Genomic DNA, 139,977 nt, shown 5'->3' with positions numbered 1-139,977 from the left:
AAAATCGTTAATGGCAATTAAAGTATTTCATGTATGTTATAGACAACCATTGACAGTAAGGGTAAATAGATCTTAATGCAAATACATACTCACATGTACTGAGGTCCATGCTGCACAGCTATCTTCTGACTACAGACAAGTCAATGATGAAGACTGATGAATACCTGGCAGAATGTTCTAACAGGGATTTTTAAACCTTAGGGGCTGACCATTCAAAATGTAGGCCGGTAATATGTCATTACATTAGTTTGTAGGTTTGGCCCCCTGGCCTTCAATTGGTCAACGGAACATTGACCACGACCCTCATCACCCCGCCTACTGTATGCCATAGGCCTTATTACAAATGCAGATCCAGACAGTCGCCACCCCCTGCCAATACGTTTTTAATTGTTTGATCCTCTGTCCAATACACTAACTACTTACATCCTGATATGCATAGTAGTTGGCAATATCAGACACCATGTCTCCGGTTCTAACCAGCATCACCGTTTAATTGTTTGATCCTAAGCCCCATACACTAACTGCTTACATCCCCATATGAATAGTAGTTAGCAACATCAGACAGCAAGTCTCCGGTTCCGGCCATCACCCGTTTAATTGTTTGATCCTAACCCCCCATACACTAACTGCTTACATCCCCCTATGCAGAGTAGTTAGCAACATCAGGGCAGACACATGGCTACCTAGCACAACCAAAACACATCATTATAATGACTCTACGTGCATGCATACAGTTGTCACTAGCCATACACAGTTCTCACAGATACATTTGTGTATGTAATCAGTTAAACAGGATGACAGCGTCTAGCCCTCTATATGGTGCATACATGAAAGGGTCTTCAAACAATAAACTCAGAGACATGTCCCGGACCCAACACCTCCTCTACAAATTGTGGGGGAATCATAGACCCCCAATACATACATACATAATTAACCATTGTGATTGTAGTCAGTTAAACAGCACGCCTGAGCCGAGCCAACTGTTTGATAAGACACATGAAGGGGACTTCAAACAATAAACTCAGAGACATGCCCGGGCCCAACACCTCCTCCGGGCATAGACCCAACCCCTCCTCCAGACATAGACCCATTTGGTCACACACACACACACACACACACACACACGACCCCATGATTCTAGTTATAAAAATTACAGTAAATGGGATTTGGCTGACACCTTTTTAACCAAAGCGCCTAGCAATATGGTAACCAATTTAAACTTTTTTATTTAAAAAAATATATTTTTTAGTCCATATCTCTCAACATCTCTAGGACTTATCAAAAAATAAAAGTAAACTTCATTCTACTCTCAGCCTTTAATATAGTTGCTAGGAGTGGGGGTCGAACCCACGAGGATACAAACATCCATTGGCTCTTAAATCCAACGCCTTAACCACTCGGCCATCCTAGCAGCACACTTTGTATTTAGCCCCATTTACCACTAAACATATACAACTCTTACAAAGTTTATCTGATTCCCCATTATCCACAAAACACACATGGGGGTTTGGGGGCCAATATGGCCGCCCAGGGGTTTGACACCAGTCACATGACTGTCACATGACACTACATCCAATATGGATGCCAAGGGGGCGTGGCATTGTTTGACACCAGACACATGACTGTCACATGACTTTACATCCAATATGGCTGCCCAGGGGTTTGACACCAGTCACATGACTGTCACATGACTCACAAAACAAGAACAATAACAAACAACACGTGGTGACAACCACATGGCTAATTTGCATTAAAAGGAGGCGTGGTTATGACGTGATTTATGCCGTTTCAGGGGGCGGGGCTTATTTTGACAGATAGTTCATGATAATAACTACTTAGAGGGTATTTTGGCCTTTACATGTTAACAAGTGACCATTTTGGCATCTCACTAGTTAACCAGTGGGGCTGAAATGCCCTTCACTAGTTAACTAGTGGGCGTTTTGGGACACACTAGTAAACTAGTGACACTTTTTAGACCTCACTAGTTAACTAGTGAGCAGTTCTGCCTTTACTAGTTTACATGTAAGTCTCACACTGAAGCCACTAGTTTACTAGCTAAAGTTCCTTTGGCCAGCATGTTAACTTGTGTGCCACATGCAAATGTTGTGGGTGGGATTTTGTGAAATTCTACGCTGTGATTGGTTGTCATGTTCTATTTGGACATAGGGAGCCAATATAAAGCCTCAATTTCCAGAATTAAATGCTGTGCCACTAGTTGACTAGAGTGAATTTTGTCTTCAACTGGTTTACTAGTATACATTTATGACCTCTCTAGTTAACTAGTTTGGACAAAGGATTCATCGACTAGTTAACTAGTGAGCCTGCTGCCATCACCTAGCTAGCTAGTAAGCCATTTATGGTTCACTAGTTAACTAGTGACATTGACCTACTCCAACTAGTTAACTAGTGAGGAGTTATGCCTTCACTTGTGCACATTTTTGGCTGTCACTAGTTAACTAGTGTGGCCCAAAAGCCTTAATCTAGCTATCTAGTATGCATTTTTGCCCTCACTCGTTAACTAGTGGACATGTCTGCCTCTCACTAGTTAACTAGTGAAGCCAAAAATGTGTTCACTAGTTAACTAGTGAGCATTTTGGCTCCCACTAGTTAACTCATTGAATGCCAAGCTGTTTTCGGGAGCTTTGTCCTAGAGTGCCAGCAATCTAGACCATTGTTGATGATTTTTGTACAGCCACAGCATATTCTGTGTTATAGCTATACACATACAATGGCTCGTTTAAAAGGTGACACTTTAAGCTCTCGGTGGGTTCAAACCGTGTATTTCTACACGCCTCTGTTCCTGAGAAATCCCAAGCTAAACAGTGGCTAGTTTTCATCAAAATCGCTGTTTTTTTCTAGAAATGGAGATATAACGTCTTTCATGAAATATGAAGTGTTGCCTGTTACTTACTTGTGTAAACTTTCCGGGAAGTAATCAGCGAGACCTGGCGAGACTGCCACCTAGTGATAGACCCACGAAAATGGCCTGGTTTTGACCTGACGTGCATGCGTTACTGATTCGACCCAAAGCGGGTTATGATAAAATGTCCAGATGGTGCGTTTTCATGAGTTTTCGATCGTCATATATTTAATTTCCATTAATCACAGAGTTCCCGAAATCACATAAAAGGTGTGTTAGAGTGTCTAGTTTCATAATAAAAAAAAAAGCTAAAAACGTTATATTATGTTTTTGGCACTCAACGCATGGGAAGGAAAAACGTAATTTACGTTTTTGGCACTCAATGAGTGAACTAGTATGCATATTTTAGCCCTCACTAGTTAACTAGTTCACACAAACATGACTCACTAGTTAACTAGTTGACAAAAATGGCTTACATGTACATGACAATTATGCCTGATATCAGAATAAATGCTCAATCGGCTTGCCATATAGTTGGGGTTCAAGCTGCGAAGGCACCCATTGTGTTTCTTAGTTTTCTTATTATTGGGGGCCAAGCAGCGAAGCTGCGAAGGCACCCATTGTGTTTCTACCTTTTCCTATTATGCGTACATACAGCGTAGCTGCAGGACCCCTATTGTTTCTGTACCGTTCATTTTTTGCCAAAATTCTGTAAAAGTCATACTGCAGCCTACACAGTAACTCTTGAAATTGTCTTGCTTTGAGGTACTGCACCCAAAGGTGGCGCTATTGGAAAAAAAAGTTCATTATGCTTATTTCTCCTTACCAGATTGACCTAGACTCAAACTTCTTTCATAATATTAATCTCTAAACTCAGATGCATCTTTTTGGCCCTGGTCTTATGGTCTAAAAATGTTTACTTTTGCCACAATTTCATGGAAAAGCCAAACATTATAAAAAGTTTCACAGTCTTCAAAAAGGATCAAATCTTCACCAAAATTCTCACAGACAATGTTTAGACCAAGCCTCACAAAACGTCATTGCTCAGAATTTTGATATTTTGTTCCATTTCAGAGATATAGGCCAATAAAGTTAGACCACTTAGGCCTTTTTTCCTAGATCACCTATATTCCTTTAAACTTCACATTTTCAAGTATTTTTACCAGTACCCCCCACTACCCATAACCCAAAATTTGGGGTACTGCACCCAAAGGTGGCGCTCTTGTCAAAAACACTTATTTCTCCTTACCAGATTGACCTAGACCAGGGGTCTCAAACACCCGGCACGCGGGCCAAATCCGGCCCGCGTCCGGCCCAATTCCGGCCCGCGACGTATGTCAAAATAATAATGTAATTATTATAGCCCTTGAGACTATTTTTAATTGCGACAAACAGCGATACTGATTAAAATAGACGATAGTTCCAAGTACGGTGACAAATCTCATTTGTACTCTGCTCCACTCTGTGCTAGACATCAAGAGCTTCATTCAAACCCAAAATCGCTGCGCAAAGTTTTCAGGAAATAGGCCTACTTGTATTACACGCGAGAAACACAAAGACGTGCATTTGTAATGACGCGGAAGCGATGCAGGCCATAGTGTTGCATACATTTAAGCAGAAATAGGCCTACAGTACACCAAATGTTGAAAAACGTTTACGTGTGATGAAGTCTTAGGTAGGCTATGCTATTCACCTATTCTAAATCTGAAGGAAAATATCCTTTTGGAGATTATGATCGATCGATCGTCTATTGAATGGAGGTGCTGCCTCATGTGTATAATGACGGTGTCCACTAAGCATACCATGCTTATTTCGACCCTCTGCCCAACATAGCTTGGAGGTTGCAGTGGTAATCGTGATGATAGTGTCCGTAATGGATGTGGTACAGACAGCAGGGCTAGTAGAAATAGGGCTCTAAAGTCACCCGCAATATGATGCGAACTTCTAATTACCCGCGATAGGAACTGATTTGACCAGAATACTTTATTGTAGGCCTTGTGGTTTAGAAACCATATACATCGTAGGTGTTGGTATGTGGGTAATATGAAAAAAGGAAAGTAAACCTGCTCAAATATGTTCATCCAGTATTTACTGAAAGGTGCATAATTTGAGGTGCTTGCCATCCAGTGGCAAATTAGATGGGTAAATGTACCCCCTTCATAAACTTTTGTTTTACTCAAAGATTTTTACATTTACAGTAGGACTTTATCTCTGACCATTTTCAAGCCATGGCCTTTTGAAATTTTGATATAAAAATCCAATGGTGTTGCTTTCTTATGAGAGGAAAATATTTTTATTTGGTGTGAAACACACACATACCCGTTTTTATGCTTTTCATTTGTTTTATAATTTGTATTAATATTTATTTTATCATGATTTTATTTAAAAGGTTGCTAGCACAGGTGTCTAAAACACTTGCACTTTCTGTTTGCAGTTGTGTGTGGTATTTGAAAAAAAGAATATTGCATTTTCAGAAATAGCCGGCCCTCCAATCAGATGACGTTGGCAGAATTGGCCCCCAGCTCATTTGAGTTTGAGACCCCTGACCTAGACTCAAAATTCTTTCATCATATTAATGTCTACATTCAGATGCATCTTTTTCACCCTGGTCTTATGCTCTAAAATGTTTTACTTTTGCCACAATTTCAGAGAAAAGCCAAACATCATAAAAGGTTTCACAGGCTTCAAAAATTATCAAATCTTCACCAAAATTCTCACAGACAATGTTTAGACCAAGCCTCACAAAAGTTATCAAAATAATTTGGATATGTTGTTCCATTTCAGAGATATAGGCCAATAAAGTTCGACCACTCAGCCCATTTCTCCTATATCTCCTATATGAGTAATTTCATTTTCTTGGATAACAACCATACAACCATCATTAGGTGGATACCATTAACAGTGCACATTTTCAGATCTGTACTGTTTTTATAAAGCCCTTAATTCTATTGTCAAATGTATACTAGAAGCAAAGTTGCTAAAAATGATTAGCGAAGTCACATGGTTAGCATAGTTAGCATGCTAGTCAGCATAACTGCTAAAAATGATTAGCTAGGTTAGCTAAGTAACATGGTTAGCATAGTTAGCATGCTAACATGCTAGTTAACATAGTTAGCATTACTGCTAAAAATTATTAGCTAGGTTAGCTAAGTAACATGGTTAACATAGTTAGCATAGTTAGCATGTTAGCATGCTAGTTAAAATAGTTAGCATACCTACTAAAATGATTAGCTAATTTATCTAAGTCACATGGTTAGCATACTTAACATGTTAGCATGTTAGTTAGCATAGTTAGCATACCTACTAAAAATGATTAGCTAGGTTAGCTAAGTCACAGGGTTAACATAGTTTTCATGTTAGCATGCTAGTTAAAATAGTTAGCATACCTACTAAAAATGATTAGCTAAGTTATCTAAGTCACATGGTTAGCATACTTAACATGTTCTCGCCCTCAGTTCACTCTTTTGTTCATCTCAACTCAGCACTCCAGTGTGTCCTGCTTTGTGTGCGTCTTTGAGTTAACGTAAGTCATCAGTTTGTAGAGTAGCTCTGCCATCATGTGTAAAGTTAAGGTCTTTGTTTGTTGGTTTGGTGTGTTGGAGTCCCATGTGAGAGATGATTAGGTGATGTTGGTTGACTTGGGATGTCAAGTATTGTTTAGTTGTACCTTATATAGCCATATAATTTCAGTTTATTGTTCAAATGTCAATTGGTTTGTTTGTGAGTTGGGATCTGTACTGATTTACCCCATTTCACTGATTACTCCATTTTCTGTTTGTTTCCTCTTTGATACAGCACACATAGAAGTAAAGAACAAAAGAACAGATGAATTGAAACTCAAATAAAGTTCACTTGTGTTGCACAGAAACCTGCCATCTCCGTGTCATCACTCCATACCATTGAGCCTTCTGACTCTGAGCTCTGCCTGCTCGCCACACACTCACTCTACCTCAACCCACATCGCCCCCTACAGTTCCTTCAGTTTGGTTGTGGAGGTTAGCATACTAGAATAGAATACTGTTATAATACTGTTGGATTGTGGAGGTTAGCACACTATAACGTTACAGCACAGGGTAATCCTAATTTTATGGATCAAATTTATTCCAATCCAACTCAAAAGTTTTGAACAACACAAAGGTTTTATCCTGATCAAAACCAAGAATAGAATATAGCTGCAAGCAGCAATGTAGTGTTAATTTTGTCACCTATTTATAATTTAGTCCTAGTCTTAGTCCTTTTTAGTCTTTGTCATATTTAGTAATTCAAATATAATTTTTGTTAGTCAAGTTTTAGTCGACTAAAAGTCTTGTTATTTTAGTCTAGTTTTAGTCAAAAGAAAACTAAAGGTATATTAGTCTTAGTCAGTTTTAGTCAACACATTTTAGTCTTTTTTTTATAACAAATTATTTCTGATTATTTCTGAGTCAAATAGTGTTTCACACATCTCAATTTTCCAACAATATTGTGTGTCCACAGGGCTACTCGTCTGTTATAATTACTCATTCTGATTTTTTGTCAGTCAGTATGTTTACATGCACAGGTAAGTCGAGCTACAGTTATAGCTCGGCTGGGATTTGACCATAGACAGTAAAAGATTTGACTGGACCACTGTCATATTCGTAGACCAGTGTTTCTCAAAGTGTGGTCCGGGAATCACTGGTGGTCCACAAGCTATCCCAAGTGGTCCGCGAGCAGACGTGGTAAAATATAATATAGATGAGTTGTTTGCAATATTGAACCAACTTGTATGTAAAAACAGTTCTGCAACACTGTCTATGTAAGATATGCCAGTTTAAATCATACAGTATGAATCCACACAATAAGCAAAGTGCAAAGACAATAAGCAAGGTGGTTCAGTGAGTAGGCCTATAGTGTAGACTAATTAGTTAAGTGGTCCTGAAACTGGAAAAGTTTGAGAAACACCGTCGTAGACCAAAGTATTAATGTTTTACTCCGCCTCGCTAGATGGCGATATGCACCCTAACACAACACATTCCCCAAACAGACTCTCCATCTTAGCCATAGCTAACTTGCTAGCGAACTTTCCATATTAGCTTACTTGCTAGCAAACTTTGCATCATCAGTCTAACTAGTTAAATAGTTGACATTTTCGGATGGACATTCTGGAGGATGTTAATTTGTATGAGAGAAGCTTCAACTTCTGGGTATGTAGCATTGTGGCATAAAGCTTAGGTAGTTAGCTTGCTAACTCTGGCAGAAATCTCCAGTGTTCTTGTTCCATGTAGTTTCGTGTTGCAGCCACAGGGTTGCAGCAACAGCACGTAGACTAGCCTACAGGAAAGCTGTTGCATATGAACTCATTCGGAATATTTTGAAAACGTAACAGCTAGATATTCTGTCTTCTCATTTTGTAGACGAAAATGAAGAGAGATTTTATCTTAGTTTTTATTTCATGCAAAACATTTTAGTCTCTTTTTTTTTCACAACAATAATGCATCTTAAGATAGTCTTAGTCAGTGTTTCAGGACATTACTGCCGTCTCGTCATCGTCTCGTCTTAGTCATGAAAAAAAAGGTCATTGACGAACATATTTCCTCTCGTCTCGTCTGACGAAATTAACACTACAGCAATGAGGGGGCCAAGCAGTTGAGCAGAAGTTGGGATTGGACTGGACTGGACTTGACTGTGTTGTGTTAGATTGGAATGGATTGGATTGGATTGGACTGGACTGGATTCAAAGGTCACCGAATTTATTGTGTGTCCTCAAGATGTACTCCTAAGACCACATACCAAGTTTGGTTTAAATCGGTGAAAGTGTTGATAATTATAGCACCCCTAGTGGTGAAAAGTCACCAAAATAATTATGCAGTCTTAATATGGGGTCATGACTCCACATACCAAGTTTAGTTTCAATTGGTAAAAGTGTTAATAAATATAGTGCCCCTAGTGGTCAAAGCACACCAAATTAATTGTGCATCCTCAGGATGTAGTCCCAAGTCCACATACCAAGTTTGGTTGCGATAGGTGAAAGTGCTAATCATACCGAGTTGGGATTGGATTGGATTGGATTGGACTGAACTGGACTTGACTGTGATGTGTTAGATTGGATTGCATTGGACTTGTTTGAATTGGACTGGACTGGATTCGAAGGTCACCGAATTTATTGTGTGTCCTCAAGATGTACTCCTAAATCCACATACCAAGTTTGGTTTAAAGTGGTGAAAGTGTTGATAATTATAGCACCCCTAGTGGTGAAAGCACACCAAATTAATTGTGCATCCTCAGGATGTAGTCCCAAGTCCACATACCAAGTTTGGTTGCGATAGGTGAAAGTGTTGCTAATCATAGAACCCCTAGTGGTCAAACGTCACCAAATGTATTGTGGGTCCTTAGGATGTTTGGTTTAGATATGTGTAAGCATTGCTGAGACATTAGCCTACTTCCTGTGATTATAGCGCCACACAGTGGTCAAAATTTACCACATTTCTTGAGCCTTCTCCTAATTGGGTCCTGAGCCCATGTAACAAGTTTGGTTTTGATACAAAGTCAAAGTCAAAGTCAAAGTCAGCTTTATTGTCAACTTCTTCACATGTTCCAGACATACAAAGAGATCGAAATTACGTTTCTCACTATCCCACGGTGAAGACAAGACATATTTTACCAATTTTAAGTCCACAGACAAACATAACATTCAAGTAAAACAAAAAGTAAGTAAATAAGTAAATAAGAGGGCACATATAATAATGAAAAATAAGAGCAGCAAAATTTTGTTGAAATTGTGCATAGACAGTCAATAAAAAAAAAAACTAGTGCAAAGTCAGGCCAATAAGAGGTTTGGGTAGTTCTGTTTGACCTGAGTAATGAAGAAAGTGGCATAGTGGTGCAAGTTATGTAAGAGCAGCAGAAGTGTTGTGTTTTCAGGACAACAACACCAAGTTGTAAAGTGTACAAGTGTGCAAGTGTTCAAGTGTGCAAGTGGAGAGTGCAGGCGGCCATTGTGGGTCCAATGTCCAGGATGTTATGTAGCTGAGGGTGGAGGGGGAGAGGAGGGAGAGAGTTCAGCATCCTTACAGCTTGGTGTATGAAGCTGTTGGTGAGTCTGGTAGAAAAGGGAGCCGCAGGCTTCTGTACCTCTTCCCAGAGGGCAGTAGATCAAACAGATTGTGAGCGGGTGACTTGCATCACTCACAATTTTGGTCGCCTTCTATGGGTGAGGTGGGTGGTGTAAATGTCCTTCAGGGAGGGGAGTGAAGCACCAATGATCCTTCCAGCTGTGTTCACTATGCGCTGCAGGGCTTTCCTGTTGTATTCAGTGCAGCTTCCGCCCCACACAGCGATACAGCTGTGAAAGCATTGAAAGCATTGCTGAGATATCCCTTCTCTTCCTGTTTGGTGGCTTCGCCGCCAATTTTGATTGGCTGTTACGGGCGAACAGTTTTAGGTTTGAAGACAAAAAGGGATAACTTTTTTGAGGCTTGGACTGAAGATTATGTGTGTCAAGTTTGGTGTCAATTGGACAAACTTTGTGACCTGTGAAAACTTTTAGGTGTTTTTGCCAAACAGGAAGTGAACTCAGAACTTGGCAAGGCTTTCACGTATCAAAACCAAACTCAGTACTTGGGCTCAGGACCCAATTAGGAGGAGGTACAATAAATTAGATGACTTTTGACCAATAGGTGGCGCTGTAATAAGCAAAATTACGTTTTGGCCTGTAATGGGTGATGTGTTTGGAATTAAAACATATTAGTGATGTCTATTAATTCTTTGGGAGGTCCTTAAGCTGACAGATGGCAATTTGTGACGTCAGCATAATTAATCCTACCGCCATATTGGATTTCATCAAAAACACTAAAAAGTTTTCACAGGTCACAAAGTTCATCCGATTTTCACGAAACTTGGCACAGACGATCTTCGGACCATAACTCACAAACGCATTGCTTTTTGGACCCATATTCTAAACAGGTCACCCGTGACAACCAGTCGAATTTGGTGGCGAAGCCACCAAACAGGAAGTGAAGGGATATCTCAGCAATGCTTTCACGTATCAAAACTTGTTACATGGGACCCAATTAGGAGGAGGTTCAAGAAATTTGGTAAATTTTGACCACTGTGTGGCGCTAAAATCACAGGAAGTAGGCTCATATCTCAGCAATGCTTACACATATCTAAACCAAACTTGGTATTTGGACTTGGGACCCAATCCTGAGGACACACAATACATTTGGCGACCCTATGGCAGCACATAGAACCGTCTGGTGAAAAGTTGTAAAATTTGGCACAGTAATTAGGCAGTGCCCCATGATTAATTTCACCAAGTTTCAAGTCCGCACCCGGAGCGCTCTAGCGCCACCAACAGGCCAAAGTTGGACATACATCCACGCACGTAACTTCTGACCCGTTGGCTCGATTTTGAAAAATGAAGTACTGTTGGAATCCTTGGACCAATCCGAGTTCAACGCACCCTATGACGTCAATTTCCGCCATGATGGATCTTCCGCTATTTTGGATTTTGTCAAAAACCTTTAAAAAGTTTCACGCCTCACATAGTTTGATAGTTTGATAGTTAGTCTGATTTTCACGAAACTTAGTACATATGATCTTCAGACCAAGCAGCACAAAAGTTATCCCTTTTCCTCTTCGGAACTAAAACCGTTCTCCCATAACAGCCAATCGAAATTTGTGGCGAAGCCGCCAAACAGGAAGTGAGCTCATATCTCCACAACCATTTCATGTATCATAGCCAATCTTAGTACGTGGACTCATGACCCCATCTGGAGGATGTTCAAAAACTTTGGTGACCTTTCACCTCTAGGGGGCGCTGCAATTAGGAAAAATGTGTTTTGGCCTGTAGCTGCTGTTGTGGTCTTTTAATACTATTGGAGGTCCATAGGCTGACCCAAGCCAAATTGTGATGTCATCGTAATTGATTCGGCCGCCATATTGAATTTAATCAAAAACACCTAAAAGTTTTCATAGGTCACAAAGTTTGTCCGATTTTCCCGAAACTTGGTGCAGATGATCTTCAGACCAAGCCTCAAAAAAGTTATCCCTTTTTGTCTTCAAATCTAAAACCGTTCGCCCGTAACAGCCAATTAAAATTGTCGGCAAAGCCACCAAACAGGAAGTGAAGTGATATCTCAGCAAGGTTTTCTCGTATCAAGACTAAACTTACCACATGTGCTCAGGACCCAATAAGGAGGAGGCTCAAGAAAGTTGGTACATTTTGACCACTGTGTGGCGCTATAATCACAGGAGGTAGGCTCATATCTCAGCAATGCTTACACATATTGAAACCAAACTTGGTACACGGACTTGAGACCCCATCCTGAAGACACACAATAAATTTGGAGCCTTTTGACCACTAGGGGGCGCTATAATCACAGGAAGTGGGTCATATCTCAGCAATGCTTTCACATATAGAAACCAAACTTGGTATATGGACTTGGGATCCCATCCTGAGGACACACAATACATTTGGTGACCTTCGACCACTAGGAGGGCGCTAGAGGTACAGGAAATTAGCTCATATCTCTGCAACGCCTTTACTTATTGAAACCAAACTTGGTATATAGACTCGGGACCCGCACACAATACACACACACAATACATTTGGTGTACTTTGACCACTAGGGGCGCTATAATTAGGAAGACTTTTTCGCATTGACACTAAACTTGGTACGTTGAGTCGTAAACACATCCTAAGGACCCACAATAAATTTGGTGACATTTGACCACTAGGGGCTCTATGATTAGCAACACTTTCACCTATCGCAACCAAACTTGGTATGTGGACTTGGGACTACATCCTGAGGATGCACAATTAATTTGGTGTGCTTTCACCACTAGGGGTGCTATAATTATCAACACTTTCACCACTTTAAACCAAACTTGGTATGTGGATTTAGGAGTACATCTTGAGGACACACAATAAATTCGGTGACCTTCGAATCCAGTCCAGTCCAATTCAAACAAGTCCAATGCAATCCAATCTAACACATCACAGTCAAGTCCAGTTCAGTCCAATCCAATCCAATCCAATCCAATCCCAACTCCTGCTTAACTGCTTGGCCCCCACATTGCTGCTTGCAGCTATATTTTTGGTTGTTGTTGGTGGCGTTATTGCATGTTAGTTCTGCCTACAATGCAAAATTGCTTCCTCGCGATTGGAAGCTCCTGTAGCCGCATAGGATTTCAAAGCATCGCTTTGAAAATAGGTTTGTGAATAGGTCTTAGTGAGTTAGGAATCCTCTCGACTTCTTTTAAGCTGTCCCAGAGGTGGAAAGTTGCGATTCGTTGGGGGCAGGGCCGGATTAACAATTCATTGACCCCTGGGCACAAATGTCTGATGGCCCCCCCCTGCCCCCCAGCCAAAGTGAATCGGGCGGTCAGTTAATAGGCCTATATCGTGAAGATTTTTCTTGCCATCTAGGCACGAGCGCATCTGTGAGGCCAAACCTCACCAAGTAGCCCGTTTGTTTACAACTAACATTACATTTAATTAAACTGCTATGCCAAAATAGTTTTCAACATTTTGAATATCAGTGTCGGGTGAATTAGGAAATGTTCTCAAAGTAGCCTTATGGCTGAAAGCTGCTTGGGATCCCCCCTGTCAACAATATAACCATACAAACGCGCGGCCTGCTCACTCATTGTTTCAAAAGGAGTCATTTTGGCTTTGTCGGAACTGGCCATTGTAGGCTACGTAAAAATAAACTTCCAAAACTAACAAAAAATATTTATCTCCTTTCAGTTAATTCAAAAGTTTCCAAAAAGTTAAAAACAGATGACATGATGCGTGTCACTGACATAATGCGCAAATAATATAGCCTAGATATTCCAATATATTCGAATACATGTGTTTATTTTAGAGGGAAAATTCGAACGTCATTTTTGAGCAATTTTGACAGCCCTAGTCCACTGTAGGCTACGTCAATCGTCTATTAACACCTTCCACCTAACCCCGGTGAGTGGGGGTCGCTATAATGCGTTTGAAATAGCACCATTGAGTAGCCTATGCGAAATAGCCTTAAAATCGTTCCAGCGCCACTCTCTTGACAGGCTATGGACAACAGGCTGGTTTAAACAATAGCAAAGTATGCATATGTTTCACAGAATTTACAATTAAATTGAGCTTTTGCGCATGGTAGGACTAGGCAGGCACGTTGCTAGGAGCTCAACACATTGGAGACTTAAGCCCAGACATGAAATGTCCTATGTAAGAGGGGATTCAGGGGTTTCTCCCCCGAGAACGTGGGACAGGATGTGGACAGGAAGGAAATGAAAGACTGTGTTGACAAGATCAACCAATTGCTGCGTACAACACGCAAGACTTCCCAATCCCAAGGATTCTCTCTGCTGTAAATTTAAGAGCCTTTAGCCTTATGGACATTTTATTATTGTCGACACTTTATTATTGCCATTTATTGACATTTGTACTTTTGCATTGTTTATTGACACTTTTGTAGGCTACTTTTGTATTGTTTACTGGACCAAATAAAAGTCCTCTTCCTTTTCACACCAACCTCTGCTTGGTGGTTAGGATATGGAGTAGGGGATTGACAGCAACATAGCCAATCACATTATGAGAGAGGCTGAATTTAACATCAACTGCTGTCAATGTTTGATTTTAAATTAATGTAAATTTAGCCGGGACTGTAACTGGCACACGTGGGTGCTCGAGCAACGGAGCACGGTCCGCGGTATCGGCTATATCGATGCCTATGAGCCAGAGCATAGGGGAGAACCGGGACGAATGAAACACTTTTTAATTAAACGTAATTTACAAAGACATCGTAAAATACTGAACGTTAATATTTTGTCACTAGCAACATACATCTGTCCTCAAATACAGTTACATGTATAGCTCTGAACAAAACCGTTCAAGAGTTATTTAAGGAGAAGTCGAACATGTGTTTTGTTTCATTCGTCCCTCCTGGCTGGGACAAATGAAACAGCATGGGGGACGAATTAAACATCCTACAGCTTAAATTATGTAAACTTCCCACAACTTCAATATTTGACAACATATCATGAATGGTACTTCACGTATGTGTTATTTTAGATAGATTGCTGCTGGGCTACAGTATGTCTTGGTTCATGTCTGTTAACAATTCAATGCCGTCATTGTGAAGCGCGTAGCCTATCTCGCATCCATTACAAACAAACATGCAATGTGAATGTCTGGGATTGATTCTTTACATGTTTGTGATCATTAATTAACTTTTACATATCGCCATTCCCAACCTGTCATGCGACAATGTGACATCACAGGTTTGTTGCTGTTGTGAAAAGGCTATCGCGACCTACATTACACTGTAGAAGCAGGAATGAAGCCACTCTAGTTGCCATGGTGAATCAATGAATCTGTGATCGGTGGCGGGGTCTATTTAAGGGAGCCGTGAGCGTGCACTTATCCAGGATACTGTAGGTTTCACCTGGCTTGATGAATCCGTGTCTGCTCATCCTGGCTTGGTCTTTGTGCAACCAATTAAGCCTATACGCTCTTGTTTTGGATTCATTGAGCGCAGCTCAGTAACTTATCTTGAATGTCTTAATTCTGCTTTTGTGCCCCAGATCTCAGTTTGTCAAGTTTTGTTTGCATGTAACACACTGATACTATAATCACAGATAGTTTTGTCTCAACATGGTGTGTGTGAGAAAGAACATTTTGCATGTGTGTAGGCTGTGTATGTGTGTGTGTGTGAGAGAGAGAGAGAGAGAGAGAGAGAGAGAATATCAGTGATTATTATTTGTAAGTCAAAGGTTGTATCAGCGATAGCGGGGGTACATCACTTCTGTTGATGTTCAAACAAAACAGAGAGCTAGCTCGCTACTCCCTCCCCCTCCCTCCCGTGCAATTAAAACTCTCCTAAATGCGCATCTCGTCGGTTATTGGTTGAAACACTTTATTTTGCTTTTGAGTGCCAACTAGTCAGGTAGAACCCCAGGATAGGTGTGACATAAGGTACTAATGCAATTTTTTTGCATAAATTGATAGTTTAGGGGGTGTAGACTCAGAATCTGACGGGTGCCGCTCCGGCACCCTTGAGCATTTTTTTTTAATGACCACACCCCTTTTTTGACCATAAAAATAACTAGATGCTCATTACTGTATAAACCCATCATGTATGGAATCAAATGAAAGCTATTCTCAAACAGAAATCAATTATGTCAATAAAACAAGCTAAAAATTATTTCAAGTCCCTCCAGAGAACATAATAACTCTAAAGCCTGGTAAGGTCACACCGCTGAAATGGTAGGCTAAGCAACAAATTGTATCAACCCTCAACAATTAGTCAAATAGACAAAGTTATGAGGAACAAAGTAGAACTTTCTTACAGATTCTGAAAGCATCTATATACAGAACATGTTGCCAGGCTGGCCTTGTACACATCACAAACATCAAATGTCTCCAAAAAACATTCATTCAATCAGACATTTCTCCCTCGCTGTCATCAGTATCCTCCACTGAAAGTGTAGCCATCTTCAAATTTTTATTTGCACACTGTTCACCACCTTTGCCATGGCAGTAGGTGGTGCATGGTAGTCCATCTGACTGACAGCAGCAAGAGGCCCTGGAGCATGCTGGCACTGCCTTGCATCCACAAGCAACAAGCTGTAGAACTGTTTTTCGGTGCAATGTCAGTGTTGCCACGAACAGGCACAGGAGGTGTTTTTTTTTTGTCAGCTGCTCTCCACAGAAAGACTTTTGATGTGTTCCACTGCATATTCTCTTGTTGGAAGAAGACTCTTTATTTTAGGATGGTCTCTTTTCTTGGTGAATAGCATTTATCTCAAGTTACTGAGGCTTTCAAAAGTCTTTCCATAGTAGAGGCAAGAAAGGAAATCCATTCCTGCCTTCATGCTCATTAGCTTCTACAGTACATCTGTAAAATTCTTCCAATCAAGATTCCTCTTGCGCATCAAATTGATTGCTGAGTTTTTTCCTTTGCCATATGGATATGACACACTGTCACAACCAAACAATACATGAACAGCCAACAAATCATAACATTTGTCTTCTAATTTGTCAGCTATAGCATTAATGTCAATTACTCTGGGCATCCATGGCCTACTGGTTAGGGAATCGGACTTTTGACTGAAGGGTGGCCAGTTCGATGCCTGACTGGTAGGAAAAATGAAGGTAGGGGGAGTGACTTAACAGCGCTCTCCCACATCCATATCCATGGATGAGGTGCCCTTGAGCGCCAGATCAATGGATTACTGCACGGGCCTACCAGGCCCAGGGGCCCAAGGGGTCAGGGGGCCCTGAAGCCCAAGCCTTTGCATGGAATCATTGCCTCAATATCAACAAATCAGGATATAGGCTATGAATCTGATTGAATTTAGTATTGGCCATCCCCAAAATGCACCAGAATACAGGAAATCACATCAAACAAATTAAAAAATTTCTGGGGAGGACCCCCAAACCCCCCTCCCATGGTATCAATCCTGGACTGTGGCGTCTGTTTATAAAGCATTAAAAATGTTAGGATGAAAAATATTGTTGTCTTTAATTCTGGGGGGAAATCCAAGGACAGTTATAATTATTGTGCTTACTACCTGGGAAGTACCTTACAACATTGCTGTCTGAAATTCAGCGACTGATTCAAGGGAAATTAAAGCTAAGGTGCTAACTAATCCGCAAGTTGGTGAACTAGGGTACATCAGATTTGCTATAATATTCATATTAAAATGAATTACTATTGAATGATTGTATTCCTGTATGTATTAAGCTACATGGCAGTTCAATCATTTATTTCATTTAATACCAAACATGACACGATTTAGAGGTATAAGCTATTATGCTCAAAAAGGAACCTAATTTGACCTTAAAGGTCACTTTGCAAAAGGTATTTTGTTCTCTGGAGGGACCTACACTATTTTTTCTACTTTTTTATGGTCTAAGCTGATTTCTGTATGAAAAGAGCTTTAATTTGATACCATACATGATGGGTTTATATGTTAATGTCTATTTAGATGATTTTATATGATTAAAGAAGGGGTGTGGCAGCTGATGCCATTTTTAAGAAAATGCTCAAGGGTGCCGGAGCGGCATCCCGTCAGATTCTGAAAGGACACCCCCTTACCTATCAATTTATGCAAAAAAATTGCATTAGTACCTTATGTCACACTTAAGCCCAAATTCCACAAAGTTCTACCTGACTAAACCCTTGTTGATAGCAACTGATTTTGTGTACAGATCTCGGAGCCTAGGCTGCCTACAGAGACACGTTTTTTTGACGGCCTGCTTATGGGGCATTCAGCTAGCGGATCGTTAGGAAAGATTAGATGAATGTGATCATTTATGTTTGGGCCTTTTTTGGGCCTGAAATCACTGATACAACCTTTAAGTGTGTGCATGTGTTTTATGTGGGTGGCAGGGTGGTTGTGAATGTGTTTGTGAGTGTCAATGTGCATGTGTGTGTGTGTGAGTGTGAGAGAGAGGGAGAGAAAGAGAAAAAAGAGTGTACAACTTGGAGGGTGGACAGTGAGCAACAAAATGTAAAACTCATGAGAACAACATAACTACTATCAAGCCTGAGAAACTGCCTCCGACTACAGGAGCTGCAGCACAGCACTCTCTGCAGGCATATCTTCGGACCAGAGATTGGCTACTGCTACAAAGTCCATCACTAGATGACCTTGAGTGTGGATAGAAACAAGGAGAACATGGTTAAGCACCAGATCCCATTGCACCGGACTACCTTCTGAAGTTTGTCACTTGCAACTGTGCAGACGACTGGGACACTCTCAAGTAAAAAGCAAGGAGTGTAATTCTGCTTGTTCGAACTGTCATGGTAACTCTGGCCAGAACATCAACTAGCCAGATGACAACGTGTGAGGGAGTGCAGTGGAGTTGAGGGATGAGGTTTGTTAAATCTTAAACTGATTAAGGAAGTTTTGTTTTGTAATAGTTCAATAAAACCCCTTGTTATGGATTTTTTTTGGACTAATGGGTGGGATAGATTCAGCCCCCCTAAAAACCCCTAGTTAGACATCTGAAAAGCTAATATTGGTAATATCAGGTTAATCAGGTGTTTTCCCGAGGATTTGGCCGTGGATAAATTCGGAGGTGTTACTAGACACCTGTAGGAACACATAGTAAAAAAGCTATTAGTAAGATTTTTTTTTTGCAGATTGGTGAAAAAAAGGCCTAACTTCTTTTCAGTATAGTTATTCTAAGTATGCCAAACCCACTGTTACAACTAGCCAAGCTAGATGCAACAAAATGACCAACAGTCAAAGGGGCTCAAGTATTGGGGTATTTATTAACAAAAATCCACCCCCCTGCACACAGGTCACACCTAAAAATAATAAGGAAACAGAACACAGGCAGAATAGCCAAAAAGGACATGGTGGAAACTACCCCACCTAAAGGTAGATGAGGAACATAACATCCACCTAAAGTGTTTCTTGCCAAAGAACGCAATTTTCATATAATCTGACAATAGACCACACTTCCAGACAAAGTCACTGCACCATTCAGTAACTCCTGCCGTTTACATTTGTAATTAAATGACTGGAAAGGCTTAACCTGGCATGCGCTCTAAATAATCTATTAGCAGTGAGGTCACTTTTGAAGAATTTTTAGGGGACTTGGTGACTGCAAGATGATACTTTTTTCTGTAACTCTCCAACAGTGGTTCTTATGGATCTTATCCTCCATACTGTACATTACCAAAGGTGCCAATAATTCTGGAGGGTAGGCCTACTGTAAATGTCAAATTAGGCCTACGGAAGTGTATGTTCCCACAATTTGCGCAAAGCATGACTGGAAACGTGTGATAGTGCCCATGGAGAGTCTGCAATCTGCGTTAATTTCCCTTATTAAACTTAAAATATCCAAAGGGTTTAAGATGAGATTTTTTATAATGACTACATCAAATTCCAGATTTGCATAGTTTGACATCCACATGATGTAGGGCGCGCAGTGCAGGATGCAGCGGCAGGTCATGTGACACCCCCATCACTCTAACCTAGAGCTTGAACAGACAGGCAACACATTCGAAGTCGTTCTTGTAATCAGCAGGTATCGGCAAGCTGAGGTTTTCTCTAAATACCGGTGTGGTGATTAGAGGGGAACTAATCCTTGAAGATGGCTGGGGCTATTATAGAAAACATGAGCACAAAAAAGTTGCTTATCGTCGGAGTTACCCTTCTTCTTTTCCAAGTGTTTTCATTTATGGTGGGAGGCTTAATAGGTGAGTAATGAAAGTGCAGACCTGAGCTAGTGTGGCTATATGGAAAATGGCTTTACTGCCATAGTTTACTGAAATAAAAAAGTGAACTTGTATAAGGTTAAGCACAGACTTAAGCTACAATAACGTGTGCAAAAGTTAATTTCTTCTCGTGTAGTAGCCTACAAGTAACGTTTGGCCATGTAAGAACACTGCGAGCAAATAACGTTAGTGTGCACAGTTTCTTCGTCAAACTGAAATGGTAGGCTACACCAGTCCACCTTTTTCAGGCTTTTAGCTTTTCCCGAGCAAAGTTAGCTGTCGTAAGCTGGCAACAAAGTTGTAATGTCAAGGTTACATCAAAGTTAGGCTATTACTCTAAGATTTTTGATGTGTCTTGCGAACGAAATTATTTTTTTATACCGTCTGTGAGCTCCACATTCGAAAGCGGTGTGTAGCCTTTGACCAGAATCTATGGTGTGACCAATCGGTAACATTAGTTAACTTGGGCTGTAGGCTGCTCTGAATTGTATGTTCACAATGGATACTCCAGGCCCATGCTAACGTAGTTAGCAAGAAAACTTGGTTTACATTGTGCTTGTGTTGCATTGTGTTTGTGATGATTACCGCGCCGAACGGTAGAATACGTTCTGTCGTGTCGATATTTTAGTTGATTGTGGCCGTACGAAAGTAAACTTATCTCGCCATTTTTATTAGTGTGGCTGTATGTCTTAATTGCGCGTTTCTGGATTCCTTTCTGAAAAACACCGTCCGCACGTAGCCTGCGTTACGTTTCCATCTAAATTTGCATTAATCGTTTAGGTCGAACGCTTGCGAAGTATACTCCTCGCATATTGATTTGTTATGGCCTACACCTGTGAATGTATGATACAACCATTGCACCGCAGTTGGGAATTTGAAATAAACTCTACTTCGAAAGGGGAGTGACTGAGAAAATAGGCCGATACGCTTTTGTTTAACTTTACGACGCCGAATTCCATTGTGTTCACTGGGTGGCCCGGGAAACGGCATAGGCTTCTTCTACGAAGACAACACAGGAAGATTTGCAGACTTAACTAGAAAATGTAATTTCGAGGAAATTACCAGTGCATGAAAATATAAACATACTGTATATTAACATAAAATTCCAAACAAACTTTTATTTGGAAACAGTTGGCAGGAGTCATAGTTGATAAAAACTGACAGTTGAAATGGCTGAACAGTTAAATAGTTGAGTAGTTTAAATAGTTAAATTATTTAATAGTGAATTATTGTAGTGAGGACATTTATTTTGAAACAGTTGTGGGCAGAGGAAATAGTAGTCTTAACCCTTTAGGCGCCAGAGTTTTTTTTCCGAAACGATCAATTTTGACATCTTTATTTCAAAAGGCTATATCTTAAAAGTGGTAAGAGATAGAGACTTTCTGTAAATTAGAGAAATATTAAGGATGACCCAAAGTTTATGTAGAGATTAAATGTCTATCTAATTTGCATATTATGACGTCATATGGTGGCGGCCATCTTGGATTATAGAATTTTCATGAAAAGTTGCATGTTTGAATGATAAAATGCACCACTTCTTTCCCCCCAAAATGTCCCTCACCTTCTGTATGCTATATTGCACAATACTGAATGCTCAGGTAAATAGTAAGTAGTGAACAAACTGTGTAAATCATTACTAATAAATGGCAGAAACAAACCAAATGCATGTAGCGGTAGACTGGCCTTTTGCTGTAGAGATTTTCCATTTACTACATACAGTAGGCACTCTGATTCCATGTATGGGGCACATGTATATTATTCAGATGACACACAAACACAAGTAGACAAGACCTGTTTAGTTCAAAAGCTCACTTGCCACGGCAAGGCACAGATCAGGAGTGAGATGTGAGACAAGACAAGAGACAATGTTAGTATTTTTTTTTTTCTTTTTGTTGTTTTTGTTGATGTTTTTTCTTAGCTGACAAAGACACACACATCACAAGGACATGAACACACAAAAGGAACACATAGTGTATGTCCTAAATGATCAGGGAAATAGATAGCAAATCAACAGTGTAAATCATTACTAATAAATGGCTGACATTTTTTTTATGTAGCAGGCCTTTTGCTGTAGAGATAATGACTCCCTATCCCTATCCATACAGGGCCCGGCATTCCCATCATCTTGTGATAGACTATGCATGACCTAATGTGTGTGTGTGTGTGTGGGAGAGGGAGAGGCGTGTCACCACCTCCACCATGCGAGCAGCATGGCCAGATCTACCTGCAAGCGCCAGTGGAAGAGAATTTGCGCCAGCTCGGGACTAGGCCTACTGTCATTCTCATAGCGACTCCCCACACTGCCACTACGTTCCCCCCCTAACTATCCTATGAGCACTTCGACCTCGTCTAACATACCCAGTGGCATTAGACAAAGGCTACACCACGTTACTGTCGCCGCGATTGTGGAGAGGCACACGTTCAGAAGACAGAAGCTAGCACTATGGACATTAGGCTACCTCCAGCCTCGTTCGCCACACCACTAACACCCTGCTAACTTCCCGATGAACACTCCGAACCTGTGAAACATTATTCCCACCAGTGACATTGGGCAAACGATTCAACGTTTGTGCTTGGTGTAAGCTAAACTATGCTTAACTATACTTTTCCTCCCAAATCCGGTCCGCGTTTTTCAGCACACCTAGCGACCTGTCCAGCATCCCACTTGTCTGTGCATGTCCCACTAAGAATTTAAAGTTATCGAGCAAATATTTCATGTCACAGATGAATTAATATAGCCTAATGTTAACCGTGTCCACGAGACCCTCTTACTATTAAGGCTCTTATGCATGTTGCTGCTGACAGCTTTGCCTGTCTAACGAATGTTATCTCCGCGATTTAAGATTGTTTGTGTAATGTATAGGCACAGCACGCACTTTAATTTCCCTATTTTTACAATCGGCTAGCCTAACGAACGCATTTCATTTCAAAAAGCAACCTGGTCAATCGCTAATAACTAAGTGCACCTAGGCCTACAACTCTACACATCCAAAGGGTAGAAGCTTCCAGTAGGCTATCATAACTTTTTTACCGTTTAGTCTGTGCATCGAGCAGCCCTACGTGATGTGAATTAGTGACAGCTGTTGTCAGCGGTAAACTTAAGCTCCTGTTACTAAATAGTGTAGATAGGCCTACGTGCTATGTTGCTTGATTTTCTGTAATAAATGCAGCCTGTAGCCTAGGTTACTTCAGCAAACCCAGACCAGTTGTGGCATCAGTCTCGGCTTTTAAAAGCGCCAACAGTGAGAGGCTTTTAAGCTGTCTCACTTATCATTGATGAGCACAGAAGCAGGCTGACACCTGAGCATGTTGAAATGATCACCTTTGTGAATAGAAAAGAATCTCCCCATCATGCTCAGACTGCAGCCAGGGCAAACAGTAGAAATTAAAGGGAGTATGGAGATGGAGCAGTAAAGCGTGTAGGAGATAGCAATACTGTAGAAGGCGTGACAGTTATTTGGGTTGTTAGAGCCAATTCAGTGTGTGTGTGGTAATTTGACTATTTTCTACTCAGGTTTTGTGTGTGTTGCTTTTATATATAATTTTATATTGTTTACAATATTGTTTACACTGATGGCTTTTTTAAGCCTTGGTTTACACTCTTGAGCAGAGCACTGATGCCAATTCAGTTTGTGTGGTTAATTGACTATTTTCTACTCAGCTTTTCTGTGTGTTTTGCTTTTTTTATAATATTGTTTACAATATTGTTTGCACTAATGGCTTTTGCACCAAGCCTTGGTTTACACTCTTGTTGTTCAAGAGCAGAGCACTGATGCCAATTCAGTTTGTGTGGTTAATTGACTATTTATTATTTTGTGTTTATTTAACCCTGTTAAGAATAAACAGGTCAGCTTCTCATTACCAGCCACTGTGGATTATTCAAACTAACCTAATTAAGTTGGCTAGTTGTTCTTAAGAGTAAAACCCTTTTCAACATGAGTATAACAACAAAACAAGTAAATATCTTTAATCTTTAATACATGCTTGGATCGGCCGGTATCGGTATCGGCCGATGCTAAAAGCTACAATATCGGTATCGGATCGGAAGTGCAAAAAGCTGGATCGGGACATCCCTACCTACAAGTATCTGGGTCTCCACCTGGACAATAAACTGGACTGGTCAGCCAACACTGATGCACTCTACAAGAAAGGGCAGAGCAGACTGTACTTCCTGAGGAGGCTGCGGTCCTTCAATGTGTGCAGTAAGCTCCTCAGGATGTTCTACCAGTCTGTTGTTGCCAGCGTCCTCTTCTATGCAGTAGTATGCTGGGGAGGAAGCACAAGGAAGAAGGATGTGGGGCGAATTGACAGGCTGGTAAGGAAAGCTGGCTCTGTAGTGGGAGCTGAACTGGAGTGCATCACTTCACTATCTGACAAAAGGACCCTGAACAAACTGATCAGCATCTTGGACAATGAGTTTCACTCACTCCACAGCACTATTGTTAAGCAGAAGAGCCTGATCAGCTGGAGACTTCGCTCACTGCCTTGCACAACTGACAGACTGAGAAAGTCATTTGTCCCCAGGGCCATTGAACTGTTCAATGCCTCACTTAAGGGAAGAGGAGAGATAGACTAAGCAGAGAAGTCTGTCTGCCTCTTCACCCCCTCCATGTTTGGTACTGTCTGTCCACTAGCCACTTGTACCACTGTCTTTATGCCTCACTGTGTGCGTGCTATATATATGTGCTGCACATATGCATACCCTCCATGCCACAGCCGAACTGTGGCCACACTTGTACATTTTCTTAAATAGTTAATTATATAGATATATAGACTTTACTTTATTTCTGCATTGTTGCACTGTTGCACTACCACCATGACACTCATTCACACAGAGCACCTTAGCACCTTACTATGCACAGAGAATCACAGGCTCAGTCCCTGCCTCAGTCATTGCAAGCGCCTCTGATTTATTAATCACCACTATGTGGATACTGTTTTTAGAATTGATTAAGTGTTAGTATAATTTGTATTTTTGTAATTTGTATTTTAGTATATTTCGCATATTCTTTATCTTCTACTGTCCTTACTGCTTAGTTGTGTTTTTATATTATATACTTTAATTACTCTTTCTGCTGTTAAAAGAATATGTTTGTGTTGTATGTATGCTGCTGCTGAGACCTTGAATTTTCCCTGGGGATCAATAAAGTATATCTATCTATCTATCTATCTATCTATCTATATTCAACTTTTAAACTATATACTCTGTCTCAGGCTTTAAGCATACAATCTGGCTCTCTTAAGACTACTATTTCCTCTGCCCACAACTGTTTCAAAATAAATGTCCTCACTACAATAATTCATTATTAAATAATTTAACTATTTAAACTACTCAACTATTTAACTGTTCAGCCATTTGAACTGTCAGTTGTTATCAACTATAACTCCTGCCAACTGTTTCCAAATAAAAGTTTGTTTGGCATTTTATGTTAATATACAGTATGTTTATATTTTCATGCACTGGTAGATTTCCTCGAAATTACATTTTCTAGTTATTATTATGACCGCTGCTAGCGAAGCGGTCCTATAGGGATTGTCAAATATATATATATTTTTTTTCCCTCTCTTCTCCTCCACCCCTGCCCCCCGTCATCTACTTCCTGAATTTTTGGTCAACGATACCCGGGACACCGAACCACCGGGGCACATGAAATTTGGTGGGTATGTAGCCCCACTAGACTTTTACGGAAAAATTTTTGTTTTAGATCCCGGGGCCAGTCCCCCTCCCAGGTGCTGGGCCCCACATAACTACCTGAACCGTGGCACTGAGGATGAAGAATCTTTTATGGTATGTTGGTCTCAAGGGCCCACATCAACCTGGCCCATAATCACTCATTTGTGATTTGCACCCCGGTAAAAAATGAAAATGCAATATTATTCTGCTTTAATCGCCCCTATCTTCAGTTAAGATGTTCAGAACTGCACCAAATTTTATAGATTGACCTGGCATTCTCTGGGGGTATGCCAAGTTTCGTAGAATTTCATCCATGGGGGGGTCTAAAAAAAATTAGGTTATGTGTAACTCATTGGCCTGTAGATGGCGGTGCACACATACACATGCGCACACACACACAGGCACCCACATACTATCGGTATTAGAACGGCTGATACATAATTACAAATTCAGTAGGATTAAAAGAAAGCCAAAATAAATATTCATCATCATCATGGCCGCATTTCCAGTATTGGCGATAAGTAGTCGTTTGTCCACTAGATGGCGCGTCGTTGCAGTGAGACGTAATTTTGTTGGAAGTTAAAAGTGGGTTGGAAAAACAATGGACGCTTCATACAAGGACTTAGTTTACCGCAGAGAACGTCTAATAAGGATAGGATGATGTTCACATGAAATGTAATTCCCATTTTTCTTGAAGCCGAAATAAATCTGAGGATGTTTATCGGACATGCTTGGTTTTTACTGCAGGTACGTTAATCTTATAATATCAATAAGGACCTAGGTAATGTTACCGTTAGCGTTGGTTGAGTGATTGAGGCCAATTTGATTGATTGCATTTGTAGAAAACTACACAAACAATAATGGGCAACAGCTCTTCAACTTTGGCCCGTTAAAATGTGTATGAACAGTCTAGCGACGCATTTCATCATGTCAGTTATTTGCACCACTGGTTAGATGTAAAACAGCATTTCGTTTCAGACTACTGTTACTAAATTTGTGCATTGACAATAAAGTATTACATGAACTAAAGATGACTAAAATCTTATGTAGAAGAAGAAACATTCACAAAAATTAATCCATCCAAAAATGACCTTTGTTTTTAATAGCTGTTGAAAACGGCATGGAACTGACAGATGTTTTTGTTTATAAATAAATAAATAATTAAATAACATTATGCTGATACCTTTCGCTTTTCCCAAATACAATGTAGCCTACATGTGTAAGTGACCTTTCATCAATCCAGTTGCAATGGATGAACTGTGAACTGCCCTACTTGTGATTGTTTAGAGATTTTAAAGGTTTTATAACAATGCTACATCTTCTTTGGCTATTCTACAATCTATTCACCTTTTCAGCACCAGTAGGCTACTTTCTGTGCAGCCGCACACACACACTCAGGCATGCCAAACAAGCATACACAAAAGTTTCAAGAGTGGGGGATGGAGTAAAATATGGAAACAAATTGAAGTGTGATTTATTTTCGCGGAACGGATGTACAGGACTGAGCGGCGTCTTTTTTTTTTTTTTTTTTTTTTTTACCGCTATGCGGTACATCTAGTTTTTACCTGCGTTAGCCAAATAAAGGACGGGACTGCACCTTTCACAAACCGTAAAATTAAGTTTATTAGTTCTACAGTTGACAGTTCACTATAAGTCCACACAAACTATTCTGGTTTCCTTGCACTAGCCAGTCGTAGCCTACTCTGTCTGTTGTATGGCCTACACAGCGCGCAAGCTTTGGTCAATTTCTGTAACAAACAGTGCCACCTATAGGCCTGGGATATGAAGTAACGTGTTGAGTCGTGTTGAGATGGATCCGTTTGGACGCAAATATTCTTGATACGTTTCCAGGGAAGACGGAGGTCTGTCTGTCTCTCTGGGATTTCATTTACTTTTGGACTCTTTGATTATATTGATCAATGTTGGGACTGATGAGCACTGAAATCTGGGGGGTATTTGATGGCTCACTATTACATTTCATGTAGTTGAAAGAGTCGGGATTTTCACCCGCTGTTTATTGCGATACAAGGCAGCCGCTTTCATTCATTCAAAACGTGTGCTGTGCTATGGAAACCTTAATGCGTAGCCTAAATTGAGTTTGAATTGCATGATTTACTTTATTAACTCATTGAATGCCAAGCTGTTTTCGGAAGTTTTGTCCTAGAGTGCCAGCAATCTAGACCATTGTTGATGATTTTTGTACAGCCATTCTGTATTATAGCTGAACACATACAATGGCTCGTTTAAAAGGTGAGACTTTATGCTCTCAGTAGGTGCAAACCGTGTATTTCTACACGCTTCTGTTCCTGAGAAATCCCAAGCTAAACAAGCTATGACGTTCACTTTCTTTAGTGTGTCTTACACTTCTAAAAGTATATATCCTGACTGGCTACTGGCTACTCACAGAGTTCACTAGCATCGACCAAATGTCTTGCCCTCTTCCCCTCAAACACAACAAGACCAGTATGCTAACATTATATGATAATGACCTCTGTAGGCTACAACACCGATTACTGAAAATGATAACGCTATAACTTATGAACTGATTTCTAGATTTGATACATAAATTATAAGGGCACTTACGTAAAATCCATGTGAAGGAAGGAAACGGACGACAACAAAAACGTCCTTGGAGTTAAACATCCGTCTGAGGTAAGAGCAGAGATATTCGCGTGTCCTGTTATCCTCCTGACAATTGTAACACGTTGTCAGCGCGACTTCATTTGCGCAATCAGGTGCATGCATGCAACACATGTGATCACATGATGAAAGCATGTGTGTGTGGTACTTTGCAATGTTAACGTGAAATAAAACAAATCAGGCCATGCTAACACAACATAGATTATAGGCCACCTAATAATGACTATAGAATGTCCGTGTAGAACGCTAGTGACGCAGCCCAAAAAACTCACCCAGTGGAGTACGTTGGTTTAAATAAAACCTACGTTCTTAAGGGTTAAACTTGTTTTATTATGGTGCACAATCGACTGATGTTTCGACGCACTGCGTAGTCCACTAGGCCTACTGTCGGCATCGAACAACATGCCGTTTCACATTTTTAGTGGCGCTCGAACTTGATACAGTCCCCAGAAGTGCTTAGTTGGAAAAGTTTAAGTCAGTGGCAGAATGCGCACAAGAGTTGCACGCTTTTGTTTTACTTACGCACTTGGGAGAATTTGCACCTTAGAGCAGAGCAAATAATGGCAGTTATTTGGTGGAAATGGGCAAGTTCGTTGTCAGCCCTGATTTATATTATTTGGTAGGCCTAGCCGTCTAGGCCTATACAGAACATTCAGTTTGTAGCCTTAGAAAGTCACAAATGTTTAGTTGAAGTAAACCTATATGACGGGATTACGGTTTTCAATAAGACCTTAATTACCAGCTGAGTTTGCCAAATATTGGCTAGGCCAACAAAAATGGAACTGGCTTTGTTATACTGTAACTTAGAATTTTATCTTAACGAAACGCAAAAGACTGAGTAGATCACATTACACTGAGGTAGTTTAAAGTAAGTTGCCATATGCCCTTTGGTGCGTAATAGGCTACTGGAAAATCCCGACACATGAAACGATGCAAAAACTTCTTAACAAACAAACATTTTTCCTTCAGGGCTCAATGTTCCATCAGTCAGCGTCCACAAAGTTAATCAAGCCATTCAAACGTAACTTTAGTACCAAATGAAAACAAGATCTTCCTCTAAAAACTTAGGCTGTGTGAGTGAGAAACCGATGGTGCTGAATGCAGGAAAAGTTGAGGACCGAAGATTTAAAAATAATTTCACTGTCCTTTCTGTAGAAGCTTAGGCTTACAGAAAGATTAATAAACATGTTTCTTATTCAATAGCACTATTGTTTTATTTCTTCATTCAGAGCTCATGACAGCCAGTCAGCCTTTGCATAAAGAAATGGTCTATAGCCTGAATGTGAACACTTTCATAACTTTTATGATTACCATGACTTATGAGTAGCCTAAAATACGCATTGATATGCTGTTCTTATCAATGAAGACATCGGATTTGGTTGATTATTACATAATGCACCATATTACATTTTCATCCGCAACACCCGCATTTTGTAATAACTGCAATATGTAATAACTTATTACATATTGTGGCAAAATGTATTACATAATGAGTTGAGGCAGTTTATTACATAATGCAGCAGATTATTACAAAATGCGGCAGTTATTACATGGTGTGAAAATGTATTTTCACACCATTATGTAAAAACTGTGCCGTGCCCTAAATAAAGCCCTGTGCTTTGCACAGCCAAAGTAAATAATATAACTTCTTTAACTGCCGATTTACGGCATTTAAAGATTGTAATAAACGTCCAATTCATGGCACATTTTTATTATTATTTTATTTTTATTATTATATGTTCTGCAGAGAAGGGAGACTGGCGTTGGTCACGGTTTGGAATGAAAGGGAGAAAACAGTAGGCCTAGAGCCATACAAACGAATGGCGGAGGCTAGGCTAGTAAATCAGGCCAATTCATAGTCAACGCCATATTAAATACTGGGACTTGGATCCAGCACCAGTTGGCTCTGACCATGCGCCAAGTTCCAAAGCTGTAAATGACGCATAGACCAACGTCAATTTTTATTGGGTATTCTGTAAAAAGAGTCATCCTCCAGTTCAGAGGGTCGCGATAATACACATACCTTGCTTGCCACGTAACAAGCAAAAGTTGCTCGGGAACACTTGTGGAGTCAGAGTGGAGTCCCGCACTAAGTAACGTTTGGCTGTAGCCGCCGGATAGGTACCCGCCCACCAACATGTACACGCATGAGCGCTAGGCCCAGTAAACAAAATAATGTCCTGGTGACGTCCCCTAAAGGTCCCCTGGCAAACGTCACCTCCTCAACATTGTGTAGGGTTCCCTTTACGTCCCGCGGACCTCTGTTCGGGAGGTCTAAAAGACGTCCACGAGACTGAGAGGACGTCCTGTAATGGTCACCGCGACGTTATGCGCGTGACGTTTATATTTCCGCGATGGTTAAAAAAAAAAAACATGAAGCGCTATTTGGTATGGTATTACATCCTGTAAGTCTCAGCGTTGCTAGGAGAGAGGTAGACGGAACATGAACACACATTAATGACTTGATCTACAACTACACAATCAACTTCACTCACCTCATATTTTCACGCATGTAGGCTATGAAAACACGTCCTCCAAATGCATTACACTAATGATGAGTAGACATGGACATTTATACCGGGCTAGGATGTGCTGCTTTCACATCTACGGTGTCATTTTCTTAATAAACTAATACAAAGTTTTAATGGGCATATCCCGTAGCATATTGTTCAAAACATCATCAGAGTAGGCCTAGGCTAGCCTAAGATAAATTGTTCAAACCATATTGTTTCAAAATATTAAAAACTAACTAGAAAAGCATTTCCTGAAGGAAATACAGTGCATGAAAATGCAAAAAATATGATTTAAAATATCATACAGTAAAAACAAATAATGGAGATATAGTTACAATAGTGTTGCTAGGGTACATATGTTGGTTATTATGCCAAATTAAGTGGTTGCTATGCTGGTTGCTTCGGTAATCCTGTTGGTTGCTATGGTGGTTGCTAGGTTGAAGTTGTGGTCGTTGCTAGGCTGTTGCTAGGGTATTTGACATGGTTGCTAGGCTATTTGACATGGTTGTTAGGCTGTTGCTAGGATATTTGACATGGTTGCTAGGCTTTTGCTAGGGTAGTTATGGTGGTTGTTATGCTGTTGCTAGGGTACTTGTGGTGGTTGCTATGCTGGTTGCTAGGTTAAACTCATTGGTTGCTAGGTTGTAACTGTGGAAGTGGTTGCTAGGCTGTTGCTAGGGTATTTGACATGTTTGCTAGGCTGTTGCTATGGTACCTGAGGTGTTTGCTAGGCTGTTGCTAGGTTAGTTGTGGTGGTTGCCATGCTGGTTGCTTCGGTAATCCTGTTGGTTGCTATGGTGGTTGCTAGGTTGTATCTGTGGAAGTGGTTGCTAGACTGTTGCTAGGGTATTTGACATGGTTGCTATGCTGTTGCTAGGGTACTTTAGGTGGTTGCTAGGCTGTTGCTAGGTCAGTTGTGGTGGTTGCTATGCTGGTCGCTAGGTTAAACTCATTGGTTGCTATGTTGGTTGCTAGGTTGTAACTGTATAAGTGGTTGCTAGGCTGTTGCTAGGGGATTTGATGTGGTTGCTAGTCGGTTGCTAGGGTACTTGAGGTGGTTTCTAGGCTGTTGCTAGGTTAGTTGTGGTGGTTGCTATGCTGGTTGCTAGGTTAAACTCATTGGTTGCTAGGTAGATGAGGTTTAATAGTTGGAATGACTAAACCGTTAAATAGGTGGATAGTTTAAATCAGTGTTTTTCCACCACTGTGCCGGGGCACACTAGTGTGCCGTGAGAGATCATCAGGTGTGCCGCAGTAAATTACCCAAATGTCACTCACTGGTCCAGAAAAGCAACTGTTGCATCAAAGAATGTATAACCACATGCTTTCATTGATTGTATGATTGCAGTATTTGTGGTATGCAGGCATTGTAAAACTGGGCCCCCATATCCAGTATTCACAGAATCGTCACATATCCAGTTCATAACAACAATTAAATTATAGATATAGTCACCTACAAATGAAACAGAGGGCGCTTGTTTTATTGAGCAGGTCTTGCATAGAAGCCATAATAAGGCCGTATCTGTGTGTTATTTTAAATTTTAGGCTATGGTATGTTTATTTTTTTTTTTTTCACACAGGATGTTAGTGTGCCGTGGGACATTTTAAGTGTCAAAAGTGAAAAGGTTGAAAAACACTGGTTTAAATGGTTAAATTATTTGCGAGGTAGGTGAGGTTTAATGTAGTTGGAATGCCTGAACAGTTAAATAGGTGGATAGTTTAAATGGTTAAATTATTTTCTAGGTAGATGAGGTTTAATATAGTTGGAATGACTGAACAGTTAAAATAGGTGGATAGTTTAAAAGGTTAAATTATTTGCGAGGTAGGCCTAGATGAGGTTTAATGTAGTTGGAATGACTGAACAGTTAAATAGGTGGATAGTTTAAATAGTTAAATTATGTTGTGGACAGAGGAAACAGTTGAACAAGATGTGTAGTCTTATTAGAGAATAAGAGAATGAGACTGTATGCTTAAAGCCTGAGAAACTGACAGTTGATGCAGGTGGCCGGAACACCTGGCCTAGGATTCTAATTGCTTAAGTGCTCTATTATGATGTCATCAGCCCATGTTAAGTCTATGGGGAAATTTTGAATAGTTTTTAATTAATAGTTTAAAAAGTATAAAAGTTACAAAGATGAAAAATACAAAGCCCACATGTCCTTAGTAAGACCTACGTAACATAGTTTGAATGAAGTTTCTACGTTAAACGGTTGAAGCTGCATTAACTGCGTTAGAAGAAGAAACATAAGAACTAGAAATGCAATTCCAAGGAATTACCAGTGCATGAAAATGCTAAAGTTGTGATGTAAAATATCATGTATAGTTAAAACAGATGATAGAGATGGTTACTACGGTGATGCTAGGATAGACATGGTGGTTGCATAGCTTAATAAAAGTGTAAAAGTAGACCGTTTAAAAGTTGAATGTAAAAAGTTCAGTAGTTTAATGGGTTACATTGTTTAACAGTGGATTATTGTAGTGAGGACTTTTATTTTGAAACAGTTTTGGGCAGAGGAAACGGTTGAATAGGATGTGTAGTCTTAATTGACCCAGATTGTATGCTTAAAGCCTGAGGCTGCAGGTGGCCTGAACACCTGCCATAGGATTATAATTGCTTAATGGCCGTATTATGATGTTATAATCGGCAATGTTAAGTCTATGGGGATTTTTAAAAAGTTTTTCTTTAATAGTTTAAAAAGTATAAAAGTTTCAAAGTTGAAAAGACATAGCAACCCGATCTGTTTGAAGACCTACGTTACAAAGTCTGAATGAAGTTTCTAAGTTAAACTGTTCAAGAGAAATTGCGTATGGAAAAAGTGGTAAGCGGAATAATAATAAGCAGCCTAGGAAGAACAGTACATTGCATTTTCATGCACTGTAATAAGAAGAAGAAGCCTAGGAAGAACAGTACAGTGCATTTTCATGGACTGTAATAATAGCCAAAAATATGCAATGCATGCTGGGAAGCAAAACTCAACATGAAATAAAGTAGCCTAGCCTACATGAAACATAACTAGAATGCATTGACGTTATATCCACTCGTTTTCTTGGACCTGTGATCAAACAGTGACAGCCTATAAATGTAAGCCTATCTTCCTGGAACATTGCAGATAAAGAAAAATGTATCGTTTTCTCTAGGCTATGAATGCTCTTTGTAGCCAACTTTAAGATGAAATAAATAGATTCCAGATGTTTCTATTCTATATCATTGTTTTATTAGCCTAATAAACAGTAAGGCTCTGGTGAGGCAGAGAGCTTCGAAGCTCCTCGTCAGAAATCTCATCGGATATGTGCACTCTTTGCTGTTTCCACAAGGAGCTGCTGTAACATCGGGACAGCTTCTGGCGTGACATTTTAAACGCTTGAGCATCGTCAAATAAATTACAATGACATTTAAACAAGTCATGAAGAAGCAGTATCCTTAATTCTTCTGCAATGTAGAGCTAGATCGTTTTGCTTTACAAATTAAGTAGTCACTTCTGTTGCTAGACAACCCTAAACAAATGCTACGTGGTCTGTTTTTAACATTTCTCTAATTTTAATGCATCATATTCATCCCCAAAAGTTGTTTCAGTCCCAATTTGGCCGTGTGTGTGTTTCTGAAAATAAAACGGATAAGTACGTAACTACGTTATAAACCACTGCCTATTTAGAGCATGTTACATGCATCACGTAATGAGTTATCTGAAGAAATGCGCATTGTAGGCATCTGCATGCTGAATTATGTAGCACATATTTTGAGTTTAACGTTAACAACCCTTTTCCCAGTTTATGAAGTTGTGCGTCTATGAGCAAAGTAGACATATGGTTCTACTTTGCTCATAGACGCACAACTTCATAAACTGTATGATATGTTGCCTTAGACTATAATGCAGCTACTGCTAGAGACTAGATAGATAGGCCTACTTTAGTCATCCCCAGACGTGTAACATTAAGTCGTGCATGGATGTGATGTCTCCGTCCTGTAGGCGGTAGCCAGAGCGCTCTCAACTCCGCTGCCATGTGTAAATAAACAAACGTCCCCCCCATGTCCCCGGTATAACGTTATTGTCGGGTCCTCAGGAGGTATTTGAAATGACCAAATGCAAATGTCATCCATGGGACCTGACGGTGACGTCCCCAGAAAGTCCTGCACCGGACGTCACGCAATAACCAAACGATAACTTGCTCCGGACGTTAGTTAGGTCACCGGAACGTCTGCTAGAGAACATGACATTCGGGACGAATCTGGGACGTCGTGAATGTCGGCATAAGGTCCGGGGGACGTCCCGTGTTTGTCGGGGGTACAGTGTGGTGCGTGCTTCCTTAATTAGTCGTTCGTTTGTTGGTTGATAAATAAGGCACGATTGCGTTTTTTGTTTTGTGACCATCAGATACACTCATAGACAGTAGCCTAATCTGCATCAATGCACAGATCTCTTCAATTTAATTTAAAAATCAATCTGGAGGGAAGCCTAGACAAACATTCAGCACGAGAAAAGCATGTGTGGAGAGTGAGATGTGCATTTGCGTTGTCATTTCGAAACAGTCAGACGTGCACATAGACATAGACAGTAGTCCTTAAGCCTAATGAATGGATATCATTGTAACTTAAATGTGAAGATCTCTTGTATTTCGTTTAGTTTTTCGTTTCATGTAACCAAATCAGAACTGCTTCCATCCAACCTAGCTCATTGTTGAACAACACTAGCCTATGGTACCCATAGATAGAAATGCTACCGCGCTTTTGAACTGAAAGTTCACTTCTCGTCTACACCTAGACGTCACATCCTCATCTGAATAAATTGTTCAGGATTGGTTGGTGAGTGTGTGATGTGCATTGTGTGTGTTCACGTTGTTCCTGAGAGGGAGGGGGAGAGGTTAAAAGAGATGCCGAAATGGCAAATAAAATGTTGTGTTGCTGCTTAAAGTATGATTGTGAAATACTCTATATTTGCGATGCAACACTTTTTTAATGTACAGCAAACTGTGATATATCGAGTATATTCGGCATATCGCCCAGCCCTAGTATACAAAGGCAAGGAAGTTAATACTATATAATACTGAGTTATACTTTTATTTCATATAAAGTCCAAATTTGGTACAGGGACCTGGTACCTGATTGTAAGGACACACTAGGAAATTTGCATCATTGGCCTCTAAGTGAGCTTATATTTCAGCAACGCTTTGATGTCCAAAGTCCGAACTTGGTACTGGGACTTGATACTTGATTGTGAGAATACACATGGAAATTGGCATAATTTGGCCTCTAGGGGCGCTGTAATAAAGTAAATTCTTCATCCAGTTGCCATGAAAGTTGCTGTGAGTGCTAGCTCATGGCATGGTAATGCCATTCCTGCTAGTGTACTGTTAGGCCCCCACATTACTGCTTGCGGCTATATTTTCACTAGTTATTGAATTGAGGCTCAAATGAAAGGGAAGCATCCATTGTAGTGCTAACATACTTGTGGTTGTACCGTGTCAAATCAGTTAAGGTTGTCACTGCTGTCTCGGGTTTTGTTCAAGCTTTGTCTATATCATGAATGGGTCCCAATCCAAGGCCTGTAAAATATTTCTGTTCAAATCATTCAAATTTATCATTTCAGATTCAGCCCAGGAAAGCCATGTTTGAATAATACTTTTCAAGATATTAATGCCCAAAGTCAGCTCAAACTTTGTCCGAAGCCGGTAATTTTACTGGAAGTGCGTCATGGTGGAGCAGTGGTAACATCAGTGCCTGGTAATCGATCGACCTGGGTTGATGTCCATGTTGCTTTGGATAAAAGCGTCTGCTAAATATCAGTCAACTTTAACTTTAAGTACTAACTTAAAGTTAAGTGTAACCCACTTCCAGTGAATTATTCTAAGCTAGGCTAACCTAGATAATCCTCTAATCTAACTCTGTGGTAAATGCCAAATAAGCTATTTTTCTGAAGTTGGTGTGTTCCTTTAACCCATTTAACCATTGATATAATGTCACCCTTCCAGCACCAAGCCCAACCTCTGCCGTCCCCTACATAGCTACAAAGTGTGTTGATGTTGTCCATCACAATCAGAGGAGCAGTAAATGGTTTACACCCTGGGGTCCCAACCAGTGCAATAAGATCCGGGATTTTGAGGAGGCCACAGTGAAGAGGATTGAAGCTAATAACATCGTTTTTGCAGTACACATCCCTGGACCGAACAAAGAGATGAGCCCTTGGTTTCAGTTCATGCTGGTCATCCTCCAGTTCGACATTGCATTCAAACTGTACAACCAAATTGGTAAGTAGTGTAATTTATTAACTCTAAGGATTAACTTGTGGGATTAACTGTCATGTGGTCCAACCATCTTTTTTTGGAATAGATTGGAGCTGATCCCACATTAATCTTTTTTTTTTTTACCTCTAAATACACTTGCAATTCCCTGTACACTGTACAGTGGGTCCCATTTAGAAGTGGCCACTTCTGGCCCCAGCTGTGGCGCAACTGGCTGGGGCACCTGCACCATACACCGGCGACCGGGGTTCGATTCCCGCCCCGTGGTTCTTTCCAGATCCCACCCCTGCTCTCTCCCATTCGCTTCCTGTCACTCTCCACTGTCCTATTATTAAAGGCATAATAAGCCCAAAAATTAGCCTGGCAAACCAGACCCACATTCAAATGTTGGGTCTGGGCACTCACCGTTCGCAGTGCTCAGTCCGAAGGGCGGGATAATCAGTTGTCTTTCAAATTCCCTCTGCACGCAATAGGACGCAATAGGATATTTGTTTTCAAGTTGCAGGGAATTCAAGCCAAACCGTTGCAACACTGCCATTAATCATTATGTTAAGCCCACCAAACGACTCTATACACGATTTCAATGTCCTGATTAAGTTTTGATTTCTGGAGCTCACAAGCCAACGGAGAGTTGCTAGACTAGCCCTGGCAGCAAATGTAATTTGCTGCCGCTAGGGGCGCGTCTAGATTTCTAGGCTACCCAAAAATATATACTTTAAAAAAAAAAGAAGTGGCCACTTCATTCGCACTTTCCGTGATTCACGCACATGCATGAAATGTATTAACAACTTTTCGCCACGAGTTGGCAGTTTAAGTCCGCTGTAACATTGCCGGTAAACAGGGTAGCGGACTGCATTTGTTGCAGTGTTGCAAGCGGCAGTGTGATTGATACTGTAAGTAGCTAAAACGATACTAAAGACAGGGTTCCCACAGGTAATGGAATTTCTGGAATATCATGGAATTTTGGAGAGTCTATTCCAGACATGGGAAGTCAGGGAATTTTATAAATTTGGGGGCAAAGTCATGAAATATCAGGGAATTTTGAATTCAGAATTGGTGTATATCTGGTTATTAGCTTCCTTTCCTGAATTTCCCCTTGGGGATCAATAAAGTATCTATCTAGCTAGCTAGCTAGCTTAGCTGCTTTACTGCTTGAAAGGTAGTTGTGGTTAGCCCAACTTTGTTCATTCAATACCCATTTATTCATCTCTCGCTCTAAAAACAGTAAAAAAATTCATGAATGCTACACGGCTGTTCTGAAATCTTGTACCCTTCATTATAAAGTAGGTCATGGAAATGTTGTTATTTTGTCAGGGAAAAGTCGTGGAATTTTACATTTCACTTAGAGTGGGAACCCTGTAAAAATCACCTCGTTGAAGTCATACAGTGGACTAGTCTAAATCAGAGCCTACTTTTTTTTTTTTTTTTTTTTTTTTTATCAAGCTGGGGCCAGAGATGATGGCCTTTTGGCAAACAGTTCAGGCCTACTCAAAATGACTAAAACCAAATAGTCAATTAAGCTGACTGCACCTGTATCAACTGCTTTCTGCTCAACTAGGCCAACTGTCTCTGTGCCTCTCCATTCTACAAGGATATAAGGCACATTAAATCCAACTTTTTATCCATCCATCTTCTTCAAACTATTCACTCATCCACCCATTAAACTATCAACATCAACAACAATCTGCCTATCAACATCCAATAACTTTCTGTCTATCAGCATCCATTACACTATCTACATTCAACTACAACCACTATCTACTCTGTCTCAGGCTTTAAGCATACAATCTGGCTCTTAAGACTACAGATCCTGTTAAGCTGTTTCCTCTGCCCACAACTGTTTCAATAAAAGTCTGCACTACAATAATTCCCTATTGAATAATTTAACCATTTCTGCATTATCTCTGCATTATCTATTTTAACTATACATGATATTTTACATCAGAACTTTTGCATTTTCATGCACTGGTAATTCCTCAGAATTACATTTTCTAGTTATATTTGGTTTCTGTTTCAACAGATGATGGAGCTGTGGTAACCATAGATGTGGGATTGGCCTATAGAGATGATACACTCAGTGAGTGGACTGAGATGGCACACTCAATTGAGCAGCGGAAGCTGAGCTGCAATTTCACAACAGAAAAGGTAAACCATAAAACTGTATGTACAGTAGGGGTGGGTGATATGGACAAAAAATAATATCTCGATATTTTTTGTGATTTTGACGATAACGATAATTAGTCGATATCCTTTAAAAGAAATTTGTAAAAGTCTGAGTTACTTTACAGCTCATTATTTATGAATAGCATCAATACAATAATAACAAATAACCTAACCTGTAACTTTTTAACCAAATCAACCAATGCATTGTCACTCTGACACATTTCCAATTCTGCCCCCACTTGTGTGAGTGGCAATGACATGGTATAGCCAGCTACATTAGAGAAGATGAATAGGCCTAACAGTTTCCCAAGAGAAAGTCTGAAGCTGAAGTGCCCTTCAAAAACCTTTACTTAGGATTCACTGTAAAACTAAGCAGATCGACAGAGTACATCTCAGTCATTTCCTTCGAGGTTTTGTTTAAGAGAAATCATGTAGGCTAACATTCCAAGTTACAGAATAGAAACTAATGTGTTAGCTTATGGCTAATATATATGAGAAATCCCATAGAGATGCTAACGGTTAGCATAATCGATATTAGAGCGAATTTCAGTCCATTTACAAAAGGGTTAGGCCTACATGTGAAGAGTTCTTTTTTTACAACTGACTATTAAAATACTCAAAGGCTAATGTTTTCTCTCCATATAATACCATGTAGGAAAAAACGTGACTCATCAATGCTACTTGAACAGAAGTAGCCGCACAAAATCCCAAGTAGCCTACACCTCTGCACAAAATAAATATTAGGCGTGCGTGTGACAATGTGGGCCCACTAGTGATCATGTGACACTTGCTCTGCTGCAGCCAGGGGCTTCTCTCACATAGGGCTACACCTCCTGGATTTAGTGAATGTATGGGGTTTCAATGCGTGATTTCGAGTGTTTTTTTCCCCATAAGTAATTTAAATACTCGATAATGTAAATTTGCACATTGTTAAAACAACAATCACGATATTATCGCAGACGATATATATCGCCCACCCCTAATGTACAGCAATTTTTCAATGTACAGTTCATTAATTTGCTGTGTTTGTCAGATTTTGTACCTAAGCTATTGCATATGGTTATTTAACGGAACATATCAGTGTGTTGGGAAATTAGCTTATTTGCCATCTACCCCATAGTTAGGTAAGGGGATACATACCTTGTGTGTGCAGTAACCCTGTCTGTTTAGAGGCACTTTGCAAAGTTCATAATGTCTAAATGTTTGTTCAGTCTTTCAATTCAGTCATTTAAATCCTTTATCATTTTTCTTTTGGAAAACAGACAAGTGCAATCTGGAATTCTTAAAGGCTACATTAAGTTTGTCTTCAATTTTTGTCATTCCTTAAAATACCCAAAATACTTCACCAGCCTCTTATATAGCCTGTCTATTTGATAATTAATTGGAATTTTATAGCAAAGAGGCAAGCAGCCTTTATGCCTCTAGTGGAGCGGGGTCAAAATAGACGAAAAGTCTTTCATGCAAATGCTGAGCGATGTGACATGGTAATTGCCAATCCAAGTGAAGGCAGCGCGACATATTTTGCTTAAAACTTAGCTTTTTTTTTGGTGAACTTCATGTTCATGTGTGATGATGTGAGGCTATTTTAATTCCAAAGGCCAAGGAAACTTTATCAGGATGCATAGTATCCTGGATCCATGAAATAACTGGCCTTTAAAAATAAAAATATGCCTGGCTCTATAGGAATTTAACATAGGGGTATGTATAATTATGGCCCCTGTTTTTGTGGAAGAACATTTATTTATTTACGATACATTATTCATTCACAAAGAAAATTGGTGTCCTTAAAGGTTGGATTTTTCATCATTTTGTTAATTAAGGTATTACGATCAATTTCCAAAATGATTTTTTTAATTCCTCTTTTTAGTCAACTTTAACATGTGTATGTACAGGGATTGTAAACTTCTGGTTTCAACTATATATGTTTATTGGTACAATGTTATCAGTGTTTAGCCTAAGCAAAAATGGAATAGTACTGCTAATTGTATTTGGTTTTCAATGTACAGTAAATATGCTGAAATTATGTAAGTTTGTGTATTATCACTTTCAGTATACAAGTTGTAGTTACATCTTTATTTATGTTCCCTTCAGACCATTGAAAATGAGGGGCGATACTATGAATGTGATCTCTTACCTTTTATGGAAATGGGCAACGTCGCTCACAAGTATTATCTCCTTAACATTCGACTGCCTGTGAATGAGCGTAAAAGAGTGAATATTGGTATTGGAGAGATAAAGGACATCAGACTTGTGGTGAGTATACCTTGTGACCTCAAATTATGAAGACCCCTTTATAAACAACTCAATAGGCTTATCTGAGTCAGAGATATTTTTTGTTGATTAGATGGCTAGCTAATATCCTAACCATTGGTTAGTTGCCATAACTATATTTACCATGTAGCTACAGTTAGGAACAAAATTATTCACACCCCTGGCAGATATTGATTTAATGTTGATTTTCTCTTGACCAATATGTTTGTTCTGATGGAAAATGACTGCTGACACTAGTGATGGTGAGATGAAGCCTCTTGAAACCTTGAAGCTTTCCAGCCAGATGTGTTGAGAAGTGGTTCATTTCTTGAGGCTTCGAATGCACCTAGGGTTGGGGTAAGGGAAAACCAGAAGAACGAAAAAACGACAAGGGGCAGTCACCTGAAATTTACAAGCAGAATAAACCAGTTCAGGCCGGAGTTGGAGCCATGTCGATATCTCAAACGCTCTAGTAGCAGTAGTAGCTCTAAAAATGGGTGGATGGAATAATAATAAGTAAACTTAAGAACAATAGTTAGGGAGCTAATTAGGGGAGATGATCTGCATCTCTGTGAACAAAAAGCTCTAGTTTTTCTAACATCTCCATTGTTAGCCCATACATTGACTAATCTGTGGCGGGCCACCATAAAATCAACAGTGGCCGCCACACAATACTGTTCTATGTTGTACTATTTAAATGAGAGAAAATCATTTTATTGAGGTGTGCTTTTTACGCACGTAGCCTTTCCTTGCCCCACCCTGCTATCTCTCATATCTCTAGCTGCCCCTGTCTTGTCATGGTACTCGTACAATGTTTGGGTATACAGGCTGACTGCACCACTTACCAGTGTTGTTACCAACCACACCTGTGCTGCATCATATAAGTGCTAAAAGCTGCAGAGGGCTTTTTTTTTTTTTTTTTGTTGCATTTTTCAGCATTTTCTTTTGCTACAAGCCATTGTAAGAGTACATGCAGGGCATGAAATTGGCACACGCCAAATGCGGGTAACTTTTGTGATTGGCGGGTGAAACTGTCAATCTACCTGCCACGTTGGCGGGTAGCCAATAAGACAACACAACATTTTTGAGCCAATAATCTACTCTTTACTCTGCTACATTTTCAACTGCCTTTCGTTACGAGAACAAGTTTATTATTGGAGAAAGTATCTCGAGGGAGAAAAGAGCACCTCTCCCCTGGTACACAACGGCGTAGGAGAAAAGAAACAGGGCTTCAGAATGCATTGCTACGTTTCCCCGCGATTATAAATGTAATGGCTGGCCTATGTAGCCTACTACACAGAAGTAGATGTTCTATATAGCTAACAACTCAGTTAACGCAATGACGTCCTGCCAGTTGCTGCATCTTCTGGTGAGGCTGCCAGAGTGCCAACGAGACTAGAGGTATAACATGGCACGGAAACTTCCACATATATTCATTTCTGGCCAGCATCGTTCAACAATCACATTGGACAAGGAAAGTAGGCCTACAACTTAATTTACAAGCAAAGCAAATGTACTGGAAATCGAGCATACAAGTTAGAAAGCCTAGCATTCATTTATGTAGCCTCAATGTTGCAGGACATGACATGAGACGGTCGGCTGAGAAAACCGATAGCCTGCTCTGTCGCTCTGCCCAAGTGGATATGCCTAGGCTATTATGGCCTAAATATACTGTAGGTCTACCCATAATATAGCCATTGTTTTTAGGTTACATTGTCTGTTTGGTGAAGTTATAACCAGATTCTAGCAATGCAAAGCAGAAGAATCAGCTGCAATGTGTTGGAAGACTGCTTTTCAATCCATAGCCACGTAATGCTTATTCTGGCTATGACGAAGTATATTAAATAAAATATATTTGAATTGGGCTTTTAAAATGTTTGACTATATGATTAGCCTACAGAGGAGGAGAAAAGCAAATAGGCATACTTTTGTATCCCTTTAAAGGTCCATCCAAAATATAAAAATGTAGGCCTACAAAAAATTAACTTGTTAGGCCTACTTGAGTAATTTATTAACAAAGTACTTTTTTACTTTTACTTGAGTAGATTCCTCAGTTGGGAATATTTACTTTTACTTTTTAATTTTTGAAGGGAGTAATTTTACTTTTAGATTTTCAGTACTCTGCCCATTTGTAATCGGGACAAAAAAAGTAATTATGTAGGTCTAGTCATAAATGAGATTAAGTTGGTTAATAACTTAACAGCACTGTAATGTGTATAAGTTCAAGAACCATTCTTATGCATTTTCTGAGTCGTTCACCTTTATTTTGGGCACCAAATATTTTTGGCTGGTAAAAAACCACTGTGGCAGGTGGATTTCAAAATTCACCTGCTACAGTGGCTGGTGGCCAAAAAAGTTAATTTCAGGCCCTGAGTACATGTGGTGGCACTGTTAAGCGTCTAGCTGCCAGGATGGCCAGATCCTCTCAGCTATTCATCTCTTCAACTTCTTTGAGCAAAGTATAAAGAATATGTTAAGAGTTTCTTCATCCCAAAAGAGTTAATGCCTTATGAAAGGAGCAAAATGCTATGTTGTGTTTCACCTGAGGGGGGCGTTAAAATCTTATCTTTATTGTAATGTTTACTTTGGTGTTCCCAAAACACCTGTAACTACATGCATTTATTCTGTGAATGGGACTTGGGACAATATTGGTACTTTACACTAGTGTTGCACGGTGTATCGATACTAAAAAGGTATCACGATGCCTTCACGCAAAAAACGATACGATTTCCGACGTTTTTAGAATCGATGCTTTATTAAAATAATAACGTTCTGTGTCTGTGTGAACTGCTGCTCTCACTGCTCCTTGCACGCATCTAGGCAATAGTTCCAAATCTGGAACTATTTTGGATACATCGCGAATAAGTAGAAGTATATAAGTATATATACTTTTTTGATCCCGTGAGGGAAATTTGGTCTCTGCATTTAACCCAATCGGTGAATTAGTGAAACACAAACAGCACACAGTGAACACACACTAATCCCGGCGCAGTGAGCTGCCTGCTTCAACGGCGGCACTCGGGGAGCAGTGACGGGTTAGGTGCCTTGCTCAAGGGCACTTCAGCCGCGGCCCACTGGTCGGGGCTCGAACCGGCAACCCTCCAATTACAAGTCCAGAGTGCTAACCAGTGGGCCACGGCTGCCTAATAGTGAAGGCAAGCCATCAGGTACATAGAGGCCCGTTTGTAAAATATGTTTCAAAGTCATTTAAAAGCAGTATGCTACGCATGGAACTTGGCTAAACACCTCGCAGACATATCCCAACATTTTTAAAGAGTTCAAAGAACGACAGGTTAACGAATATGCTATAGAAAACACAACTACATGGTTAGTGCCAAGTTTTTCTCTTCTGTGTTCTTCTCTGAAAGTGAAACGAGTATGGTTCTCTGGGATAAAGCGAACCTTCCTTCATCAATGCATTTTGACGAGACATAACGAGCTGTAATCATAGGGTGCTAACGTGATGGAAAGCGCAATGTTCACGCCAGAATGACATTACCAACACTACCAAACAATCTATTTCATGTTCAGTCAGTACTACTGGTAATATTTGTCATGGAATGTAGACTGCAATTTGTTTAATAATTATTGCCCAGATGTAATATAATAATAATAATAATAATAATAATAATAATAATAATAAAGCTTTATTTGTATAGCACCTTTCATACACAGAATGCAGCTCAAAGTGCTTTACATTTGAAGCATGTAACACAATAATAGACAGTCAGTCATTATCAATCACTTTTCTTTGCTGTTTATGTTATACTCAGCAACATATCAAAAATATAGAAAATGGCGTCATAAGACTGGCAGCCTTAACCCTCTTACCCCCACAAGCACGCCATATGGCAACTGTGGCAAGGAAAAACTCCCATATTCCAGGAAGAAACCTTGAGCAGAACCTGACTTAATAGGGGAGCCCATCTGCTTCTGGCTGGCTAAGCCCTCAATAGTAGCAGATGTAGAATAATCTGAAAATGTAGTCTACAGGATAAGATGAGTTAACTAAAAGCTTTCCTGTACAGGTATGTTTTCAGATCTTTTTAAAATATTTACTGAACTTCGCCTGCTTGATGTACAGAGGCAGGGTGTTCCATAGTTTGGGGGCATAATGGATGCGCAGCTTCTCCACTTTGTTTGTGGAGCACTTTGGATGCGATTAAAAGATTAGAATTGGATGATCTAAGTTTCCTTTGTGGTTGATAAGATATTAAAAGCTCAGAGATATATGAAGGTGCTATGCCATTCAGAGCTTTGTAAGTAATTAACATAACCTTAAAATCAATTCTATAGGAAATAGGGAGCCAGTGCAGTTCAGCCAACACAGGGGAGATGTGTTCTCTCTTCTTAGTCTTAGTTAAAAGTCTAGCCGCAGAGTTCTGTATGAGTGCCAATTTCTTTAGATGTTTTTTGGGAAGACCAGTGAAAAGTGCATTGCAGTAGTCTAACCTGCTAGTGATAAAGGCGTGAATTAGTTTTTCTGCATCTTGTTGAGTTAAAAAGGGCCGCACTTTGGCAATGTTTCTCAAGTGGAAATAGGCTGTCTGAGTAACTTTACTGATATGGGGCTTAAAACTTAACTCTGCATCTAAGATGACACCGAGGCTTGTTACTTTTGGTTTGACCTGGTGTGCCAAGTTCCCCAGATTACTAAGAATAATATCTCGCTTTAGTTTTGGTCCAACCAGAAGTACCTCTGTTTTGTCATCATTTAGTTTCAAAAAGTTTTTGCTCATCCACTGATTAGATGTAGGATAGGCCAATAGGCTACCCGAAATGCGATAATTAAAGCCCACAGCATATTACCATCATAATATTGTTACTTATTGTTACGTGGTAGCAAATCATGTTATCAAAGAAATAGACGTAATGTAATGCACACAGATATATTGCAACAGGTAATGGTGTAGGCCTATCTGACGAAGACCTGAGTGGTTGGAACGTCGTACTTGTACACTGGGCGCAAAGAAGACTATCCTCACATTTTTCCCTTCGCAACTGTAAAAGAATGAACACGGGAAGGCCTAGGGTAGCCTATACTGTACATCAAATGGCCTAAAGATTAGGCATAGCATTCAGTGATTTGCATGCAGTAATTTCAACACTGACCTTGATCTAGCCTAGTTTGGCTTTTTAAAGCTACTTTATTGCCAAAACACAACACAACAAATGAACTATAACAAACAGTAAAGGACTTAATCACACAAAGTAGGCCTACTATTTTACTGACTATAAAAAATAATAATTATGTAGGAAGTTTAGAAGTTTAGAACCCAGAATTGACCTGCACACTACAAAAGTGCACCGAATTCAACACAAATGACTCCGTACACTTGGAGGAGGTATGAGTCCTTTTTTTCCAGATATCTTAGGATTTCGCCGTAGTATCGCTTCAGTATCGAGCATTGTGATATTTATGGCAGGTATCGTATCGAAGTCATAATTTTGGTATCGTGACAACACTACTTTACACACTAAATGTCCATATACTTAGCCATTTCCACATAGATTATTATGGTCCTACTAGTTACCCCACATACCAGTTGACTGAAAATGACACAAAAATACAAACACGCCTTGTTTTATCCTTCACAAACACGTCTTGTTTTTGAGACTTCAAATTGTGGGAAAACATTAATAAACTGATGTATTTGAAATAGTGACTGATACCTACGACGGAGTATTAGGGCCACACATGAAGAAAAAAAATATTTTTGCCATGGCGAGATTAAACTCGACATGTTGACTTTAAAGTCAGCATGTCGACATTAAACTCGACATTTCGAGAATAAAGTTGAAATATAATATCTACTTTAATCTCGACGTGTCGACTTTCAGATAGATTGCGTCTTGTCTGTTAACTACTCATTGCCGTCATCGTGAAGTGCTGTATCTCGCGGTTGGAAATACCATGCACTATGCCGTTTAGTATATAGCTAGAATAATACATGTATCCAATGATATGTTTCTATACAAAATGCTATTTCACTCTGTTTTACGTGGGTAAGGCCACCGCACATTCAAATAACTGCCCTTCATGAACCAGGCCGTCACTCTCCATAGGTTAACTAATTTCTCTAAAACTGCTTTTCCATGTCTCACCTGCAATAAACATAGGAGGCTATAAACACAGGTATAGCCTAAGCATATATACTATTTTGATCCCGTGAGGGAATATGTGTGCATGTATACTTTATTTATGCACTGTTTGTGCATATGTGCGCATGTAGGCTACTAGTACATGGGGTGGTCGGGAGGAGGACAGCTTCATTCGTCCCTAGACATTCAGCAATAGGCTGTTTTGCATCCATTACAAACAAGCAATGTGAAATTCTAGGATTGGGAGGCGCCTAGTATGCCTAGTCTAGTGCATAAGCATGAAGTTGAACCTTTAGATGAAAAACACTCTTTAATAATAGGCCTACAATAAATAAAAAAAAACGCTAATGACGTTTAGGCTACTTTTGACCATCGCATTTATCGCCTGTAACTCCGTGATAAGGACCTACAGGAAAGTATTTGGCTGAGCAACGGAGGTTAATGTTTTATGTTTTGTTCACATGATATAGGCCTATGTCTAATCATTGTTGCAGTCGAAGAAAACTGGAATGTTTAATTCGTCCTCCCTTTCAATCGTCCCGAGCGGTCCTTCTCTCTCCAAACTAACTTTATTCTCAAAATGTTGAGTTTAAAGTCGATACATTGAGATTAAAGTCGACATTACATTTCAACTTTATTCTCAATGTCGAGTTTAATGTCGACATGGCGAGTTTAATCTCGTCATGGCAAAAATATTTCTTCCTTCATGTGTGGCCCTAATACTCCGTCGTAGATACCAAATGAAAAAAACTAAATTGATTTCTTAATACCCCATTATCACACTTAATGCACATTTTTCTGACATCTAGGGACCTTTTGAAAGTCCTTTTTATGATCCACCCTAGAAAAGTTGAGGAGACTAGGGATAATATTTGTCAAGATATTTTAGGTTGTATCAGCAATTTCAGGCCCAAAAAAGGCCCAAACATAAATTATCACATTCATCTAATCTTTCCTAACGATCCGCTAGCTGTCTGCCCCATAAGCAGGCCGTCAAAAAAACACGTCTCTGTAGGCACCCTAGGCTCCGAGATCTGTACAGTGTACACAAAAATAATTGCTACCAACAAGGGTTGGCAACCCACTCAAAAGCAAAATAAAGTGTTTCAACCAATAACCGACAAGATGCGCGTTTAGGAGAGTTTAAATTGCACGGGAGGGGGGGGGAGTAGCGAACTAACTCTGTTTTGTTTGAACATCAACAGAAGTGACGTATCCCCGCTATCGTTGATACAACCTTTTAATGCCCAAACATGGCACATGTTTTTCAAGCAGTAAAAATGTAAGAATTTCAAGGTCTGAAAAATATATGAAGACAGTTTTGCACAGAAATATTTCACAGGTCTTGGTTTTAAGACCCATTGATGATATAGACAAGATTTGAATAAAATCTGAGACGGTGCAGCAACAACCTTATCGGATTTGACACAGAATGATCCGTATAATATAATATATATATAATAATTAGGGCTGGGACAACGCGTCGATGTAATCGATGACGTCAACGCGAAAAAATACGTCGACGCAAAATATGAGCGTCGATTCGTCAAGCATAACGTGTGCTGCTAAATATTTTTAATTTTACACCTTCAGTGTGTTCCATACGTTGACTAATCTGTGGCAGGGCACCACAAAATCAAAACCGGCCACCACACATTGATGTTATGTTATAGTCCTTCTATTTAAATTAAAGATAAGATAATTTCATTGAGCTGCACTTTTTACTCACACAGCCTTTCCTCGCCCCGCCTGCTCTCCCTCGTAACGAGCCCGCTGCTCCTCCTCTGCATGTGCATTTAACAAAATATTCACGATTGTTGAAGGATTGTTGTTGCCACATAGAAGCACTGCATAGAACACAGTGGGCTAAATTGCTATTAAATCCGCTTAGCATCGTGACCATGCTGCACAAATTTGTTCAAAACTGCTGCATTCAAGTTAAAGTAAACTCTGCTAAGGTCTTATCACAACATAGTACGTTGAGGAGACTAAACTAAGTTAAGTTACAGTATGCAATCAAGCAGTATCTCAAAGCTAATGTTAGAATACTGTTTGGATGTCAAGTTTAGCATGCTTACTTGCAGCTGCTTGTATTCGTTACTCATGCAGGGCTCATTTTACTGACTCTGAATGTTTGCAAAATCCCAATGTAAATGGAAAAGTGTTTTCCAAGACTCCAAGGTGCTTGTCCAAAGGAGAAGTACGAACCGTTATTTGAACTAACTACGTTATGAATTGCATCCACACATCAGCAGTCTTTTAACTGTGTTAAAGGGGAACTTGGCAACTATTTCAATGTAATAAACCCGTTTAGAAATCATTTGGATGGTTAAATGACCTGTTCCGGTGAAAATGGTGACTTTTCCCGCTGCCCCTAGTGTCCCCAGGCGGAAAACCAACCTTGTAACATTGAGACTACAGTCCCGGAAAGAGAAGTGAGAAACAAGAAACTCGTTTTAAATCGTGTTTCTTACCTTGTAACATCCACATTGTCTGCCGAACTTATGCTAACCGTTTTGCTAGCTTGTAAACAAATCGTTACCTTTTTATCTACCTTTTTCCACAGTTTGAAATGGCATAATGCACAATTTCTCCAGCAGAGGGGGAAAATCCTGCCAAGTTTGCCTTTAAGGATTCCCACATGAACGTCTTAAAATGACAGGCACTCAATTAGACATACACTACTGAACTTTATTGAATGCTACCTCTGACTAAGAATGCATTACTTTGCACTTGTATAGTCTTTTATTTTGTAATCTTAAGAGCAATAAACATATATAAGTTGCTATTAGTGAATTAATGGGGAGATATTCGATTATCGATTATCTCCCCATTAATTCACTAATAGCACCTTATATATGTTTATTTACATATCTGAATGAAATCGAATCGGACTGAAAAAATGAATCGTTAGATTAATCGATGCATCGAAAAAATAACCGCTAGATTAATCGTTTAAAAAATAATCGTTTATCCCAGCCCTAATAATAATATGATCGTAATGGCTTGCCTGGCTATCCTAGCCAATGTGTCAACATGCAGGGTGAAGGTGAGACGGTGGTCAATCAAAGTACCAAGGTACTTGAAACTTTCAACCTGTTCCACCAAAGTCCTTTTAGGCAAGTCCCTCCACTCGGCGGCCATATTGCAATGCTTTTTGGGCACTTATCGGGCATCTATTTTGGCAGAAATGAGCGTGCGCAAGACTTCACAATACCAATCTTGCTACAGCTGCGAGATCACAAAACATGATTGGCACGATGTCTTCACAGCACACCACATTATTGGCTCAATATATTCACAACACAGCACGTGATTGGCTCAATGTATTCACATGTCGACGTTTTGCCGCATAAGGGGTGTGATATGCGAAGACAACTGTTACAAACTAACCCCATGCATTTCCATGCAAATCCTGGAGAGACTGCTATGTAAAGCACATTAAATGACTATAAATAAAGTTGACTTGACAGGTTAGTTTGCAACAACAAACAAGTTTAACCAAAGTCCTTAGTTACTACCTAGCTAGCGAACATTACTAGCAGTTCCCATTCACTTTTCGTTTACTGTGCTAACGTTAACTAGCTATCGGAACGTCCCCATAAGTGTATCCAAATTAGGTATGTAACAATAATGACCTGTATGAATTTTACCGTGACTCAAAGAGCTGTAAACAATGTTGTACGTGTAACGGATGCCAGCTAGCTTAGCTGTGGAACGTTAGTAAACCTCACTCCCCGATGCCTCACGAGTCCGGGTGTGTGCAGGGCTGAATCGCGCAGGTTCAGCACAACGCAGGTTACATACGGTTGTGTGTACAAATCTGCTTGGAGCTCCAATGGAATTTTGATTTTGCGAAGTGCAGAGTGAGAAAATAGGGAAGAAATGGAGCACCCACCAGTCCAGCACCAAACTCCGAGCACGGTAAACAAAATCAGATTTTTAAGGTAGTAAAAATCTACACACCTATGGCTACCGAAAAATGTAAGGTTCCTTTGTCAAATGTTACTTTTATTAAAGTATTAAAAAACATCTTTGTTTTAGAATTTTTGAATGAAAGGGGTCGAAATTGGAGGTTTAACAGGCAAAAATAAATAATTTATTCCGCGTCCAAAACAGTTTCATTGGCATCACACACAAGCAATGACCATAAAATAGTACAGAATATATATTTGTTATATTTTCTTTACATTTACATAGCGCTGTGTCGACTCGCCGTGTACGTGCGCCATGTTAAAATACTGGTGGCCAGCAAGGGACATAATATGCGAAATACAGGTCAGTCTTTGGCGTCTGCATGCATAGCAAAACATTAGCTTGGATTCATCTGTAGAATTTCCCGACATTCAGCAATGTAAGTTACGAGCCCATTTTCTACAAGTCATATCTTCCTAACAGTCCGACATTGACATTGTATTTTCCAACAAAATAAATAAAGAGAAATAACTTTGTTCGTGATCTGTCACCAGCTTACTTCCCAGGTAGCAAACAGACGTGTTGTACACTTTTTTTTTCGGTGCTCTGTTGGTGTCAGACACGTTCAGAATTGGTTCAGAATAACGTTCATTTTTGGTAAAAGTGTAGGTTCCCGATTACGCTTTTTACACGTTCTAGAATAGTTCATATTAAGTGTCCAGTACGTTTTGTGCACGTTGCAAAAGGGTGTTAAAACACAATGTTGTGAAAAACACGTTCAATGAACGTGCAAATTAGATTTTTATTACGTGTACTGCACGTTGAGTTTGACACTTAAATTAAACGTGCGTGCTGATATCTATAGCTCAGGGGCTTTGAATTTTATTTTGGCCTAGGCCTATATGCTTTATAATAGCATTTATGCGGCCAGTTATTCTAACTTCGATGGAAAAGGCATAACCAATGAATAATTGTAATAAATATAGCTATATTTATTTATTTAAAATAGCATCAGCAACTGTAATGGGCTTGGGCTTGATGTCGGGCTTGGGCTGCCGTGGTGCCGCTCGAGGTCATCCAATGCTTGGCCTGCTGAAAGTTCCTCTCTGAAACAATACAAACATATATGATGTAAGTTTATTTCTATGAACAGTTTCTTTACTTCTTTACATAAAAATAGTGGATCAAAACAAAACAACAATGAGTGTAAACCGGAGAATCAACATAGAGGATGAATTCCATGAATGGCTTTCATGGTAACGCTACATTGTTTATGTTTTCACCGTCGTTGCGAAGGGGTCTATAGCGCTAGCCTACAGCTAACAGAAGTAGCAACACTATTTTGGAAATAGTATTAAACTATAGTAATATTAGAGATCTACACTGCTGGTTAAGACATTGAATATAAGTAACTGAACATTGCTTATCAAATAAAACTGACTTGACTTGACTTATCAGACTCCGATTGGTTTTTATAAAAATGTTATTATCATGGTCTACACATCACAGCATTCGATTCTACTTAGCAGCTAACTGTCATTTTCAAGTTTACCAATGTAGTTAGCAAGTAGCTCTGCTTACCTAAGCTTCGTGGTGAAAAGCATAACGTTGAGCACTGGCTTCACGTCGGTTTTCACTTCTGGATTGATCTTTGATATAAAATAACTTATTAGTATTGAATTTGATTACATTTATGAAAGAATTGAGCGATTTCAAAGTATTTAGTACCTTTTTTCCTTTCGGACGTAAGGCTTGGGTTTCCTTCAGTGTCAAAGCGTAGCAACAAACTGACGTTGGCATAACAGCTGACTATGGTGTGTGTGCGCCACCCTGAGGTCAAACTATGCTACAACATCTTTCATGCTGATAATGGCTAACCGTTTCATATGGGTTACACCCTCCCGTCTTGAATCAGCATCCCTTCATGAGCTAGTCTGGAGCTCAAATAGGATAACTATCATAGATTTACTATCCTTTCAATTGCTTGGTCAAAGTTTTCCAAGAAATTCTGGGCAAATGAGATAAAGGGCTTTCCTCACTGGGAGTATCGGAAGCGTTCAGGAGGTTGTCGAGTTTTATATCCCTTCAATATTGAAGGGATATAGTTACAGTCCTTTATTGTTTGTTTATTTGATATTCTCCTATATATTCATTGTTTATTATAGATTAGGATATTGCTTAAATTGATAGTACTGAAGTAAATATGACATGTAATTTAAATGTCATACTGACTAAAGACTAGTGAAAAAAGCTTGTGTGTTACTTTGCACTATACAGTCAACAGTTCAATGTCAACGTCTAATTACTTCAAATCAATATCATACAGCAAAACCTCTCTTAACAGAGTGTACTTGTGCTTTAAGAATAAAAAAAATATAATTTTGTAATTGTAAACTCCTGCTATCTCCACACTTTCTTGGAGGTTTACAGTTACCTGGGTGGTACAGAAAAGGTATTCAAATAATACACTATAATTAACTAACTGTCAAATCCTGTGCATTCTTGGCTAAATGTAGCAACAACTATTGTACACCAACACCAGTTCAAGTGCCGAATGTGTAGTAGGCTAGCTTAGCTTTCTCAAAGTTCAAGTTGAGGCCCGGTCATGGCAGACTTTGAAGTCATAGGGCCCACCTACACATGCCCCCATCAAACCATTATTATGATTATCATTACAACAATTACTTTTATTATCCTATAGTTATACATGCAGTTTCAGTTCAAAGCAGTCAATGTTTACAGTGCTATAGTTATGTTATAACATTGTTCACGAAAAGTTTGTGAAAACATGCACATCAGAGGACTGCTTTAGGCTATAATTAGAATAGTTAATTACTTAAGCATGGTTGCATTAGATCTAAAAACAACAGCAATTATATGAGTACTATTGTTTTGAGATGTTTCCCGCATGCAATCATCATACTCTGGTAGGCAAATGGAGAAAAAATTGACATGTTTTTTAATGAAATGCATTCATGCATTCGACGAACGCTCACACCAGGCGCGCCTGCAGGTGTACGTCCGTACGCACTGTGCGTACCATCAGGCTATTCAACAACAAAAGAAAATTTCCCGTGTGTGTGTAATGTGTATTCACTCCAAATTGGCCCACCATACCTTCCCAGCTATGCACAGTATCCCATTAGCTGCATGCCATTAGGCTATTTACAATTTTCTATTATGTAACTTGAGCGTGAACATTTATCAAAATTAATGCGCGCACATTTTGTTTGAGCAGGAGACAGAATACGCACGCAGGCACGCAACTAGGCTAGGCTACTTGTTATTTTCTTTTACTCGGCTATCTATATATGGTTATCAGCACACAATGTTGAGCTAATTCACTAACTCAATACTCATCATGGATATCACAAGTTTAAACAACGAAAACAGAAAGTATGCAAAGCTAGAGGAGTTATTCCAGATGGGCAAGAACAAGGTAGGCAATTGGTGTACTTGTCAGAACGTTAGACTGCAGTTGTTTAAAGCCAGACGTCACGTTACGCTAGAACAAAACAAGGTACATTTAGCCTGTATAGGGCTGTATAAGTTGTCCAAATGAATAGGTCATTGTATACGTTGATTACTATTGCATGTGGATGTTATGCCATGTAGGCTACTTTTTTGCTGACCAATGCACGGGGCTAAAACCGGGAAACATAGATAAATATTGTTCACGCGTGATTTTTTGCGGGGGATTTGTTGATGAGTGTGCGTACCATAGCATTAATTCCTGCAGGCGCCCCTGGCTCACACCATAATTTAATTGTTTGCTCCATGTTTAATGACAACGAATTAGCAAGTATTTCTGTTCTTCCTGATTACCGTTTTTTTCTGTCGGACCGCAGTTGCGCAATCAATTGTGCACCGGGCTTATAATTTCACTCCGCAGACCAGCAGTCGCACAATTGCCGGTGTGCTCACAGTTTTGCCTCTGGTTAACATCAGACATGTCTGGCACGTTTTCCCCTCGTTAGTATTTGGTGTAAAAATAACACCACACCAGCACCTTCATTCAATGTTGAAAGTAAGTGTCAGATATGTGCGTGAAAAAACGTTGTGATTTTCACCCATTTTGAAAGTGTAATTCACGTTGTTTTTTAGTTGGCAATAGTTGGTGTAAATTGAAACCGAAATTGCATCTTCTGTTAACGTTGGAATCGGTGCTAGATGCGTTGGGTTTTGCACGTATCTTTTGGCACCAGGTTACAACGTTCAATGGACGTTTTTAACAGGGTTATTTGTACTGGTGCCAGAAAACACGTTGAAAGAACATACTAAACACGTCTGTTTTATTTGAAACCAAAATACAACCTAAATAAAACGTTTGTTTTGGTTCAAATAACGTGTTTTGCTGCTTGGGTTGATCTCTAGTTTCTAGACCCAGAGACAGTTGACAACCTTACCTAACATAGTTTTGCTAGGACTAATAGACCACAAAGTTGCTGAACGTGTTATTTCAGTTTAGTTTGCAACAATATAGTTTAACCAAAGTCCTTAGCTGCAGTAGCCTACTACCTAGCCGTTCCCATTCACTTTCCGTTTACTGTGTTAATGATAGCTAGCTAGCTCGGTCCGAAAGAGTTTCATTGGCATTATACACAAGCAATGGCAATAAAATAGTACACAAAATGTTATGAATATGTTGTAATTGCTTATTCAAGCGTAACTCTCGCTAAATTGCATCCTAGGGTGTTTTTGTGAATACCCGAGTCAAACTTTCGTGAATGGGAGTCGTAGGGGCACTAGCCTACTATTTTGATGCGTCAATCGCTAATTTTAAAACACTAAGAAGGCTTAACACAACTTGATACTTCGATCAGTGTCTCTACACATGAACTTGAGCATTGAGAACATTGTTAGTTTACACATAGTTTACTAAAAAGAGAGGTTTTGGACAACTCACTCCTTGACTGGCATGATGGCAGCGAGCAGAAAACCCAAGTGAGTTGTTCAAAACCTTTCTTTTAGTGAACACTATGTACACGAACGATGTTCTCAATGCTCGAGTTAATGTGTAGAGACACTGATGATGCTTCAATCAAAGTTTCATGTTGTGTCGAGCCTTCTTAGTCTTTTAAAAATGGCGATTTTGACGCGATCATGTATCAAAAAATAGTTACCATTCAAAACTCCATTTGACCCAAAAACGACAACACGGACAAGCTTGAAAGTGGCGCTTCAGATGTAATTATGCTTTTAAACGAAAGTTTGACTCGTGTACATTCACAAAAACACCCTAGGGTGCATTTTGGCGACGCTTTCAGAGAGAAGTTTATGCTTTGATGTGAGACTGCTCCCGTAGTTCTAAACAAGGCAGCGCTTAAGAGGTTGGTTGCTATATAACTCCTAACTACTAGATGGGAGAATATATTACACAGGGGGGCTTTAAAATGTTCGTTTCATGTGCACATCTGAACCGGATCCTTATTGTAATGATACGGTCCACCGATAGGGGCGCTTCCTATATAAAACACCTCAGGTGGCTTTCAACTCCATGTTTTTGTTTTTTCTACCAGGCTTTTGCAAAATTCCGGAATTGAATTGAAACTGGCTCTTAAATTCCAATTCAATTCTTGAATTTCACTTGCATTTCAATTGATGTAGCAAACAGGAAGCAGGAATTGCAATTCAAATTTTGCACAATCCTGTTCTCTACACCTAACTATTTTTTTCATTTATCATGTAAACAGACCTTAGTGTTCTGTACTGACCCTAGGCAGATAGGTCAGGCCCTTGAGTCGTGGATCTGCTTGAGGTTTCTTCCTACATGTATCTTCAATTGTAGTTTTTCCTCGCCCAGGGCTGGACTGGGACAAAAAATCAGCCCGGGCATTTTTGGCCCTAACAGCCCTCTACGGCCAGGCACACTAATATGCAATCCTGGCAGTACCCTTACATATGTGTATGTAAGTGTACAGCAGTGCAAGTAAATAAGACTGTACTAACTCACTCTTTCTGACTCATTGGTAGTCCGAGGTGGCTGAAGTAGGCTACACAAGCTCTAAATTAAAGTATAGCCCTAAATACAAGCACTTGTCAAAGAGAAGGCTCTGCTAGAACAACCTAAAGTAGCCTACTACACTGTAGCCTACAGTAGAGCTCCATGACCTCATTTCACATTGATGTCTGTCAGTGTTTTATGTAAATCTTTCAGTTACCTTTTGCATGAAGATGACTTGAAATATTGTATTTTAACCCATTTTTCAGTGGAACCCTTCAAAATAATCAAATAATTTCAATATTATGTTGTATTATAGCCAATGATATGGTGGTCCTAGCTATGTATTAAAAAAAAAAAAAAACGTCATGTTAATGTGTTGAGTTCAGCTGGAAATGTGACCATGTTAAGGAGCAAAGTTAGCAATAAAAACAATGCTAAAGTAACGTATGCTGTGCCGTTTGACTGATTGAGTGGCCACATCAATTGTCAGCATCATCAGATAGATACATAAATAGATACTTTATTGATCCCCAAGGGGAAATTCAGCACCATGACTGTGAACCTGTTTGCCGCGCTATACATTCTCCTTCTGATCACTTGTCCCTCTGCCATGTAATAGTCTACGTTTGCTTACCTCTCCTCACTGAAGTTCAAACTGTTGCTGACATAGGCTACCTGAATGTCGGGTACAGCACATTTCTGCACAATTAACATCCTGTCTTTACCTGCCACAACTTCTGTATGCACTTCATTTATCCATTTTGACGCACTCACTGAATTTTGTCTTTGAGCCAATGTGGGAGGGGTGGGACGTGGTAAGAGTTGTCATTGGGCCTGTCTAAATGTCAGTATAGAAATTGTACCAATGGGCCGCTGACTGTCCTTGCTTTGGGCCGATTTCGATTGTTGCCCATGTTTTAAAATAACGATAACAAATACTAATTTAATTCGATCGGCCCAAAAGGTATGCTGGCCCACCGGGAAAATGCCTGGTATGCAAGATGGCCAGTCCAGCCCTGTCCTCACCCCTGTTACTCATGGGCCTTCTCTGATTAGATTGTTTAACGCTCTGTAAAGCGCCATGAGACATGTGCAATGTTTTGGCGCTCTATAAGTGATATTTAATTGAAATTAATAAGTACTACACAATCTTTCCGGCTCTGAATCTTTTAGCGCCGCTTGCTGTTACGGAAATGTATTACGCCTCGCGCACGCGCAGAACGTACACTCACCGTTGCAATCGCTTTGCCGTGTTCCGAGCAGTGTTGGCGAGTAACGGAATACATGTACCGGCGTACAAAGAATACAAATTATGAGTAACTGTACTCTGTTAGTTACAATTTAAATAGTTGGTATTTAGAATAGTTACATTGTTGAAATAAATGGAATACATGGCGATACTGTTTCACAAGTTTATTCACTCTCTAAATAAATTAAGGCAACTCCATGCATTTCCCAGATGCCCCAATATTAAAACGAAGAAATTAACTATTAGCTTAACACCCTATCGTCGGCCTGGCACACCTAAAATATTTCCCACTTTAACGCTTACCATCACTTTGGTTTGGCAGGTTAGAATGATAAGAATGGACAAACATAATAGCTTATCCTAGTAGCAAGCTACTGTATGATGAAATTGTTTCCATGTTTAAATTCAAGCCCTGCCGTCTTGCACTAGCCTCACATTGCACCCGTTAAAACGCAGCCAGCGCGCATTATGGACGCACCATCGGAGACCCTAAAATGACTGCACAGCAAATGAAGAGTAAAGTAAGTGCTGGTAACTTCTGTTCCTCACTGATCGTGGTTCTTGACGTCTGTTCAAAGGATATTTTCCCAAGCATTAATAGCTTACTTCGGCAAATCAGTTAGACCAGGGATGGGCAACTGGCGGCCCGCGGGCCATGCGGCCCTCCTCCTCACTTAGTGCGGCCCGCGGATCAATTTTGAAATGTCATTAAAATGTTTGTTTCACAGTGCACATCTGAACCGGATCCTTATTGTAATGATTCGGTCCACCGATAGGGGCTCTTCCTATATTTAAAAAAAAAAAAAAAAAAAAAAAAAAAATCCAGCGGAGTCGAGCTTTCTTCACTACAGCCAGTGAGGAAGAGATACAGAGAGCGGTTTATAAAGAAAACGTCAACTTATGTGTTTAGTAGGCTATGCTTAGAATCGGAGCTGCTGTACAGCCGCTATCGTAGCCGACCTCAACGTAAAGCAGGGTCCCCACACTTGTCATGGAATTTCAGGAATATCAGCATTTTAATAAAGTCTATTCCAGACATGGAACATCAGGGAATTGTATCTGATTCACCTTTCAAGGAATTTTGTTGGAGTTGAAAATTGACTTGCCAAAATACATTATATATTTACACACAGCATTGGTGTTTATTGTGTTACTACTTGCTTGAGTGGTTGTAGTTAGCCCTACCAATTTTTATGCCCTTTTTTAAATTTCCAGATTGGTCATGGAAATTCAGGATTTTTGTCAGGGGAAAGTCATAGAATTTTACATTTGACTTGTGGGAACCCTGGTAGAGATACACGAACATCAGAGACTTCTTACAAGAGCCACTATTACCCATTACAGTGGAAAAAAGGTTTATTGTGAATGTGTAATATTTTTTTAGTTTATTTCAAGTTCATTGATGAATAGAAGCAATATTAAAAATGCATTTGAGTATAGAAAATATTAAATTAATACATGTTGGTTTAATAAACTGTACAGACATATTGTATACAGTATATATTTAATAGGCCTACTCCTGATTCCTGATATCCCAGTGGTGGATGTGCGCGGTCACATCTGGCCCTTGACAGCGACAAGAAAATATTTGTGGCCCTCTCTATCATCAAAGTTGCCCATCCCTGAGTTAGACAGTCTTTGCCAATCAATAAACAAAGCTTAGTTCACGTGTTAATTTGTAGACCTACAATTAAAACCCATCTCTAAAATAGGTACTGCATTCTGTGTTTTTCATTCTAACTTCAAATAGCTAATGGCTTATTTTTTCTAATTAGATCTACATTTAAGTTTTAAAATGAATTATGGTGCAGCCTCTGAAAGTGAATTATTCTTGCGAGTAGCAGATTTTAACATGCGGTTTTTGATTGTCATTTTGCAATCACATTAATTTTGAAGAGCACTGGTAGGCTATACAGTATAGTGTTTACATTTCCAGGTCATTTGCGTCCCATCTGTCAAATGTCTGTGCCCCTCACTTTTACTGGGTTGAGGCCACTTAAAATCTCACAGGCACACCTTAATTATAATTTTTGGCTACGCCCCTGCCAGGGGGAGTCGTCTGCTGTAGTTACTGGTCACCTTGCCATTTTATAGTTGTATCAGGTAAGCAAGTAGCAAGGAAGTAGCAAGTTAAGCTCTCTGTTTTGTTTGAAAATCAACAGAAGTGATGTTACCCAGCATCGCTTAGAGCACCTTTAACCCTTAAATAGGCAACGTGCACCAGGATATACATACTTTTTCACATCCTCTGGGGGGCATTTCTAAATAAAAATCCAAATCAAGTTATGATTGATCAAAAGTCCTGTCTGTTGTCAGTCCGTAGGTCACATGACTTGGTTCAGGTTGTTTGTCATTATCTAGTTAGCTTGGTCAGAAATAAAAATGGCCGCCAGCGGTAGCACACATGCTAACCAAGTGGTGAGTAATTACATGTAAATCATAGTTATTTTCAATTCATATTAACTCGTATAACTGATTATGATTATTGTCTAAATATATTGATAAAGAAAAAAAAAAGCCTAACTGTGTTTGTGGACTTAGTTTAGTAACTTTGAAATGTATGTATCCCCCAAGATACGTTGCCAGATTAGGGTATAACATTTGGTCAATGGGAATTCTGTGTAGTATTGAAAATGTAGTTTTAAACAGGAAGATATGCTAATATACACTGCAAAAAGAGATGTTATTATGTACAGGTATGTACATCATGACGGTACAACCATATATTGCCCTTCAGGGTATCACAGTTAGCTCATTTTATGGCAACCGAAAGGTGAATAGAAGAGCGAGCGAATGAGCGTGATGGAGGAGATCCCTGAACACTCTTCAGGCATAGGCACTAGTGATGAAGATGAGGATAATCAGGTAGAATTGAGAGATAGAACTAGAGACTGAATAGTTCTGCTGAGGAGGAGGAGGAAGAAGAGGCTATGGAACAAATGCCTAAAAAAGCTAAGGAATTAAGGTGACTGTGCTTAAATTGAGGGACATTTGGGCATATTTACTGAAGTGAGCAGGCCAACCAGCTTAACCAATGAGCAGTACCTTATAGAACTCAAGTCACCACCTACCTCCCTAAGGGGTCAGGTACTGGATGTAAGTTCCCCATTTGATGTGTGGAAAAATCTATATAAAGTGTTTTAGGCCTGGCCTTAGGCTGACCAGCTATGGTGTGAATCGTGATCGTACATTTAATTTTATGCAAAACAAAAACTAATAGAAAAACAACAAAAATACATTATATTATACATATGTATACAATATGTAATTATTTAATTTCCAATCGAAGGAACTACTCATCCCATGATCAGCTATTGCGAATAATGCATTTTCCAATGTTTGCCAACCTAATGATAGTTTAACACACTTATTTTTGACTGTAAGACAAGATGACTTACTCCACAGTTTACATTAAGTAATTTCCACTTCAATGTAAGCAAAACAGTTTTCACTGGATAGCCACACATAGACCTGTGAGGTTCTATATGAGTATATATAATTGCTTGATCATGCCATAGCTGATTTTAACCTTAGACTGTATAAAATAGGTTTTAAGTCTACATTGGATGGTTAATTTTTTTTTTCATGATTTTATAATCCAGTTCTCAAAGGAGAATATGAATTAGATTATTACTTCCGAAACCTGAGTGGGCGGTGACTGTTAAGGTCTTGGTATGGATGGCTCCCTGCAAAGTTCCCTTGTTATACACATAGCATAACACTGTTTGAGTATGTACAGGCTATATTTTGCTGCCATTTTGGTAAATCAAAAAGAAAAGCCAAATGAATTTACACAATTACTGCCAAATTGCCAAATTATCTCATTTAATAACTTTGTGTGTACTTCTGCGAAAAAGCCCTGTCAACGGTAAAAAGAGCGTAAATTCAAAACATCCGATGAGATGTCATCTCCATTATATATAGTAGAATTTGATAAAAAATAATATGAAATTCATTTAAAAAATAGTATTTATGACATAAATGATGAAGGAAAGCAAGATTTTATCAGTTATATGTATCAAATGAGAAATGGAAAAGTTCACCAATTTGATTATTTTTATACCTTAATAGGGCAACGTATCCCAGGAGATACAACTCATAAAATCCAAAATATCCAAAATATTTCTTAAGAATCATAGAAACAGCATTATTTAGCATTTCAACAACCATGTCTACTTAAGCAAAAGCATTGTAACTATCTCTACATTATCTGTTTTAACACTGTATATTTTACATCATATGTTTTGCATTTTCATGGACTGATAATTCCTCGGAATTACGTTTTCTAGTTATTTGTTGCCACTTTGATCAAGTTATTACAATATTGGATATGCATTAGGTTCAGCAAAAAAACAATAATACCTCCTATTCATCTAATAAAGACATTTTATTGTATTATTGGGAAGTTATTACATTATCAGGTCTTATTACAGTTTTTACAAGTGAAGAGGAGATTTGTATTACATTGTTGGGAGTTATTGCATTATTGGGAAGCTACTACATTATTTAGATGTTTAACCTATTCACATAGTTATTTTCATTAGGCTGTTGCTTCATTTGACATTGTTGTTTATTATTGATATTTTCCTTAATGCAGTCTTACCACGCTATTGTTGTTATGTTATTGATTGAATGGGCATTATTGTTTATTATTGCTATTTTCCTTCATTTTCATTGTTTATTTAATTAGGCTATTGATTGAATTGACATTATTGTTTATTATTCTCCTACATACAGTCTGACCAACATCTTAAATTGTTCCCTGTTAAATTGAAGTATTATATTGTTTTGTATTTGTATGTCATTTTGGACAAAAGAGTCTGCCAAATCCCATGACCATAACTTAAATAGTGTGATAATTCCGCTGAGGCATTGATTTTGGTTATAGAGACATATTCTTCTAATAATCAGAAAAATACCCTGCAACTTCTGAAATTGAAGTGCAAAATCATTTGAAATTTCTGAGGCTTCAGGAACTGATTCATGGGCATTTGTCCTTTTAGGGAATCCATCAGAATGGTGGCTTCACACAGGTGTGGTTTGCGATGAAGACTTTTCTGACACCCAGTATTCTCATCATCATGATTTGGTACTGGAGACGAATCACTTTGATGACACGTCCTCCTGTCCTCCTGGAAAAGTAAGTTGTGGTGATTATGATTATGTATTGTTTACTTTTATTGTTTCAAGTTATTATGTTACAATAAAGTGAGACATTCCCTTTTTATTAGGGACGTTTCAAACTCTTCTCGGACTTAAAGTGCTATGGAGTTGCCATAATAAATCCCCATCAAACACTTTACAAACCAGACAAGTCTTAAAGGAGAATTCCGGTGTGATATTGACCTAAAGTGTATTGAAACATGATACCGAGTGTGAACGTATGTCTCTTGGCCTATCTCGGCTTGTCCCCTGCACTCCAAAATCTGGCGCTAGTTAGCCGATGCTACCAACAGCTTTTTCAATAGTGGTGCTTCGGCATCGGGCTAGCCATGCAAATAAATCACTGTTTTACACCCATTTCACGAGGGCTCAATGTATCTCCCACACTTCATTGGTAGACTTCCGAGGGCCCTGACATTTAAGACGAGACATTGAGAACTTTGAAAAAGCACTGGTAGTTTACTTACAAGACGATTTATACAGACAGTATCTTCACGTATCTTCAGTATCTTCCACTGAAAATAATTCAGTGGAAATGCATGAATTCCAGTTGCTGCTACTGGAAGAAACTGGAATCCATGCATTTCCACTGAATTATTTTTGGAATCTGATCCCTTATCATACCTGTTCATTCTTACTCGTTGCTCGACTTATCGTGACTAAATTCAAGATGGCTGCAAACTTCAACTTCGTGAAGATACTGTCTGTATAAATCGTCTTGTAAGTAAACTACCAGTGCTTTTTCAAAGTTCTCAATGTCTCGTTTTAAATGTCAGGGCCCTCGGAAGTCTACCACTGAAGTGTGGAGATACATTGAGCCTCGTAAATGGGTGTAAAACAGTGATTTATTTGCATGGCTAGCCCGATGCCGAAGCACCACTACTGAAAAAGCTGTTGGTAGCATCGGCTAACTAGCGCCAGATTTTGGAGTGCAGGGGACAAGCCGAGATGGGCTATGAGATATACGTTCACACTCGGTATCATGTTTCAATACACTTTAGGTCAATATCACACCGGAATTCTCCTTTAACTATTTTTTTTTTCTTCATCACAGTTTCACCTTGGAGCCTGTGGTATCAAACCCACAGCTTTTGGCCATTACACAACTCCAGACCTAGGCCTAGATCACTAGACCACGAACTGATTATAAATATCGGAGCATGTCAAAGTTATTCCCAGAGGGTGAAATGAGTAGAATAACCAACTATTTTTTTTTCTGTCCAGTTTACTTCAACAATAGAGCAGGATAACTCTTTGTGGTTTGAAATTTTGGAATACAACTCAAAAGTTTAAGTAAAGGCTTGTCACTTTATTTCAACATAATTTAATTAGTGCAGTATGAATTTAAGTTCTCAGAAATGTGTTAAATCAAATGACGTATCTAAAAATATAGCCGCAAGCGGAAATGACACCTGAGGTTCCACAACCCCTGACATTTGACAGTGCATGAAAATGCAAAAATATGATGTAAAATATCATACAGAATAAAAACAAACTATATTGGTTGCTAAGTAGATGAGGTTTAATATAGTTGGAATGACTGAACAGTTAAATAGGTGGATATTTTTTAGTAGTTATGCTAACTATGCTAACTAACATGCTAACATGCTAGCATGCTAACTATGTTAACTATGTTACTTAGCTAATCATTTTTAGCAGTTTTGCTAAAAATATTAACTAGCATGCTAACTATGCTAACCATATTACTTAGCTAACTTAGCTAATCATTTTTAGCCGTTTTGTTAAAAATGTTAACAATGTTAGCAATGTTATCATGCTAACTATGCTAACCATGTTAACTAGCTACAGTGGGTAAGAGTCATAGTTGATGATAAGTAACAGTTACAGTGGCTGAACAGTTAAAAGGTTCAGTAGTTTAAAGGGTTAAATTGTTTAACAGTGAAATATTGTAGTGAGGACTTTTATTTTGAAACAGTTTTTGGCAGAGGAAGCAGTTGAACAGGATGTGTAGTCTTAATAGGGCCAGTTTGTATGCTTAAAGCCTGAGACTGGCAGTTGATCCAGGTGGCCCAAACACCTGCCATAGGATTCTAATTGCTTAGCGGTCGTATTGTGATGTCATAATCATAATGTTAAGTCAATGGGGAAATTTTGATTCGTTTTTAATTAATAGTAAAAAGTATAAAAGTTACAAAGCTGAAAAATACATAGCACCCATGTCCTAAGTAAGACCTATGTAACATAGTTTGAAGGAAGTTTCTACGTTAAACGGTTGAAGCTGCATTAAGTGCGTTAGAAGAAGAATAAGAAGAAGCATAAGAACTAGAAAAGCATTTCCTGAAGGAAATACAGTGCATGAAAATGCAAAAATATGATGTAAAATATCATACAGAGTAAAAACAAACTATATTGGTTGCTAGGTAGATGAGGTTTAATATAATTGGAATGACTGAACAGTTAAATAAGTGGATAGTTTAAATGGTTAAATTATTTAGGTAGATAGTTGACGATAACTGAAACTTGGAATGGCTCTAATGTTTGCTAGCAGTTATGCTAACTATGTTAACAAAGATAATAATGTTAACCAAGTTATCTATGCTAACCAAACATCTTAACAATGTTAAAATGCTAATTATCTTAACCATGTGACTTAGCTAACTTAGCTAATCATTTTTAGCAGTTATGCTAACTATGCTAACTAGCATGCTAACAATGTTAACCATGTTACTTAGCTGACTTAGCTCATCATTTTAAGCGGTTTTGTTAAAAATCTTAACTAAGCATCTTAGCTATGCTAACCATGTGACTTAGCTAATCATTTTAAGCAGTTTTGTTAAAAATATTAACTAGCATCTTAACATGCTAACTATGCTAACCATGTGACTTAGCTAACTTAGCTAATCATTTTTAGCCGTTTTTTTAAAAAAATCATAGCTTAACAATGTTTAACTATGCTAACCATGTGACTTAGCTAACTAGCTACAGTGGGTAGGAGTCATAGTTGATGACAAGTAACAGTTACAATGGCTGAACAGTTAAAAAGTTCAGTAGTTTAAAGGGTTAAATTGTTTAACAGTGAAATATTATAGTGAGGACTTTTATTTTTGAAACAGTTTTGGCAGAGGAAGCAGTTGAACAGGATGTGTAGTCTTAATTTGTATTAAGTTTGTATTATGTTTGTATGCTTAAAGCCTGAGACTGGCAGTTGGTCCAGGTGGCCCAAACACCTGCCATAGGATTCTAATTGCTTAACGGCCCGTATTGTGATGTCATAATCATAATGTTAAGTCAATGGGGAAATTTTTGATTAGTTTTAATTAATAGTTTAAAAAAGTATAAAAGTTACAAAGCTGAAAAATACATAGCACCCATGTCCTAAGTAAGACCTTTGTAACATAGTTTGAATGAAGTTTTCGTTAAGCGGTTGAAGCTGCATTAAATGCGTTAGAAAGAAGAATAAGAAGAAGCATAAGAACTAGAAAAGCATTTCCTGAGGAAATACAGTGCATAAAAATGCAAAAATATGATGTAAAATATCATACAGGTAAAACAAAACTATATTGGTTTGCTGGTAGATGAGGTTTAATATAATTGGAATGACTGAACAGTTAAAAATAAAATTGGTGGGATAGTTTAAATGTTTAAATTATTTAGGTAGATAGTTGACGATAATAACTGAAACTTTGGAGATGGTTCTAATGTTTGCTAGCAGTTATCTTAACTATGTTAACAAAGATAATAATGTTAACCAAGTTACTATCTTAACCAACATGTTAACAATGTTAAAATGCTAATTATACTAACCATGTGACTTAGCTAACTTAGCTAATAAATTTTTTAGCAGTTATGTAACTATGCTAACTAGCATCTTAACAATGTTAACCATGTTACTTAGCTGACTTTTAGCTCATCATTTTAAGCAGTTTTGTTAAAAATACTAACTAGCATCTTTAGCATGCTAACCATGTGACTTAACTAATCATTTTTAAGCAGTTTTGTTAAAAAATATCTTAACTAGCATCTTAACATGCTAACATACTAATCTCATGCATGACTTTCTAACTTAGCTAATCTTTTTTAGCAGTTGCTAAAAATGCTAACAACAGCATGCTAACTATCTTAACCATGTGACTTAGCTAACTAGCTACAGTGGGTAGGAGTCATAGTTGATGACTTAGTAACAATTCTGATGGCTGAACAGTTAAAGTTCAGTAGTTTAAAGGGTTAAATTGTTTAACAGTAAAAAATAATTATAGTGAGGACTTTTATTTTGAAACAGTTTTGGCAGAGGAAACAGTTGAACAGGATGTGTAGTCTTAATTTGTATTAAGTTTTTGTATGTTTGTATGTAAACCTGGAGACTGCAGTTGGTCCCAGGTGGCCCGAACACACCTGCCATAGGATTCTAATTGCTTTTAACGGCCGTGATTGATGTCATAATCATAATGTTAAGTCAATGGGGAAATTTTGATTAGTGTTTAATTAATGGTTTAAAATTATAAAGTTACAAAGCTGAAAAATACATAGCACCCATGTCCTAAGTAAGACCTTTTTTTTTGTAATAGTTTTGAATAAGTTTCTTACGTTAAGCGGTTGAAGCTGCATTAAAATGTTAGCGAAGAATAGAATAAGAAGCCTAGGAAGAACAGTACAGTGCATTTTCATGCACTGTAATTACAGTCCATGAAAATGCACTGTACTGTTATTCCAAGGCTTTTTCTTTCTTCTTCTGATTCTTCTTCTTCTTCTAACGCATTTAATGCAGCTTCAACCGCGTTTAACGAAACTTTCATTCAAACTGCCTCAATGAGGTCTTACTTGGGACATGGGGCTTTGTATTTTCATCTTTTGTAACTTTTATTTTTTAAACTATTAATTAAAACTACTCAAAATTTCCCCATTGACTTAACATTGGGCCCTTTATGACATCACAGCAATTAGAATCTATGGCAGGTGTTCAGGCTACCTGGATCAACTGCCAGTCTCAGGCTTTAAGCACACAAACTGGCCCTATTAAGACTACACATCCTGTTCAACTACTTCATCTGCCAAAACTGTTTCAAAATAAAGTCCTCACTACAATATTTCACTGTTAAACAATTTAACCTTTTAAACTACTGAACTTTTAACTGTTCAGCCATTGTAACTGTTACTTGTCATCAACGACTCCTACCCAACCTAGCTAGTTAGCATGATTAGCATAGTTAGCATTGCTAACATTGCAAAACTGCATTACAAAACTGTTAAAAATGATTAGCTAAGTAACATGGTTAGCATAGTTATTATGCTAGTTAGCATAAGTGCTAAAAATGGTTAGCTAGGATAGCTAAGTAACATGGTTAGCATAGTTAGCATGTTAGCATTTTTAGCAAAACTGCTAAAAATGATTAGCTAAGTTAGTTAAGTAACATGGTTAGCAAGCATTTTTAGCATAACTACTAAAAATGATTAGCTAGGTTGGCTAAGTCACATGGTTAGCATAGTTAACATTTTAACATTGTTAGCATGCTAATTAGCATATTAACTTGGTTAGCATTATTATCTTTGTTAACATAGTTAGCATAACTGCTAGCAAACATTGGAGCCATTCCAACTGTTAGTTATCGTCAACTATCTACCTAAATAATTTAAACATTTAAATTATCAACATATTTAACTGTTCAGTCATTCCAACTATAATTAAACCTTATCTACCAAGCAAATAATTTAACCATATAAACTCATATTTATGCATTTTTATGCACTGTATTTCCTTCAGGAAATGCTTTTCTAGTTAAAGTATATAATATAAAAACACAACTAAGCAATAAGGACAGTAGAAGATAAAGAATATGCTAAATATACTAAAATACAAATTATACTAACTAACACTTAATCTAAATCAATTCTAAAAACAGAATCCACATAGTGGTGATTTAATCAATTAGAGGCGCTTGCAATGACTGAGGCAGGGACTGAGCCTGTGATTCTCTGTGCATAGTAAGGTATGATAAGGTGCTCTGTGTGAATGAGTGTCATGGTGATAGTGGTAATGGTGATAGTGCAAATGAGTAAGTCCAACAATGCAGAAGTAAAGTAAAGTCTATATATCTATATACTTAACTATTTAAGAAAATGTATAAGTATAAGTGTGGCCACAGTTCGGCTGTGGCATGGAGGGGGAGGGGGGGGGGGGGGGTTATGCATATGTGCTAATATAGCACGCAAACAGTGAGGCATAAAGACAGTGGTAAAAGTGGCTAGTGGACAGACAGTACCAAACATGGAGGGGGTGAAGAGGCAGACAGACTATGCAGAGAAGTTTATCTCTCCTCTTCACAGTTCAATGGCCCTGGGGACAAATGACTTCTCAGTCTGTCAGTTGTGCAAGGCAGTGAGCGAAGTCTCCAGCTGATCAGGCTCTTCTGCTTAACAATAGTGCTGTGGAGTGGGTGACACTCATTGTCCAAGATGTTGATCAGTTTGTTCAGGGTCCTTTTGTCAGATAGTGAAGTGATGCACTCCAGTTCAGCTCCCACTACAGAGCCAGCTTTCCTTACCAACCTGTCAATTTGCCCCGCATCCTTCTTCCTTGTGCTTCCTCCCCAACATACTACTGCATAGAAGAGGACGCTGGCAACAACAGACTGGTAGAACATCCATAGCGTAACTTTTATAACTTTTTCATTTTCTCCTTCAGCACCTGAGAAGTGTTGCCTGTAAAGTTTACGGAGAGTAACCTAGCGAGACTGCCACTTAATGATAAATCCACAAAAGTAAATGGCCTGGTTTTGACCTGACGTCACGAGTTTTTGATCATCTATTTCAGTTCTATTCATCATAGCGTTCCCAAAATCACATACAAGGTGTGTTAGAGTGTCTATTTTCGTAATTAACAAAAAACGATAATGGTGTAACGTTAGGTAAGGGATAATTTATAGAACGCCGGTCATTATTAGAATTGACCAGGCTACTTTATTGTATAGTAGCATAGGGTTTATGATTATAGTAATAGTTTACTATTGTTGGTTTACATGTGACTGTTTTTCTGTTCATTTATTATGTCGGTGAAATCACAAAAAAAGAAAGTAAAACTGCTCAAATATGTCCAACATCTAGTATTTACTGAAATGTGCATAATTCACGGTGGTTGCCATCCAGTGACGTCATAATATGCTAATTAGATGAGTAAATTTACCCCCTTCATAAACTTCTGGTCATACTCAATGCTTTTCACATTTACAGTAGGACCTTTTGAAATTTTGATGTAAAAATCCAATTTATATTTTTTAAACCCTGGCGGCTAAAGGGTTAAACATAAACAATAAATGTGTCATAAATTCACCATGCATTGCTTGAAATGTTTTAAAGGTCATTGAATACCATGGTAATGATGATATTCACATGCCCATAATGCATATTTGACATAGTGCCACCAACTGGCAACAGAAAGAATGAATTTAAGAAAGAATTACACTGATGTCACATTATCAATTTTAACATACTCCTCCTAGTTTGTTTTGTTAGATTCATGTGAAATTTGGCAAACATGATGCCAAGATGTCGCTGATGTTAAATTGTGAAGGGATTTTTGATATGTTGTGATATGTTATGGTGATATGTTACCGGCTCCTCAACATGTGTTTTAGATCCAATCCCTACTACATTCCTCAAAAAAGTATATGATGGCTTAGCTCTCTTTTTTCTCAAGGTAATAAATACCTCATTAGAAACAGGTATATTTCCAACTGCTTTCAAAACTGCTGTTGTGAAAACCTTTACTTAAAAAGTCAAAACTTGACCATACCAATCTGAGCAACTTCAGGCCTATATCAAATCTATCGTTTTTGGAGCAAAGTACTTGAAAAAAGTTGTTTGCAATCAGTTAAATACCTTCCCCTCAATGAAAAACAGTATCCTTGAAAATTCAATCAGGTTTTAGATCAAATCACAGCACAGAAACGCTCTAGTAAAGATAGTCAATGATCTCAGACTAGCTAAGAACTCAAAAACAAAGTCTCAATCCTTATTCTTCTGGATTTGAGTGCGACATTTTGACACCATTGATCATAGCATCCCTAATTCACCAAGCACCCCAGTGGGTGGGTCTCTCTGATAATGCTCTAAACTGGTTTCAAACCTACATTACTGGCAGATTTTTTTTATATCAGTCTAGGAGATCATGTATCTGAAAACATGACTTGCCTTTTGGTGTGGCCCAGGGGAGCTGCCTTGGTCCCCTGCTATTTTCTCTATATATGCTCCCATTGGGAAACGTCATAAGTCAGCATAATGTAAACTTCCACAGCTTCGCCGAGATGATACCCAATTGTATCTTTCTGTGGAGCCAACTAACTAACAGATGGCCTTTGCTCCCTCACTGCATGCCTAACCTCCATTAATCAGTGGATGAGCAAAAACTTTTTTGAAACTAAATGATGACAAACAGAGGTACTTTTGGTTGGACCAAAACCAAAGCGAGATATTATTCTTAGTAATCTGGGGAACTTGGCACACCAGGTCAAACCAAAAGTAACAAGCCTGGTGTCATCTTAGATGCAGAGTTAAGTTTTAAGCCCCATATCAGTAAAGTTACTCAGACAGCCTATTGCCACTTGAGAAACATTGCCAAAGTTCGGCCCTTTTGAGCTCAACATGCTGCAGAAAAACTAATTCACGCCTTTATCACTAGCAGGTTAGACTACTGCAATGCACTTTTCACTGAATATTCTTCCCAAAAAACATCTAAAGAAATTGGCACTCATACAGAACTCTGCGGCTAGGCTTTTTTAACTAAGACTAAGAAGAGAGAACACATCACCCTGTGTTGGCTGAACTGCACTGGCTCCCTATTTCCTATAGAATTGATTTTAAGGTTATGTTAATTACTTACAAAGCTCTGAATGGCATAGCACCTTCATATATCTCTCTGAGCTTTTAATATCTTATCAACCACAAAGGAAACTTAGATCATCCAATTCTAATCTTTTTTAATCGTACCCAAAGTGCTCCCACAAACAAAGTGGAGAAGCTGCGTTTATCCATTATGCCCCTTAAACTATGGAACACCCTGCCTCTGTACATCAAGCAGGCGAAGTTCAGTAAATATTTTTAAAAAGATCTGAAAACATACCTGTACAGGAAAGCTTTTAGTTAACTCATCTTATCCTGTAGACTACATTTTCAGATTATTCTACATCTGCTACTATTGAGGGCGCAGCCAGCCAGAAGCAGATGGGCTCCCCTATTAAGTCAGGTTCTGCTTAAGGTTTCTTCCTGGAATATGGGAGTTTTTCCTTGCCACAGTTGCCATATGGCGTGCTTGTGGGGGTAAGAGGGTTAAGGCTGCCAGTCTTATGACGCCATTTTCTATTTTTTTGATATGTTGCTGAGTATAACATAAACAGCAAAGAAAAGTGATTGATAATGACTGACTGACTATTATTGTGTTACATGCTTCAAATGTAAAGCACTTTGAGCTGCATTCTGTGTATGAAAGGTGCTATACAAATAAAGCTTTATTATTATTTATTATTATGATATTAATTAGGGCTGTCAAACGCTTAAAACAATTAATCTAATTAATTACATACTCTGTAATTAATGAATCTAAATTAATCGCATGCATCAATTTTTGCTTTGATCATATCTTAAAAACAATTTTGGCAGATGAGTGAATCAATGAAGAGCCAAACCAACATTATAGACTTTAAAGTTCAACGTCTCTCTCTTTTTTATTATAATTTTCCTTTTGGCTCAGGCATCAGTGTAGTGCCTGGTGTCAGATTTTTAGCATGATAAATGCAAATGACTGAAGTTACCACTCACTGTCAATGACATGTGCAGAGTAGGCTACCCTAACACCAAGGTAAAATGTGACATACCCCCCGATTTTATCCTTTTTTTGACCATTCAAACATGTAGATTTTTATTTATCAGTAGGTGGCAGTCCAGGATAAGAAATGGAGCAGTTCAAATTTATGTAGAAAAACTAAACAGTAGGAAAATGAGATGAAGAAAAGCCTATAAGTGCAAACGGAAATGTAATGTGTGAAGTTATTGGAATGGAAATAAATGTAACCATCTTCAACATACTTTTGAAGACATTTTGTTTCAAGTGTGCAACAAACGTAGTCAATTTAGTAAGGGAGTTTGTCGGTTAGTTAGTTAGTTGGTCGTCTAAACAAATAATAGGCTACGCTAGGAAAGTTCACGTTGATCAGGATGGCGGCTAGCATTATTATCATCAAGAGGTGGGTTGCTAACTCGTACCTCCGTATTGCTTTGCATTAAAGGTGATGCTTCAGACTTGACGAACTCGTATGGTAGGCAACGGAAATTCCTTACTGCAGAAATAGTAGATTGATGCTCCTGTCAACAGGATTGGTCTGGGTGTTCTTTTTAAAAGGTAGCCTAGGCTAAATGTTTCATTCAAAGCAGTGCTTTTTCGTCTGCCTCCTTCAGTCACTATAGCCAGACTGCACTGTGTCAAATGTTTCTATGAAATGCGATTAATCAGCGTTAAAATTTTTTTTATGTGTTAATGTTTCTGTAATTAATGAATCAAAATTAACACACTATTTTGACAGCTCTTATTTTAATATCCCACCACATAAACAGGAAATGTGTCAGTCACAGTGCATTAAATGAATGGTCTGAAAGTTCTCAGGTTAAAATATATTATGATTATGATATACACCCAATGGGCCTGCCTGGCATAACGCCACCACATGGCCAAGCAGGAAATGTGCCAGAAATGGTCAAGGCCTTAACTGATTGATCTGATTGGATATCATTATGGCTTTATTTTAAGTATAGAGCGAGTGCATTACTGTCTGTTAGTGCCTGGTAGGCTATAGGCTAGCTTACAAGATGATTAGACTTGCGTGTTATGAGACACTTTTCAGCAGAGGCAAAGCTAAAGATGAAGAAATAAGCCTTGAGAAACTGAGATCTATGTGAAAAGTTTTCCTTTAACACCAGATCTGAATTAATCCAATTTGATGGGCTCATGAGAAACTGAATGAATGCATTTACAATTTCACTGGTATGTCTATGACCCACAATGGTATATATATATTTTTTTACACATTGCTGGAGCTCAAGTTTTGGTTGTCTTTGTAATTACTCATGTTGATCATTTTTGCACTCATCTTATCCTCATTATTTGTAATAAAAAATGGGTCAAGCTAAGTCTTACATCTTTATTCATTTCTTCTTAACAGGATGATCTTTGCTTTGGGGATCTCCATGACCTTTATCAACATTCCTGTAGAATGGTTTTCAGTGGGTTTCAACTGGACATGGATGCTTTTGTTTGGAGATATTCGCCAGGGCATTTTCTATGCTATGCTTCTGTCTTTCTGGATCATCTTCTGTGGAGAACATCTCATGGTCAGTAACACCAGAACCAAGTCAGCATAAATAATTTTCAGCTTGAATGAAAACCGACTTGGTGACCACTGGTATAATATTTTGTTTGATCTGCCATTTTTCTTAATATTTAAAGGACGTTCTCCTGTTTGCTATTCCTGTATCCCTGAATTTGGATGCACTTTTTCTAACCCTTAGAAAATAAATGTACTTTAAGTTGTACGCCATGCTTGCCTTGAAAGTTGAATTATGTGTTCCACTTTTCAGACTTCAGTAATATTTCTGTAATGAAAGGTTACAGAGGACTGAACATGTTTGCCCACATAACTTCCACAAACATCCATAACCCCACAAGGTACTGCCTGTTTGGCTGGTTAGAATGTAATGATTCTTACTGCAGAATTTTGGAATGAATGGATGGATGGATGGATGGATAGATGGATGGATAGATAGATGGATGGATGGATACAGTGCTGGCCAAAAGTATTGGCACCCATGCTAAAGTTGACTGAAAAGAGGAATATAAAATCATCTTTTGGAAATTGATCTTAATGCCTTAAGTGAAAAATGAGGAAATATCTAACCTTTAAGGACACCAATTTTCTTAGTGAATGAATAATGTATGATAAATAAATAAATTCTTCCTTAAAATACCGGGGTCATAAGTATTGGCACCCCTATGTTAAATTCCCATAGAGATAGGCAGATTTTTATTTTTAAAGGCCAGTTATTTCAGGGATCCAGAATACTGTGCATCCTGATAAAGTTACCTTGGCCTTTGGAATTAAAATAGCCCCACATCATCACATACCCTTCACCATACCTAGAGATTGGCATGGGTGTTATTTCAGTTAGCCTATTAGCTGGTTTGATTTGCATTGAGCTCAGCAGAAACAGCAGAAAGGAAATAAAAGTATATAATATAAAAAAACACAACTAAGCAATAAGGACAGTAGAAGATAAATATACTAAAATACAAATTATACACTATACACACTACAAATAAATAACACTTCATCTTAAACTTAATCAATCAATCAACAGTGTCCACATAGGGGGGTGATTAATCAATCAAGATGTGCTTGCAATTGCTGAGGCAGGGACTGAGCCTGTGATTCTCTGTGCATAAGGTGAGGTAAGGTGCTCGGAGGGAGGGGTTGTGCGTATGTGCTAATATAGTATGCAAACGGTGAGGCAGAAGACTGGTAAAGTGGCTAGTGGACAGACAGTTTAAGACATGGAGGTGGTGAAGAGGCAGACAGACTATGCGGACTATTTAGGACAGAATGGAACGGCAGCAGTCAATGTGAAATGCAACAGAAGTATTTCTGCACTCTGTGTGGGTGAGGAAAGGACGTAGTATGGTGAGGCAGAGGCATATGGTGTAGCTATCTATGGAGAGGGTAAAATTGAAAGGGTCTTTGTAATGGCTGATTTAGAGCCCACAATGTTTATTTTATGCCTATTGCCTATTTATTTTTAAATAGTTGTTACTAGTCATGAAGATGGATGGGGATACTGTGAGAAAGCAGTGGGCTTATAAATATAAGCATAGTAGCAAAACTGAACACTTATTCCTGAGAATTAAGAGATGGATAATGATTAGGAGTGTCCCCAAAACCAAGGCTTTGCCAAGGTCCTTGGTGTGAGCAGAGGACCTCAATTTGGTGAAATTGAAAACCTTAAGGTAGGAATTGAACTATTGAAGCACATGGTGATAGAAGTATAACAATCTGTACATTTGATGCATGTTTTATTTTGACATCATTTTATCTTTCTCAATTGCTGTTAGCCATTTTGACAAGAATTGACAAATAAATAACCTAACAGAACTGTTATGTTTGTGATGTATCTGATATCTGATGGTATCTTTTGATATAGTCACTAATATTCCAGTGTTGATTTATTTATTCTTTATTGTAGGACCAGACAGAGAGGAACCGCTTTTCTGTCTACTGGAAGCAAATAGGCCCCATTGTTTTTGGCTCCTTTTGTCTCTTCATCTTTGACATGTGTGAGAGGTGAGAAGAACCAAACTGTTATTGTAATATTCTAAAAACGTTTGTGGTATTTTTTTATGCTGCTCTCAAAACATTAGTTCAGTGTGTTGTAGTTCTTTCTGGGGGATATTGGTGTTGGTAGTAGCCTATGCAGTGATAAATATACAAATCCTGTGATAAATGTAATACCTGCCCGCAAAATACGTCTGCGTCTCCTCAGAATTTGTTAAAGTTCGTCTACGTATGGGAAAGTGTAGGCCTACTCCCAACAAGACATGGCTAGATCCAGTGATGCCAGTAACGCGTATTTTGACCACTTTTTTTGGTCTAACGCGCTATTATTTCTAGCAATCAGATTAAAGTTACTTTTCCAAGTCACTGTGCGTTAGGCCTACTATTTTTGTCATTTACCTTAGTAAAAGATATATTCTTTGCTTTTTTCTTGTCATCTCAAAATCCTCTCGTGAATTATCCGCCATTTAACCTTAACAGAGCGGAGCTCAGCCCTATCTAGAGCCGTCTTGTGCTGGTGTGTTTGCACTTTACCGCGCTGGTCAGGGAAATAAATAAACAAACTCGTTAGTGGGACGAGTACATAAGTAGGCCTAGTTGTAAGTTGTGTTTTAGTATTATATTTGCATTACTTTAGCTTGGGTTTTGTATTATTACCTAGAAATATGCTAACCATTCGTGCTTCAGTTCCAGACAGGTCATCATAATAAGTTATTAAAACCTTCGGGGCTAACTCCTTTCATTTCTGCTGCAGCAGGTTGTGCGCAACAGAGTAGACAGACATAAGATACAGTCTGAGGAGTTGCAGCTTAGTTCAGTTACCCGCAGTTGAAACTAAAGTTTCCCTCACAAACTCTGATTTGGTCGCTATATTGTAGCTTATTCCAAGCTGAGTCGTTTATGAGCGTTTAGTCCTAAATGAAAACGATTCAAACTCTCTAGCCACTCACTCGCAATTCACTGACGTCGGGTTCACTTAAAGGAGCTACACATACTGTAGGGCTAGGCTACTGTTATGTTGTTGATTGCCATACAGTGGGCATCGCTTTCAAATGGCCACTTCAGTCGCGCATTACAAGGCGTGAAGCTGCGTGAAGCTTTAGTTCCACTTTCAGCCACTGTGCGTCGCTCTGCCACTGTACATCGCTCTGTCAGTAGCCTGACTGATGCCCCTTCTGAAAAAGCAGGAGGCTAGGCTACCTTTAAACGTAATTGTTACCGAGAGGAATCCCAGCCTACGAATTCAATAACAAAATAAATCGTAATTAAACATTACCTCGGTTAACCTACACGGTGGTAGCGAAAATCGAAATCTGCTTTTGATAGCCTACCGGTGCCGCTCCACAAAACGAAAAAATATCTTAATTTGCTGTCTATGTTATTGTCAGTGTTGGGGGTAACGCAACTACGCAAATCAAAAGTGTCTTAATTTGCCCTACTTCTTGACTGCAATGTAGTCAATTGACTGCTTGACATGTCATTTTTATTTTTCTGCACAATAAACAAATATATCTGCTTTGTGCCGCAGAATTACATTAATATTTGGCTGACTGCAGACGCGCCACTTCCCTTCCCATATTCCAAGATTAAGATAGTATGAAGTGCTTTTTGTATAGGCTACTATCATAAAAAAATTGTTAAAAGGAATAGCTATTTGCAATTTGACAAAACACTGGTCCTCATTTTGCGAATGCGAGGACGATCTGAGCCTGTTGCATTTAGTTAGATGTCCGAGTCACGCATAATGTTTGAAAACCACTGGCTCGTAATCACAATAATTTAACACACGACAGTTGGATAGCCTACTTCATCATGTCCCCATGCCTACATTTTTGTGAGTAGCATAGAGATCGTTAAAAACAGTAAGTATGGCTCTCCGTTTGGGACATCAAAAACGTATATTTTTAATAGACTAGGCCTACTGTCGAAGATGCTGACTTGCAAAAGCCTCGGGATATATCACGTTATCTCCACTATCATCAGTCATGCCCCTTGATCAAAGTGGGGAATGAAATAAAAGTTTGAGAACCACTGGCTTAACAAGTTACCTGCAGTCCAGAACACAGAATCTGTTGCAATATTCTGATGATCGGGCGATGATATCGCAAATGTTTGTTTTCCAAAGTAAGAATTTCACTTCACCATGCACCTTCGACAATGAATAGCTCATTACACTTGTTACTGTTAAACGAGGGCTTACCTGGTATCATTACAAACATTATTCTGTGTCCTAAATCTGGCATATTTTATGGCAATGTGTCATGTAAGTTCGTTGCAAAATCTAGAGAAATGTGTGAGGTGGTCAGCGGGGGACAATTGAGACACACATTGGATTGTGTTATTACTTGAACATTCCACACTATCCACAGCTGTGGTAGGCCTATCAGGGCAGGAGGATTACTGTTCACAAGAGGCTTTATATAAAATTCTTCAACAGAAGGCCTCGAATGTTGTCTTGTTTGTGGAGCGCTTTGCTTCGCTTCTGTAATCTCGGCCTCCTTGAAAATGAGGGCTTCCCTCAATGACCCTCCGAAAATAAATAAAGGTTGAATGAATGAATGAATGAATGAATGCCCAAAATAAAGGTCTGTGGTTTGCGCAGCCTAGTGGTAAATAACAGACCCGCCAGAATGTGCGTTATGATGCTTTTTTACGAGCAAGATGTTTTTGGTACCCTACGCACACTGCATGTTCTTAAATAACAGTGATCATCAGTAATATTCGACCATTAATTTGGGTAAATGGGCAAGCGTGACCACCTTGATTGGCTGATGATTGTAACGCGGGCATGATTCCAAACACCTCCCTTATGATGATGAGTGACAGGTCTCAGAATGCGTGCGCTACACAAGGACGGAAGATGATGAATAACTGAGGCCGTAGGCTATTCACAAAGGCTTTTATCTTGCTACTAGGAGTAGGCTACTCCTAAATCGCACTTAAAGATTTTAGCTTGGAGTTTTCTCTTAAATGTTATTCACAAAGCCTTTCAGACAACTCCTAAACTAGGAGTGAGTCTTCGTGGCTATGGATGACGTCATTACTCATGCACGAGCTTGACTGAAGTGACCACCTTGATTGGCTGACGATTGTAATGCAGGAATTTCCAAACACAGGTCGGAGAATGCGTGCGCTACACAAGTAGTGCGAAGGACGGAAGATGATTAATAACTGAATAAAAAGGCCTAGCCTAAATTAATAAAGAGTAAAACAAATAGCCTAGTAGCCTACCTTTGCAACATTATTAAATTAATCTGTCACCATATCCCTAGGCTACGTTTGCAAAGAGGAGAACATTTTAGTTTGATTCACAATGAAACGTTACATTTCATTTACATGTTAACAATGAGTAGTTTTGGTTGTTGTTGGTGGCGTTATTGCATCCCTTTTATGAATGCAAAATTGTTCCCTCGCTGATTGGAAGCTCCTGTTAAGATAGGCTAACGATTTCAAAACATCGCGAACGTAAAATGCCACAAAAAAAAGCTGTTTATGAATAGGTCTTAGTGAGTTAGGAGTCCTCTAGACTTAAGCTGTCCCAGACTTAGGTGCTACTTTTAAGTCTAAAATGCTTCGTGAATTACTTTTTGTGAAAAAATTAGTCCTGAGTCCTAAAGTTAGGAGTGAAACGCCCATTATTTTTAGGAGTTGCTCCTAAATTCGCCAGTTAGGAGCTACTTTTAGCCTTAAAATTCTTTGTGAATACGGCCCTGAATAAAAAGGCCTAGCCTAAATGAATCAAGGCAAAACAGCCTAGTAGCATGAAACAGACGGATTGATGTAGTATCTTTGTAACATTATTAAATTATTCTGTTACTATGCCTACACATTTTAATTTGATTCACAATAATGTGACATTTAATTTACATGTTGACAATGATTAGCCTAGTTTTGGTTGTTGTTGTGCCTACAATGCAAAATTGCTCCTCACGATTGGAAGCTCCTGTAGCTGCATAGGATTTCAAAACACGGCAAGATGCCGCAGGTTTGTGAATAGGTCTGTGAGTAAGGAGTCCTCTTGACTTCTTTTAAGCTGTCAGAGGTGGGAAGGTGTGGTTTGTTGGGGACAGGGCGGGATTAACTGGGCACAAATGTCTGATGGCCCCCCTTCCCCCCAGCCAACGTGAATCGGGTGGTTAGTTAATAGGTCTATCGTGAAGATTTTTCCTGCCATCTAAGGCACGAGCGCATCTGTGAGGCCAAGCCTCACCAAGTAGCTCGTTTGTTTACAACTAACATTCCATTTAATTAAACTGCTTTATAGGCTATGCCAAAATAGTTTTCAACATTTTGAATATTATTATATTCAAATATTTATATTATATATTATATTTATATTATCATATTATATATTAGTGTCGGGTGAATTGAAATGTTTTTAAAGTAGATGGCTGAAAGCTGCTTGGGTAGGTAGGCCAACTTGCAGTGAACATACAAACGGGGAAATTCTTTCTCTTGTAGCTGAGTAGCCTCAGGTGCGCACGTAGACATAAGGCCGAACATGCAAGCGCCAATGAATCATGCTCTCACGACGATCACGCCGTTAAACTTAAATAGGTTAACATCACTCTAAGTTCGCAAGCAAGTTTCAAGCTTCAAGCAAGGAAAACGATGTTTTGAAGACATCTGTTTCGTTGGAAGGGCAAGGGGTAGCAACAGGGCAACACAGAGACAGGCCCGATGGCAGGGCTGTTATGAGAGTATTAACATATGGGATATTCTACGGGAAAACATTAAAACGGCAAGACAGCGGGGGAAAGTTAAAATACGTGATAAACTCGGAAAAAGTTGGCATGCATTGTTTCGGTCCCCGTGCACAGGGATTATTTGTCATATTATTAATCACATGATTATTTGTGAAATTGTGCAAACAGGCGCAACACATTTGAAAATGAAGTACTGGTAGCATGCAAGCTCATGGGAAAGATTGATTTAAGAACGTTATCACAGTGTGTGGCTGTGGCGCGGGCGGAAGACAGCGACAATTGGCAGGGGAGGGTCATGTCTTTTTTAACAATTCTGTCGTAGGGTCATTGAACAATTTCTAGCAGGCAAGAGAGGGTCATGCAACTTGCAACTGAAGCACTCAAAATTCCTCCGGTGGCCCCTTCAATAAATAACAGTCCCTAGATTGCTGCTGGGCTATATGTCTTGGTTCATGTCTGTTAACAACTCATTGCCGTCAAACGCCTAGCCCATCTCGCGGTTGCACCCATTACAAACAAACATGCAATGTGAACGTCTGGGATTGGGGAGAGCACTAGATGGATGGATAGATAGTTAGTTAGTTAGTTAGTTCCCGAGGGGAAATTCAGGATGCTCTACTAAATAAGCACGAAGTCAAACCTTTAAATGAAAAACACTCAATAATAATATAAATCAAAAAAAATAAAATAAACTAATGAAGTAAACTTGTGACCATCAAAAATCGTTTATCACCTGTAACTCCGTGATAACAGGACGTAACAGGAGGGCATTTGGCTGAGCAACGGAGGTTAATATGCTCTATATTTTGTCCAAATGATGTCTGTCTATCATCGTTGCACTCGGAGAAAATTAGAATGTTTAATTTGTCCCTGCTTTTTCTCACGGCTGCAAACGGGATTCACTCGCTGTTAACCAAATATTTCTTTATTAGGGCAGGGCAGGCATATTTCTGGCTATTAAATTATTTCTAAACCAGTCTGCTAAAGTCTGTAGTGAAGTCTGTGTAGGGTTTTCCAGGCTCCATTTCTTTTACGGACACCCTGCTCACTTGAGCCATCTACCGTTGTTTGGGTTGTTGCAGCGTCTCACTGGAAAAATACAAATTAAAGTCGCGTGATACCGCGTGATCCCATGTGCGGACCGCGAGTGAAGCTGGCCAAGTCGAAGCACTGCCCACTGTACTATTGAGGACTATTATGAGTTCTGTCCATCATTTGGTGGTAGGTAAAATTACTGCAATAAAATTATGCTTATTAAATGCATTCCCCAAATCACTTTGCACAATTTTTTTTCAAGAGTAATATTATCGGTTATCGTATCGGTATCGGCCACAACAAACCAATAAATATCGGTTATCGTTATCGGTCCTAAAATTCCATATCGGTGCATCTCTACCCAAGTCTCCCGAAGTTCTGGGAGTTTCCGATAGCTGCTTCCTGACGCCCGCAAATCAGATAAAATCTCCCGGAATCTAGAACGAACAAGAGCTGGCCAAGCCAGACCGAATTCAAATGGCGTGTGCATCTGAGTTTAGCGCATTACGACTGAGAGGGAGGGAGAGAGAGAGGGGTGGTGCGTGTGTGCCTGAAGCGCATCCAAGACAGAGAGCATCCTGGCCTGTTTTGCTAAATCAACCAATCAATTTTCAGTGTAGGTGGGCTTTTATCTTTTTTCTCTCAAACTAAATTAATCAGTTCAGTGTAACTAGGAATAGGAGCGTCATGGCAGAGTAAGTGGCCCCCATAAAGGAACATTGACCCATTTCTCATCAGACTACACAAAAGTGTACCCTTGTCTCATACAGTAAGAGTAAAACATAATGATATTTTTGCACACTGCACTGTTTGTAGCCTTGCCCATGGCTGCAAAAGACTTGTTGAGGTGAGTTTAACAAGTGTCATTTAATTTGTTATATCAGGCCTATACTAGATGGCTAGTTGCCAAGGCTACATGAAAAGCCTTTTCTTTGCAAACCAACAAGCTGAGGCCAGCACAGGAGTTTGTGTCCTCAAGAAATTAACATGTTGCTTGTTCACTCGTGTTTGAGGTCGTTTCTTAATAGGATATTTATAAAGGTACTTAAACAGTATACATGTACTTCATTATTCACCACTTTGTGAGTGAGTGAGTATCCTAAATTGTGAATGGCAAAGCATAATTTGGCACTAAAGATCAGGGACTGAGGGGGACTGATTTCCATTTAGGTTCGTTCTGAGCAAAAACATGATTTGATATCATAATATTATAATACCTATATAATATTAGGTCTTAAAAATAATAGCCTAACTTAAAGGCACAGAAAATGTCCTTGCTTTAAGCCTTGCAATAGCCTAACTTATATATGATGCTACCAACTGCATGACAGGCCTAGTGTCTCTGGTATCTTATTTCACAAATTGTTTCAGTAATTTAGACTACATACTTGGAAAAGGCAGTTAGATAGTGTTGGATATTAATATTCTTTTTTTATCGACTAGTAGTTCTAGCCAATTATGCAGGCGAGATACCGATTCATAACATCTGACTAAATTCATCTTGGCTTAGGGGTCTGGGCTTATTTTATAAATATATCCATATTCCCCCAAAACTAACTAGAAGAAATCATTTGAGGGGTCATTTTTAAAAAGATTTCTCTGGGGAACATAGCTCCAAACCCCCCTAGAATTGCTTTTTGACACTGTATAATTTAAGTACAGAATACACAGACTGTATAGTGATTACACAGAGAAAGAAATTCACATATTAAGACCCACATCATCCAAAACGCCAGCTACATCTCCGATTTGCCTCCCACCTCGTGTAATGTAGTGTAATGTAACGTCTTCCATGAAACTTGTCAACGAAAATTGAGTGTTGTGTTGTTAACTATGATGTTACTTTTCATACTAAAGGACACTGGAAAAATAAGGGGTGGTGTTTAGCCTACATGGGAAGCCTAAGGTCTATACTTCTGTCATTCCACTTTACATGTCAAGTTACTTGCACATTAAAACTAGTAGAAAATGTAGGCTATTTAAAAATCCTCTGTTGAATGAAAGTAACTGTACGTTTAATATCCAAACTTTTCCTTGTAACCGTCTTTATGTGGAACTTGGCCTCATCCAAGGATTCCAACGGTACCTCATTCATCAAAATCGGACATACGGGTCAAAAGTTACATGCACACACCTTCATACACTGTACACAGACATTGCCAGATGGCTTAGAACTCTGCCAGGTGCAAGCTTAAACAATTAGAGCTGTGATGTCATCATTGAAATTAGAATCCTGAACATTCCGTCATTCATTTCAATGGGGCCAAAAAACGCCGAAAAACGGGAATAACGCGAAAACGACAAGGACCAGCGACACGAAAGTAACACGCGCACTACACCGGTTCGGGCCTGAATTTTTGGAGTTTGAACCCCGTCGATAGCTCAAATGGTCTAGGAGCAGTAGTTGGTACAAAAAGTGGGTGAACAGGAATAATAAATAACTAGAATTGCGGTTCCGAGGAACTGCCAGAGTGGGTTTGATCAGGGGCATGGAACTCGGCCTCGTCCAAGGATTTCAACGGTACCTCATTTATGAAAATCGGACATACGGGTCAAAAGTTACATGCACACACCTTCATACACAGCCCAGCCCAGCCCATTAGACATTGCCAGATGGCTTAGAACTCTGCCAGGTGCAAGCTTAAACAATTAGAGCTGTGATGTCACAATCGGAATTAGAATCCTTGAACATTCCGCCATTCATTTCAATGGGGCCCAAAAACGCAGAAAAACGGGAAATACCGCGAAAACGACAAGGGCCAGCAACACGAAAGTAACAAGCAAGTTACACCGGTTCGGGCCTGAATTTTTGGAGTTCGAACTGCGTCGATAGCTCAAACGGTCTAGGAGCAATAGTTCGTCCAAAAAGTGGGTGAACAGGATTAATAAATAAGAAAACTTAAGAAGAACAATAGTGGCCATAGTGCCAGGTGCAAGCTTAACCCTTTCGTGCCCGTGCTGAACATTCCATTTTTGGTGCTGAATGACCTCCTCACACAAAAAACCTTATTTCTTGAGTATATTACATACCATCAATGGGATATACATATCATTGTAATCAGGACTAGTTCTATGAAATGATGTAAAATACATATAGTAATGTTGATATAGTAATGAACAGTCTTTGAAATCCTCTCCAAATGTATATCCAAAATTTAATTTAGTTCACTTAAAAATGGATTTGTATCATATTTCTCTACAAGATAGAGGAAAATATAGAGTGTATGACTTGTTCAGCAAGTTGTGTGCTATTTAACAAAAAAAAACTGAAATGGAATATCCTTAACCTTTCAAAAGTTATGATAAATTTAGTGATCAGTGTAAAAAAATGCAGAAAACGGGATTTAGAATGTTGACAGAATTCACATTCTCTTTCTCACCAACAACATAAATGTATGCATAAAAACTAATAATGAAGTCAGACACAATGGTTTAGATTTATTTGGTCTACAAGAATAAACCATTTATTTGTATAGAAGCAAATGATAGTCAATAAGAATAAAAAAAAACACGTAACATTACCAGTAGTACAGGAAGTAAATATATTTATTTAAGACCATTTTGGAATAGAGACATAAAACACACGTGATTCAACAGATAAAACTTTCTTATATGATTCAGTGTAATATGAAAACTATGTACATATATAAAATAATATAAGTTAATGAAAAGCTAGAGATACAATCAACTTCAATATCTCTCAATAAATGTAGTCTAAACATTTGAAAGTAGATCACATAGTAGAACAAGCCTGTGGAGAAAACACGTACACACACAAACTCACACATACACACAAACTCATACACTCTCACACACAGAGAAGGGTGGGGGGTGGGAACCGGAAGGTTGAACACAGAAGACCTATGGCTCATCACGAAACGCATCCCCTTCTGCAGAATGCCAAATCTGAAAGCAATTTCGTTTACTACTAAAACAAAGTCGCCTACCATTACACTCGGGGGCCATACGAGCTACTTTAGTTTTATGCTCCTTTTTAAGTTTTTTATAACATAGGCAGCAATTCCTCAGTGGCTCCTGCTGTACAGGAACATGTACCTGATGGAAAAGACTAACGGACTAGTAGTTGGAGGAGCTGAAGGCCGAGGCTGAAAAACTGTGTCGACGGAAATGCCTGCCAGCTGTCGTGATAGATTTTCTCTAAAGTCTATCTGGCTGTAGCTACCTAACCTAGGCTCAACACCAGATTCTGCATTGCGCTGCCAGTCTTGAAATAATAAGAAGCTATTGACGACGGCAATGTCCACAAAGTGGAGAAAAAGTGTTTTCCACCACTTCTGTGTTTTTTGGAGTACACAATATGTACTTATCATTTGGTCCGACCTATCAACGCCCCCCATGTATTTGTTGTAATCACTTACCACAATAGGCTGACGTACAACTTTTTTGTCCCTAACCGAATTGCTCTTCACTAGTCTGGATACATCAGCCTAATCATTCGCGATTGTGGAAATTGGACAGGCAGGTTACTGCACGAAAGTGTCCTTCCACTGTACTGCTAAAAACATTACCCTCTATTCTACTTCACCTCATGTCCCCACGACTTGCCCTGCGCTCCCATTTTTTTATATCTTTTAAGTCGTCCTGAATTTTTTTACGGTTTATCCTACATGTTCCGCATGCATTTAGGCCCCATGTTCTAAGTTTAACCATAAGGGTTGGTGATGTATAGAAGTTATCAAACCAAATGGTGTGACCACCATCTCTAAATGGCTGTATTAACTCCTCTACAACTTTTGAGGCTAAATCCAAGACGCGACCATCACGACCACCTGTGTAAATATTAAAGTTTAAAGTATACCCTGAATCTGATGTTGCGATCACCCACAGTTTGAAACCCCACCTAACTGGTTTCCCATTCATATACTGCTTAAATCCTGAACGACCTTTAGATTTTGCCATGCGTTCATCTATGCTAAGGTGCTGACCTGGCTGGAATAACTCTAAACATTTATTTTTTAGGTGGTCCATCAAATAACGCAGTTTCCTAAGATGATCTTGATTGTTTTCTGTAGCTGGATCTACTACATGCAGAGCAGCTAACAGAGCCTTAAAACGATTGCGCGACATGAACAATTTGGCCCACGATCCCTGCAAAGACTTGGTTCCCCAGTAGCGGTGGATATTAGGGAGGGAAGTGAAGCCCATGTAAATGATCAGCCCCAGAAACCTGTGAAACTTGGGTCACTTCATCCCATGTCCCTGCACTATTTGCATACGACGGCCTACTAAGCACAAGCTCCCACCCCCTCTGGTTTGTAAAGCCACATATGTCTGACACAACAGCGTGAGTGAAAAACAACATAAAAAGTCTTTCCAGAGAGTTTTAGTGGCAGTTTGCACTGCCCTCCCGTGACGCATACCTAAATCTACACCTAAGGGACGGCCGCAGGACTAAAGGCTATCGGAACTGGTGCTTCTGTGTCCCTATCACCATCTGAGAAGGAAAAGGGTCAGAGAAGCGTTTACGCTTCCTCCCTGACACAGGACCTACGGGAGAGTGACTAATCAACCCCAAACCCACCAAATGAAATTATTTAATAGAAATGTTGACATATTTTACATATGAAGTATTATATAATACATGCAATCAAATACTTACGAGACTGAGGATGATGGCAGGCCACTCTCCTCCTCTTCCTCATCCTCCTCCTCCCTCCCCGTCACTCAGCAGCTCCTGATCAAGAAGGTCTTCTTCTTCTTCCTCCATTCCCTCATGGTTTTCTGCTTGATGAGCTGCTATGAGCTCAAGCTCATCAGCTGTCAGCTGCCTCCTTCTCTTTAGGCTGACAAGAAGGTCTGCATACTTGTCATCCTCCATCTGAAACAACAAAACCATAAATGTAAACCAAAACTGTAGATGCGTGTGTGTATGTGCACTCACATACGTGCGCGTACACACACACACACACACACACACACACACACACACACACACACACACACACACACACACACACACACACACACACACACAAAGATGTACTGTAGACTAAACTATTGATGCATTCTGGAGGAGTCAAAATAGCATGACCTGAAAATGCAAAGTAATTTTATTACACACTTTACACAAGGCTTTAGCTACCCTAAATCTAATTGCCTGGCATCAAGAAAAAGATTACATTTCACATATGATTACATTTCACCTAGTGACTGACTGATGATGACATTTCTGAGAGAATATATTTTTTAACATCATGATTTCTATAACTACATATTGAGGAGTAAAAATAGCTTAGTCTATTTCATGTCATGCATCTTAGAAAAATGTTAGACCAAGCAAGCGCATCTGAGTCATTTAGTCAGAGGTTAGCAAGCAAGCTAGTTCACTACTGATAAAACTGCCTAGCGAGGTGACAACCAAACAAAAGGCAATTAAAACTTTTCTGACAGAATCTGTGATTTCACACCATGTTTTCTATAACTACATATTGCGAGGAGTAAAAAATATCGATCAACTTATTTCATGTCTACCGTAACGTTAGACGCAGCCCACGAATATATTCAGCTTTGATATGCTGTACTTACCTGTCAACATTATCCTTAGCTAACATGCAAATTGGTACTAGAAAACAAACTTACTTACATGTTATATAGGCTACTTACAGGGTTTTAAATTAATTGTTAAATGAAAACAACTGACATCAAAAGCAAACGAGAATATTACAAACCGTTCAGAGTAATGCAGCTACTAGCTAAAGTTTTCATGCCAGGTACACTAACGTGAGCCCCGCTATGCCATAATGTTGACGCTAATGAAAAGCTTATTACTGTCAAATAACATGATTTTAGGACTATAAATTAAGATTAACCATAACTACAACCGATTTAAAATATATCTTACCTCAGTTTGTCCAGCTGTATGGGTATCAGTCGATGTAATCTCCCAAGATGTACAGACGGCGTCTGCAGCTGTCCACATCAAATGAAGTGACATTATTTTTCACGACTCATCTTCAAGTATCCAAACAAATTCGCGTCATAAACCTCTTAACCAATCATATCAAATTGAAGCCTGTGTTGTCAGCATTACGGGGAAGATTTCAGAAATAAAATCAGTCATTGGACAGCTGAGATAGAAGACGATTGGTCATCGTTAAAATTTTAACAAAATTAGAATGGTCGGGCTTGTAAGGGTTAAACCAGAGAGGGTTAAAGCAGAGCGAGAGGCGCAAACGTTCGACAATTTCCGCGTTCGATTATTGCAAGGGGGAGGGGGGGAAATCCCCCTTTATGCAGACCAGAGTAAACCCTCGCTGCACTAATGTCAATGGAGACTTGTGGAATTTTACCAATAAATTGGTCATTATGTCTTTCTGGATTTGTTGAGGGTTTTTTGGAAAATTTTGTCATAATCTGTAAGTGTTTGGGATCATTTCAAGCCAAAAAAGTGTAATTTTTTTAGCGTTCGGATTTGTAATAAAATAACTTAATATCAGACCATGCTCCTGCCAGTTACTGTCCGGTTGTTAGCATGCTAGCTAGCCTCTTAGCTAAGGTAACATTTTAATCGGAGAAGTGTAATTTCTTTGAAATGACAACTAGCTGAATAACATTACTGACATTAGTTAAAGTGGATAGTTTATACTCAAGTGAATTTGCAACAGTATATTAAGTTTAAGCGAAGTCCTTCAACTACTAGTCACTTGTTAGCGCATAGCTGTATTGCCATAGCTACTCCCATCCACTTTGTATAGCATTTTAAGCTAGCGTTAGCTAGCTAGCTAGCTCAGTTCACATAACTAATTCAATTATTCATATCATGTCCTAAAGAATGATTCATTGGTATCATACATGATTATAGACAATAATACTGTGAACACAATTATGTTTATCTGTTCTTATTGCTTATTAAGAGAGAACGTTTATTTAGTGACGTAAGGTGACACTCCCACTTATGCAGACCGGAACTGTCCCGTTTTGCAACGAATTACGTTGCTCTATCTTGCTAGTAATCAAGGATCTTTGCTTAAACAATTAGAGCTGTGATGTCACAATCAGAATTAGAATCCTGAACATTCCGCCATTCATTTCAATGGGGCGAAAACGAAAAAAGCGGGGAATAGCAGAAAAACGACAAGGGCCAGCGACCGCGAAAGTAACAAGCTCCCTACACCGGTTCGGGCCTGAATTTTTGGAGTTTGAACCGCGTCGATAGCTCAAACGGTCTAGGAGCAGTAGTTAGTACAAAAAGTGGGTGAAAAAGAAGATATAAGTAAACTTAAGAAGAAAAATAGCATCTTGCTGGATCAAACCCACTAATAAAGTAATAAAGAACAATAGAAGAACAATAGTGCCCACAGCATGGCTTACTAATAATGTTAGAAATAAAACTATCAACACAGACATTTACATCGATAGTCTGGCGTTATAATTTATTTGCCTCAGGTGTACTTTGGAGTGGGTAAGATGTGCACTATATCAAAGTGTATTTTCCAGTATGACACCAAGTTGGTGTATATCTGGTTATTGTCTGGTTTACTGCTTGCTTGAGTAGGCCACCTTTGTTTGTTCAATGCCCATTTACTCATCTCCCGCTCTAAAAAAGTAAAACATTCTTGAGTCTTTTCATTCATTAAGTCATGGAAATTCAGCTTTTGTTGTCAGGGAAAAATCATGGAATTTTACATCTGATTTAGTGTTGGAACCCTGTTATTAAGACAACTTGGCATTAAACAGGATGGCATTGCCAGAGTAGACAAGTGCTATTTCAAGAAAAAGTCCTTGTATATGGGTCTAGAGACATTTCTTAGTAAAATTTGGGAACAGGACTTTTTATCATAATTAACATGTGCTGAATCCAACTAGCCCTGTTCCCAAGCATAATTTTGGGGTTTTGACCATCTAATTAGCATAAACAAAATGGCTGCCAAAATGGCGATTTTGGGCACTTTCTTCGGACGGGCATTGTTGAGCAGTTTTCACCATCCTCTGCCGTGCTTTCCAGTCGGAGGCAGAGCAGAGCAGTTGCCACCATACTGTGAAACAGTTGGTGAGGATGCTCTCAATGGTGCAGCGGTAGAGGTTTAGAAGTTCACCAGGATCTGAGGAGAGAGGTTGTGTTCTTTAGTCTCCTCAGGAAGAAGAGATGCTGGTGAGCCTTCTTGATCAAGGTAGAGGTGTTGAGGGTCCAAGAGAGGTCCACAGAGATGTGGACACCCAGAAACATGAACTGGTGACATGCTCCACCTCAGTCCTGTTGATGAGGATGGGGCTTTGTGTGCTAGCTTTTGACTTCCTGAAGTCCACAATGAGGTCTTTGGTCCTCTTGGTGTGGAGAGCTAGGTTGTTGTTGGTGCACCACGATGTTAGGTGGTGCTCCGCGATGTTAGGTGGTGCTCCGCGATGTTAGGTGGTGGACCGTTCTCCCTGCATTATTGTTACTGATGAGGGCAATCACCGTAGTATTGTCTGCAAACTTGACAATGGTGTTAGAGCCATGTACAGGTATGCAGTTGTAGGTAAAGAGGGAGTAAAGGAGGGCTCAGCACACGCCGGTGTTCAGGGTGAGGGTTGAGTGGGTGAGGTTTTCTAATCTAACAGACTGCGGTCTGTTGGTTAGGAAGTGCAGAATCTAGTTTCAGAGGGAGGTATTGATGTCCAGTTCACGGAGTTTGGTGATCAGTTTGGAGGGGATAATGGTGTTGAATGCTGACCTGAAGTCAATGAACAGCATTCTCACATAGGTGTTGCTATTGTCAAGGAGGGACAGGGCAGAGTGAATTGCCGTAAAGATGGCATTCTCTGTGCTCCTGTTCTGGCAAATTCTCTAGCACTATACACTGCAAACAAAATCTACCTTTGGGTACAAATAAAGTAACTTGAACTTGCACTAGTTAGCAAGTTATTCATCTAGCTATTAATTCACAGGACATTCAATCATTTTACTAACACAAAGGTTATGAAGAAATATGGATAATGAATAACACTTTATGATAAAGGTACATGGATTATCATGAATTCATGCATGAATTAATTCATGATTTATGCATTACTTCATTCCTTTATATCCTATGAATCATCAGGAATTGACATGAATTCATATACTCTCATTCATACTCTCATTCATGTATGAACAACACATCAACTAAAGCATTAGGTGTGATGGGTATATCATTATGATTTATGATTTTTTAAGCATGATCATCATGATTACATGAATTTTAGGCTAATTGCTCATGCATTCATCATGTCTTTGGCCCCTCAACTAAAGTAGTGAATAATGACATGTGTTTAGAGAACTCCAAAGTTATGTTCAAATCAGAATTTGAGCGGTGATGACCACATTTTTGGCAGAAAAATAGTCATGATCATGGTTAATACATCATAATTCTAATAATGATGAATTATGCCCACCGTACCTAATACTTTAGTAATGTGTTCATGTATGAGGTCACAAATGACAAACTATGAACTCCTGTAAATTCCTGATGATTAATTAGATATTAATGAATGAAGTAATACATAAATCATGAATTAATTCATGTACCCTTACCGTAAAGTGTAACTTACTCCGAGACTACATACATTACCAACCTAATTTGCTTCAATTATGTAAAATGTAATGTAAATCAGGTTTTATGGCCAAGTATACTTTGGTATACATGCAATTTGGTCTCTGCATGTATCCCATCCGTGAATTAGTGAACACACAGGTCACACATTGAAGCACACATTAACCTGGAGCAGTGAGCTGCCTTGCTACAGTGATGCTCGGGGAGCAGTGAGGGGTTAGGTGCCTTGCTCAAGGGCACTTCAGCCGTGGATGTGGGCATGGGAGACTAGTGCTCAACCTTTCCACCACCCACATTTTTCCTACTGGTCGGGGATCGAACCGGCAACCCTTTGGTTTCAAGCCCAAAGACCTAACCAGTAGGCCACAATTTTAAATTTTACATTTCATCTCTACACATCTTTCTTGACCCTCAAAAAACATAAGTCTTATTCTTCAAATACCGTGTGCCTGCTCAGTTATAAAATTTTAACAATTACATTTTTCAAAGGTTTTTTCAGGTAATTAACATAGGCATAATACTAGATTTATTTTCTTTTTTCACAGCCTGTATGCTTGATCTATTGGCCAAGGGAGATTTCTGTGAACAATATGAATTAATTTACATGGTATAATGACATCCGCCCTATGAAAGTGCCCAAAATCGCCATTTTGGCAACCATTTTGTTTATGCTAATTAGATGGTCATTAACTCAAAATTCAGCTTGGGAACAGGGCTAGTTGGATTCAGCACACATCAAAAATATCACCTGTCTAGAGGATGTCTTTGTCATGACAGCTTGACATAAACAGAAAATCCACCTTGTTGTATTCATGACATGTTGACATAACAATTATTATAATTAGATGTGCAAGGTTAGAGACCAATTCTAGCACTTGGTCAGTGTGACCAGATATTTCACAAAACTGACTGTCATGACACCATTATGACAGTGTCACAAATACATTCTTTGTCCTAAAGTAAAGTGGTAAAATTTGATTGATTTGTCTTTAAGATATCATGAAGGATAAGAATGTATGTCATGACACCATTATGACAGTGTAACGAATACATTCTTTTACCTAAAGTAAAGTGATACCATCTTGCTTTGTCATTAAGATATACTGTAAAGAAGATTGACTGGATATCATGACACCATTATGACAGTGTAACAAATACATTTTTTCAACTCAAGTACCATTTTGATGTCATTAAGATATCATGAAGGATAAGTCTTAAGAAGTGCCATCGCACACCAAATTACCTTCCTAACACATTATCATGGGATGTAAAAAATTTTTGGTTTTGTAACACGATGACCAAGATCAACACTCACACGCAGTAATTAAATAAAGAATGTATTTGTTTCATTCCATGAATCTCGGAATTGCTTTAAAAAGCTTAAACTGTTTACTATGTTTTTAGTCGCTTTGGTTAATGTAATGTAATGTCAATGCATCTAGACCAGTGTTTCTCAAACTTTTTCAAAGGAAGGACCACTTAACCAATAAAAAAGAAACGCACGGACCACCTATCTAAAAAAAAAAAACAATAGACCTACTTCAACAGTATATTAGCCTACACAATAGGCCTACTCACTGAACCACCTTACTTATTGTCTTTGCACTTATTGTGTCAGAGGATTAATATGATTTAAATTGGCATATCTTACATAGACAGTGTTGGAGAACTGTTTGGATTTACATACAAGTTGGTTCAATATTGCAAACAACTCATCTATATTATATTTTACCACGTCTGCTCGCGGACCACTTGGGATAGCTTATGGACCACCAGTGGTCACCGGACCACACTTTGAGAAACACTGATCTAGACACTAGGTGGCCCTGTTGTATTAAATTTCACAGAGCCGTATACAGAGGAGGTACTGCAGGGGGTCCACCAAATAATTTAATCCTCTTCCTCTTCCCAAAATTGAAAACGTCCTATAGGCTACATAAACATAAACAGAACGTAGAAAAGATGGTTTCTATTCGTTTATAAAATAACATTCAGGCTACACAGGAGTCTTCATGCAATCATGTTATCACCGTGGGAAAATGCATCAAAACACGTGACCTCCATCTGCCCCAGAATCTGTGCCACTCACTAGGGTCAGACCTCTCACTAAGTTGCCTATAAGATATTGCCATACTCAAGCTTAATTCTTTGTCCCTCCATAATTAAAATGTGATGACTAACTGTAAATTTGATGATACATAGGGTATTTTTTTGGCAATATTGCCGGCAGCACTGTTTGTAACTTTGTTAGAAAAAACACCGCTAGTTAGCTAAATCCCATTCAATCTCAGTGTAGCAATATGTCAAAGTCCAAAACAGTGTGGTCTGCAATGGGAGTCTTGAACCTACACATCCACGAGGACCTACACATCCAAACAAAGACATTTCTTACCGATTCTAAACTCCTGAACAATAGCATATAATTCTCGAAATTGTCTTGGCAGTATAAAAATGATAATGTTTTACTCTACAGCTACAGATATTCTACTCTACAGATATTTAGAAAATTATATTTTCTAACATTTTTATTGTCTTTTATTTTATTTTAACTGGTAATATTAAAGAAAATTGTGATTCCACCCACAAATACACATAAGAACATTGTGGTATTCTGTCAAAGCTTTTTTAGAGTACATTTTGAAATAACAATTGTATGTCTTGTTTCTTTTTATCCAGAGGAGTGCAGTTGAAAAACCCATTCTTCAGCATCTGGGCCTCAGAAGTTGGGACAGAATTGGCTGTATCCTTGATACCTTTGATAAGTCATTGACTAGCCACTTAACACCCAAATAATTCAAATAATTATATTAATAATTCAAATCAAAATTATTTGTCACATACAAGTATACAAAGTACAATTTGTAGTGAAATTTTTAGTCACCTGATTCCAATGCCTCCATTTAATGCTTACTTCCATAGGTTTTTGCGAACGTAGCGTTATCAGCACCATGGCCAACCCGCAGAAACCGCATGCTATGACAGTTACACTAATATTGTATTTATCAAACCTGTAGTTTATCGGGTAAACAGCCCCTTGCTCCACCCCCTACCACAATTAATGAACGTTAACAACTGAACAGCATACTTCAATCACAAGCGCAATTGAATGAAGTGAACTAATGACTACATTAAAAGGAATCAAACGTTTAGCGATCATGAAATAATACAATGCATGATGTCTACAAGCAGGAAGATAATGAAGAACAGTAGTTCTACTCAAACTACTTGTGCACGTAGGCTATGGAAAATCGGTCAAATCTAGCAAGTAGGAAAGTTTAAGTGGATGACGTGAAATTAAGACATTCGAAAGGCCAGCGAAAGTTAATGTTGCTTTTGATATAGTACAAAGATGCAAAATTGGTGCTCTAATAACGATTCTGTTGTCTTTGAAAAGTTCTCTTATTGACACATTTAACCGCAATTTGGATTAACATCTGCTTTTACAAAGCGAAATATTTAGGCACAAAATAGTGCAGTTTTCGTACATACCTGCCTAATTAGGCTCATTTTACGCTTCTCCCATCTTTTTACACGAAACTCCCACTTTCTCCTTACCCTTCTATGAATGCATAATGCATGAGACGGAATTTGCGCAATTTGACATCCTCAGCCCCCAGCGATGGGTAGTCTGCGCTTTTACGTCATTGCGGCCTGTTTGTACGTACCTCGCCATTTTTTAACGTGCATGTTGCGAAACAAATATGTCTGAAGCGGGCGCAAAAGTGTTAGTACATCTGGCCCCAAGTCCAAACTTTTCTTGTGCCTTATGATGTTTGCTAACAGATTTAATCTTAAACTGTTTTCTGTAGTCACGCAAGTGCACCTCTATTAGGTTACATTCAATCCAATCGAACTATTTCCCACATTTATGACTAGAAAGGGAATTTATGTGTAATCTATATATTTATAGTATGATGAGGCATATAGGCCTAGGCTTCACATGGATTTGGAGACCCCAAAGCCACAGTGCATGGTTTGCAGTGAGGTGCTATCTAACCAGTCTAATGTTGTTCTCCACTCAGCTTTTTTAGCGTGAGAGCTCATAGACCAGTTGCACATTTTGATATTGTCATTTGTTAACATGTAGGGTGGCTAATTAAACATGATGCCTGGAATGCGTCAATAGAATGTGTTTTTATGTGTCGGATGGTGGGGGTACGCAAGCAGAGTCAGGATGTAAAAGGTGGTCCGCGAGGAAAAAAAGTTTGGGAACCGCTGCCCTAGGCTACTAATGATTTAAAATCACTTCATGTGTTGATGATTGTTCATGAATGTCAAAACAACTGTGTGCTACACAGATTAAACATTACATGACAAATTGAAACCATTGCATTTCAGATCTTTATATTCCACAAACACTTTGGCAGAACTATGAGACTTATTTCAGACAATAGGCGATATTATGTGGATACCAATTTCTTTTATGGCCACCTACACCTAGTTTGGAGTGAACCCTTGTTGTATAAATGTATGCTTTCATTATTCTCCAATTTAGGCAACTATCTCATTTTTTTTTCCTCTCTGTTCAATGGCGCTTGTAAATTGAACAGAAATCCTCTAGTATTGCCTTAATTTTACGACATATATCCTATTTTCGTCAATCTACTGTGTTGGTCTACTTTTCTACCTTGTGCATGAGCGGACATGAAGCTGACCTAAGCCTCGCTTGAATAAACAAAGGCAAAATGCAGCTAAATTGAGTTAATGGAACAACTTCAGCCCCAAGTGAAGGTCTATGCTAGTTTAAGCCAGGCTATATCTGTTAAGTGCCACCTTCATTTTGATGGAATATCCCTCAGGTCCTTAGCCACTATGCCATCACTGCCCCAAAACACAACAAAGGATACAAAATGAATTGATGATTAATGATATGTACATGTTTACACAATATGACAGAAATGTATGTTTCTGGTAGAATGGCCCAAAAGCAGATGTAAAGTGAATGCATTGTCATGTGTCCCAGGCATAGTCCTTATTCAGTATGTGTATAGACTGGACAAAAGCTTTTCCTCAGGTCTTCAGGCAGCAGTAACTCTTCCCTGAGTAGGCTTATCACAATAGGCTATTGTGATAACTGGGATCTTTGATTTGGTTGACTCTGGACCGAAAATCTTATTATCTAATTTATATTTCTAAATATACTTTTATTTGTGATTTGGTATACATATTGCAATTTGCATTGAGTGCAGACATTTTTTGTTGTCATTTTATGTTTTCCCTAATTGAGTATCATTCAGATGGCCTTCATCATTGTGGCAGGAATCTGTGCTTGTCTCTATTTTCTCTTCCTGTGCTTCATGGTCTTCCAGGTATTCCGGAACATTAGTTGCAAGCGCTCATCACTCCCTGCCATGACCAAAGCACGTCGGCTTCATTATGAGGTTTGTTCATACTTGCATAAAGAAGCCATTGTGGATCCATAGATGCCTGACCCCACATTTACACCAACAATTTTATCCTAGTTTACAAAGTAGGGTTTATTTAGGAAAGGATAGTGATGATAGAAGGTTTGTGAAGCTTATGTTGTGACCACTTGGCCCAGGGTGGAAGCGACATGAAGGGGAGACAACACTAAAGTATATATGAAATATTTACAATAATCAGTATGTGTAAGACAAAGCAAAACTGGTGTAAGTCAGTATATGGACATGTGGTGCAAAAAGGATAAATATAAAGGGGAACGCAGGGTGCAGCAAGTTACGCCAAGAGAGTGCAAGAGCAAGTGAGCGATAGCAAAGTGAAGGCAACAGATTTTATCCAATTAGGCCATCAATGGAGCTTTTAATCATGTCATCATAGACTAATAACCAATCTGATTTTCTGAAAATCCACCTGAAGTGACACTGCTCCCACATTTGTCCCAAGTTGCTATGCTCTGATGGTGTGTACGTAGATATCAGTCGCAGGTGGGCTATAATTATTTATAATTACAACAGAATAAGTTAAGAAAAGGATTAATGGAGGAAACTGATGTCACTGCTGATCTGAGCAGTAATAAACTGTTAACGCTCAAATAAAGCATGTTCTTCAGGTAGAAAGACTGAGCACTCTGACATTAAGTTATATTATTCTTGAAAACTTTCATGTTAGATCAACATCATTGGAATAACAATACATTTCACAGGGAGCCTAAAGACATAGACATAGGCTCTACTATAAACAGTTATGTTACACAGTTCACCTATGATAAGGTGGTATAGTCATTTGTCTGTGATAATGTTAGTTGTCGGGACACATTTTTTTTTTTTAGTTCAAAGATTCTGATTGTAAACTTAGTCAATTCCCTGTTACTGGTACACCTCGACATTTCTTAGGTTTTATGCCTGAGTAATGTCAAAACCATAATTGATTGTCAATCATTGGTTTCTGTTATTCTCCCTACGTTAAGTTTAACCTTGCCACTGCAAAAGCAATGCATGCATCTGCTAATTTATTGACTAAATGGTCTAATATGACCTTAGTGTCAAAAGGTATGTGAACCCCTCTTTCTGTGAACTGGTGTGAACCTTGCATAGATAACCTCAAACAAATCTTTCTCTCAACCGTGAAAACTGTGGTGTTTTACCACCCTTGTAAGTCTTATCAATGTATTGATATCTGAAATAAGTCACAATAGAATAACCATACCTTATAATTTCTGACCCCAATTTCTCACAGGGTCTAATCTTTCGTTTCAAGTTTCTTATGCTCGTCACACTGGCATGTGCAGCAATGACTGTCATTTTCTTCATCATCAGTCAGGTATGCTGTTTAAATAAATCATATAATAAATCATATTTTAATGTACATTTTAAAACATTGTGTATTTGTGTTGAGTTCTGAAAAAAAAAAACAGGATTTTGTTTCTATGCTTCAATATTATGGGCTTGTGATTGCAAATTCTGGTCTCCTTATACAAAAAAATAGGTGAATGAAGGTCATTGGCATTGGGGAGACTACACTGTTGAGGTGAACAGTGCATTCTTCACTGGAATATACGGCATGTGGAACCTCTACGTTTTTGCACTTCTGTTCCTGTATGCACCATCACATAAACACTACGGCGATGAGCAGTCAAGTGGTAAGGACTTCACTTACAGAAAGATAATTCCTCAACCTTTCGGAGAAAAATGAGATCAATTATGTTTTTATGAGTGGAATTGGGATTAAATACATGTCATAGTTCCATATCATAAAAACTAAATTATTCTCATTCATGACATAAACAATTTTCTATCAAGTAAATCCACTAACAATTTGTAGTGGGTATTGAAATCCATACCCAATAAGATGGCATATGAATTTCCCATAGAAATTTCAGCAGCAGTGCCCTTAGTTGCAGAAAGTCCTTAAATGACAACTTCTGGGGAATTTTATCAAATGTAATGGACAGATTGAGGGATACAAATATGGCATAACAATCAACAAATTCAAGGCATCTGCTGTGAAAAAATGCCATTTACAAAGCATAATAATTGCAGCACTTGAACTGGTCACAAAAACCTTAGCATCATTATAGATTAATCTTCAGTTTTTTCATTTAAATTATTGGTAGAAATTGATATGAAACAAAAGAAAGGAAATGTCAAAACACAAAAAAACTAGAAAATGTAATGAAATTGCCAGTGCATGAAAATGCAAAACATATATTAACATAAAATGCAAAACAAAACTTTTATTTAGAAACAGTTGTGGGCAGAGGAAACAGTCGGCGGGAGTCATAGTGGATGACAACTTATAACAAATCAACCCTTATGTTCATAAAATAAAAGCTGTGTTAAACTTGAAAAACAGGTTCTTTGCAAATAGAATAATTTCTTTACTTCTTTAAGTTAAAAAGAATAATCTCCTTGAAGGGACGTTGTCTATATAGATCTCTAATTATGGTACCCACATTTAATGCACAATCAGATGAACACAGATAGTTGATTTATCACGTGTTGTATTGTAAAAACTGCACCACATCACATTTCTCCCGTATTGGATTCCATAAATGACACAATCGCACAATAAACCTCACAATATTTCCCCCCTATACAATGTGGAAGTGTCCCTGTCGTGAACAGTTCGCTTAATTGCTCTGTTTCAGTGCTCAGTCCAAACAATCCACAGTTCCGCTCAGCGTGCACCAAATAATAATCCAAAAACAAAATCTCTGCGACTCAATCGGCACAACTGCGCTCCGATCCACCGTGCTTTCGCCTATTTCCCAGTTTCCACTTCCAAAGAAATCGCAGGCCTCGCACAAACAAATAAAGGACACAGTCAGCTGGCTCACCGATACCGAAGTTACTCCAGGACGTGAAAGTAATCCAAAAATGTCTAGGCGTAATTCATCCAGAGCAGCCTGCAGGCCTGCGTTCACTCTCACGGATTACAATAGTAGCCTCCCCCCGGCCTCCTTCGTTCATTCATAAAAAGACGGCGTCATTTGCCCACGTGACCATTCACATTTTACAAACACGCACATTCGCCAAACCATTGACTAATGACATAAGCCACAAACAATGCAAAAATTAAAAGATAAACTAAACATAAAAAATATGTTTTTTAACATTCAAACGACCCTAATCTACATTTAGTTAGAGGGAAACATTTCTCATTTGCATTAATGCACACTTCACCACACATAATAATGCAAAGTATACATTTTACAACAGAACAATCCCGTTCTATTTATGGACACCCGTTTGTGTAACCGGTAGTGTTACAAACTGACAGTTGAGTTAAATAGTTCAGTAGTTTAAATAGTTAAATTATTAAATAGTGAATTATAGTAGTGAGGACTCTTGTTTTTAAACAGTTGTGGGTAGAGGAAACAGTTGTAAAGGATCTGTAGTCTAAAGAGAGCCAGATTGTATGCTGTAACAACGCATTATGTACGCATTATGTAATAACACCGCATTATGTAATAGCTCGAGAAAAAGGTAATACATTTTCACGCCATTATGTAATAACTGCTGCATTTTGTAATAATCTGCCACATTATGTAATAAACTGCCTCAACGCAATATGTAATAAATTTTGCCGCATTATGTAATAAGTTATTACATATTGCGGTTGTTATTAGGGTGTTGAGGGTGTTGCGGGAAAAAATGGATGAAAATGCACCATATTATTACATTATGTAATAACCAACCAAAATCGATGTCTTCATTGATAAGAACAGCATATCAATGCGTATTTTAGGCTACTCATAATTCATAAAAGTTATGAAAGTGTTTTCAGGCTATAGACTATTTCTTTATGCAAAGGCTGTCTGGCTGTCATGAGCTCTGAATGAAGAAAAAACAATAGTGCTATTGAATAAGAAACATGTTTTTTAGTCTTTCTGTAGGCCTACGCTTAAAGCACAGTGAACGTTATTTTTAAATCTTCTGTCATCAACTTTTCCCGCACTCGGCACTATCGGTTTCTCACTCACACAGCTTTTTTGAGGAAGATCTTGTTTTCATTTGGTACTAAAGATACGTTTGAACGGCTTTAGGGCTGAAACGATTCATCGAGTTACTCGAATAACTCTATTACAAAAATTACTCGAGGCAAAAACCCTGCCTCGAAGCCTCGTTAAATTCCTATGGCGCGCACTATGCGCGCAGGGATCTGATTGTTCCACACGGACCGTTGTTCAGAAAGCACACCACTAGTGCGTGAATCGTGATACATTCTGAATTTAGCTGGCGCGATGGCGGAGTCCAGATGTCCATAAATGGTTGTGGCTAGAAGGGATACAGCTAAGAACGGAAGTTACGTAACAGATAGTGAAATCTCAGGACAGGAAGTAGGAAGCTATCATGGATATTCCCATAGACATAATATACTATGGATATTCCCATGGATATTCCAAAGAAAAATAGCTATTTTGCAAACATCAACATCACTTTTATGTTATAAATTCATGTTAGAAATACTATTACAAAATAAATAGTTTAGTTATTATGATAACGGGTGTCCCAAAGAAGTATAATATATACGGACGCTTAAGTTTAACTTTACGCCGCGTTACGAGAACTTATAATTAAAGACGATCTAACTAGACGTCTCAGCCATGGATATCCGTTTCATAAATGAAAACTATTTTTAAAACTATTTTTATGGATCGTTGTGAAAGAGTTGCTTCAATTGCACACCGAACACTGTCATTTCCCTTTTGGGGATTAGTCCAGGCGAATTAGCCTAGAAAAGGGTCGAAAGTGGAAGTAAATACAGCAAAAGCATATTTGGTATCATTCAAATCGTAATTTTCTGTAGATTAAGAATTTGTGGTGCCTACAGCACAGATTTCTACCGAAAAAAAAATATATAGGGCTTTAAATGGAGCATGGCACAATGATTTTTGGGCCAAAAACGTATGTTAGTACATCTTGATATTACAGTGGGCAGTGCTTCGACTTGGCCAGCTTCCCTCGCGGTCCGCGCACGGGATCACGCGGCATCACGCGACTTTAATTTGTATTGTTTCATTGACGCTGCAACAACCGGCAGAGGTCTCAAGTGAGCAGGGTGTCTCGTAAAAAGAAATGGAGCCTGGAAAACCCTACACAGACTTCACTACAGACTTTAGCAGACTGGTTTAGAAATAATTTAATAGCCAGAAATATGCCTGCCCCTGCCCTAATAAAGAAATATTTGGTTAACTGCGAGTGAATCCCGTTTGCAGCTGTAGAAGAAACGCAGGATAAATTAAACATTCTGGTTTTCTCCGAGTGCAACGATGATAGACAGACATCATTTGGACAAAATATAGAGCATATTAACCTCCGTTGCTCAGCCAAATGCCTTCCTGTTACGGCCCTGTTATCAATGAGTTACAGGCGATAAACTATTTTGATGGTCACAAGTTTACTTCATTAGCGTTTATTTCTTTGATTATTAAAGAGTGTTTTTCATTTAAAGGTTTGACTTCGTGCTTATTCAGTAGAGCATTTAGTGCTCTTCCCAATCCCAGACGCTCACATTGCATGTTTGTTTGTAATGGATGCAACGAGATACGCTTTGTCATAGGTGCCGATACCGTGGATGCTCCGCCTCTCGGGCACCCACTGAAAACATCGAGCACCCACGCGGTGACAGCTTACAGTCCCGGCTAAATTTACATTAATTTAAAATCAAACCTCGCAGTTTATGTTAAATTCAGCATCTCTCATAATGTGATTGGATATGTTGCTGTCAATTCCTACTTCAGATACTAACCACCAATGAGAGCCGCCTCGTGATGAAAATCCCTGACACTTCCCACCTGAAGAATTAACGAAGGCTTTGTCGGTCTTCAGCCCCGAATGTTTAAAATGTATTTTGCCCTGAATATAATTTTAAAAGTAGTCTGACAAAGCTTATTGTTTTGTGACACAGCTAAACAATGGTATCTCATAGAACGTCTATAACATAGCCTAGGTGGTCGCAACTCACAAAAGTAAGCAGATAGAAAGAACTCACGCAAATCTAGCCTACAACACGCAGACAGCTTCATGCGCTAGGGGAGAGAGGCCACAAGACTGTGCTTGATGATTGTTGCCTTCTGATGGTATCTTGCTAATTCACTGAACTGCATTAGGTGACACAAATAGTATTGCCTTTATCTTATAACTCCTTGTCTGAGCGACTACCAGGCCTATGGTTTTTAAAAGTCAGATGTTCCCTGACAAAGACATTCGAAAATTAAGAATGTTTATTGACTTGAAAAATACACTAATTTTTGCAAACTCCCTTCATTCAACCCTTGAAGACCTCGCGGTCTGGTGCGCTATGTAGATCGTTTCTCGTACCATTTAATTTCGCAGAATTTAGGTCTACTAGGCCTACAATAACGTCATCACCAAATAAATCTTTTATTTTTAGTTGATCAACCACAAAGAGTAGCATAGGCCTACTGTGCACAGTGCACTGACGACTGTAGCAGCCCAACGTAACCAGTTGTTGTAGATGAGAGGCAACCCCTTGTTTCAGATAGCCTGGACAACATGTTACCTGGGTGTTGCCTACATTATTAGTTAATGGTAGCCTACAATAGTTAATTGATTCGCGTAACATATTAGTTGGCTCAAAGTAGGAATCAGGATGGAGAGTCACGCGTGTGTTGCTTATGCGGGATCGAATCCAGTTCAATGCTAGTTTTCAAAACATATATTTTTTTACATGTCTTTTGTCCGAAAGTGGCTGTAATGTAGCCGAAGCCATGCATGCATGAAAAGGCGACTTCAAACCGCCCTAAAACAACTTGTTTGTGAATGTCTGACAACTGCTGCAGCGCATGCACGCCAAAGGAAACCAGTAGGTGGAGAAACCAGAAGGCACACAACACCGAACGATTTTAAGGCTATTTTGCATAGGCTACTCAATGGTGCTATTTCACACGATTATAGCTTAATACCCCACTCACCGGGGTTAGTGGAAGGTGTTAATAGACGACATGCGTAGCCTACAGTGGACTAGGGCTGTCAAAAATGACGCTCGAATATCCCTCTAAAATAAACACAAGTATTCAAATATATTGGAATATCTAGGCTATATTATTTGCGATTATGTCAGTGATCGTCATCTGTTTTAACTTTTTGTATGGTTATTGCTTGACAGGGGGGATCCCAAGCAGCTTTCAGCCATAAGGCATTTCCTAATTCACCTGACACTGATATTCAAAATGTTGAAACTATTTCGCATAGCCTATAAGCAGTTTAATTAAATGTAATGTTAGTTGTAAACAAACGGGCTACTTGGTGAGGCTTGGCCTCACAGATGCTGCGGCCTTAAATGGCAATACAAATCTTCAACGATAGGCCTATTAACTGACCGCCCGATTCACGTTGGCTGGGGGCAGGGGGGGCCATCAGACATTTGTTCCCAAGGGTCTATGAATTGTTAACCCGGCCCTGCCCCCAACAAACTCAACTTTCCACCTCTGAGATAGCTGAAAAGAAGTCTAGAGGACTCCTAACTCACTAGACCTACTTACTGTAGGCTGCGCAAACCACAAGCCTGCATTCGAGGCAGGCCTTCTGTTGAAGAATTTTATATAAATCCTGCACTAACAGTAATTAGCCCGCTACCACAGCTGTGGATAGTGTGGCATGCTCACGCTTTAGGTCTCCTTCTTGCAAACTAGGCCTATAGCCCAACCATTTACGTCTTCAAAAAATAACAACTTGCCAGATATGCCTTCATAAATTTGGGCTTCATTCAGCATTTTGTTCTTCAAAGTCAAAGTCAGCTTTATTGTCAATTTCTTCACATGTTCCAGACATACGAAGAGATCGAAATTACGTTTCTCACTATTTCCACTGGAAATGACTCTTCTACATTTGCTGCCTGCTGCATCCTTTCTGTTTGTATTGTTTAGAAAATGTTTGACGTCTTGAGTTAATGCATTAAACATTGTTTGCTGGTAACCAGCCACAAATAGCCTACAGATTCTTGCTATGCATGCTTTCCAAAATGTGCCCGTTCTATAGGCTATCCAAGTGCATAATTCTGCGGCATAAAGCAGATGTATTTGTGTATTGTACAGAAAAATAAAAATAACCTGTCAAGCAGTCAATTGACTACATTGCAGTCAATAAGTAGTGCAAATTATGAAACCAAAAACGTGGGTCATAGTTGTCTAAGCCTCTGCTGTGAGGCCAAACCCATGAACAAAGACGCATTGATATCTGCAATAGTTTTTTTTTTTTTTGGCGAAACAAGCTCAGCCAAACAAGTCATACTGAAGGGAGAGGCAACTGGCATGTGATCTCCCCATGGGCCAATTGATGCACAAGTTTTCTCCTGTGCCTACGATATTTAATCCAGTGTTTTGTCAAGTTGCAAAATGCTATTCGTTTTAACGATTTTTTATGATATGAAGTACTTTTTGTATAGGGTACTATCTTAATTGCTTTATACTCAATACTTGACCAATGGCTATTGCATCTGTCTATTGAAAGTGAGAATGTGGCATGTGATATACTGTGTAGGCTTTATAAAATAAAATAAACAGATTGCTAATGGCCTACAAGCTGATCTGGGGGGCGTTTCCCGTACAACTACGGAGGTTAGTTTTTTACTAACAGGATGCATCGTTCAGTACTTTAAGTTTGGACCATGATAGTTTCCAAACTTCAGTAGTCTGAACTAAGGTGGTTAATGACGTTTAGTAGCACGTGAACGGGCACCTGCACATACTTCTGTGGCGCATTGCGTTAAGGCCGGCAGATGACAGCCGCCGTTGCACAGCAGTTACCAGTCCCCTGTCCAAGAGTCCGAATCTGGGTTAAGACGTTGACAACAATATTGACATCGTTGTCTACCTAAGTTTATCTTTTGTGCAGATCATATTATCAAAATCAGAATCAGCCTTCTTGGCTTGGTTTATGAACTAACAAGGACCCCCATGAAAATCAAAGGCTACATATTCTTAGCTGACTCGTCAAAAAGTGCGCACCACCTTATTATTATGCAAGTGTGTGACTTTTACTTACGGGCACATGGCTGCAAATTGACTTTTAATTTTATGTATTTTCTGCCTTGGGCATTTTAAAATATGGATGTATGGTGGTTAGAAGTGTAAATATCAATTAGAAACCTAAATATATTTATAATTATTAATTTGCAAACAAATAACTGGCGTCAGTGACTTCTTTGACATGAAGATCCCTGGAACTATGCTTCTAGCATTCTACCACAGGTCGAGAGGTGTAGTTGTAACTACACAACTTTACGATAGTGGTTGCGAACGTTCGTTGCTATGGTTTTGGGAAACACTAACGTAGTGGAACTGATGCATTGGACTATGTAAGTTCCAAATATGAATGTAATTCTGCGGCATAAAGCAGATGTATTTGTTTATTGTACAGAAAAATAAAAATGACATGTCAAGCAGTCAATTAACTACATTGCAGTCAAGAAGTAGGGCAAATTAATTTACGAAACCAAAACGTGGGTCATAGTTGTTCTAAGCCTCTATTGGCGTAGCCTGTTAAAAAACGCCGCCAGATAGTATTAAATCGGCAACAACATTGTTTTCTGCAGAAGCCTACCCAAGGCTACAGATTAATTCTGAACAGTTATTTTCTACTGGCTCAATTATCACACCACTGTTTTGATTTATGAAGTATGCGTTAACCCCAACACTGACAATAATGTAGACAGCAAATTTCGATTTCGATTTTCGTTACCACCGTGTAGTCAAGCCTTAAGCCATACCCAAGTAGCCTAAATCGAGGTAATGTTTAATTATGCATGATTTATTTTGTTATTGAATTCGTAGGCTGGGATTACTCTCGGCAACAATTATGTTTAATGGTAGATCCTGCTTTTTCAGAAGCAGGCAGAGCGATGTACAGTGATAGAGGATACAAGGATACAAGGAAGTTTATTGTCATATGCATATGCATATAGTTACTGGAAGTAAGAAATGCAGTGAAATTATGTCTGGTGTCAGCCTATTTGTGCATTAATGGGGGGTAAAAAAGTGCAGTAGAAGAGGGGTTTAGTAGATTAAGTGGCAAGGGCTGCATAAAAAAAAGATGGGGGAGGATTGGGATTGGGTGGGGGGCACCAACAAGGAGCACCCAAGAGCAACAGGGGCAAGGAAAAACTCCCTTACTAAGGAAGAAACCTTGGGCAGATCCACGGCTCAAGGGGCTAACCCAACTGCCAGGGGTCTTGGTGTGTGTGTTGGGGGGATGACAGGGGAGATGGGATAGTGTGCTGTGTATGTGGGGAGAGGGCAGTGTGCAATATGTGTGTTGGAGAAGCTTCCTCATGAGACAATGTGCTGTGTATTGGGGCAGTGTGCTGTAACGTGTGTTGGGGATGTGTGTGGAGAAGCTTCCTGATGAAATAATGTGCTGTGTATGTAGGAGGGGGGGGACTTACTATTGCAAGCAGAGTACTGTATGTAATGTATGTGAGTGATGACAGTGAAGATGTGTGTGTGGGCGGGTGGGGGCAGTGTGCTGTAAGTATGTAGAGGATGTGTGTTGGAGAAGATCCTGAAGACAATGTGCTGTGTATGGGGGGGGGGGGGGGGGGGGGCAGTGTGCAGCAAGTATGTAGAGGAGGCTTACTGTAGCAAGCAGTGTGCTGTATGTATGTGAAGTGATGACAGTGATGTAAGTGTGTGTGTTGGGGGGGGTGGGGGGTCAAGTGTGCAAAAGTTGGAGAAAGTCAGATATGTGTGTGTGTGTTTTGACGGTGATGAAATAAGAAAATAAATAAAAAGGTCTGTAGCATAGGGAGAGGGATGTAAAAAGCTAAAAAGTCTTGTAGGTGTGTGTGGGTGTGTGGTGTGTGGGGGTCATGAGTGCTGAGGAGTGAATGAGTGCAAAGTCAGTATAGTGTGAGTTCAGAGTTGGGAAATGTTTGAGAGTGCTGAGGAGTGAATGTGTGCAAAGTCAGTATAGTGTGAGTTCAGAGTTCGGATGGCCTGGGGATAAAAACTTCTCCTGAGTCTCTCAGTTCTGGCTTTGTGACTACATAGGCGTCTTCTTGATTTCAGCGGTAGGAATTATCCATTGTTAGGATGAGAAGAGTCCTTCAGAATCTTTTGGGCTCTTAGGAGTACTCTTCTGGAATAGATATCTTGTAGAGCAGGGAGTTGAGTTCTTATAGTACGTTCAGCTGAGCGCACTACTCTCTGCAGAGTACTACAATCTCTAACTGTGGAGTTCCCATACCAGGTGATGATGCTACCAGTTAGAACACTCTCAACCGCTGAAGTGTAGAAGGCCTTCATGATGGATGTATTAACTTTGAATTTCCTTAGCTGACGAAGGAAGTAGAGTCGTTGTCTGGACTTCTTCAGAACATATTGAGTGTTAACAGTCCATGTTAAGTCTTCAGTAATGTGGACACCAAGGTATTTAAAACTTGTGACTCTCTCTACAGGTTGCCCTCTGATCATTAGTGGGGTGTAACTGTAGTTCTGCTGCTGCCTTCTGTAATCCACTACCATTTCCTTGGTTTTATTGATATTCAGTGTCAAGCTGTTAGATTGACACCACTGTGCCACCTCATCAACCTGATCCAAGTAGAACTGTTCACTGTTGTTACTAATCAGGCCCAAGATCACTGTGTCATCTGCAAACTTGATGATGGAGGTATGACTACTGTTGGCTTTGCAGTCATGTGTGTAGATGTTGTACAGCAGTGGACTCAAAACACAGCCTTGGGGAGCACCAGTGCTGATGGTTAATGAGTCAGATGTCAGACCCCCACTCTAACCACTTGTGAACGGTTGGTGAGGAAGTCAAATATCCAGTGACACAGGGTGGTGTTCAGTCCTAAGGCCTTCATCTTTGTGACCAAGGTGAGAGGTACTATCGCGGTTGAATGCTGAACTAAAGTCAATGAACAGCATCCTCACATAATTCCCATTCCCCTCCTCCAGGTGAGTTAAGGTGGTGTGCATGAGGTTTGAGATGGCATCCCCTGTAGACCTGTTGGCTCTGTAAGCAAATTGGAGGGGTCGAAGGAGGCAGGGAGGGATGAGCAGATAATGTTTTTCACAAGCTTCTCAAAACACTTCATCACTGTAGACGCCAGGGCTACTGGGCGTAGTCATTCAGACATGATGGACTTTTGTTTTTCGGGTACTGGAACAATAACAGACTGCTTGAGGCAAGTAGGAACTGTCTCTTGAGCCAATGATGAGTTAAAGATATAAGTGAACACAGGAGCTAACTGAGCAGCGCAGGATTTCAAAACCCTGTTAGAAATTCCATCCGTCCAGTAGCTTTTCTACAATTAACCCTCCTAAAGGCATTGCTCACATCGACCTCAGAGACACAGAAAGGTGCATCCTCATTTGCTTCACATGCTGCAGCTAGTCCAATATAGTCTGTGTTTTTCATGTCAAAGCGAGCATAAAAAGCATTAAGTTCATCAGGGAGGGCTTTACTCACATTCATCATAGGAGGGGACTTTCTTTCAAAGCCAGTGATGGTTCGGAGTCCTTTCCACACTCGTGCTGGATCACCCTCCAAGAAATCAGCTTCAACTCTGTCTCTATAGCGCCGCTTAGCATCTTTAATAGCTCTACGTAAACTATAAGATGCTGCTTTGTAATCCGTCATATCCCCTGAAATAAGCCCAGCATTATAAGTCATAGGCCTCCACTAGAGCGACGCACAGTGGCTGAAAGTGGTACTAAATCTTCCCGCAGCTTCACGCCGCGTAATGCGCGAATGAAGTGGTCAGTTGAAAGCGATGCCCACTGTAGCTGATATCTCTTAAGCCAATTGAAAGATATTAATCAAACTTGGTCTACTTACCTACTTATAAGTTGTCAAAGAGCTGGCAAGACAATTTAGGTCTTGAGGTCAAAGGTCAAGGTTACAAGGGGTCACACAAATAACTCACATGCAGTATTTGGTTCATACCAAAGCAAACTGATGGATCTTCATTAAGATTAGTACATTTATTGTCTGTACAAGTTAGATGAACTTAGGGACTCAGGGCCATGGGTTCAAAGGGTAAGGTCAGTTTCATCCCCTGACATACAAGGTTATAGACAGTGGAAACATGCTAAATCAACATGCCATGTTCAATTTAATTACTGTAAATATAGTGATTTTTTTTTTTATGTTTTATGCACAACATAGACTTGGTTGTTTTTGACATAGGGAGTCCCTATCTACAGCACAATGAGTTTAATTCCCCTCCTTTGTAAATAAGAATCAAGAATCTGATTGCAATTACTGTAGGCAAATGTGCTTAGTACTGTAGTTACATAACAGTGAAATACTTACACTATAGTCATGACCTGACCAATATCTCTTTCAATATTGCCCATGCCACAGTACAAGCAGTGCTACTTCCAGCTGTAAATTATAGCTTTCTGTGCTGTTGTGACTTTCCATAAGTTAGTATGACTGTTAACTGTGGCCCTTGCTATTTTTCCCTTCATGGACAAGGTGTTGTCCACTTTCTCCTGGCAATTAATGTGACCCTTAAGACTAGCATTGTCTTTCAGTTTTGATGTTAGTAATGTGGCATGTCCATTGCTATCTGTTCAGTTGAATTTAGGGGTGGGCAAAAATAATATCTAAATATTTTGGAAGATTTTACGGTAGATATCAATAATATAATTAAATACGAATTTGTCAATCTCTTAAAAAATGGGATTTAATTGTATGAGTTACAAGCCACCTTATAATTTCTTACAAAGCACATTAAGGGACACAAAGTATTAGGATAGCAGTTAATTTTCTAAATCTTGCTTCTGAAAGATGAGACTGTTGTAAGAAGCAATATTTTCCCCTGGGATGAATATCAGTATTTAGTTGTGCTCAGTACTGTCTTGATTCATTATTTTCCATTTCACTGCAATGGATGATGAGACAGCACTTGAAGAGGAACCTGGCATATGCGCAGATCTTTGCGTTATCTGCCAATGTGGAGGTGAGCTGTCATCTTGTTGCACTGGCTTGCAAAAGCTGATTTACTATAGCATTGCTATAGGCAACAACACATTTTTAAAGGGGTAGTTCAGGATTTTGGACATAGGACCTCATTTCCAAGTTAGCATGTGTGATATTTATCAGTGGAGACCGTTTTCAACACGTTTCATCCAGTCCGCTGGTGCTAAGCTAGCGCAAGTCATCAGTATGTGTTGCCTGCCACTAAAAACAGTCTTACCCACTCCACAGTACACCCAGGCAAATACATTATAACGGCAGACAAATAAATTATAACAGCAGACTGTCGATGTAAATGTCTGTGTTGATGGTTTTATTTCTAACATTTATTCTATCCTTGCATTTCAATGATCGCATAACATTTTGAGGGACTAGTTTCTTAGCAGCGGTTAGTAGTACTCCGCCGAAAAGTAAACAGAGAAGCGGACTCCAATCAGGATATTGTTGTGGAAAATGTCTACCCTGGAAATCCAGAGTTCTCGCGAGAGCACAATGGACCGAGCAATGATGCACGTTACTTTTACCCCTTTCATCCCGGGGAACCAATCAAATCGGCCTATTTGATATATGTATATGCGGGCCAGAGGCAAGCTAAACTGATGACAACAGCGCTGCAACGTTGGAGGTCAGTAAACATTGGTCATAGTGTTATTCAATTGTGTCGAAGTCCGGAATCATTCAGAGTAAACATTGGTCTAGTGTTATCCAATTGCGTGCAGTGAGATTTTCAAATGCATGCTTGGTGCCGCTCCTCGAGTTTGGCCATTACATTGTTCATCTTTCTAGATTACCAGGGTCTGTATTTTCCAGGCTAGAAAGTGTCCACTTCCATATCCAATTGTCCAATTAACAATTACCACTTGACTATTTAGTAATTTAGCACTCTGGAACAAGGTGTCCGAAGGAGACAATGTAGATAGAAGATTTTCCGAAAACTGTTGATCTTTATTCACTGTATTGCAATGATAGTACAGCCCAACCAAAGTCCAGACCAACCATCAAAGCAATTGGGAGGAGATGTCATCAGCTGGGGCCCCCGACAAGATCTCCTCTACGGATGGCTATACACTATATTTTATACTCCTCAGCCCTTGAGAAGTGCCACCCTCTCACGCCATCTCCATCAACACTCTTCACCAATCAGTACCAAGCAGGGTCGCTTACATTGGTGGAAACCATCTTCCCATCATGCATAAAACTTTATGCAAACCTATGTAATGCATAGGTAACGTGTAAAATACTGTAACCCTACGTTTTTCTGTTTCCTTCCAGTGTGGTGAAATAAGGTCTTCTTATCTTATTCTCTTCCTAGCTAGACAGGCCCTAACTCATAAGGCACAGTGGCCTCCTCATCCCCGTCCTGTCCAGTCCTCACCAGCTTGGTAACACCCCCTCTCCCTTAACCATGCAAGGAGGTGATCCTCTCATCCTGGTACCCCCAGTACTTTTCCACTCACCCCACTCCTCTGACAGTTGGTCTGGCCTACACAAGATACAATGACCTCACACTGCTCACAACAAATGCAGTGGCATTAAGACTTATGACACTCATGACTACATTCTTCTAAAACATGAAAACTAGTGCTGTCAGTTAAACGCGTTATTAACGGCGTTGCAACAACTAGTAACGTTAGAAAAACTACAACACCACACCAATCTAGCCAGACCGGAAACTAAACAATACGCACTGACGAATGGAATGGAACGGAGAGTAAAGTTCTATGTGCTGCATACACGCCCTGTTAGGGGGAAGATCACTGATATAATGGAAATCTATGCTGCATCAAAGTGAGAGCGAAAAGTGCTTATAGTAAACTTACTAAATCTTGAAACAAACATGAATAAAAGGCACAAAATAAGGTTGGTGTAAGAGTTATCTGTGTGTTTATGGGATTAATGTGACCATGTTCCTATGTTTTGCTCTCTCCAGTTTACTAACAGGAGTCACGAATGTATCGATAGGCACAGTCAAACTGCCCATGGCTAACTATAATTAAGTTCAGCAAGCTTAACTTTACATGTCATAACATCAACTAAACATAAGTCACACATTCATTCTATCACTTGTAATATGAACGTAGCCTATATCCTACAACTAGGTAAGATAATTGGCTGTGTTATACTGAAGTTCCACAGTTAGCTAGCTAGCAAGCTAACAGTTTTTCATGGGATATTATGGTGTACGTGCTAAATTTGTATAATACATGGGGTATTGCAAACGAATTAGGTTGGTAATGTACATCGTTTCGACATGAGTAAGTTACATAAACATAGTTCTTCATAACTGCCGTGTTAGTAAAATGATTGAATGTCCTGTGAATTAATAACTAGATGTACCGTCAACGTGTGATTACTAGCTGTCTTTCAATGATATAATGTTAACATGTTTTCTGCTAAAATGGGGCGTGATGCAGATCAAATGTATCTTTATGATGATGCGCCGTTAGTAGGCTATGTAAAGGCATGCTGCACACACTTGGTTGGGCTAACAAGCCGGCCAAAGAGTAGTAGCTTAGGCTGACGCATGAGTTGTGTGCCGCCAAAGCTTTTTTCACCGTCACTTGTTCTGTTATCAACATTCCTCTTTGGCTGCTACTATTTGCGATGCACTCTGCTTTCGACATTCATTTACATTAGATTCCATTCTTTTCAATACAACTCCGCACACCAGCATCGCACTTTGCAGCCGTGTAAATCACGATTCAGTTATATTTGGTCGCTGCTCCATAAAACACTTGTTCATCCAGTGTTTGCCTGTTAAAAACTTCGGCGTTGATGTGTGTGGCAAGTGACAGTGCACCATAGACTGTAGGCCTATAAAATGGCAATGCACTCATGTTGAAAAGTTCCTTATTTTCAACTGAACTCAAATATAATGAATATAGTATGAATAAAATATTTTCTGTTTGTTATGCCCTTTATAATGTGTGTAGGCCTACATTTTGTGCATGCACTTCTGCAGTAGCATTTATTTCAGTTTATATCCGTTATATTTCTGAAGAATATATTGTGTTGCCTCAGGTCTGCTGCACATCTTTTGAAATTTGATTTGAAATAATCAAATAGACCTATGTCTTAAAGTTCAGTTAATAAAGTAACTTGCTTTGCTTTCATTTGAATCCCAATCAAGATAAACAATAATTGCTTTATTGTTAATATGGACTCCTGGAAAGTTCAGAAATGCAAAATAGCCTAATAGAATTTTAATCATATGATAAAATATGTGATTAATCGTGATTAACTATAGGAATTCAGCGATTAATCGTGATTTAAAAATTTTAATCGTTTGACAGCACTAATGAAAACCCATGCAATAGTATAAACCTTTATGAAACACATGATTACATCCCTTCACATCCTGAAAACCCAGGTGTGAATCCTAGGTAATATCAGTCCGCTGCTGCCGTTGCTATTATGCCTACTACCAACTTCAGAGAACAAAGTATAACTATTGCAATGCAATGGTAGTTTTTATTTCTAACACTATTCTATCAACATAGACATTTACATAGATTGTCTGGCGTTATAATTTAAGTTGAAGGAAATAGCTCAAGATGACTATATTTATCAGATGTTTGACAGAAATGCTTTGGATTGAATCTAAAACTTCTGCTATTCAGCTTGTCTAAATGAACTACAATGTTATTGATGTACTGAATGTTATGTAATAGTACTTTGTTTTTTACTCCAATATCATTTATGAACTGAAACAGTTATTTAAAACAGGTATTCACACAGATGTTTGTATTTTTAAAACAGCAAATTATTTTCATTTCCCCTGGTTTCAGAGAGGCTACTACTACAATACTAAAATAAGATGTGGAAGTTGAAATAACTGTTTTTATAAAGTTTGTTTTGCTTTAATAAATGTCTTAATCTTTTTTTTAATATCAATTCAAATAGTTTATTCTATGCCTCAGCCAGCTATAGCCTCATGACCTTTAACCTCTACCTGTGACTCCATGATATTTAATGCCTTATCAGTTAATTTAGGCTTAATTATTTGTGCTGGGTTTAATGAGGATCCTTCAATCTGCTTGAGAGGTATAAAACAAACATTGCAGGTCAAGTATGACCTCACGTGACCTTGACCTTTGACCCCAAGACATTAAACACCTACTAATTTCATCAAGAACTTATGGTGAGTAAGTACACCAAGTTTGGTAAATATTCTTTTACCAGTATGGGAGATATCAGCTAATATCTATATGTGATAATATACGATTTTGGCCCAATAATCATTATACCATGGTCCATTCAAAGCTGTATATCTTTTTTCTGATACAAATATGCACTGTAGGCACCTGAAATTCTTAATCTACCTGAAATTACGGTTCGATTGATACCAAATATCCTTTTACTGTATTTACTTCCACCTTCAACCCTAATTCGCTCAGACTAGATGGACCATAGACAATAAAACCAACTTTGCTGTGATGGAGCTGCTAACAATTGGACTGAGATCGTAACTTGTGAAACCTGACATGCAATATCTACTTCTGCATGTAGACTCGACTCCATCTGTAGAGAACACAACATGTAGGCTATGTATGTGCAATGTATTGGCAGTACCATTATGAATAATATAGATATGCAGTGAACAGAATATATTATAAGAAAAACTGAATAAATATGGTATGAACCATATGGACAGATATGTACAGTACAGTTATGTGCAGTGTGGTAACAGTACCATTGTAGTGAAGAAACAGTAACATAAACGTCAGAGAGACTTGCTTCTACAGCTACATAAGATAAGAGTTAGAGAGTCACAATATGTCCAATATTATTTAATTTAATTTTAGGGGGGTGGGGTTTGTGATTTTCACATACAAACAAAGCATTTTTTTAGCTGAACTCACTGTCCTGACCAAAACTGCGGTCTTTAGTTGAGACTGTAAACTTAAGTCATGGTTTCTTCCTTGTAATTACTGAGGTACTTCTCAAAACTCCTGTAGCCTACGACGAGAAGAAAGCTGCCATTGTTACAGTAACCGTATCGTCCGTAAACGGGCTCTGGTATCGTCGAGATTTTGCGATATTTCACTATCTGTTACGGAACTTCCGTTCTTAGCTGTATCCCTTCTAGCCACAACCTCCATAAATGGCAGAGAATGTCTAAAGTTTTCAAGTAAAGTTTTGGGATCATTACATACTCAAAAAGAACAAGCATCTGAACCGAAAACATCCACTCACCAAGCGTCAATAAAGTAGGCTATCTATCTATCAATCTATCTAGCCTATCTATCTACTGGTATCTACATAGCCTATAGCCTACATTGATGTTGGCTGATTTTAATCACATGCTGTATTTGTAGATGTCATGATATAATGTTTAGCTTTGATGTTTTTAAGTAGTAAACTTATTCACGTTCAATTGCAAGACAGTATTCCATTAAAAAAAGACCCCTCCTTACACACATGCATACACCCTCATCTTCCCTCACGCACTGCATGCGTGCACACACACACACACACACACACACACACACACACAGGTTGCTAGGTTAGCAATAGGCTCGCCCCAGAAATTATTTTTTAGTAGCCTAATGGTAAAAGTATTTGTTAATAGCCTAATGGTAGGCTATTTTTAGTAGCCTAATGGTAAAATTATTTGTTAGTAGCCTAATGGCAAATACTGCAGGTGTAGAAATCTACATAAAACAGATATTTACTTTGATGTCAGGTCTAGATTACAGCATGAAACTTGTTGAGCATATTAATACATTAAATTGCTTTCCCTCTTCTCCCTCCCAGCACTTCACAACATAGCTGGGCGAACAAAGCTGTCCATACTAAGTCATGCACAAGAGGCTGCAATTTTACAGAGAGCATTTTGAACATTATGTAATTGTTGGCACTGGCACTTATAAACACTAAATGGGTAAATTGCAATAAATGGGCTTAGTTTTGGAGCCAAATGTTGGAGTTAGAATAAATACCTCTGTGCCAATTGCTTGATCATTTTACAGCCATGTAATTTTTGTTCATTATTCGTTTTGGTTGTTTAAAAAAATAATTATGCATTATTCGTTTTGGTTGTTTAAAAATGCAAAAAAAAAAATATCCGATTAATTGAAAAGCGCTAGATTAATCGATTACAAAAAGAATCGATAGCTGCAGCCCTAAACGGCTTGATTAACTTTGTGGACGCTGACTGATGGAACATTGAGCCCTGGAGGAAAAATGTTTGTTTGTTAAGAATCAGAAGACATCGCTTTACGAGTGTCGGGGATTTTCCTGTTACGCACCAAAGGGCGTATGGCAACTTACTTTAAACTACCTCAGTGCAATGTGATCTACTCAGTCTTTTGTGTTTCGTTAAGATAAAATTCTTCTTTAACTCATTGAATGCCAAGCTGTTTTCGGGAGCTTTGTCCTAGAGTGCCAGCAATCTAGACCATTGTTGATGATTTTGTACAGCCACAGCATATTCTGTGTTATAGCTATGAACACATACAACGGCTCGTTTATATAACGTCTTTCATGAAATATGAAGTGTTGCCTGTTACTTGTGTAAACTTTCCGGGAAGTGATCAGCGAGACCTGGCGAGACTGCCACCTAGTGATAGACCCACGAAAATGGCCTGGTTTTGACCTGATGTGCATTGTCACTGATTCGACCCAAAGCAGCAACCGAGTTATGATAAAATGTCCAGATAAAATGTCCAGATTGTGCGTTTTCATGAGTTTTCGATCAATATATATTTTATTTCCATTAATCACAGAGTTCCCAAAATCACATATAAGGTGTGTTAGAGTGTCTAGTTTCGTAATTTAAAAAAAAAAGCTAAAAACTTAATATTACGTTTTTGGCACTCAACGCATGGTAAGGAAAAACGTAATATTACGTTTTTGGCACTCAATGAGTTAAATGAACCGTATGTAAAAAATAAATTTCAATTAATCATAAAATGGCCCTGATATGTCAGAAATTAAGAAATCATGTTCATTTCAAATACCTATATCACTGACAATAGTAGTGTTAATAAGTTGCAGCCCTCAACTGATGTTGATGTTGTCATGTTGTGTTTTGGCCTGTTGTGCCACCCTCCACTTATCTACTAATTACAAAGTCAGTAGTGTTTCAGCATCCTGGTTGCCAGATCTGCCAGTCAGAGGGGAGGGAGAGGGGATACACCGCTCTACAGTAATTTGAAAGTGATTGTAGTACCAGTTTTGGCCACAATCTTACATATGGTTCCTTTAAGTTATGATGTAACAAAGCCAGTTCCATTTTTTGTTGGCCTAGCCAATATTTGGCAAACTCATCTGGCAATTAACGCCTAATTGAAAACTGTAATCCCGTCATATAGGTTTACCTCATCCAAACGTTCCTGACTTTCTAAGGCTACAAACTGAATGTTCTGTATAGGCCTAGGTGGCTAGGCCTACCAAATAATATAAATCAGGGCTTACAACAAACTTGCCCATTGCCCATTTTCACCAAATAACTGCCATTTTTTGCTCCGTTCTAAGATGGAAATTCTTCCATTTGCGTAAGGGTGTGTAAGTAAAAACAAAAACGGTCGAGCGCCACTACAAGGTGAAACAGCATGTTGTTCGATGCCGACAGTTGGCCTGGTGGACTCTGAGTAAGACGCAGTGCGTCAAAACGTCAGTCGATTGTGCACCATAATAAAACAAGTTTAAAAGTTCTCTGAGTGCTCCGGTCATCCCTGGGTTTAGTCTCTTCGAAGTAGCCCAGCCAGTTTCTCTGACCCTTGGTCCTGGACTGTGAGCACCGAAAAGGCTTAAGTGCAAGTGACACCCTTCTTACATGGAAAAATATTTATTTAACATGGATGTGCTTCTACTGGAATTTTTCAAGCTGCTTATATGTGAATGTGTTATTTTCTGTACATGCATGTAGGCTAGAACTGCTGTGTAGGCTACGTGACATTTGGATATAGGCAGCAGTTGAAGTTTGGTTACGCTATGTTGTGGGTTCGGATATGAAATAGAAATAGTCTGTTCCCATATTTGCAGTAATGATGCCTTGACGACTTCACATTTTGATACCATGTGTTTATAGATCGCTGAATTGGCAATGGCCAATTAAATGAACGCAACAGTGAAACGCACGCAGATGCGCATTTTCTTTTGACATGGATTGCGCTTAAAGTAATGCAAATAAGATTAATGGAAAGGTGTGGTCTTTCAACAAACCAGCGACCAGTTTAGGTCTATTAGCAACTTAAGTTAAGAGTGAGCTGGCTGATGCAGTCATAAAAAAAGCGCAGTAACATAGGCCCAGGCTGCAGTTGTAAGTTGGCATGACAGTGCTATAATAGTGAATCCTGTAATATTAAAAAAAACTGCTACCACTGTTTTCCCCAACACCGCCAATCAAAACAACCAGCGACAATAGAGGTTAATCAATCCAGTGCTTTATAGAGATTCTTGAAACCAACAGGCACAGCACAGGCTCATTCACAAAACATAAACGTAGGGGGAAGGTGGTCATACCGGCACAAACTTTGTTTCTTCCTCAATAGCACTATTGTTTTATTTCTTCATTCAGAGCTAATGAGTCAGTTGGCTTTTGCGTAAAGAAATAGGCCATAGCCTACATTTGAACACTTTCAATCTCTCGCCCATGATTACAATGATTTTGATAAAAATACACAATGTATTGCTGTTCTTATCAATGAAGACGTCAAATTTGGTTGGTTATTACATAATGCACCATATTATTACATTTTCGTCCATTTTTTTTTCGCAGCACTCTCATTTTGTAATAACAACCGCAATGTGTAATAACGTATTACATAATGCGGCAAAAGTTATTACATATTGCGTTCAAGCAGTTTATTAATGTGGCAGATTGTTACACAATGCGGCAGTTATTACATAATGACGTCAAAATGTATTCCATTTTGTCGAGTTATTATATAATGCGGTGTTATTACATAATGTGTTGTTATGCTAAAAGCCTGAGACAGAATAGATAGTTTAAAAGTTTAATGTAGATAGTGTAATAGATGTTAATAGACAGAAAGTTTAATGGGTGTTGATCGATAGTTTATTGGGTGGATGAGTGAAGCAGTTAAACAGCTGCCAGTTGATACAGGTGCAAATCAATTTAATTAGCCCATTGTGATGTCATAGTGCCAATGCAAAGTCTATGGAGGAAAATAAGCTTGTTTTTTTGTTAATATCTCAAAAAGTATAAAGTTTACAAAAGTACATTGCCCAAGTGTCCTTTTCAAGACCTACGTTACAGTGTTTAAACAAAGTTTCTATGTTAAACAGTTGAAGCTTAATTGGACGCAGAAATTTTGGTTAGAAGAATAATAATAACTAGAATTGCGGTTCCGAGGAACTGCAAGAGTGGGTTTGATCAGGGGCATGGAACTCGGCCTCATCCGAGGATTCCAACGGTACCTCATTTATGAAAATCGGACATACGGGTCAAAAGTTACATACACACACCTTCATATACACAGACAGCCCAGCCCATTAGACATTGCCAGATGGCTTAGAACTCTGCCAGGTGCAAGCTTAACCCTTAAGAACGTACCGTCACACTGGTGTGACAGCCGTTAACCATCCGTAAAAGCGTACCGTCACACTTTTGTGTTTGGAATGTTGCTACATAAGTATTCTAATTGCTGCTTAACAATGGGCTACCACTTGTTGGCTAACATGGGCTGACATTGTACATTCTCAAATGACTAATGTAATATTATCGATGATATTGTATAGCGTCTGTAAATACTATGATTTTTTTCTGAATGAATGAACTTCGAGATGCCGGTCGCTGTAATGTTTTGCATTGACAGACTTGATGGATGCACTGCTATTGCACAAATAAAGCTGTGATTATAATGGGACAAGATAAAAATGTATGCACATTTATTGTGCGAGTTTTAATGTCATGAATGCAAACTATGTTTCTTGAGCCGTGCGTTACTCAAAGCTACATAGCTTGTGAATGAACGATGTTTGTTTCCAGCATTCCGTACATTTCACGGTCATTTTGATTTCATCTTATCAGTGGCCATGAGATTTGACCAAACACTGAATAACATCATTTAATTTTTAAAAATCACTAATTTTGCTTGTTTTATTGTACTTGGTGTAATGACTGACATTCAGAAATATGGCAATACATGGCAGTGAAGCTAGCAACATTTGTAGCCTCCTGTAAGTAAACGTCTTCCCAATACTTGCCACTTCCGTGGATTTTGTCATGTATAGCCCGACCACACAATCATAATATAAACTAGATCTGCAAAATGTGGACATAACAAAATAGTAGTGGCAAAGTGATTTGCGAGAGACCATCTTTGACTTTGAGAATGTACAATGTCAGCCCATGTTGGCCAACAAGTGGTAGCCCATTGTTAAGCAGCAATTAGAATACTTATGTAGCAACATTCCAAACACAAAAGTGTGATGGTACGCTTTTACGGATAGTTAACGGCCGTCACACCAGTGTGACGGTACGATCTTAAGGGTTAAGGGTTAAGCAGTTAGAGCTGTGATGTCATAATCGGAATTAGAATCCTGAACATTCCGCCATTCATTTCAATGGGGCCGAAAAACGGGAATAACGCGAAAACGACAAGGGCCAGCGACACGAAAGTAACTAACAAGCAAGCTACACCGGTTCGGCCCTGAATTTTTGTAATTGGAACCGCGCCGATAGCTCAAACGGTCTAGGAGCAGTAGTTCGTACAAAAAGTGGGTGAAAAGGAAGCTATAAGTAAACTTGGCTTGGCTTTGCCATGCTGTGGGCTTGCTGGATCAAACCCACTAACTAGCAAAAGTTGTGATGTAAAATATCATGTATAGTTAAAATTGATAATACAGAGCTGGTTACTGTGGTGATACTAGGACAGACATGCTGGTTGCATAGCTTAATAAAAGTTGATGGTTTAAAAGTAGACTGTTTACAAGTTGAATGTAAATAGTTTAAAAGTTGTTGACAGACTGAAAGTTTAATGCATGTTGATATTCAAATAGTTTAATGGCTGTGTATAGGTAGATATTTTACGATAACTAAAAGTTGGAATGGCTCTAATGTTTGCTAGCAGTTATGCTAATAATTTTAACTATGTTAATAATGCTAACTATGCTAACCATGTTACTTAGCTAACTTAACTAATGTTTTCTAGCAGTTTTGTTAAAAATGTAAACAATGTTAACCATGCTACTTAGCTAATATTTTCTAGTAGTTTTGTTAAAAATGTTAATCATGTTAGCAATGCTAACATGTTAACTATGTTAACCATGCTAATGTTTTCTAGCAGTTTTGTTAAAAATGCTAACTATGTTAGCAATGCTAACATGCTAACTATAGTAACCATGTTATTTATCTAACTTGGCTAATGTTTTCTAGCAGGTTTGCTAAAAATCCTAACTATGTTAGCAATGTTAACGGCCTAACTATGTTAGCAATGTTAATCATGCTACCTAGCTAACTTAGCTAATGTTTTCTAGCAGTTTTGTTAAAAATGTTAACTATGCTAACAATGCTAACTAGCTACAGTGGGTAGGAGTCATAGTTGATGACAAGTGTTGACATAGTTGATGAAAGTTAAAAGTTGTTGATGGCTAGTTTAATAGATAGATAGTTTAATGATAGTTTAATAGTTGAATGTAGATGGTTTAAAAGTTTATAAAAGTTGTATGTAGATAGTTTAAAAGTTGTTGATAGACAGCTAGTTTAATCGATAGATAGTTTAATGATAGTTTAAAAGTAGACTGTTTAAAAGTTGAATGTAAAAAGTTCAGTAGTTTAATGGGTTAAATTGTTTAACAGTGAATTATTGTAGTGAGGACTTTTTTATTTTGAAACAGTTTTGGGCAGAGTAAACAGTTGAAGAGATGTGTAGTCTTAAGAGACCCAGATTGTATGCTTAAAGCCTGAGACTGCAGGTGGCCTGAACACCTGGCATAGGATTCTAATTGCTTAATAGCCGTATTGTGATGTCACAATCACAATGTTAAGTCTATGGGGATTTTTAAAAAGTTTTCTTTAATAGTTTAAAACGTATGACGGTTTCAAGGTTGAAAAGACATAGCAGCTTGGTCCATTTGAAGACCTACGTTACCAAGTTTGAATGAAGTTTCTAAGTTAAACTGTAAAAAGAGAAATTGCGTATGGAAAAAGTGGTAAGCGGTGGTAAGTTGCCTAGGAAGAACAGTACAGTGCATTTTCATGCACTGTAACTAGAAAACGCAATTCCAGGGAATTGGTAATATATAGGCCACATCCCACCTGTGAGCTTAACTATTATACTTATTTGATTTATTGTCATTACATTGTAATAGTTGTGTGTAGGTCTAATTGAGCGCCTGTCACTTTGAGAGTGTGAGAGAGTAATTCTATTTTTGAGGAATCTCACAGTTTTGGGCTACTTGTGGAAAATAGTTGTGCTTAGTGCATAAAGATATGAACTTGAAGAATATCTACAGTATCTTGGATCATAGAAGAGATAAGTGTCTTGCAATGATCATCTCCAGGGTTCTAAATGAACACCCGCCAAACCGCCAAATGTGGATTAAAATTAATTTTGGTGGGTGTTAATAAAAACTTTCTAGCCAGTTTGGCCGATGATGCATGAGGCATTACATGCATGATACATAAGGCTCTGTTCTCGGTCATATATCCCCCTGGCAGTACTTCCTACATTTCACATGACCACTGTGCCGTAATGCTACGTGATGACGTTTCATACGCCCATTGGCTGCGCGCAGTTTACAGTGAAACCAGCGTGAGAGACGATGGAAACGAACGGAGCGTCTACCAGAAAACACAAGGAATTAGAAGAGCGAACGGAGCCAGAGCAGGGAACATAGACTGAAAGAGGAGGGAGTTAACCAGTAAAGTAAAAAAGTACATAACACATGTACATAACACAAATACAATATTAACACATTGTGATTACCTATTTCCTTTGTGGGGGGCTGATGTCATGTAACGGAGGCCGCAAAACCTAAAGCAGCAAGATTGTTTATTTTATTGTCTATGGAGTTAGCTGAAGATGGAACGTGAGGAGCTTGTAGGTGAAAATTTTCAGTTTTAAAAAGTTGCCTGATCAGTCATCACCACCACCAGACACATCACGCACTGTGCGTAAGGCACCGAGAGACAGAAGGGACCAATATTTAGCCAATAAATAGTAGCTGTACTACAAACTGTTTTTCACTCTTGTTAGAGAAAGTATACAATGTCAACATGCACCAACAGCATGTTACATAAAGATGATAATTTTTGGGTCCTCTTTATAAAGATCCAACTTGAACGTAGGTCCTATGCTACTCAATTTAATTGAGAACGCGTCTGATCGCACACGAGAGGGAGAGAAAACGAGTGGCAGGTTCCAGTTGGCTTGTCATCGTTGATGATAATTGATATCTCCTTTTTATTAAGTTAAGATTAAACTAAATGCGGCAGTGGTTGGGACAGACTTATGGGGGCGAGAAGAGGAATGAAGCAATGAACAATGTTTTAATTGGCTACATGTTATGGTGGCAATGATGTTCCTTGGGCGCATATGTATTCTAGAACACACTCGTTGTGGGCACATAATATGCGCCTTTGGCAGTCAACGGGTTAAAGGGATGGTTCAGAGTAATTTCACCCTAGGGTCCTTTGCACCATGACCTTGAGCCAAACACCCCCACCCCCCAGAAGCTTTTTTCCTTTGATCGAACATTGGTCGAGTTAGCGCTATTAGCCAAATGACTTAGTGCAGGCGCTAATGGAACCAACGTTGTATCTCATAAATTACCCAACTAATAATGCCCGGAATGATACCAAACTCCTACAGTAGTACAAATAGGGTCTGTACTCATAAAATGAGGCATTGTACACCAGGAGTTTATTTAAATAACCCTAGGGTGAAATTACTCCGAACCATCCCTTTAAAGAGAGAAAGGTAAGTTAGATTTTAAACGTCAAATCAGTTGCCTAAACCTGCAGACATGCTGTGCCCTAATTAAACTTGTAGGATTTTACCATTTTTTAAATCATGTAACAATTACCTCACTAGTATTTGAATTACTTATCTGTTTAGGGGGTCAAGGAGCCAACAGTGGAGAAGACATTCAGCTCACCACTACCATTACTCATGTGGATGGTCCAACAGAGATCTACAAGATGACTGGCAAAGAGGCACAAGAGTAGCCTGCTTTTGCTTTCTTTTCTGCTTGCCAACACTTTTACGTTACACTTATATAATCTCCTCTTTTTAGTACCTACAGTATATGTTACTTAAAGCGTTTTGAATTTCCGGACAGTTTCTACAAAAGGGCCAAGTTTTGTGTTTGTTTGTTTGTTTGTTTGTTTGTTTGTTTTTAAATGAAATATCACGGTCACAGTAATACAAATAATAAATAATAAGTGTATTAGTGAGTGTAACAAACTTGATGGTACCTTTTCCCTGAGGAAGGTTGAGAGAGTTGAAATGAATTAAAATGAGTGACTTTACTAATGCCAGTTGGTACATCTTGAAAATGAGAGAGAAAACATGATAATTAAGGCTATGTATTTCCTCCTGCACTTTGCCATTTTAAGTTGCTGGCTGTAATTGTCTAAGTATAAATTAAATAATGTTGTCTTGAATATTGTTCTCATTTTCATTTTGCCCATGTATTTCTGTCAGAGCAGTGGTTTCTCATGAGTTACTCATTCTTGTTATGTGTTACCATACAATTACATCTGCCGTTGAGATTATACTTTCTGTTCAGGTTGTTTGTCTGTTAGTTTGGCAGCAGGTTTACACCAAAATTACCAAATTGATTTCCATGAAACTTCATGGAGGGGTGTAACATGTGCCAAGGAAGAATATGTTCAATTTTTGAGCAGATTCAAATAACAGGGGAAAGATCCACTGTGTATGTTTCGCTTTTGTTAGCATTGTGAGATGGGGCATGTGCGGCTGATGTGATGTGTTCTGCACTCTCTGTGTTCCCTTAATTTTCTTTTTCAACATGTCACATCTGATGTAATCCATGTCTTTTCTATGTAGTGACTGTTCATAGTTTTGCAAGGCCAAAGGCCAAATGTATCAATATTTGTGTACAGCCGGTCATAGGACATTGTGTACTGTACGGCGTACGCCCATTGTTTTGTAGGACTGGAACGTCTCTTAAAGTATGGAATTAATACTGTTTTCCAGACTCATCCACATTTCCAAATGAAAGTACTGGAAAAAGTCTGTTTGGTCATAGTAATATGTAAAGTTGGTAACGTGTCAATCACAACAGCTTTGAAAAAACATAACAAAATGTGGAAAACTTGAAAGGTTCTGAAAACTTTCCAGTTGCACTGTATGAGTTGAGAAACGCCTATTAAGTATGTAAGGTCCTGGTTGAGTCTAAAATAATGTCAGTGTAGATCTAATGAAGTGAATTAAACAAGCTAGTCATTTGTTTTGATTACAGTTGCAAAACCTGATATTGCTGAAAAAAGCAGGCTTCACACTATTAAATGTAGCTTAAAGTCAATAGTGTGATTTATTTTCCAATCAGTGATGATGGAAAATAAGCCGTGGAGCTTTGGTGCAACTTTCTAAAGCGCCATACCACATTTGCCCAAGTGCCCATGGGGGACCCAGGTTCGAGTCCAGGCCGGGTCATTTTCTGATCCCACCCCATCTCTCTCTCCCATTCGCTTCTAGTCTCTCTTCACTGTCCTGTCACAATAAAAGCAAAAAGCCCAACAAATATATATTTAAAAAACCAAGCCACAAGCCAAACATTAAGCCTACTTACACAATACATGTACGCAAATTCCTGTCTATAAGGATTGATACACAGACCAATTAACCTACTTGCATCAATAATAATTCCTCTATGAATATATTATATATATATACCTAGATACCATGCATAGAGATGCACGTTTTTTCATGTATCTTTTCATACGTATTTTATACTTAGAAAACTGCTCCGCACAATTTTATTGTGTGCATCGTCGATACTTAAGGCCCTTCATGGAATCTGGCACTCGTTTTGAACTACAAATGTTTTTTACACTGCAAATATATTTTATGTAATACTTAAATATTATACATGTATTTTTTGTGTCCGGGCTTTAATTAAAACTTGAAAACATGAATTATTTGTTTGAATTCATTGTTTTTGGAGGGAGAGGGTTTATCTGAATCACTTATTATATAGAGTACGGGTTACAAATAGAGATGTAGCCTTTTTGTACTCGGTGCGAAAGAGAAAACGCATACGCAAAACTAATAGAAATTAGACGGGGTGGCGACTGAGGTCACTAAATAAAGTTGCAACTACTTTGAAGCTTTATTTTGACTTTATACACAGACATTCAAGACTGGCAGCTAGGGTTGGGACTTTTCAGGAATTTTGATGTTCGAATATTGATAACGTTATCAAACAATTAATCGATTATTCACTAAAGCATGATGTCACTTGTCTCCGCTCAGAGCCATCGACATGGTTTGAATTTGCCTTCATCACCCCATGGGCGGATTATGAACTTTCGGGCCCCTGGGTCCAGAAGTATTAAGGGCCCCCCACTAATTGTCGTATATGTGGGAGGGGGGGGTTTGGGGGCCCTCCCCCAGAAATTTTTTAATTTGTTTTATGTGATTTCCCCGGTGCATTTTGGGGATGGCCAATACTAAATTCAATCAGATTCATAGCCTACATCCTGATTTGTTGATATTGAGGCAATGATTCCATGCAAAGGCTTGGGCTTCAGGGCCCCCTGACCCCGTGCAGTAATCCATCCCTGCATCACCCCCACACAAATTAAGGTCAAAACACGCACACGACAGGACTGATTTATCAAAAATAGATTTATTAAGGAAATACGCCATTTAGTGGTCAACTTTAGTTTATCACAGTGCATTATGGCATCCGACGGATTTTTAACATGTATGCAAACGCATCACTGCCTGATCACTTTAAAAAAAGTAGGCTACAGCCTAGACTAGACCTTTGAAAAATAAAAATAATACCGTTGGAAAATAATGACATCGTGGCCTACTGGTTAGGGCTTCGGGCTTGTAACCGAAGGGTTGCCGGTTCGATACCCAACCAGTAGGAAAAATGTGGGCGGGGAAAGTGGTTGACCACTAACTCTCCTATGCCCACATCCACGGCTGAAGTGCCCTTGAACAAGGCACCTAATAGTCTAGTTGTATCTCCCATAGGCCCAATTATAGTGAACCCAGAAATGTTGAGTACCCTAAAGTTTTATTGCAGAAATGTCATCTATAGGCCTAGTGGATGGATTTCAACTTGGTTGCTAAAAGTTGCACCTTGGGCAATTTGCATAATTAGCATGAGATCATTAAAGCGTGAATAGGGTAACATTTTTAAAATATAGCTGCAAGCAGCAATGCGGGGGCCAAGCAGTGCGCTATAGCAGGAATGGTGTTGCCATGGCATGAGCAAGCACTCACAGCAAGCTTGATTGCAATTGGATAAAGAATGGCTAAGAAATAAGCTCATTTACTTTGTTATAGTGCCCCTAGAGGTGAAAATTACACCAATGTCCTTATGCGTTCTCACAATCAGCTACCATGTCCCTGGACTTCATACACCAAAGAGTTGCTGAGATGTGAGCTGAATTTGTCTATTATAGCACCCCTAGAGGTCAAATGAGACCACTTTCCTTGCATGTCCTCACAATCAGCTACTTTGTCTCTGTATTAAGTTGGGACTTCATACATCAAAGTATTGCTGAGATACAAGCTCACTTCCTGTATTGCAGCGCCCCCTGTAGAGGCCAAATAATGCCAATTTCCTAGTGCGTCCCCACAATCAGGTACCAAGTCTCTATACCAAGTTTGGACTTCATACATTAAAGCGTTGCTGAGATACAAGTTCACTTCCTGTATTGCAGCGCCCCCTATAGAGGCCAAATGATGTCAATTTCCTAGTGCGTCATCACAATATGGTAACAGGTCCTTATACCAAGTTTTGACTTTGTACATCAAAGCGTTGCTGAGATACAAGCTCACTTCCTGTATTACAGCGCCCCCTATAGAGGGCAAATGATTCCAATATCCTAGTGCGTCCTCACAATCAGATTCCCTGTAGAAGTCCCTGTACAAAGTTTGGACTTCACACATTAAAGTGTAGCCGAGATGTTAGCCCACTTCCTGTTAGGCGGCATCATAGCCATGTGTGATTGGCTGTCACGGGCGAATAAACTTGAAATAAAAAAAAATGACAAGTATCGTTTGTGCGGCTCGGTCAGAAGATCATCTCCGCCAAGTTCCTTGAAAATCGGATGAAATTTGTAACCGCTGAAACTTTTCATAGAGTTTGTATTAAATCCAATATGGCCGGAGATCAATAAATGGCTATGGCGGAGGTCCAATATGGCGGAGGTCCAATATGGCGGAGGTCCAATATGGCGGAGGTCCAATATGGCGGAGGTCCAATATGGCGGAGGTCCAATATGGCGGAGGTCCAATATGGCGGAGGTCCAATATGGCGGAGGTCCAATATGGCGGAGGTCCAATATGGCGGAGGTCCAATATGGCGGAGGTCCAATATGGCGGAGGTCCAATATGGCGGAGGTCCAATATGGCGGAGGTCCAATATGGCGGAGGTCCAATATGGCGGAGGTCCAATATGGCGGAGGTCCAATATGGCGGAGGTCCAATATGGCGGAGGTCCAATATGGCGGAGGTCCAATATGGCGGAGGTCCAATATGGCGGAGGTCCAATATGGCGGAGGTCCAATATGGCGGAGGTCCAATATGGCGGAGGTCCAATATGGCGGAGGTCCAATATGGCGGAGGTCCAATATGGCGGAGGTCCAATATGGCGGAGGTCCAATATGGCGGAGGTCCAATATGGCGGAGGTCCAATATGGCGGAGGTCCAATATGGCGGAGGTCCAATATGGCGGAGGTCCAATATGGCGGAGGTCCAATATGGCGGAGGTCCAATATGGCGGAGGTCCAATATGGCGGAGGTCCAATATGGCGGAGGTCCAATATGGCGGAGGTCCAATATGGCGGAGGTCCAATATGGCGGAGGTCCAATATGGCGGAAAGTGGCGGAAAGGGGACATTGGTAGGGTCATTGAACTTAGGTCCAATATGGCGGAGGTCCAATATGGCGGAGGTCCAATATGGCGGAGGTCCAATATGGCGGAGGTCCAATATGGCGGAGGTCCAATATGGCGGAGGTCCAATATGGCGGAGGTCCAATATACGGGAGGTCCAATATGGCGGAGGTCCAATATGATGAAAGTGGACGAATAGGGGTCATTGAACTTAGGTCCAATATGGCGGAGGTCCAATATGGCGGAGGTCCAATATGGCGGAGGTCCAATATGGCGGAGGTCCAATATGGCGGAGGTCCAATATGGCGGAGGTCCAGGGAACGGGTGCCTGATATGTGAAAATCAACGGCGCCTGATATGTGAAAAATCAGACGCACTGTTCAATGGTCACATGCGTGAATGCAATCCAGGCTCGACCCATTGGTGGCGCTTAGAGTGTTGGCCATAGAGTTCTGGAAATTGGGGAGAGTGTTCATGGGACAGTGCTGAATCAGTGTGCCAAATGTCATAACTTTAGACCCAGCGGTTCAATTTTCGGCCAGATTTTGACCTGTTGGTGGCGCTAGATGGCTGGGTTTAGAGGTCTGTAAACGAGTGTGAGTGGTCAGTGGAATGTCCCGAACTTTCTGCCAAAAAATCTGCACTTTTAGCCAGGCGCTCTATGGGCCATAGACTCCAATGGCGGAAGTGTAATAAAAATAGAAAAAGATAGTAACTCAATGGGTGCCTTCGCAGCTTCGCTTCTTGGCCCCCAATTATAGCTATCACTATGAAACTTTCTCAGTTGATTACTTATGTTAAGATGTGAAAAAAATGTATTGCATGTTTTTTCAATTTTAATGTTTAAATATGCAAATGAGACTCTTTCTCATTAAATATGCACTTATTTGCTTACAAACAAAATCAGATTGTTTGATAAAGCCAGGCCATATGCCCGATTCCGAACCTCTGCCGAACACCAACCGATCCCGAACACCAACACAGTCATGCCGTACGTGTTGGGGATGATGCATTCCGCCTACGCACTGACCTCCAGAAGCCATTTTCCCATCAGCTGCTGGACCATGACCAGAGGGTGTACAATTACAGGCTGTCTAGAGCACGGCGAGTGGTGGAAAACGCTTTTGGCATTCTTGCCAACAGGCTCCGAGTCTTCAGGACAACAATTTGCCTCGATCCTGACAAAGTTGTAAAGATCACTCTTGCGTCATGTGCCATCCACAATTTCCTGAGGGAGCGCAGGTCAGAGGTCTACGTGCCACCAACACTGATCGACCGGGAGACCGATACCCATGACTTCATCCCTGGATCGGGGAGGCAAGAAGGCCAAGGGGGTTTCCACAATGTGACAACCAGCAGGGCATGCAATCCAATTCAACAGGGTAAAGAGCTGAGGAACATGATGGAGTACTTAAACTCCCCAGAGGGCCACGTGTCATGGCAGGAACAGCACATATAGTGTGCACAGTATTATGATAGTATATTTGGCCTTCTATCGGTTATGAGTACCTGTGACCCTCACCTCGCATTGTTTGTTCCTGATGTGAGGGTATAGAAATACTGTACACTTCAAGTCTGCCTTTTTATGTTACTTTACCTTTTTCTGTTGAATCTGTGCTGTACTGAATATGTTTCTGGTTTAAGTGCAATAAAGAACATATCATTGTTCAAAAATGTTTTTTATTCAATTTCACTTTGTATAAAAGTAGCACTTCCCAATAACAGAAACCAGTGTAAAGAAAAGTGCAGAATAAATGCTACTGAACTTGCCTTGAAAATACAGTACCCATCACAATAGGCATTACATAAGGACATTCACTACAAAAACATGCATAAATATAGCTGCAAGCAGCAATGAGGGGGCCAAGCAGTTAAGCAAGGGGGCCAAGCAGTTAAGCAAGAGTTGGTATTGGATTGGACTGGACTGGACTTGACTGTGTTGTGTTAGATTGGATTGAATTGGACTTAATTGGATTGGACTGAACTGGATGCGAAGGTCACCCAATTTATTGTGTGTCCTCAAGATCTACTCCTAACTCCACATACCAAGTTTGGTTTACATCGGTGAAAGTGTTGATAATTATAGCACCCCTAGAGGTGAAAGCAAACCAAATTATTTGTGCATCCTCAGGATGTAGTCCCAAGTCCACATACCAAGTTTGGTTGCGATAGGTGAAAATGTTGCTAATCATAGAGCCCCTAGTGGTCAAATGTCACCAAATTTATTGTGGGTCCTTAGGTTGTGTTTACGATTCAACGTACCAAGTTTGGTGTCAATGCGAAAAAGTCTTCCTAATTATAGCGCCCCTAGTGGTCAAAGTACACCAAATGTATTGTGTGTTCTCAGGATCGGGTCCCGAGTCCATATACCAAGTTTGGTTTCAATAAGTAAAGGCGTTGCTGAGATATGAGCTAATTTCCTGTATCTCTAGCGCCCTCCTAGTGGTCGAAGGTCACCAAATGTATTGTGTGTCCTCAGGATGGGATCCCAAGTCATAATACCAAGTTTAGTTTCTATATGTGAAAGCATTGCTGAGATATGACCCACTTCCTGTGATTATAGCGCCCCCTAGTGGTCAAAAGACTCAACATTTATTGTGCGTCTTCAGGATGGGGTCTCAAGTCCATGTACCAAGTTTGGTTTCAATATGTGTAAGCATTGCTGAGATATGAGCCTACTTCCTGTGATTATAGCGCCACACAGTGGTCAAAATGTACCAACCTTCTTGAGCCTCCTCCTTATTGGGTCCTGAGCACATGTGGTAAGTTTAGCCTTGATACGAGAAAACCTTGCTGAGATATCACTTCACTTCCTGTTTGGTGGCTTTGCCGACAATTTTAATTGGCTGTTTCGGGCAAACGGTTTTAGATTTGAAGACGAAAAGAGATAACTTTTATAAGGCTTGGTCTAAAGATCATCTGCACCAAGTTTCGTGAAAATCGGACAAACTTTGTGACCTGTGAAAACGTTTAGGTGTTTTTGATTAAATCCAATATGGCGGCCTAATCAATTACGATGACACCACAATTTGGCTTGGGTCAGCCTATGGACCTCCAACAGCATTAACAGACCCCACTAGTACATTTTAATTCCAAACACAACAGCAGCTACAAGCCAAAATGCATTTTTCCTAATTGCAGCGCCCCCTAGAGGTCAAAGGTCACCACCGTTTTTGAACATCCTCCTGATGGGGTCCTGAGTCCACGTACTAAGTTTGGTTATGGTACATGAAATAGTTGCGGATATATGAGCTCACTTCCTGTTTGGTGGCTTCGCCACAAATTTGGATTGGCTGTTACGAGAGAACGGTTTTAGTTCCTAAGACGAACAGGGATAACTTTTGTGCGGCTTGGTCTGAAGATCATATGTACTAAGTTTCATGAAAATCGGACAATTTATGTGAGGCGTGAAACTTTTTAAAGGGGACATATTATGCAATTTGCACTTTTTGCATCCTTTTGTACCTCCATTTGGGTCTCTACAGCTCCTAATAACACTCCAAGCGCGAAAAAAACCCATCCATCCGATACGATTTTGGTGTCAGGAATCATAGGCTTCTATGAGCCATTTAAATGGCTCCCTTATACTGACGTCAAAATAAGGGAATTTGCATAGAACCACCCTGGCGCCACCCCTCACCTCTCAACCCCCACATAGCCCCACCCACTCGATTAGTGGAAGATCCGCCATTAGTTTGCTGGTTTAACAAGCACAGACACCGAGCACAATGGCTACAAGCAAGAGCAAGTCACACATGAAGTGTTGTGTTGTTGGCTGCACAGAACAACACAAATCCTTGCACTTTCTCCCAGCCAAAGAGAACAGAAGAACCGAGTGGCTCCATTTAATTTTCGATGGCCATGTTCCAGCAACAGTCGGCAAAAATCTTGTGTGTGTGAACCACTTCAAGGCAGACTGCTTTGAAAACCTAGGACAGTACACTGAGAGATTAGCCATCAAACTTCGTTTGACAGAGGGATCTGTACCTACTGTCCGTGGCAAGTCACAAGATGAGAGACATGTAAGTACTTTCAAATAATGACTTTTGTGTTTCTATTGATTCGCATGAACTAACGTTAGGTTGTTCGTGTTTTGTCATTTACCACAAGCTAACGCAAACATTACGGCTAACGTTAGCCCTGCATCTGCTTGGAGCATAGACTGTATATATAGAACTGGACAGTGTGGCTGCATTCTACAGTGTTCTATGGAATTGAAGCCGCCGAGGCGACGGCATCTTGGAAAATTTGGAGCCAATTTGAAGTGCGGCTGCGCAGCAAAAGTTGAAGCATCGCGCAGTGAAGAGGAGTCGCGGTCAGGCACGCCCACTCAGTTGCCACTCAGCCGAGTTAAACCGCCCTTGTCAAGTGAAACCCCCCCTTGTCCTTTCCACAACGCAGGTCGCTTCGGCCAAAGGCTAGCTGGCTGGATGAATTTTGCTGCGGCTGTGAGTTAGCTAAACAGTACAAACAACAATCGGTTTGTTCTTGTCTGGTAAGTGTTGCGTATCAACTGAAAAGTTTTTTTGTCTATTGGTGTTCTTAAATACGTCTAAGAGAGCTTATTATGTTGATTATAGACTGTGACAATTTAGTATGGTGAATACTAATGAGCTAACAACAGAAATACGGACAGCGAATTACATGCTAACGTTAGCAGCTACGTTACCGTTAACGGGAGGTTAAGTTAGTCGTTGAAGTGAAGATTAGCACACAGCTCCCTTAACAGTTGATGCATGATATACTTGGTTTTATTAGTTGTTGCTGTTTTCAAATATCATGTATGCCATCTCAACATGGAGTAACCATTGACTGTACATGGGGATTAATAACACTAGACAGTCAGTATATGATGTGATAAAGCAACGGTATGATGTGATAAAGCAACGCAAGTTAACGTTAACGTAATGTGAAGCATGGACCTCATCAACCTCATGTTAATGTAACTAGCCAGTTTGCCAGCTTTGCATTTTTTCTAACGTTAAAGACAGACACCTTAGAGCTACTTCTGTGATGGTAGGTCGGTAGCATAGACTGTAAAAAATAGATCGGTAGGTCAGTAGTTGTAGACCGCATAAGTGAATGATCGATAAATGAAACGCCTGCATTAAACACTAGCTACGCCAAGAACCAGTCACTTCCCAGGGATATCGGTGAACATTTGAGAAAGACCTTAGTTTGTCATCTAACGTCCATGATCAGTCATACTGATAACGTTATTTTAACTTTATTGTAACTTTCCTTTTTGCAGGTAAGATATGGGTGATGGCTGAATGTACTGGAGGTGGCGGCAAGGTGGTCTCCATGGTCTACATTAGTCTGCAAGCAAGGGAATGCCTACGTGAAGATCTTTGGCTGGGGTGGTCTGAGGTGGCATGTCCTCCCCCTTTCTCCAAGTACCCTGACATCCATCTCCCTGACATCATCACCCACCGTCACTGGATCAACCTGAAGCCCCTTATACATGGGACATGGCACAGCACCACTACGTTCTAAAAACACATGACTTTCAATAACTTGCATGGCACCAAGAAAGGTCTGCCTCTGCTCTGAACCTTCTGTTAATGTGACATAATTTATACTTGAGGCTGTACACATCCCTTTGTTTCTATTTTCTTTATTGATGTCACCCAAACTTCAACTTTCTGTATGCCCCTGAACTCACACAAATTGTAAATTGCAATGCGCCATTTAACTAGTGGTGTAGTCGAGTTAGTTAGTTAGTTGTAGTGGTGGGTATACTGTGAGCAACCCCAAATGTTATTAAATACATATCCTTGCCAATTTTAAATGGGTTTACTGTGTAGTCCTGTGTATCACGTAGACTATACCATACCACGGTCATTTAACTGCCTTGGTATTTAAGTCAGAGGCCATTGCTTAGTATTTAACTGTAGCCTACACAAAGATGTAGATGTTACAAGAATATTAATATCAGAATAATTATTGGTTGATACTAAATCAATATTGAATGTTTTTTTTTTTATTTCTTTTGTGTGATCTATCATTCAGAATGCTGCAACATGACTGGTCTTCAATCAGCCAAAGAGGACACATCGTAACTCCTCTCCTAGTTACTCTCCATTGGCTCCCTACAGTAGACAGAATTAAATTTAAATCTCTCACTTTGGCCTATAGGACACTGACTCGATCTGCTCCTTGTTATTTTAATTCAATGATCAAGATATACATCCCCAACCGCCCACTGTGGTCTTCTGATGAGCTTCTGTTGTGTCGACCAGTCTTAAACGCTAGGTCAAATTCAAGACTCTTTTCCTCAGTGGTTCCATGTTGGTGGAATGAGTTGCCCAGTGCTCTTTGTTCTTGTGATAGTTTTTGGTCTTTTAAGCACTTCTTATACATTATGGTTTGTATGCAGTAGTACTGTTTTATTTTCATTATAGGCTATTGATTAATTTGACATTGTTTATTATTGATATTCTCCTTAATGTAGTCTTACCATGTTATTGTTATTATATTATTGATTGAATGGGCATTATTATTTATTATTGCTTTCCCCCCTCATTGTTTATTTCATTAGGCTATTGATTGATCCCTGTTTTAAGTATTATATTGTTTTGTATTTGTTAAGGGTAACCATAACCATCATAATGTGGTATTTTCTTATGCACTTGAAACAAAGAATAAAAATGTTTCTTTAAACGTAGTACCACTTTAAACACATCACACACTGAACAGCAAAGTAGCTTCCTGATTATGTGTAAAATGTTTACAGAGTATCCTGTCCTGATGTAGTAGGTCCATGTTCTCATATTTTTACAGCTGACATGAAGGCTGCAGTATTACATTTTTGATTTATAATGGAGCACCCTCTCTGGTGAAAGACTAGCAAGCCTGTGGTAGAGGCATACGATTACAGACATATTGAGAGAGCCTATCAATGAGTTGTCACAGTTTTCAATTTAGACGTATTATTTTGAAATGATGTACGTCTACGGGAGGATTTACACATCACTGGCAAGACCTGATCAAATCATACTAATGCAAAATGCTTCTCCAGCAGTGCAATCGCAGGTAACAACGATACCTTAACGCATTTTCAGATACCGCTGTTCTGAGCATACTAAGCAAATTGGCCATTTGTAACTTTGAATCCCTCCTCACGTTAAGCTATGGTCCAATAATGTGTTCACTAAAACACAAGAAACATTATTTGTCGGGCTGATTCATAAATGGGCATACCGAGGTTGTCGACCTAGCAGGCTAGGTGGCGTTTTTTGCCATTCGCAAAACTAAGCAAGAGTTAACGTTAATGAAACTTTACATTGCCTTCTCCAGTGACAAAGTGTATTCAAATGAAGTTGCAACGATGATGGCGGCAATCACTGGTTACGTTAAACCATTTGAAACAAGTAGGACTGTAAATGATGGTGAATATGGCTAACGTCACTTCGGATCAATATAGCAGAGCCCTTTTACTTTACCTATCAACTGGCTAATGCTAGCATGATGTAGCATGTTATGAGCTAATATACTTAGCATCTACGAAAGAAATGAACATATCTTTTTTCACAAAGAATCTGTCACAACTAACAACAATGTCTCTTACCAGCAACTACACAATGTATGACTATCAATATGTATTTAGTCAGACTGTGATAAGATATAGCCTAATGATAATAACAGCAACACTTATTTAGGTTAGATTGTGTCGAAATCAGGTGTTGTTCAAATAAGTGAGCGATGACGCGGTAGTGTCTGCAGCCTAGACGGTAAAACATAATGGACAAAGCGTCGTGTCTGCAGCCAGCCAGCTGTCAATCATAGGTGTAAACACGCCCTTTTAGATTTGTTAATATAACATTAAAAAAAATAATTTCAGCGAAAAAAAAAAATTGTGTGTATTGAAGCATCTTGAAAACTATTTTTTCGAATAAAAAGTTGTTGATACAAAAATAGTTTTAGATGAGAAAAGTAACACGGAAAGTTGGCTACTTGGCCATTGAAATACATGGGGATGGGCGGAGTTACACATTGTACTGCAGCCAGCCACCAGGGGGCTCTGGACTAACGCTCACATCACTCTTAAAGGAAAACTTGGCAGGATTTCCACCTCTGCTGGAGAAATTGTGCATTATGCT

The 139,977-nt window shown here is 39.2% G+C and overlaps 1 protein-coding gene across 1 annotated transcript; it reads left to right on the top strand.

The window, feature by feature from the left end:
• Positions 1-19,786: 19,786 nt before the first annotated feature.
• Positions 19,787-127,439, top strand: wls (Wnt ligand secretion mediator). The gene is made up of 12 exons (XM_048246251.1): positions 19,787-20,025; positions 36,838-37,113; positions 39,128-39,252; positions 41,362-41,523; positions 63,734-63,870; positions 75,059-75,227; positions 77,130-77,227; positions 96,168-96,231; positions 98,729-98,872; positions 100,149-100,232; positions 100,398-100,551; positions 126,892-127,439. The coding sequence occupies exons 1-12, from the start codon at positions 19,920-19,922 to the stop codon at positions 126,999-127,001; spliced, it is 1,629 nt and encodes a 542-aa protein (XP_048102208.1). The 5' UTR covers positions 19,787-19,919; the 3' UTR covers positions 127,002-127,439.
• The last annotated feature ends 12,538 nt before the right edge of the window (positions 127,440-139,977 follow it).

The sequence above is a fragment of the Alosa alosa genome, chromosome 1, assembly GCF_017589495.1.
Source record: "Alosa alosa isolate M-15738 ecotype Scorff River chromosome 1, AALO_Geno_1.1, whole genome shotgun sequence".
In the NCBI taxonomy this organism is placed as follows: Eukaryota; Metazoa; Chordata; class Actinopteri; order Clupeiformes; family Clupeidae; genus Alosa; species Alosa alosa.
The sequence above is the reverse complement of the archived record's forward strand: the minus strand, read 5'-3'. Positions and strand labels throughout refer to the sequence as shown.

Coding starts and splice junctions, on each gene's coding strand:
- wls (XM_048246251.1), top strand. CDS start 19,920: ATGGCTGGGGCTATTATAGAAAACATGAGCACAAAAAAGTTGCTTATC. Junction 77,228..96,167: donor ATCTTTGACATGTGTGAGAG/GTGAGAAGAACC, acceptor CTTTTTATCCAG/AGGAGTGCAGTTGAAAAACC. Junction 100,233..100,397: donor TTTTCTTCATCATCAGTCAG/GTATGCTGTTTA, acceptor ACAAAAAAATAG/GTGAATGAAGGTCATTGGCA.